The 107,365-nt window shown below is 36.7% G+C and overlaps 1 protein-coding gene across 2 annotated transcripts; it reads right to left on the bottom strand.

Annotated features, from left to right (window-relative positions):
- Nucleotides 1-10,542: 10,542 nt before the first annotated feature.
- LOC145673165 (cellular tumor antigen p53-like) lies at nt 10,543-89,101 on the bottom strand. Of its 2 annotated transcripts, none has more exons than XM_081742601.1 (9): nt 88,715-89,101; nt 63,627-63,721; nt 61,118-61,190; nt 52,471-52,704; nt 43,917-44,100; nt 35,132-35,348; nt 31,862-32,099; nt 22,919-23,034; nt 10,543-14,521 (listed from the first exon to the last, which is right to left on the bottom strand). In XM_081742601.1, the coding sequence occupies exons 1-9, from the start codon at nt 88,817-88,819 to the stop codon at nt 14,488-14,490; spliced, it is 1,296 nt and encodes a 431-aa protein (XP_081598727.1). In that variant the 5' UTR covers nt 88,820-89,101; the 3' UTR covers nt 10,543-14,487. The 2 variants fall into 2 exon arrangements, with proteins under 2 accessions (XP_081598727.1, XP_081598728.1); XM_081742602.1 differs by lacking the exon at nt 88,715-89,101 and adding an exon at nt 74,665-74,815.
- Between the last annotated feature and the right edge of the window lie 18,264 nt (nt 89,102-107,365).

Consider the following 107,365-nt stretch of genomic DNA (forward strand, 5'->3'; position numbering starts at 1 on the left):
TACCTAACTAAGACTATGCAATTACTACCTGGATTTGACTTATTGCTTCTATATATATCATAACGTAACTGACGAACATTTTATACTTAAATACATTTTAATACTATATATAACAGGAAAAACGACTTTGAAGTCGACCAGAAAAAATGCAAATGGCGGCTTACGCCATTTGCAAAAATAGTTACAATTTCAAGAAAGACATTTCAATTTTCATACATTTTTAGCATACTAGGCAAATAATGCTGATGCTTATATTTAAAACACCGATAGTTGGTGAAAGAAGACAAGACAAGACAAGAGAAGTGATGGGTTTGTTAGTGGACGTCCTTAAGCAAAGCCATGGCAATACGAACGATGAGAACACCTCAAGGAGGCTTTTTGTTGACCACGAAACTGCTGCCCGAATAACTAGTGCGGATTTAAATTTCATAAAAATATTTCAAGATTATTCTGTAGGCAATTTCTAGTGGCCATGAAATGAACGTGGAGAAATTTCAGAACTTCGCTACTACCACTACAGTATTTTATGTCAAACTATATGATTCGTCCCCGATAAATCCAGCTTTATATAAAATTTTAATTCATGGTCCAGCAATCATAAAACATACTGTTTTCCCTATTGAGCAACTCTGAGAGGAAGCAGCTGAGGCTAGAAACAAACATTTTCGACTTAGGGGACGCAGTTCGGTAATAATAGCAGCCGTCTTCAACGAACGACATCCTAATCGCGTCCTCCAGCCAAAAAGATAATTTCAATTCTTTCCTTTCGAGTTAACATCCCATCCTACTTAAAAGAAAAAAAGTAGACGCAGTCAGTTTCGGTCCGCACAATGCTCCATACAAAATTTACGTCTGGAAGATAATATAACCGATCCTAAATTTATTTACAACTTCAGAACCGTTGCAGATTTTGGACAAATAACTTTACCATTGGATTTATCTTTGAACGGGGATGTTGTTTAATATGTCATATGACCATATTGCCATTTAAAATAAACAAGTTGATTTCAATATGGCGGTCACCAAGATGGCGGACGACAACCTTAACCACGTCATAATGTTTTTCCATACCACCAACATTGATCCCAAACACTTCGGGTCGACTGCATTTACAGTTTCTTAAATATTTAGCTCCTTCCAGACTTTTGGCCACACCCTGTACAGTAGTGCTCTCAAACGGGTCGAGTGAGGAGAACGAGTCGACAAGCAGCATTCAATTTCGGATGAAACAATTGAACACATACATCGATCTGATTCGGCCTAGTTGCTTCGATTTAGTCGCAAATGCAGCGAGTCGATTTAGCCGTGCGACTAAATCGACCAAGTGTAAACGCCCCATAAGATACCATGTAACAACATTAACCAGTGGCGTATTTACGATTTTGTTTCGGGAGGGGCTTTGCTAACTTTCCGGGGGGGCTTTGCCTGGAAATGTGAAAATTCTGCAAGATATTTCATTTACTTTACTATACTAAGTAAGATTTCGGGGGGGGGCTTAAGCCAGGAAGCTACCCCCCTAAATACGCCACTGACATTAACTATTTTACCTGGTTTATAAAGTACCTTTGTAACCTGATGTACACATAAGTGTCTGTCTCATATTTCAATAAATATATAGGGTAGCACCAAAACCATACCATATTATTAATCAAACATCAAAACCATAGTAAAAATATACCATATTTTTTCCCACTTTAGGAAAAAAATCAGGGCCTAAAGGGTTAAAACCATTAAAATAATGGGACTCAAAAGCCTTTGACGAACCGCTGCCATGATTCTACTTTTTGCTGTAGGAAGATGTTCAGGGAAAATTTAAAAGCTTGCGCCTTAAACTTTTTCGGAGTATTTTGTATCTGTAGTGATTCGCGAGTGTTGTTTCCATATCAATATGAAACGATCGCAAACTGAAACTCCCGAGGAAAAAAACATTCGCGATATCGAATTCGAAAGAAACTACTTATACGCAGAAGTTTAAAGTAACGTGATGTCAGTGGTGTATTTTATGGGCAAACGAGGCTACCGGCGGTAGCCCTGCAACATTAATAAAGAAAGTTAATATAATACGTATAAATTAATTGAAATTAATACGTGTACAATGTATTATCTTCTTTTCATGATACTAGTTTCTCTATATCTTCGCAAACGTGAATAGGTACTGTGGAAGCCGTTAACACTTAGAACGATATCCCTCTAGCTTTCGTAAACACTGATGATTTGGGAACCCCTGGGAAACCGCAGTCGTCTGCCAGCAGAGAGAAACATGTAACTGCTAGCGCGCCCACGTAGGTTACTCGTAACAGTGTACTAGCGAGGCACGAGATGATAACCAAGCAGTTTCTGTGGAGCGGTTTCTGTAGGCGGAAAGAGTAAATCGAAGTTAAGAACAATGACGTGACAGCCATTTTGGATCTATCTGAGAATTTCGGGGCAACATTTCATAGTGCTTTGCATCAACGCAATGCAAAATTTGTGTTTTACTTTGCGATTCTTGTTATTATAGTTATAATTACTTATTGCGTTATTTGCATTGAGTTGAATCCGCTGATTTTGCGCAACCCATTACGAAATTAGGTCCGCAGACAGTATTGTAGATTGGAGAATGTGTTAACTTGTATTACTCTGGTAAGCATTAAAAGTAATATGAAATGCTACGAAGAAAATTATCAATTTTTATTTTTGTTACAGAGTAAATTGATTATACAACGTTTTATATAAAGCTAAAATCAATACATAATTGATTTAAGACGAGATAACAAAATCACTATATATATATATTTCATGATGCAAATTGACAAACGAAAAATATTGTATGGGATAACCGGGCACATTCCGTAACCGTTTGAGTTAACACAACGCAAAATTTTGCGAGTTAGGTAGCGATAATGGACATAACAATTATAATGACTGCATTTTTGCGTTAATTTGCTATTCTCAGAATTTTTTCAAAGACTGGTACCGAATGACAACCAACGTCAGTAACAGAGAGGACTCTTGAGGGAAATGGCACTGGTATAAATTAACATTTTATTAATGCAATCCACGAGAAGTTAACTGCGAAAATGTATGATGGAATATGATTTACTGTGGAAAACTTAATGGTTTCAAAGTTCAAACAAAACACACCAATGACTTTTTGTTCATTGTTATGCATATTATTATTATTATTATTATTATTATTATTTTTATTATTATTATTATTATTATTATTATTATTATTATTATTAAGCTCGCGAACAGTGGCGCATTCACGGGGATCCACCGGGTCCAGACATCTTAACTCAGCACACATGTGTAATACATTTTCTCAATATAAATATACTTGTTTAACAGAGAAATGATTGATGCAGCATGAAAATTTGATCTTACTCTTCATCTGAACTCTTTCCCTTATAAATACAATCTTGTTCTTTCATTTTTTTAAATAATATAGGTAAAAGTATTTTACAATCACTTATCATCTTGTCGGGTGCAGAATAATACCCAACTCAATAGTACATAGACGTCGTAGCTTGTAGTATTGAACCCCTCCCCCCACACGTCTAAAGCTTGGACCCCTCTCAAAAAATTTCTGGGTGCACGCCTGCTCGAGAAACAATGAAAACTGAAAAACATAAGAATAATTCTCGGTCTTGAAATGCTCATTGTACGTTAGGATGGAATCGAAAATCATATTCCGCCTTATGCAGAGTCGTTTTGACATATGATTAGAATCATACTAAAGATCTGTCTACTGCAGGAAACAAATGTTAGTCGAAATGTTTAGTATGGTACTAATCACGCGTCAGAAAGACTCTGCATAAGGCCCATTAAATCTATCTCTAATCTTAGTTTATCTTTCAGCTTTACGGGAAGGGTCGGTTGGGAAACTCCTGGGCAGAAAGTATATGTAGAAGAAACTCTGCGGGGAAAATGAAAATATAAAATGAATTTGATGGCCAAATTCATAACATTACGTTGGTAAGTCATTATTATTATTATTATTATTATTATTATTATTATTATTATTATTATTATTATTATTATTATTAAATAGCTCTAATATTAAATTAGAGTAAAGTTTAGCGTCTCTTTTACCAGAAAGGCTATATGAGTCGTGGACTTATGGGATCCGAAGTCAGTTAAATGTGGGATCCGAAGCACATGGGCTCCCAACGGGAATCAAAGCCGGATCCCCCGCGCCAACATTGCATACCCTAACCATATAACCACGAGGTTACTTGATGTTTAGTAATGTGTCCATCAAGTTGCAGAAGTGTACTCGTATAATAGAATGTAATTTACTAATAGAATCTTCACAATGTAAACCCTCAGCGGGCATTCTTGTCTAAAAATAGAATGCCCCTTTATGTGTTTCAGTCCAGGGTTCGACTGTGGAGCGATAGAAATTTGAATAAGACTTTTTAAAATCCTACTTTATGTATTAGATCCGTTGCTTCATAACTTCGTAGTTTAAGAATATAAACTACAAAAGTTCAAATAGAAATTAAATTCATATTCAAACGTCTTTAAGCTACAAAAAATATACCGGTATATAATGTGTAGTCTAACAATTTATTTCATTATCAGTCGTGACAGCGTCATGTTAGTTCTTTAGTATATGAATACATGAAGATAAGTGGGGGTGGATTCTCAAAATTAAAGCGGAAAAATCATTTCAAAATCTGCCCATCATACAGAAAAACCTAGCATAATTCAGGGCTGTATTTGGTATCATTGCCAATATCGATTGTAGCAACCCTGGAAGTCAGTAATATTTAAATTTCTCTTATTGACTGTTGCTCAGCAAACATGTTTAAAATGTGTCGTACTAACATAAGAATTATATATAAAGGGTGTTGAAAACAACACCGATAACATTTGGGAGATGATTCCTGACACCAAGATAAGACAAAAAGTATAGACCAATCTGGGTGCACAAATGCTTCCTCTCGGAGTTATAGGCTGCCGAAAACATGAAAAAATGAACTTTAAAAGTCCGTAGGTGCAAAACTATGGGACCTAAGATTGTATTGCAATTAAAAAAGAATCCGTGAAAAGTGACGCGTAAAAAAAATTCAGTGTAATTATTGAAAAAGACGCATCTAATAAGACAGATTTTACACAATGTAATACGTGTCAGGTTTTCTCGTATTCGCCAAAAACAGTCTTCCCATTTAGTTCGTGACACTGCAGTATGTGAACCACTACTCTAACTCAAAAAGCGTCGGCCGGTGGTAAAAACATGACTTACCGAAGCTGCTGTAAAAATGTGTTGCAGTGACCTTCGCTCGTTCGAACTTGCTGGTTAAAAAATAATCCATTCGTCAGATTTTACTGCGACTGGAATTGTCTTACGGAAACCTGCCTGACGCATGTAGTCTGCTACACACCATCATCACTATGTCATGAGATATTACAATCAAAGCCGAGAAGCTAAGGAGTTCGCTAGTGCCAGGACTTCAGACAGCAATTGATCGACAAGAATGTGCAGCAACAATGGACTCCAGATAGCAAAAATGACTTGCAACAAACTTGCAATTCAAGTCTGGCAAACTTGCAGCAGTGTGTGCTTCAGCCTCTAAAATTTAACTTAATGGGATACTTAAAACATTACACAGAAGATTTTTCTATCTTGGCAGTCATACGAGAATGGGCTACAGTCACCCCTTTAGAAACTGCCGACAACAAAGGAACACAGAATTGCCCTGTGTTTGTGGCCACAGTTTAGGCAGCTACGAATGTTAAAAAACCACGAAAAGAAGCAAATCGTCTCCGATATATGTTTCTTGATAAAGGATAAGGGAGAAAAGATAATGTAACAATATCGTAACAGAGCTCTACAATGTCTCATTCCGAAGAGAACTCAATCGCCAGTACCTCTCAATTTAGACTGGGTAATGATGAATCCTCACCAAAACTAATAAAATTTTGGATTTAAGAGCAGTGGCGGATGCATACGACGTGCCAAGCCCCAAGATGAAGTCCAAAAATACTTAGATATGACTTCTAGCGAGTTTAACCTTGTTAGTTTGGACGAGTTACCTAAATTGTGGAAAAAATCTTCAGCTCCATCTCTCTGTTTCGAGTAAGTAGCAAAGAAAATGCTATACATTCCCGCAGCTCGCGTGAACAAAATTTTACTACAGCTTGGTACAGCATTCAAGACCGATGTGCTATTCTGGATTCTGAAAATGTCGATGGTGTATGCTTTTCCCGCACTGACGTCTATGTAATCACCGTGTCTAACAATACATTTTTGCCTTGCCAACGGTTCTTCGCTTTTGGTAAACTTGTCTTTTAAAATCTGTAGTTTGGCTTTAAAACTACAGTTCAATCTCAAAAATGACGTCATCCCTGTTGTCAGAATGGCTTCCTGTGAGTGGACGCTTCATTTCTGGGAAGAGAAAGTAGTCACTTGGTGCTAGTTCTGTTGAGTATGGGAGTGGGGCAGAATTTCATATCCTAATTCCACTGCCTTCGTCATGAATGTATGGGCGGAATGAGATGGCGCATTGTCTGCCAACAGCAGCACCCCTTTTGTGACCAATTCATGATGTTTCTTCTTCAATTTCTTTCGTAACTTAGTCAGGAGGTGGGAATAATAGGTACTAGTAATAAATTGCCCTTGTGGTAAGTAATCTGTCATGATGATCCCTTCACAGTCCCAGAAAACGGAAAGCATCACGTTGGCAGCAGACTTCTGCACTCATGCCTTTTTAGGGGTGAAGGAGGAGAGGTGTTTCCATTGTTTCCTCATTTCCTTTGTTTCTGGGTCATAAAAATAAAACCAACTTTCATCTATCATCACTAATCTGCCGAAAAATAGTCCTCTTCATCCACCTCACAGCGATACAACATTTCTCTTGCAGCGTCCTTGTGATTTCTCTTCTGGAAAGGTATGAGCAGTTATGGCACCCACTTTCTGAAGAAGCAGCTGGTTGTGAATGATATTCCAGGAAGACTCAATAACACTTTCAATAGTTATTCTCCTGTCTTACATTATGGTCTTCTCAACTTTCTCTGTCAAGGCGGCATCATCACTGAAACATCCAGATGTAGAGGCGTCCGCGGTGGTCACGTGTCCAGTTGGGGTTTGCAGTTTCCACGTGGATACAATCTCATAGGATGGACTTTCATCCTAATAGACTTCTTTCATCTCTTCGTCGATCTGCTTTGCTGATTTCCCCTGAAGATGGAGGAACTTAATGTCATCGCATTTTCAGTGGTTTACCTAAAAAAAAGTTCTAACATACAATGACCTAACCATAAAATGCATGTTCAAGAGAGATCTTAAATCTAAGTGATTGCATGAACATTATGGTATCTCCTCCTATAAGATGTCCACAAAAACGGGTAGAATTCTGCACGTATGCTACGAACCACCCACTAACTGGAGCCATCGTTTACACGTGGCATACTGTTCAGCGACGACACCTACTTCTGTTTGAATGTTGAGGTCAATTGACACAATTGTCGATACTGATGTAACAGCATTCCGAATTAAGTTGATCCAAGTCCTGCAAAGGGTGGTTTTCCTGTGGGTAATGTTGTGTGCAGTTAAAGAGTGGATACGACGATTATAGTTGTGCATTAAACAGAATGTCCACCACATAGAACATGTACTGTAGCATGCTGTTTGTAAGTGATTTTCAAATTTTCAGTATACATAACGTGCAAAACCTAGAAGATATGAAACAAACCATTAGATCTTTGGATTCCTAAACTCACGCCGGTGTTACTTCATATGCCTTCTCAATTCTTACTTATAATTTCGAATTTGCATTCAAGGCAGCAGCTATTCTTGCCATGTACCCTACAAGTTGTGGCCCACCTCTACTACCATCTTCCATTAATAGATCTCACTTTTATTTTTTCAAAATAAAAGCGTGTCTTAAGACTACACAATACTCTGAAGCTGCAACCCCTTGCCGATGCCAACTACAATAAAGAGACCTCAAAGAAGGAACAACCCATGCTCTATGAAAAAAGATTCCTAGCAGGAATATAATGGAGGGTATACAGCGTATACCCACCTCTGATTTTTGGAAACTATCGTATAGCCACCTAAAATTTAGGAAGTACGCTGGTATACGCTACATTCGATCCATAGTGCACTACTTCATTAGAACAAACAAAACTGCTTTCCATGTACTGTATTTCAAAACAAAAAATCTCACTAACCGGCTGGTCGTCAGGCTGTTGACGTGAACGATGTCTAAATTCTTTTAAAATGTTTGAGTTTTGGGGGTATGGGAATCTACTTTTCCGAGAATCCCTTCTATAATGGGAAACAGAACTCTGAAGCTGCAGTGGTTTTTCCTCAAGATATCATATGTGGTGTTCTCTGCTGTGTTAATCTTCGGAATTAATCCCAAGTTAATGTTTAAGATCACGCATTCTTCATTTCAATGCAAATGTCCCATGGTTATGGCCCTCAACCTAGGAGATGGCTGATTAATGAAGTGAAAAATTACGAATGAACTGGTGAAATGATAAAGTGGACGGAAACGGAAGAAGGTCCAAACAGCCCACAGACACGGTTAGTCACAAATTGTCTGGGACCGGACCAGAAACCTCTAGCATCAGAATCGAGCTCATTCTACAATTTAAGTACAATGGTCTCGCTGATGTATTTCATTTTCCTCTATAGATTGTAGCGGACAATATTTGTTAGTGAGATCTTTCGTTTCATTCTATTTCACCTGACCTTTTACAGTCATCCACTTTCACTAAATCATCCGTCTACTTGAGCTCAAAGAGCATAACTGTGGTAAGTTAAAATACAAATTTCAATTCACTAAAGAATAAGTAGATTTTTTCAACTGTGCCTGTTTACTACTTTACTACTGGTACTGCCTGTTTACATTGTTCACTTAGATGCCGAATAGGAGCTTGATGAACCTTAATTGTTCATTACTATATGTGTGTGAACGCCTCTTCTTCGATGTCACAAGTCAATTACCCTTCCAATACCTCGATGATTTTTAGGTTTCTACATTTAACAGAGGGATGACTTTCATTTTTGTTTCTTCCTGGTTTTGCAGATTTCCTACAAAACATATGCAGTAAAAATATTTTATTGTTTTCAGCGTCCTCTTGTGATTTCTCTCCTACAAAAATATTAAAAGGTGTTATTAAGTTCTAATTTTACACTTCTTCTATCTTATGGTTTTATTACATTTCGAAGTACGAGGCAGCCTGGGTGCGCATACACAATGGAAATTTTCCTCACGAATTGATGGTGGCGGTGGGTAGTTTCTATTATGAATGCAAGCTTTCCATTCACTGACTTGGACCGAATGTGATTAATGCAACATATTACGAGCAATATGTCCTGGAACAATTATACGGATATTATTCCGATGTGTACGTAGTAAAGATGTGTTCAAATTATTCACTCATAAAGAAAAAGCTTCCAGCTTTATGAACAGAACGACAGTTGCCCAGGGCCCATATCGTTCAAGGAGCTAGCATTAAGAATATATTGTTATATCCCACATGTTACTGTATATACACAATAATGTACGCTTGTATTTGTAAACGCCACCACATGGTTTTAGGACAGTGTACTACGCATCACGTGGATTTACTATAAGCAGCAAACGACAGACCTCTGGCTCCTCCCACGAAGGACATGATGACATCGAAGTAGCAGCGCCACCGCCCCCATGGAGGCCTATAAATTCGGCAACAACCAGTGGACTAGTACCAGTTCTCTGGTGTCCCTCCTACTGCAGGAGCATTAGGATAACCTAATCCCAAAGCCTCTAGTCTGCCACTATTCCTTTCTTCCTGGCTTAGCCTGCTTCGGGGCTCTGTATAGATCCTGTTCTCGCCCTCTCGGCCAAAGACTACCTAACTTTAACCTGATAATTTCGAGATAAACAGCTTCGTAGTATTTTCTGTAAATGCGGTTATATAGTGAAATTTTATAAAATAAAGCCGGTAGTGGCAGTCAATTCAGGATTTTGTTTTATTATCAGCTCTACTCACCAGAAAGTTTTACTATATTGTTTTTCAATCATCACTGACGGAATTTTTGTGATTGTGTTGAAACAAACGTCACCAAATAGCAGCTTATTTGTGGAAAATGTCCAACTCGGTAACTTTTGTTTCTATAACTGTAGACCGATTTCTTTTTGCTTTCTTCTAGAATTGCCTTTTTCTTTAATTCGTTAACCAGTACGGGTTTGCTAACTACCACTGTGGGCCGTTTCAGAGAAACAGCAGTTGAACTCTCCGCTTTGCCCATTAACAATGAGTCATGTGTAGCAAAGAAACCTTTCACAGAACAGTAAACTTTGTGTGTGTTTCTAGCATTCGATTTCAGACCTTTTATGTATGTGTTATACCTTATGGTCTTTAAGGTGGTAGTTATATCTATAATTTATTAGGTATTATTAATGAAAGTGTCAAACTGCAACACAATAGAGTTGTATAGGTAATATGATACAAGTAAGAACTAATATAACCTTTTTTTATATTGCCAGAAGAGCAAATAACAAATACTACTGTAAAACTGAAAATACATTTCAGGGATATTTCAGAAAAATATTTACCGAGTACAAAAAACAAAATTTTATTCGTAACAACCAGTACAAAATATAACACTGGCTTGGCTTTATCACAAAGTTATTTTCACATTCAAATAAACGTAAATAATTACAAATTCATAACCAGTACAAAATATAACACTGGCTTGGCTTATATTTTATCACATAAAAATTATTTTGATATTAAAATAAACGTAATTAATTATAAAATAATAATAATAATATTCAATGACTAATACTGAATATAATTATGAGCATGAAAAAGGAACATCAATAGCTATATTTTTACAATCGAAAGAACATCAAACTCAATAATACAATGCATTCATCTATTACTCATTATTCTCATTAAATATTTGCATTCTATCACTATATATGGAATAATAACTCGGAGTTAATGTATGAACTCAGTTACTCTGACGAGGAAGTAGATCTAGAATAAATGTTGACAGAATACCTAACATACGTACATGTAAGCTGATGGAGTAACTTTCCATGAACTATAGCATCATTTTTTGCTCTCAAATTACACACTAGTAACCTAAGGAATGCTTATTCTTATTTATCATTCACCTTTATGTTCTCTGAAGTCAGACTGTGTGTATAGACGTCAGTGACATTTCGAAAAATAAAATCGATTTCTCTTCCTCCGACAGTGAAGGTTGCTACCTTCGAACCAGGAACTCCCACACATCAGAGGTGGACGCTATACCACTGAGCCACCGTGGCCTTGTCTGATTTTAGAGAACATGAAGGTGAGTGTGATATTTTTTTTTTACACACTACACACTTCTGATTTATATATTTAACAAGTTCTTGAAATATATCACATTCCTGAGATGGAATGAAATAAGGCACATTACTCAAATCACTACCTTTTGCATCACCAAAATATTTTGTGTGAATTATGGGTAAAAGTTTTTGATTTAAGAATGCCAGGAAGAACATTTTAGTTATGCTTTGGGTGAGTACAATAAAATGATGAACTATCCTGCTTGCCTTAATCGTAAAATTTCTTAGTTACTTTCTCAAAGCATCTGTTGAAAGAATCGCGGGTACGACGTCACCTGGCGCTCTACCATGACGACTCAAACAAGGGGCTGTGATGCAGAAGATAGTGGATTCATTACCGAATTGCAACAATCAAGCACCTTTTCTAACTTAGTTTACTTCATTATCTACTCATTGTCTAAGAGTTAACACACTTGTGGTGACAACTTTTATTAGTCAGAATATGACTACGGACCACCTTAGTTTTGTCCGCTTCGAAAGTTTTTTTTTTTTTTTTGTTTAACACAAGTATACGTAACATACAGTAAAATACATTGTATTAACTATAATTAATTTTATATTGATTGTAATAAGGGAAATACGTAAGTTTTCTCTAACTGAAGGCTATCGAATATTTTATAATATAGCTATTAAAATTTTTATATATATATATATATATATATATATATATATCAGGTGTTCTAAATATGGCGCCTACGGATCATAAAGCGAAAATGTTATATGATGGTATGCCCTCCGGGGCCTCCTTCGGCCGCTATGGGGAATCAAAATATCACAACGTGGCAACGTCGCAGATTAACTTGGAGCCATTAGCATTACTCTACGAATACAACAAGCAGTTGAATCGATTGCTACACTAATAAGTGATGTGAGTGTCAATCAATATCGACTTTAGCTGCAATCTGGAAAGAATCGATATAACTATTTGATAGATTGGTAGATCTAATCTATGGTTCTTTATTTGCGACGCTGCCACATAGTGCAACTTGTGTCTCTAGACGAGGACTTGGAAGGTATACACATATGCATATTTTCTTCTTTATTTTGACTTGTAGAATAGTGCTCTGTGGTCCGTGGGCGCCATTTCTAGAACACCCGATATATGACAGATTCTCAACTATCGTGTGAGACACGCATTCACTTGAATTTTATTTTTCCTGCCTTGTTTGAAATTCTGTTCAATTTGAGAGGAATACAAGGGAAGACCTCGAGGACCATAGTTTGAAAAACACTGACCTAGAGCATTGTGTGAAACTCACTGAAGGACACCTTATATACGTCGACCAATTTGAATGAAATTCGCACCACAAAATATGGTGGGTCTGTAAAGGGCAGGCTGATCATATAATCTGTATAGAATAGGCTGCTTGTAGTCAGCAAACAAAACATTCAACAAAAGAATTCCATGAAAAGTTATGTGGATAATGTATTCATGCATTCATGCGTTCATGCATATAGTACTGTGACCACGATGACCTGGTAAACGAACTAAGTAATAATGGCATTAGACATATCAGTACTAACTCAGTGAATTCCTGAGACGGTTGAGCAAAATATTTATCTAGATTTCTTCTAAAATAGTATTACGAAAAATACGTAGATTAATTAAATAAAAAAATTAAAAAAAAAAAAACTTCCTGCATAAGGATAAGAGCTTTTCTATATCTAACACGGGACAGGAAATCTCAGTGCAATTTCATGGCAAATAGTTGTGTGTACAGTGAAACAATACCATGTCGGAAGTTCACCAGAGCAAACTTTAACAGGAACAGTCTTTTGCTCTAATTCACACCCAACGAGGTCTTGTCTTACGATGTTGTGTGTCATTTTCTGATTTCCACGTGAGATTAGCCTTACTACCCGGAACATCTTATTTGTTCTTAAAACAGAACAAGGAAACAAGTAGTACGAAAAACTGAAAATACATAAGTAAAAAGCTATTACTCTAAGAACTCTACCAGTAAATGTAAAACAATCAAAAAGAACAGATCTCATATTCAGCTGACGAATAATATTTTCCTCTCGCATTCAAACTTAAAAAAAATATTGACACTATTAGGGTAACAAAATATAACTAAGCACAGTCTCCAATACATACATGTAACATACAATTAGTACCTAAATTTATTTCCACAATAACACACGATACAAATATATCTGAGATATATAACTCTTTCAGCATTAGCATTTGAGTAAAAATCAAGAGTAAACAATTTTAATTATCTTATATCCGGTGAATTAACACTCTACCATGCAGTTTCGATGTGTGCTGATATCTTTGTCAGATCTATATTTATTATGTATTCTACAGCATCTCTTAGCAAGTAAAGAGTTTTCTTCTTTCGCAAAATTAGAAACATAACATGGCATTCTACATGAACGATTCAAGTAAGCTTTAATACAATCTCGTGATATTCCGTGCTGGTACATTTTGGTTTTGCGCTCCTTTTGCTGACAGCAATTGTATAGCTGCCGGACTGACATTACAAACTTCTTTCAAGGGGCAAAACAAACTACTGCTGTCTTGCAACAAAGAGTGATGCTGCTGCCCAGATCTCCATTGAAAAAGAATAAGTTTGGCTCTTAAATTTACCAATTTACCATTCACAAGCTAAATTAGTGACTGTTCGATTTTCACTTCTCTAGTTTATTTATTATGACCGATTGATCCTGTAATGATCTTGATCATGTCTACAGTTTTTATCATCACTGCTACTTAACTGAATATTTCAACAGATCACTTGAACTTGTTTGCCCAACAGTATTTTTCAACAGATCAATAAAAGCATTTCAAATGCAACTTGGATTCGGTATTTTGATTCTTGCTAAAGTGGGCTGTAGTGGGTCTTTCAGACAATAAGAACTACTATTTCCTTCAGTCTTTTACACTTAAGTCTTCAGTCTTTTACATCTTTATATCTCAATTACTTTTATTGAATTTGAGATATGAAAATCGATGCTCGAGAGAATTCTCTTCAATTTACATTAACTATTGGTGAATGACGATGAAGTTAAAAAGTAATATGAATTTTAAAAATCAACGCAGGAGGCACTTGTACCTCAAGTATCCTTTGTTACAGTAATAAGTAACTCATAATATTCGTTTAGAGAGACTGTATCTCGCCTCTGCATTCTGAATGGATTTCAAACTAAAGGAAACTTTTTACAAATATTTCACCTTCTTTCTCTCTTTGGACCTACAAAAAAAGAAAATAAACTATTGAAACTTATGCACAGTCGTAAGAAATCGTCCTTCATTTGGGTTTTATTTTACGTATAACTCAGGAGCCAAAGGTCTACACACCATTACATTTCACAGACCATTACATTTGTGTAGCAAGTCAATATCTATCAGCCTACAAAGTTTCATCCAGATTGGATGAGTTCGGTTGAACTCGTAGGAATATAATTTGTATTCTTGTGATTACCTTTTTAGGGAAAGCTCAAATGAAGGACGAACAACAAGAAAAATAAAGATGTAACACCATCCAAAGTTAATTACTTTTTCAACCTCATTAAAAACTCCTAATCCTTTTATTTACTTACAATATATATATATATATATATATATATATATATCAAGGAAGGGGATAGGCAACACCGACAACGTTTAGGTGCTGACCAAGATAAGTCAAAAAGTACAGACCAACCTGTGTGCACAAATGCTTTCTTTCGGAGTTATAAGTTGCCGAAAATATGAAAAAAATGAACAGTTTTGGAGCTATGAACCTAAGTTCATTTTTTCATGTTTTCGGCAGCCTGTAACTCCGAAAGGAAGCATTTGTGCACCCAGGTAGGTCTATACTTTTTATCTTATCTTGGTGTCAGGAATCACTTTATATATATATATATATATATATATATCGGGTGTTCTAAAAATGTCGCACACGGACCACAGATATTCTACAGGTCAAAATAAAGTGAAAATGTTATACGATGTAATGCCCTCCGCGGCCTCCTTTAGCCGCTATGGGGAATCAAAATTTCACTATGTGGCAACATTGCATATTAACTTGGAGCCATTAGCATTGATCTACAAATCCATCAAACAATTATATCGATTGTTAAGGTAATAAGTGGTGCCAGGTCAAGGTCTATTCACTTTAACTGTCATCTGGCAAGGATCTATGTAATTATTTGATGGATTGGTAGATCTGATCTATGGCTCTTTATCTGCGACATTGTCACATGGTGCAATTCTCGTCTCCAGAAGAGAACCGGAGAGGTATACAAATATATATATATTGACTTGTAGAATAGTGCTTTGTAGTTCGTGGGCGCCATTTTTAGAACACCCAACATATATTATATGTATATGAACAGTAGACTCTCGACTATCTGGCCAAGTTAAAAAATCTCCTTCATAAAAAAAAAACTGAACAATCTACTCGACTCATAAAAACACGACTTTTTCCATGGAGAAGCAGTTATCTACCAAGGACTTATTTGACACACTACAAACTGTAAGTTTTCATTTCTTATTTTATTTATTTGTTTAGGTCTATCTTTTTGCATTTGTGTAATTAGCAACAGGCTTAAATCATTAGGTCTACGAGGTTTTACGTTAATGTTCTCTTTATTTTAAAATAGTGTGTATATTCAGTATATATAATTTTGTTTCCTGCAATTGAGTTTAACATAAATTTATCTTAAAATGTGTACAATATATTCTTGGACTTCCTTTATCTGTAATAAACTTTTATAAACGTACAGTATAAGTACATAAACAGTTATGAAGCACTGGCCTAAGAGCTCACAAAATATGAATAAGTGCGCGTTATGGGATAGTGTTTTTGGGATTGACATGAAGTAATAATTATAGAATTTCGGTCTAGCAATCTATTTTGTTAACCGCCCTGAAGTTCCGCCACATTAGGCCGAATAGTCGTGTGTCTACTATATATACTGTATATGAACGTATAAATCATATACTCCTGCTTCGTTTGTTACATTGGCTCACTAAAATTCCGTTGATCCTAATCTATATGAGACAGTCCGAAGTCTTGAAATATTATGGTACACAATAGGAATACAATGAAAGCTGGTTAACATTCCACGTAGATCCCTTCTGTTGGACTGTCTTCAGTCATCTTCCAGCCACTTCCTCGATTCCACGTCTTGTCCTTAGAGGCACAGCAGTCAGTCACTATTTCCACCTGCTGGTTAAGCATCATGGTTTCAGGAAGTGCGCAACGGACTGAAACAGGTAGTAGACATACGGGGCAAGATTTGGACTATATGTCGGGTGTGGCCTCAGTTCGATGCCACCGACCTGAATTTTTCGAGCCGAATGTGGTTTTACGGTACCCTGCTGCAGAAGGGTGCGCTTTCGGTTCACCAATGTAGGATATTTTTCGTGTAGTGCAGCATGTATCATGACATACTCGAAACATGAGGTAGGCAGCGCCACCATATCCCCTCGTCCTTTCTGCAACATCTTTGGATACTTCCTCAGCTTTCCCGGCAGGTGGTAGCGCAGACCGGCCGAGGGGCTATATACTTTCAAGACAAGGGGAGGGCCTTCTTCACGTTGACATCAGGAGGAAAGCAGCAACAGCGGCAACTGCAGCAGAGGCACAACCCGCACCGGAGGCCAGGCTAGTAGAAGCAGAAGCACCGCATGGAAGAGAGTGCAAACAACGAGTGCTTCAAGAATATTTTATTCAGTGTTTGATGAGAGCTATATGTGTGAAGTGCGACCGGTGGATGGACCTTTCGCTAAGTTTCCAAGTTTCCTTTTTTTACCTGTATAGTCTGAATCTGTCATCTGCATATAATTTTTGCAAAATATATGAAACATTTAAACAAATTTTGATTATCATTTCCAAAAATAATCGAAACCATTTTATCACTCCACGCTCCATCTGTGCAATCTATATAAAATGCATCCTCACATTTGTTCAATCGCAAATGCGACGATGACAAGCATACCTGTTTAACGACCAGTTCCAGAAGTTGGCCCTTGCTCAACCACTGTTTTCGCACATTCAAATTTCGGAAAAGCGCCCATTTCTCATCGTAAGTGATAATCCATTTTAAGATACGCAAATCTGCAGTTGTCGGCACACATCCTCTCTCCTCTGGGCCTGAGCTGAGGTCAACTCATGTGGTACAATCCGGCAGCTTTTGGTAAGTTTTCCCAAGTTCATGAAGGTGACGCAATACACTAGACTGGGACATTGCGAGTTGCTTTGATAGTTGTCGCGTGCTGTTGAGTAATTTTCCTCAATCGCGTGTCGATGACCTCTTAATCTGTTACCTTGGGACGGCCGGACCTTGACTGATTTTCGAGATTTTTTTCAACCTACATGAAATTTCTGGTGTTGCTGTGTTATTGTTAACTACTCCTTCCCCTTTCGCATGACAAATGTTTTGGATTGCTGCTGCAGTGTTATGCCCAACTTCGAACTCATACAGTAACAGTTCACTTATCAGATTTCGTTGGGCACTCATAGTAACTGCTACTAAAAACTGACAAGAGTGGGTACCTGCTTGCTACACTACCTCTAGGGCCATTTTGACCTTGTACTTACTGTTGATCATGGCGTATATATGTGCCTGCTGTTTGGGTTTTTGGAGGAAATATTTCAAGACTGATGACTTACCCTTGTATAATGAGCTGATTTACTGTGTACAGTTAAAATCAGAGGTATTTAATTTCCTATTGCTTTAGCAATAAATCTGTCGTCTACTGAGCGTCAATTTACAACGTGAACATCAAGTCATGAAAATCCAAGGGGGCCGCGGTGGCTCAGTGGTGAAGCGTTCACCTCTGGTGCATGGGGTCCTTGGTTCGATTGCAGCTCACGTCAAGTGAGCATTGAGGTGGACAAACACCGTGTGCGTGGGTTTTCTCGGGGTTCTACTGTTTTCTCCCACTTTGTTCATTCCATCATTTTTCATTTTCTCACCTTCATCGTCTCCTTTAGCCTAGCCGGCATAATCGTGAAACGTAAAACTTAAAGATTTCATTTCACTTTTTTCTTTCAAGAAAATCCAAGCTATTATCCTTTTCGTGCTCCATTGTGAATTGACACTTAGTAGAGATAATAAATTTAGCAGACTTTAATTCTCACTGTATCATCTAAGTACAAAACTTACTTTCTGAGTAAATCTACGTCACTTCACTTCTTTGCCATTTTTTATAATCTCAGCTTATAATTTTGTCATTAATTCGACTTGACTAACTAATTACACCGTTCAACAGAAGCTTCGCAACGGAAATACAAGTAGTTAATTTGAGTACTTTTAGGGTGTTCAACACGAAAATGAAAACGAAAATGTGGGAGTGATTTTTGTTTGAAGTGTTATAGAGAAAACGGGAGCAATTACGAAAATTCAGAAATTAAGGTATTTGGAGATTTCAAATATTGTACACTTGCAATTTTTCGTAAGAAGTTACGGACCTACTTTATGAACCTTTTTACAACTCTTTTTTTTTTTTTTTTTTTAACAAACATTGTAAAAGTATTTCCTGTCCCTCACTAATCCGCCGCTCTATAAAGGCAAAACCAAAACAAATTTGAAAACAGGTAATACTGAATACATCATTTAACAGTTTTATGCATTTAAGGGATGCACAAATATCTTAGTTCTATAGTTTCTAAGAGAGAAAATCTGCGTTTTTTTTCTTTTTCTTATTCTTCATTTTTACTAAGAAGTGTCTCTTCGGACCATCCAACCGTGATCTGTCCACACTGCAAAACAAGATTTGTTTCCTAATATTTCGCAATGACTGGTGAAAAAGCCTGTCGTGCTTTTCATTATAAAGCACCGCATTTAGAAAAAAAAATTAGGTAAGAATGGAGGATATTAGTTTAGATGTCATCCTGCAGTCTACTTTCTCGTACGACGTCAAGTTTGTGGACTGGAAATTTTTAGCTCTGACATTTCCTAACGAACCAGTTGATATGCTTTTGAAAGCTCTTCCATTGTCTTTTAATCCAGCTTCGAAGTTTTCAATCCGTTTAAAAACGCTGTTTGATCTGAGGATTAATAAATATTCCCTCCTTGATTCTTGGAAAAAGCTGATACAAATATGTGAACGCACGGTCATTCTTCTCAAGTCTTAAGAAAGTGTTCCATGAAACCCCATTTGATAAATAAAGGATAACAGTCTAGATTCGCAGAGGGCATATTATGCTCTTTTTGCCAGGTATGCATAATGATCAACAAGACCAAACCCTTGTCTTGTAATGATTTACTTTACTACGGTTGTTACATTTCAGCTAAAACAATTCTATGTAGGCCTATTGTTGTTCTACTAAGATAGCTCATACTTTAAAATCACAATAAACATTTCAATCCTGTTTTGGTTATATATGCCGTTGAAATTACATGAAATCTTTCAGATTAACGTCCCACGTATATGCCCGTTAGGCTAAGGGAGACGATGATTAAAGCAAGTGAATGACGGAAGAATTAGTGGAATGAGAAAATGAGAGGAACGGGAGTACCCCGAAAAAAAGCCACAGGCATGATGTCCACCACACACTTACTTGGCCGGGGATAGAACCAGAGACCCCTCGCACAAGAGGTAAGAGCTCTACTACTGAGCCACCATACCCCGCTACATATACAATCGAAATAGACGGCATTGCTACTAGACAAAAGCAAAACTTTCAAAATGTTCTATTGGATTTTGACCCCACTACGAGCAAGCTGATAACATGAAATACAACCTGGAACGTAATAACTATTTCCAGCAAAAGAAATTGGTTGGTTGATTGGATTAGAGTTCAGTGTCCCTTTTGGGATCAAAGCTATAAAAGACGTGAATATATAGTTCAAGGATCCGAACCACTTGATGCGTTCAAAGTTCAAGGCTCTCCACCGGGAATGGAACCTCGGATATCGTGCTAGCCACTATACTAAAGGGGGAGGGCTATCAGCAGAAATAATTTATCTCCAACTCTCGGACAGGCTATGGATTCCAAAATGAACTCAGTGGAATTTGAACAAAGAAGTCATCCTGCGGATAGATTAACTCATCGAGTATTCGGGATTTCGACCCCGCAGATAATTATCCAACGAGTGGAAAAACTATAATCTGTTAGTGCAATGACCGAGGAATATGGGAGATGTACTAATGGTGTGAAGAATGGCCCTAGCAAACTTGTGTCTTCGTGCTGTTCTGAATCAGAAAACCTCCTCTGCGACTCACCAGCACAGACTACGCGGTTTTACATTCTTCATGGATACATTCTAATTACTGTGAGTCCCATTGACCGTCTGACCAGGTGGCAGCAGTTATACGATACCCCGAGCAGTACGCTAAACCGAAAGCATAACCTTTGGTTGATGCACTGACGGTTTTGAGTGTTTTCATAAGATGAAAACCAACGATGATGACGCAGTGCAGTATTAAACAGAATCAATCTCTTGTCCTACATCAACACCGTCTAAACAAGGATTCCTCCCCTGACGTGGCAAAAAAATATCTGCTCTTCTTTTCTCTCTGAGTGTTAGCCAATTCATGTGGGACCACTTGTTCCACTTTATGTACTTTTCCAAGCTGCCATTAATAAATTATTTTCCTGGACTGTAATTCAATGATTCTCACAATACATTATATATATATATATATATATATATATATATATATATATATATATATATATATATATATATATATATTTGGTCTAGAAATTAATTCGTGCGGTTGGTACGCACACATTGAAGCTGTAGTACAAACACAAAATACATAAATACCTTAAGAAAAATATTGTCCTTCGCTAGCCACCACTTTCGCCCATCTGTCAGGCAATGTACGGATTCCGTGGCGAAAGAAGTCCTCATCCTTGGAAGCGATCCAGTCAGAGACCCATGTTTCGATATCTTCTGAAGAAGTAAACCGCTGTCCAATCAAATCGTTGTTCATGCAATCGAACAAGTAGTAGTCCGAAGGAGCAACGTCTGGTGAATACGGCGGGTGGGGTAAAACTTCCCATCCGACATTTTCTAAATAGGTTTTGACCGGTTTTGCGACATGTGGGCGAGCGTTATCATGTTGAACAATAAGTTTATCATGTCTGTTCTCCCATTCTGGTCGTGTTCTGGCCAGAGCTTGCTTCAAACGCATTAATTGTCGTCGATAACGTTCTCCATTCATAGTTTCACCCGGTTGCAGCAGCTCATAGTACACCACACCTTTCATATCCCACCATATGCACAGCATAACCTTTGCACAGTGAATATCTCGTTTTGGTTGTGATGGACCTGGTTCACCTGGTTTCACCCAGGCCTTTTTTCGTTTAGGGTTCTCGTAATGGATCCACTTCTCATCACCCGTAATAATTCGATGCAGAAATCCCTTTCTGCTCTGTCGTTGAAGCAGCAATTCGCAAATGGTTTTTCGTCTTTCAACGTCTCTGTCTTTCAATTCATGTGGAACCCAATGTGACATCTTTTGAATCATTCCCATGGCTTTCAAGCGTTTGGAGACTGTTGTTTGATCAACGCCTAATGCTGCTGCAAGTTGTTCCTGCGTTTGACACGAATCCTGCTCGAGCAATGCTGTCAATTCTTCGTTTTGAAATTTTTTTTGGCTGTCCAGCTCGCTCTTGGTCTGCCAAGCCGAAATCACCACTTCTAAACCGTGCAAACCACTTCTGACACGTTCGCTCAGCTAGAGCATGGTCACCATACACTTCCACCAAAATACGATGACTTTCAGTCGCACTTTTCTGCATGTTAAAGTAATGCAGCAGGACACCCCGCAAAAACACTTTATCAGGCACAAATTGCGCCATGTTCACTTAACTACAAACTGGTGTTGTTGACGCTTTAATCCACTGCCCTATACTACGAACGATACGCGATGACAGGGGTTTGCAACACATGTGTGGATACACGGAACTGTGGGACGCTCCGTTCGTTGCGCCATCTCTTGTCCACCCGCACGAATTAATTCCTAGACCAAATATATATATATATATATATATATATATATTTGACCATCATCGGAGTTAATAACAGTTTTGAGTGCACAGAAACTTTTCCACGGGTTCTCCTTTAAAAAATCCCCTTTTTCGCAATTTTTCTTATGGTTTTCAAACAAAGTAGCATAAATTTTGTACGAAAAATTAGTACAAGGGACGTAATATACGCATCTGTAATAATTTAAATCTTATAAATATCTTAATTTCCAATTTTCAGGAACTTCTAAACAAAAACCCAATCCCGCATTTTCATTGCATTTTCGCACTCAGTACTCTCAAATATTTTAAATAGATATTCATATCTCCGCTACATAAAATTTGTAGAACAATGCTGTTATTTAAAATTTCAGTCCAACTTCGAAGGAAAATTTGACATGCACACAACTAAAGAAATTGAATGTTAACGCACCGTTAACAGCCCTTTCAATTTAAGATTACTATTACACAAATTTACGTTCATATATCAATAAGCAAATTAATTATGACAAAGCATTTGCTGGATTGATAAGAACGAAAAAATGAAAAACCGAATGAATATCATGCATAAAGTACTAGTTCAACGCAAAACTTACACATAACGTAACCGAAGTTCATATCACGAATTTGTGTTGCGCTCTACCTTCATTCAATTTAACCTAAAGCAGTAGTACTTACACATATTCATCATAGGTTTTTAGTGTGTCCTCAGGAAGTTTTCTTTTCAAGGTATCTAACTCTATTAGTTTTCTAGCGAAGCGAGAGATTTCTTCAAAATGTTCTCCAGAGAAAATCTGGAAGCAAAACATATAAATCTTCAGAATTTATAATATTCATTAATACATATTTCATTTAATGCTAAATACACTGATATTAATCTTGGCAGAAACTGTGTCCTTTCTAAGTAGTTTCTCGCAATGAAGTATGAACTGCAGTACATAAGGCACATTAGGAAATTTAAATTAGGTCGTCTTCTTCTTAGTAATATTTTAAAAATAGGATGTCATGCACAAAGAGCAATCTATAACGTGATTAAATGGCTCCCTCTATACCATTGGCATAGCATCCCTTCCGAAATAGCCACGACCGCAGGTTTGTTGAGTACCCTATTGTGTGCCAAATATTACAAATATGTGGGATCCATAGTTTGTTTCGATTTCGTACTCAACTACCTAAGTACGAAAAAGTAGTTTCTTTCTTGAAACAAATGCATTCTACGTACAACATAACACAAACTTCTTCCATATAAAAGTCAGATTAAAGTGTGCCGCTGTGTCCTTTCTTACATAAACCAAAATGACAACTGCTGCGGCAAACTTCAAACACGACATATTGTAAGCTACACTGTTATCTTTTAGAGTTTAATCACGTAAACACAAGTTAAAGTATTACCAATCGAAAACGACCACATTAACTTATTTATAGACAAATTTTAAAAATCAAAATCTCCGTTCTACTTTACCAAAATAGATCTACCTTCACTGAAAATAAAGACGGAATTACCCAATTTGAACGTAATTTGGTACTCGTGCATACTAGTGATAAATATGTAAATGTTCTAAGTTTGAACGTCTGGAACCTACAATGCAATAGTGGTGTTACCACAAGTACAATAACAGTAAGTACGTAGCTGCGGAGCGCTGACATCAGTTAACACTGAAAAAGAAAAAGTTACCAAACACCTAGTAGTATGACTAGAAGCGATTGTGAGTTTGCATGAGGCATACTTACAATCGTTATGTAGGGCATACATATGTTACAGTGACCCGACACGGAACTAATGGGTATATGAGAACACTCACACAAGTGAAGGTTCCGGTCTATCAAGACAAACCACACCAAGGAAGAATCACCGTACTGTGTGCCAAGTATTACGCAATCCGACATTTACGCCTGTCATCCGAACACAGGTACAGAACTAGTGTCATCACGCGCCGCCGTAGGTCGAAGAGTGGCGTCGGTCATTCCAGGGCTTCACCGTTATATGCGTAACCTTCCGTTACTACTAAAGCAACGACAGTCTATGCTATATGGATTGATGATGAATGGTGTCGCTTGATATTCACCGACGAATATCGGTTCTATATTACCACTGATTATTATAGTGTGTGAGTGTGGCTGCGCAGAAGGGAGTACAAACCCTGCAAATGTAAGGGAGACAGACTACTTCTGGTATTATGGTACGTCACACACATGTTTCCGCTGTTATTTCTTTTAGAGATAGCACCCTCTGAATTCAACAGGACTGCCTCGTTCACACATGGTTTGTGTGCATATGTACTGCTTGTATCACGTTAAGGTACTCGGTTCATGTATACTCACAGACATGAGACCACCAATACGCACGCACTCCCTATACTGGTGTTCACCTTATCACTGGAATATAGTCACAAAAATCTTTTAACATGAGCTACTTCTTCCATTCTTCCAAGTGCTTAACTTTTAGTCAGTGATTGTACACAATTATGCCGCTTCATATTACTGACAGTTAAAATTTGGTAGTGAGATTGATCTTACAAGAACCTTTATTCCACACGCAAAAGAACTTGGGAGACAAACATGCCGGTACCCACGAGCTCGCTTCGAAGAATGCCCTAAGTTCCACCTTCTAAGTAGTGGCATAGACACCCAAATGAATATGTCATATCGAGTCAAAGAACGGGTTGTTTTGAATTACGTACAACTGCTACTAACTTCATTATCTTATTTCACAAAACTGTCACATCTGTCCAAGTGAATAAAAGTATAATTAGATATGGTAGGAAGAAACACATATTAGTATTATTTAGATATTTACCTTTTAACGAAGTTAGTATCTATTTATAATAGTAACACTAGAAGCTTGATAAAAATCATGAAAATTCTGTAAAATAATTCGCTTATGATTCGAGTGCTCGAATTATCTTGAATACAAGAATTTTCATCGAGAAATGTGCCTAGGTGAACTTGAATAAAATCGTCATAGTATGAGATACAATATCCAGTGTGCACAAAGGCCTAGAATCAAAATCCAACAGATATAAAGGCTTTTCTCCGTACCTAAATAATCGTACATTCAACATGAAAACTTAAACTTATTCTCGAATTTTCGTTAAGACTTGTCCTAACGGAAATACAAGTTTTTATGTCAAGTATAGCATCATTTAATCAAATAATTATTATTAATAATAAAAAGTAGCTCCTGGAAAACAGATTCAGCTATCAATGAACAAAACTTATCCTTTACTCAAACTGTGTTGTGCCCTTTATTTTTTTTTTGCTCACCCGAATGTTAAGCTACACAGAGAAGATATGTAATTATCTTACGCTTTACTTGAATGAAACTCCCTTAAGTTCAGAAACGAATTGAAGATAGATTTTAACTATATGATGATTAACTTTCTAAAATACCCATCAGAATAAGTAACCCAGATACTATGATATGTTTCTGCAAATGATGAGAGATTTGACTGGGATCATAAAATTGTCTCCTTAAGTGGTTTGGAGTTCAACGTCCCTTTTCAGCACCAAGGCCATACGAGCCATGGACTTACAGCTTTAATGTGGGATCCGAATCGGGTATCCGGCAGCCACAAGGGAGCTCAAGAAATTATCTCCTGAGTATTCCTTTATGTATATTATGTGTACAATATACGTATATGCATGTAACGGTATTACTTTCACAAGCGAACAGACTCAAATTTCAGTAATGTCGCTTCCAATTTGTGACATTTTCTTCCTTCCAAATATACGAGACTGAAAAAGGGTCTTTCCTAGTAAGATAGTGAAATCGGCCCTTGATCCAAATTGGGTTGCTATTGACCCAAAAGGTTACCTTTGACCTAAAAATACCTCAAAAACAATTTTGACCCCCTACCCCCTCCCCTTACCGAATTATCGTATCATACATGCTCAAAATTGAATATTTTTTAAATTTTGATGGGGGTGGTCGAAAAATTTTGAAAGTTTCACAGATTGTAGATACTATCTAGATGTAAATGTGCAATATTTTTCAAGACCATCGATGCGTATTTTTTTTTCGCGTGTTGAAAATTTCAAAAAAATGAAGAAAATTTTTTTTGGGGGGACACGTCGCTGATTTTTTGGTTAAAAAAATTGTTATACCCTTAGGTACAACATATATTTTTTTCGGGGCTTGAAAGTGATGACAACATTGTCAAAAAGAAATGAAACTGAAAACAAACGTATTTTTCGCACAGTTTTCCCACCATTTTAGGACTCTTAAGGTAAAAGCAGCTTCAAACAATCCTTTGCCAGAGTTCACAATTTTCCTTTCTCTTGGGTCCCTTCTTTTTCTGTCGTTCTTCGGCTGCTTCGATTGTGTCCATTTCGGAATAGAAACACTAAATATATCTCCGTAAGTGTGCTTCCACTTCAATCGACTCTTGCATAACAAAGTTACACAGCTCGCGGTAGAGCGCGCTACCGACAGAGCGCTACTGTGTGTTGCCAGTGAAGCAAGCACTGATAGATACGAGGAGCCGGTGCGAAGTGTGTGTAACTTCGTTGTGCAAGAGTCGGTTACAGTGGAAGCACTGTTACGGAGATATATTTGGTGTTTTTATTCCGAAATGGACACAATCGAAGAAGCAGAATAACGACAGAATCGGAAGGGGCGCAAGGGAAAAGAAAGTTGTGAACTCTGGCAAAGGATTGTTTGAAGGGGCCTTCACTTTGAGAGCCCTAAAATGGTGAGAAAACTGTGCGAAAAACACATTTGTTTTCAGTTTTATTTCTTTTTGACAATGTTGCCATCACTTTCAGGCCCCGAAAATATATATATATATATATATATATATATATATATATATATATATATTGTACCTACGAGTATAACAACTTTTTTAACCCAAAAATCAGCGACGTGTTCCCCCCCCCCCCAATTTTTCTATTTTTTGAAATTTCAACACGCAAAAAAGTAAAGAAAATACGCGTCGATGGTTTTGAAAAAAAAATGTACATTTACATCTAGACAGTATCTGCAATGTGAAACTTTCAAAATTTTTCGACCACCCTCACCAAAATTAAAAAATATTCAATTTTGAACATGTATGATACGATAATTCGGTAAGGGTAGGGGGTCAAAATTGTTTTTGAGTTAGACTAGGAAAGACCTTTTCATGCGTTTTCTTTTAATGAAACCTTGGAGTATATTGTTTACAGCTCAGGTAGGTTAAGTAGATAAATTATTAGCTGCAAAATTATGAACCAATCAAATGCAGTATGCGTAACAATCAGTACGAGAAATCACGATAGAAAATACTACATTTTATATGAATTATGCAATATCTAAAAATATGGAAACATTTTACTTCTAATTTACTGTTAAATTTTATTCTAAAACCAGTCACTAGTGTCTGACTAAACCAATTTACAGCTTCATGACATCTGAAATTTTCTAGCCTGCAGACTTCATAAATATCGAAAAATAAAGATTTACTTACACCAATAGGTAACTTCAGATTAGACTACAAAATAACGAAGTTCCATCTACAAAATATCTGCAGAATTTAACGCTAATGACCTGCTATGAGTATAATATACGTAACAGGTTGTTAACTTCAGTTTCCAAATTACAACTATTCCTCTTTCCTATTTACGTCATTGCTTTTAAGGGTACACATTTGCACAGGTATAGGAGGTTTGTAGAGATACACATCGAGCCGTATATACCATTAAATTTTATGTACTCTTCAGCTACTGTAGTGGTCTTGCTGATACCTTTGTAATTTTCTTTCAAAGGAAGACCCCCCAATTCACCTCCTTTCCACTACTAGAGCTGCTATTATTATTTTAAATGGTTCCCGAAGATGAACTAGAACGAATTTACGAGTTAGGATTAAATAATACCTATAGTAAGATGATGGACAAATGAAAAAATCACGTTTTAATTCAATTTATATATTAGAAGTGGGAATGCAATACCCCGGTACATCAACTATTTATTGATTTTAGAAAGGCTTACGACTCGGTTAGGAGAAAAGCATTGTACAATATTCTTACAGACTTTGGAATACCGAAAGAACTAATTAGATTAATTAAGATATGTTTGAATGAATCCCAAAGTAAAGTCTGAATAGGAAAATTTTTATCCACCAGCGTTCATGTCGAGAATGGCCTGAAACAAGGAGATGCGTTATCGCGATTATTATTCAACTTTGTTCTGGAATATGCTATAAGGAAAATCAAAGATAGCGACCAGGGCCTAGAGTTGATTGCGGTTCACCAGGTTATGGCATATGCTGATGATGTAAATTTAATAGGGGATGATAGGAAAACAATAGAAAGAAATGCAGAAGTCTTATTAAACGCTTGCAGGGACAAGGTTTAGAAGTAAATGCAGAGAAAACTAAATACATGGAAGTTCGTCCGGATGGTAATACGGCAAATCATGGATGCGTTAAAATATCGAATAATACTTTTGATAAAGTGGATACTTTCAAATGCAATAGGATCAATATTAACATACGAAAACCATATTCACGAAGAAATTAAATGTCGACTAAAAGCACGGAATTCGTGTTATTATTCAGTTCAAAATCTCTTGTCGTCACGAATTCTGTTAAGGAATTTGAAGCTTAAAATAAATAAAACGAAAATCATGCCTGTTGTTTTGTATGGTTGTGAAACATGGTCACTTACTCGGAAGGAAGGACATAGATTGCAAGTATTTGAGAACAAGATCCTGAGACGAATATTCGGGCCCAAGAGAAACAGAAATGGGGAATGGCGGAAACTTCATAACGAGGAACTACATAAGTTATATGGTTTACCCAACATTGTTAGGGTAGTCAAGTCTAGGAAGCTTAGGTGGGCGGGTCATGTAGCTAGAATGGAAGAAAGTAGAAACGCTTTCAAAGTGTTGACTGGAAGACCAATCGGAAAACGACCATTAAGAAGACCTAGGCGCAGACTAGGTGGGAGGACAATATTAAGATGGATTTTGCAGAATCCAATTGACTAAGGATAGAAGTCAATGGAGAGCTATTGTGAACGCGGGATTGAACCTCCAGGTTCCCTAAGCCATAGAGTTAGTTAGTTATATATAAAACTAAGGGACTCAACTGCAAGTATTGATAATGAAGATGTTACAGAAAAATGGATTTCCTTGCCATCATGAGCGGGAATATCGTTCAGACTTTAAAAAATTGCATTTAAATGAGGATTCAGCCTAATTTAAATTTTCTAAACATTTCGAGCAGTCGTTAAAAGGTTATACAAACTACTACGTGGGCGAAAGAGCAAATTTCGGTATATACGAAGTTAGATGTGACTGCGATCAAACATATATCGACGTGACAAAGAAAAGCAGTGATACCACAATAAGGGAACACATCGGATCACCGAAGATAATTTAGAAATATCAGGACTTTTTAAAAACATTTCTGCGAGACTACGATTTTACAAAAGGCGTGAAGACTCTAGATAAAACCTTTTTCGTAGTGGAAAGATTCATATTTGACTCCTAAATTAAATTTTAAAAAAGACAACGTAAATAATCAACGGGATTCTATGACAACTCAATTAACACTTTGTATGTATTTTTTTCTGACATTGGCAACTGATTCTAGCTTCAAAAAAGTGAGATCCGCATCACATTGTGTGTAAGGGATATTTTGAATACTTCGTATGACAACTAAAATAAGTGGTCAACTTTCTCTACAGTGACACAAAACTTCTTCGCTTATAAAAACGTAAGTATACGATCCTTCTTCATTAGGATCAAGGATACTACATTAAATCTGAATAAAGGTCGCCTACATAAGTAACGGGACTAATGATAAATTACAGCAAATAAATAAATAAATTCTACCTATGTTACTGCACTGAAATTTCTACAGAGCGTTCAAAAAGTCTCTATACACCTGAATCGTGGAAAGTCAAAGTCGCACTCAAAGTCACATGAAATAAAATTTTATGCGATGGTTTGCAACACTGCTATATTATCGCCTTGCGTGAAGTTCCTTTCCAAGATTCCAGTCGGCAAAGTGACGTTGAAGTGATTGTTGCATCTAGTTAGCGGTCTCTGAAACAATGGTGTTAACTTTGGAACAACGAATATTCCTGGTTGAACATGTGTTCCGTGAACTAGGTGAGTACAGACAGTCAAAGATAAGTTTGCAGCTAGGTTTGCGGATACACCTGTTCCGAATCGTCACACTGTAAGGGCACTGATCGATAAATTTAGAGGCATTGGAACGGCAATGGACTATGATCGAAGTGGTAGACCATCAGTGCTCGATGAAGAAAAAATGCTACACATATCGGATGCAATGCAACGTAGCCCCCATAAATCACTTCGAAACTTGCCCAGGAAGAAGCAATAAGTGTTGGTACGGCACAAAAGGCGGTTCTTAAGAAACTGTGTCTTATCCCGTATAAGGTTAGAGCGGTGCAGCAGTTACTTCCTCCGACAGTGTAAAACGAGTGCAGTATTGTGAATGGTTTACACGGTTTGTTATGGACAAGTCTGACGATGTTTTGGCTAATTTTTTTTTACTGATGAGGCCTGGTTCCATTTATCAGGTTACGTCAATGCCCAGAACTCACGTTTGTGGTGTGCAGAAAACCCACATGTCATACATGAAGTTCCTCTGCATGACCAGAAGGTAGGGGTGTGGATTGCAATATTCAGAAGAAGAATAGTCGGCCCCATATTTTTCAGACAAACAATAGATTCAACTCGTTATTGTGAAATTATTCACCAGTTCATGGGAGAACTAACGGAAGACGAAATTCGTAATGCTTGGATACAACAAGATGGCGCTACAGCACATACAACTCGCCAATCCATGAGATTACTGCAAGAGGTTTTTGGAGATCGAATAATTTCAAAGGGATTGTGGCCACCTCGGTCTCCTGACTTGTCTCCTCCGGATTTTTACTTCTGGGGTTATGCAAAGAATTCTATTTATAAAGGGAACCCCCACACGCTACACGAACTCGAAACAGCTATTCGAGATTTTGCTCATAGCATTCCACATGAACAAATTGTGAGAGTATTTGAGAACAAGAAGAAACGTGTGCAAGCATGTTTGGAGGCTCATGGGGGACATTTCACATTGCTGTGAAAATGTTTGTTAAAATGTGTGTGTATATGCTACGCCCTGTACATAGTGCTTTTATGCCATAAAATATAATAAATTTTGTGTAAAATAATTTTCTCATTGCTTTGAATATGTGACAATTCAGGTGTATAGAGACTTTTTGAACGCTCTGTATAACACTCGAGTCAGTACACTCCATAAAACATCCACCTAGTTTAATGTTCATGGATGTGAAAACACTGTTTAAAAAAATTTAAAAAAAAATGGACACCATACGCTCATCATAAAAATTTTTGTGAACAGTTTATCAATTCTCCGAAAAGGTAAATAGGTACACTAATTTATTTGATTTTGAATCTGGAAGAGATAGCGTTATCCTTTTTCCCCGAATATAAGAGGGAATTAAGCAGAGGTTCAAGAAGTAATCCGGAGAATAGGATTGTATGAATAAGAAACTTGTAAAATATAGTACCAAATTATACCCTACAACGTACCACATAATTAACTGTATTTGTTCTTACATATCAGAATTACACTTGTTATCGAATTATGTGTATATTATTTGAATACTTACTGGCAGTGTTACGTATGGCTTCTCCTTTATAAGGATCACTTTTTTGGTCCGAACTGGCTGTACGTTAGGTTGACGCTCATTAACTGTCGCATTTCTCACGTTCTCATTTGCTGGTTCTTCCTCCTTTCTTGCTTCTTCTTCCATCTGTTTCATATGCCTTTTTTCTTCTGCTTTCTTGTCTCTACCTGGACAACTACAAATTCGCACGTTTACAACTTGACGCCCTATTACTTCTCCACTGTAGGATAGACAAAAATTTTACCATAAATATACAGCATTAAGTGTGATTAGATCTTATGGGATATAGGAAGCAAACTAAAGCGAGAATATAATATACACAGTGAAATTTCTGAATAACGGACAGCGATGGGAAATTATTATCTGTCCGTAAATGAAAAGTTGTACAGATTTATGTTACTCAGAGCTCATGCGGTATTTGAATGTAGTATACAAGAAATGTATTAGTTATAAATGTAAATTTAGGATAATATCGAAATTTCCACTCAGTATTCGAATTACTGAGAAGGATGGGAAAATGCATTCTGTAAAGAAACAAAAGTATCGCTGGTGTTTATATGGACATGTGCTGTTTACGTAAAATATAATATTTTACGTAAAGAAACGCAATAAGAATACACAACATTATATTAAGTATCTACTGCTAATATAGATAATACCAGTCTGACAGTTTGCAGAAAAGAAAACTAACTGCGTCCGTTAAAGGAGGTTCTGTCTCGTAATATGAAGAAGTCTGTTAAACAAGGTTTCACTGTAGTTATTTATAGCTAAAGAGGAGTATAAATATATGAACGGAAGAAATCCCTTGTTATATAGATTAGAAGAATTTGACATAATTAATCTATATTCAAACTTCAATGTAAAAACACAAAACCATATGACTTAGAACCTTTTTATTGGTTACTTCTGTGGCCTTCGTAATAATGTTAGACAGTTATTTGTGGACCCGACTAATCTACATTTTACACGAACATTTACTGGTAATCTATCTGTCTATTCTATAGTATTTTGATACTCACTGGATTATTCCAACACTTCAATTTCTTTCATGTTCAAGCTTTTATCATTCTTTCTTTCGGGCTCTGTCACTGGATTTTCTTCGAAGAGCTTATTCGATATTAATATTTAGATATCTCACGATTCGGAATTTGTTGTTCGAAGCTGATCATCTGGTTGCTACTAGATATTACATCTCTTTTACAAGCCTTACTGTTAACAGAACCTGCCTGCCTGAATTTCATCTCTGTAAAACAAAACTAAACGTTGCACTCGGAACCGATCTTAGGGTAATTGCGACGAAAAAAACCCTGAACTACTATTGAGACCACGTACTAAACCAAGCCTCAAGGATAAAATAAGTTCACTTTATGAATAAAATTCCTTTATTCTAGCAAAAAATGGACTATCCCTTGGATTATAATAGCTATCGAGAGGCGTCTGCTGTGTTAGGGAAGTCTATATATGTAGTTAGTTTACAGGGCGCTATCAATAGATTGCATCTGGTTTGGAGCACAGGGTGTTTCAAAACAACACCGACAATATTTGGGAGGCGATTCCTGACACCAAGATAAAACAAAATGTATAGACCAACCTGGGTGCATAAATGCTTCCTTTCGGAGTTACAGGCTGCCGAAAACATAAAATGAAATTTAACAGTCCATAGCTCCAAAACTATGGAACCTACCGCAATCGGGTCAAGACTTCACTTAGGAACAAGCACATGCCCTATCCAAATATCTAAGTTTCAGAATCCTGCGGTACTTCCGCAACAATTTTTATAGAGGTATGATAGTTGGTGAGTACTTCATATTATATGACCGTAACCAAACTCAATCTATAAAAATTGTTCCGTGAGTACCTTAGATATTCGATTATTTTCACATGGCACCCTATTTCCACCCGAACAGTATTCTTTTTACAAATTGTAAATTGTGTGTCACTCCTTTGGTAGAAAAATTGCTGCAGGCGTTCCAGAGTTACGCTCGAACACACACACATATATAACCATACATGTATATATGATTCTTAAAAAGACTACGAACGTAAACCAAATACTTTAGTATATTGATTGCCTAAACCCATTGGAAAGATAAAATTTCACTACTTCAAAATAAGAATATTTGACATGTAATGTTACTTTCGAGATGCAAAATTAGCGAGTTCAATGCTAATCAAACGATATATCATCACTGCAGTAAAATTTTCAATGTATGCTTTATGTCTAAATACTGACTTCCGTGTAACCCCTACTGTCTAAAATCTAATGCTGCTAACCTCAAGATTGTGTTTTAAATCTATTATAACTACAGAGAACGAATAATCATGGATTACACACTGAGACTATGTTCCTGGACGATCATCCTGAAACAAACGTGAATACAACACTATTTTTTGCTAAAAGTTTTAGCAACTTCTGGCATCTTCGGGAGCTAAAGATATTGACGAAAAATCAAATAAGGAGGGCGTAATGGGTATAAACATAAAAAGAAACAGTTTCCATGTACTATGAACATTTCAAGATGGACAACATATTGCACAGCGTAAAATTCTCTGCTTTGACGTAACAATATAACATATATATATATATATATATATATTTATATCGATATTTAATATGTACATTATTTTCATCTCTCCTTATTTCAGTATCTTAGTACTGTCAACTCCCGAAGATATTAATAGTTTGATTTCGCAAACAAGAATTTTTAGGAAACCAAAAAATAAATCAAAAGATTGCAATCTTGGCCAATAATTACTTTTTGGATCAGGGACCACAAAATTTTTAAACGACCCCTAAATCGAGTTTCGTACTTTACCGAATAATCACATCATACTGAGTTAACTGATAGTTTGTGAGTTTGGCTACACTATATGTAATTCTCGAGATATACGGCCTACAAGAATTTTTTTTGATTGAAATATATTGGATCCAAAAATTAATGAACTTGTTTTCTATACCTGTTAATACTATACCTTGTTTTTTCTTTTCTTTTTAAACTTTATTAAATACAAAATAAAGTGTAAAATTGCCTTCATTTTCAATTAAATTTACTCGTATATATCCGTTGTCTCTAGTGCGATATCCTTATTTAATCCCAGGTCAAATGAGTACTGACGTATTTTGCCCTTGCGTTCTTTACGGATATTCCTATTTCCTCTCACTCTTACCATTCTCAAACAACTCTTCTACTGTCAATCATTTACAGAATGTTAAAAATATTTCAATTGATCTTTTCCCATTAATTTACTCACCATTTTTCTAACAAGAATACGGCTGCTACGTGCCTCCTATTCATTCCACCGGGACAGCTTGTTTGGCACGTGAATTTATAATGGTAGCGGACGTAGTTGGTACCCGGATGAGGATACTCCAAAGGAACTAATACATTGAAACGTTTGGTCGTTGGATCATGGTCGTATGTGGCAGCTGAATGATGACACTGCAGCACGTGAAGCACATTTCCTATTCCTGAAACAGAATTATCAGACACAAATATTATATTTAATATGGCATTTTCTCCAATAAAGACTGACATATATTTGGTTGTCCTCAAAGTATTGAGACTCTGAAAAATAAAACTGAGAATGTATATATTTTTTTTTATCTGAAAATAACATTATAAAATCACATAAGCACCATTTTGTTTGATGACCATCTGATATTTTCCGGCAACACCATAATCCCGTCGTTAGAGAACTTCTGTGGCTTCTGGTCAAAAAAATTGTGAAACATGTTTTTCACATGCATGTTTTGAAACGAACCTACAGTTTTGCAGAGAAGAAAACGATGCCAGGTCCAAGATATACGCTAGACGCACTAAAACCTCCCAGCCAAGTACTCTTAATTTCTCACCGGTCGTTCAAGATGTATGTGGTTTGGCACTGTCAGCGTGGTATACTGTTGATCAGCAACGGCAGTTCTTTTGAATTGTTAGATGCACTCACGTTAATTATGGACAGTAAAGATCCGAGCACTTCTTTCTGCAGCAGCTCGTGATGTACGATGCTCTTCCAATCTTACCGAATGAACAGCATAACCTTCCTAAGCGCCAGTGTGATATTTGCCACAGACACGAGTTTCTCACTTCGACCACAACCATTGCGAGACATCGAAATTTCCAGAACGAAAGGACTGAAACATCTTTTGGATGTTGCTTCTGATAACGTATCATACCTACAAAAAACACAATTTCAAGGACCGGCGCAGTATTTGCGTTTTTATCGAAATAAAATTGTAAAATGTAGTACAACTTTGTGAAAATCCAATCATCTTACGGCTCAATATCTTACGTCTTATTATAGGAATCCCGACCCTTTTTGCTCATTCACTAATTTTAATTCTCAGATGTCAATAACGTTAGGCCTGACCCATTGCGACTGAGATTTGGGACACTAACGCCACCTCGAATGCAAAATGATCAATCAGTTTTTTTTCTTTCTTAGACAATCGAATATTTCAAGAAATAAAGAAACTATTTAGCATACTCTTTTTAATTAAATGTAACTAACTCCATAGTGACAATCACTTATATACATCTCCTTTCGTTTATTCCATTGGACATAACCGACTGATGTTGAAGATTTCAATTAATTTTCTCCCATTTAACTTGCTTACGATTTTTCCAACAAGAATATAACTACTGTCTCGCACTGTAAGATTAGTTATTTTATTTAGATACATATTTGATTGGATGGTAGTTTATTGTTTTCAATTTTGCCCCTTTCGCTCACTGCAAGTTATCGTTTCCTACTTTTGTTCTTCAACGTGTACAACTAGTTCCAAAAAACTTGGAACTTTCCCTTTTCTTTAAGATCTCCTATATCTTTATGCGTAAGCAGGATTTCTCTAAAGAATGACACATCTTCTTCGTCCTTTTGAAGCTTTCTTGCAAACTCATCTATTAAATCTTTGAAGCAAGGTAGTACTATCGTATCACCTTTTAGATAATTTTTGTGGACGTTGCACGGCGGTATATATTTATTACCAATGTTTCCTCTAGTTTAAGTACTTTTCGTAGCTAAACACATGTCGCGATATGTCACTTTTACAACATTCTTTTGGGTTGGCACCAAGTGTGTAGTACATGTAAACTCGATCTAGGTAAAACTTGTGCTTCGAAGAGTTAAAACATGATACCTATGGGAGATAGAGAATTCCCAAACGAAAGGTGAAAGTTGCAATTTTTCTTTAACTCACTATGCAATATATTTTCAATTGCAATTTCTATTTTAAGATATTTATAATAATAAATAAATAATGAGAACTAGCATAACCCTCACTCCCTTTCCGAGAAGTCACTAGTGTTTTCTTGTTCGCCTATCAAGTACACGATTTTCCTCGGCAACTAGCGGACAGCAGTAGATCGATGCAAAAATTAAGATCGACAGAAAAGGAGAGGCTATACCGAAGCATGAATTTGTGTTTGTATATCAGTACTTCTAACAGAACACCTGAAGCTCGTATTAAAGTGTTCACTGAGCAGAGAACAAGTTCTAACCATACTTTTTCTATCAAAACAAAAATAGCTTTGTATCTGTTCTTTGCTCATGATAGTATTCTCTTGCCTGACAGCCTGAATACAGGCAACCTGAAAAATATACATGACACGAGGCTGACAGGCTGATAAGCTGGTTAGGAAACCAAAACGCCTCCAGTGATAGTTGAGTAGTATAACCTCCAATTGCATACAAACAACGCAATGTCAGATTAAAAACGAAGCAATATAGCATAAGATTCACAGGTACTGTTAATGTGAAAGCACTTTGTTAATTATAAAATCTACACGGAAACAACGGTAGGGTCTTTAAAAGGTGGATTTTTACAAGAAAAAAATCTACTTGAAAAACGTCGGGTTTTTGCATCTCTAATTACGACAAAAGCTTTCAATAAAACGGGTGCTACATACGATGCATAATCAAACTCAAAGTTGACTGATTCATATAAAACTACTTTATACATTTGAACCTGTCTGCATTAGCCTCCTTCCCACAAAATGCCCAACTTAAGGAGTAATATAATAATTTCCTAAATCCACAAATAATGTCAATGGGAATCGAGTTGACGGCTGACCACACATGAATCAACTGAAAGGCTGGCTAATGTTCAAGAGAACACATTTTACACAATTTTTGAAATGAGGGTTAAATTTACTTTATATCTATTATAAGGATTCCACAGAAAGAAAAAAAAATCTCCCAAGTGTTACTGATTTAGCAGTGCAGAAAAAACATCGAGAAAGTTACCACAGAAAAATGAAAAGGTATTGAATTTTTGTTTTTTTCTGGATACAAGGTGAGGTCTATTTATCTCCGTAAGATATCATTTACAAAAAAAGACGTTTATGCCTTGTATACACGAAAGCACAATACTTAACACACTTAAGGCACAATAAACATACACATAGATGTCTAAATTAACACAAACTAGCAACTAAATGCTTTATATACAGGGTGTCCCAGAAGTAATGGTAAAAACTGAAATCACAGATTCCTGGCACTAAAACAAGAAAAAATATGTATATGACATACAGTGCGGAAATGGATAGGGGCGAAGCTAGACAACTTCGTATGTGTGTGTGTGGGGGGGGGGGGGGGTAACTTCACATCTGCCAGCGGAATGATAGGAGCTAGGAAGGGGTCAGGAAGACACAATATCATATCGGCTTGACGTGTTAAACACAGATTCTGTAAATGCGCCAGAGATTCCCCATACGTCATTTAGGAATTCACCGTATGTCTGTAGATGGAAACCACACAGAAGAAAGTTGTTATCCATGGCACGATTGCACGCACATCTACAATGGGTGTCAAAGCAAAGATCACTTAGCATGGTTGCAACATCTCAGGGGGTAATAGAAAGTAGTATACCAGATAGAAACTTGCAGAGGGAGGGTAGAAATAAGAACAAGTGTAACTAGCCGTGTCATGTTGGGCCTAATGAAATAACGAGCAGAATCCACGACGACGTACTGTGTTTGTAACGTAGTATCTTACACAGAATAGCACTACAAACTACTAGGTCATACGTGCTAACAATAAATGTACCTAGAAAAGATGTTCAAATGTAAACGTGCTAATCGTGAGTTTCGAATGCATTCCATCACTCCCAGTGTGTGGCGTAACTGTTCACACGCACCTTCAATGTGGTTTTGTAAATCGGCAAATTGCACTCCCTAAATGTGAAGTTCCTTTCCCCCACATTCGAAGCTGTCTAACTCCGCCTCTGTCCACTTCCGGACTGTATGTCATATAAACTTTTTTCTTCTTGTTTTGGTGTCAGGAATCTGTGGTTTCATTTTTCACCATTACTTTTGAAACACCGTGTATACTAACAAAGGTTAAGACCAAGTGAGTTCAATGAATAACTTACATTGTATGTCACCTGGAGCTAAAGAGTACAGCCATTTCCAAGTGGCTATAAGAGGAAAAAAGAAATTGAGACACACACAGCCTTTTTTTCCCCAACTTTGCGACACAATAATGAGTTATTAACTTAACTTTCGAATAGAATAAACAGATCTGAATACAACTGCATAGAACTAAAAATATGAATTTAAACATACACAACTTCTAAGTAGGAGGAACGAGGACTTTCAGGTGGTAGGAACATATGAATGTAATGAAATTCAATTTTAGGAAAATGATCAAATGTTAAGTAAATATGATACTTAAGATTAAATAGGTCTACAGATGTATATATTAAAACGGTGAAAAATCATGATTTAAAAAAAAATCATTTTTGTTGATTTTTTAAATTTAAATCGAGTTTTTGATTTAAACCATATCTTTCTCCTCGCATAATATACGCTGCGAACTGAAGAAAAAACATTAGGAATTAGTATTAAATGTTAATTACGCCATTTAAGTGAAAGTATTGTGGTTGATTTTGAATTAATCCCCAGTCGTTAATCTACAGGGTCAGTCCTTAAAGTAGTAGGAATGATTTTTTCTTTTCTTTCTACAGACTGACGGCGATTACTCCACCTGTTGTTGGTTGAGGTGGGTCTAAGGAAAGACAGGAAGCAGCGCCAGTCGGCTGCCAGCCATAGCAAGGTAAAGATCGCTCGTCATCGTCAGACTGCGTCATGGCCAATCTTTTAGAACAGCGTTACGCCATCAAATTTTGCGTGAAGCTCGGTAAAACTGGGAAAGAGACTCATGAAATGATCAAGACGGCGTACGGTGATAACGCCATTGGAAGATCGGGTGTGTTTGAGTGCCACAAGCTGTTTAGGGAGGGAAGAGAAGAAGTTGAAGACGCTGCACGTCAGGACGACCTTCGAGCTCCAAAACGGAGGAAAATGTTGCAAGATTGAAGAATTTGCTGGACAGTGACCGAAGATTAACTGTTCGCATGATTGCCGATGAACTTGGCATTGCTAAAACCCAAGTTCACGAAATTGTGCACGAACAATTGCAAATGAGGAAAATATGTGCAAAGTTTGTGCCGCGAGTGCTGACAGGCGAACAAAAATCCAAATTTTTTAGACAATGTGGTGACTGGGGACGAGACGTGGACGTTTGAGTATGACCCTGCGACCAAACGTCAAAGCGCGGAATGGCACACCCGAAATTCCACATGCCCCAAAAAGGCGCGCATGACGAAATCAAAAGTGAAAAACATGCTCATTTGCTTTTTCGATTCAGAAGGAGTGATCCACAGGGAATTTGTTCCACACGGACAGACTGTCTATGCAGTTTTTTTTTTATCTCCAGGTCCTAGAACGGCTGAGGAAACAATAAATGTGCTAACAATAAATGTACCTAGAAAAGATGTTCAAATGTAAACGTGCTAATCGTGAGTTTCGAATGCATTCCATCACTCCCAGTGTGTGGCGTAACTGTTCACACGCACCTTCAATGTGGTTTTGTAAATCGGCAAATTGCACTCCCTAAATGTGAAGTTCCTTTCCCCCACATTCGAAGCTGTCTAACTCCGCCTCTGTCCACTTCCGGACTGTATGTCATATAAACTTTTTTCTTCTTGTTTTGGTGTCAGGAATCTGTGGTTTCATTTTTCACCATTACTTTTGAAACACCGTGTATACTAACAAAGGTTAAGACCAAGTGAGTTCAATGAATAACTTACATTGTATGTCACCTGGAGCTAAAGAGTACAGCCATTTCCAAGTGGCTATAAGAGGAAAAAAGAAATTGAGACACACACAGCCTTTTTTTCCCCAACTTTGCGACACAATAATGAGTTATTAACTTAACTTTCGAATAGAATAAACAGATCTGAATACAACTGCATAGAACTAAAAATATGAATTTAAACATACACAACTTCTAAGTAGGAGGAACGAGGACTTTCAGGTGGTAGGAACATATGAATGTAATGAAATTCAATTTTAGGAAAATGATCAAATGTTAAGTAAATATGATACTTAAGATTAAATAGGTCTACAGATGTATATATTAAAACGGTGAAAAATCATGATTAAAAAAAAAATCATTTTTGTTGATTTTTTAAATTTAAATCGAGTTTTTGATTTAAACCATATCTTTCTCCTCGCATAATATACGCTGCGAACTGAAGAAAAAACATTAGGAATTAGTATTAAATGTTAATTACGCCATTTAAGTGAAAGTATTGTGGTTGATTTTGAATTAATCCCCAGTCGTTAATCTACAGGGTCAGTCCTTAAAGTAGTAGGAATGATTTTTTCTTTTCTTTCTACAGACTGACGGCGATTACTCCACCTGTTGTTGGTTGAGGTGGGTCTAAGGAAAGACAGGAAGCAGCGCCAGTCGGCTGCCAGCCATAGCAAGGTAAAGATCGCTCGTCATCGTCAGACTGCGTCATGGCCAATCTTTTAGAACAGCGTTACGCCATCAAATTTTGCGTGAAGCTCGGTAAAACTGGGAAAGAGACTCATGAAATGATCAAGACGGCGTACGGTGATAACGCCATTGGAAGATCGGGTGTGTTTGAGTGCCACAAGCTGTTTAGGGAGGGAAGAGAAGAAGTTGAAGACGCTGCACGTCAGGACGACCTTCGAGCTCCAAAACGGAGGAAAATGTTGCAAGATTGAAGAATTTGCTGGACAGTGACCGAAGATTAACTGTTCGCATGATTGCCGATGAACTTGGCATTGCTAAAACCCAAGTTCACGAAATTGTGCACGAACAATTGCAAATGAGGAAAATATGTGCAAAGTTTGTGCCGCGAGTGCTGACAGGCGAACAAAAATCCAAATTTTTTAGACAATGTGGTGACTGGGGACGAGACGTGGACGTTTGAGTATGACCCTGCGACCAAACGTCAAAGCGCGGAATGGCACACCCGAAATTCCACATGCCCCAAAAAGGCGCGCATGACGAAATCAAAAGTGAAAAACATGCTCATTTGCTTTTTCGATTCAGAAGGAGTGATCCACAGGGAATTTGTTCCACACGGACAGACTGTCTATGCAGTTTTTTTTTATCTCCAGGTCCTAGAACGGCTGAGGAAACGCATCATCCGCGTCCGCCCAGCCATCGACAAACCCTGGCGACTGCATCATGACAATGCGCCGAGCTACACAGCCTTCCGAGTGGTGGCGTATTTGGCCCAACATAACATTGCAACCTTGCCTCAGCCACCATACAGTCCCGACCTTGCCCCACCAGACTTTTTCCTCTTCCCCCGCCTCAAAACCACCCTGATAGGGCATCATCACGGCTCAGTGGAAGCATTACAACAGGCCGTGACGAGGCAGCTGAACAGCATTCCAGTTTCCGCCTTCCAGGAAGCGTATGAAAACTGGAAATCCCGCTGGCACTGGTGTGTGGATGTGGAGGATCATATTTCGAAGAATATTAAGCGTAAGTGTTATTTCTGCCAATATCTTATTTTTAATTGACTCAAGTCCTACTACTTTAAGGATTGACCCTGTATTTTAATTCCAAACAACGTTTCTTAAGCATTAAGGAAAGAGTACAGCAACGTCTATCAAAAGTTACTGATATTTGGCAGGAGCATATTTTTTAAAACAAACAGAATTAGCTTGCAGCACGAAATAGATATAAAATACATAAATTTCGCCATAAGTTATAAAATCTTAAAAAAAAAAAAAAAGTTTCGGGGAGGGGATCGGACCCCTTTAAATACTGGAAAAAAACAAAAAGACGCGCATGCAAAAGAATTTTCGTCTTAAATGTTGATGGTGATTTCCCCGGTGATTCCCCCGGAATAGTTAACGATTCACAAACCCTATGTTACGAAGAGAAGAAAGCAGGATTGCAACGTTACCTGCTCAAATCGGGATTTTCTCTAATCATCCTTTGCATGACACTCATTTCCATGCTGTGATGTACATACATTTGAGTCTCATTGTATTATGATTATCTTCCAGAATCGAAATAACAGAAAAGAAAAGGGATTTTTACTTATTTCCATTTTAAATTAATTTATTTCGGAATTGATTTAAATCAGACTGATTCAAATCAATCCACCCTGTATTAAAATCACAGTTTTGTATTCAATTATGTGCGAGATTTATTATTAGTCTTATCTAACTCCAATTGATAAATTCTTTTGATATCGAACGAAACACTCAAGAAATGAATGCTAATATTACAGAAAATTTTTAAGTTTTATGGTCAGTGTACAAGGAACTCAGAAGTATTACTTGCTGGGCTGCAGAAAATAGAACACCGGTCTCCCGTTTGCCAAGAAGAGCTCTAATTTCTACAAGATTAGCGAAAAGATAAATATATACACAAAAATGATTGTATCACTATTAGGTCAACTTGTGGAATTGTACGATAACAAGCAAGAGAACGAAAATCTGATTACAGTGATGATTTTCTGTTCTTTCAACGCTGTTCGATACACATTTCTATTTTAAAAGCAGAAGTATTTATTTAATATTTCACTATGAAATGAATATTATGTGGTGCATTTGGTAGGCATTGGCAGTTTAGTATACTGATGCCATAAACAACAAACAACTCGACAGATACTTCTGTCTTCTTGTGTGTGTGTGTGTATGTATGTGCAAACTAGAGAAACGCACGTAAAATAAAAATTAGTTCTCAATATGGATTACTATACCTTTGCTTTGATCATTACTTTCGTGGACAGGACATCGTGACACAGGTTGGGACTGGTACTGTTCTTGAGTATATACTAGGTAAGCTCTGATGTTGACATTGGTTAAATCTCTCAGCTCATGTTTAAAATCTATAGGCACAACTTGTTCTCTGTCCACGAAGATCTTATTCAATAATGAAGAATACTGAAAGAAGAGGAACAGATTTAAAATATTATGGCTAATTTCATTAATATCTTTTTATACTAGATCTAGTATTACAATTTATTTGTGTTCGTTTCTCAACAGCATACGGGGAGATTTGATATCGTATATTATTTTATGGGTATTACAAGGTTCCTACTGATCTGAAGAAATCTATTTCCATGACTTCTCCCTGACCTTTGGCAGGAAATTCTCTGACTTACATGACAGGTGTCGGATGACGTTGACATATAAATAAGGAATAAATAACGGTGAATATTTAGATATGAGAACATTTATTCTATAGAGACAAATAAAAATGAATAGTTCATACGTACATTCCACTTGCCACCCATAAAAATCTGAGCAACGTTTCACTGTGATCATTAATGGTTGGCTAAGCAGAAATTGGTGCGCAATTAATGTTAGGAAAAATATATTTTATAAAATTTCCCTGATTTCCAGTCTTTTTCCTTGATCTGCACCATTTTCCCCGAGTTTTCTCTAAAATCTCTGACCAGTAGGAACCCTGTATTAAAGCAGAATCTAATGTCCTACGCTCGATCATGCATGACAAGTAAGTACCAAGCTACAATGGATAACCCAGCTCAAGATACATTCGATAGTATGTTTTGTAAAACAAAGTTTATTCGGTAGATAGCTACCATTGAATGCTGGCATAAGATGGCCATGTAAGTTTGAAATCTGGCTCCCCTGCACCAACAGCTGTGAATAGAAGAGACAAATACAAAGGTTCCACATTTAATATCATGAAGTTGATTACACACAGTAACCCACATAAATATTGATTACACATTCAAGACTTAAATATTGCAGAAAGGTCTGGACTCAATAAATGTCTGCAAGCAGAGACTCAATTCCGGAGTTCTAAATCTTTAGAAATATTTCATCTCTAAATCTATGGAGACAGATGCTTATACACAGGAGTAATCATGAGTAAGACCGGCAGTTGTGGAAAAATAAAAAACCGACAGTCCACATTGTCAGGGTTGGCAAAAACCATGGTTTTTATTAAAAAAACAAAAAAAAAACGGTTTTTTTGGTTTAAACCAGGTTTATTTGGTTTAAATAATTTGCTCTACATATTCATATCATATATGGACAAAAATAAGTTTGTTTCGCCTTGATGTTATTATGAAACAGCCGGGTTATGTCGGAAGGGGTCACATAAGCTTAAAGCGGAATAAAAACTGCTTCTCGAGTTACAACCACGAGAAATTGTCCTCCATTTGAACTCGAAACCGGGACTAATTGGCCACAAATGCGATACGTCTTTCGACTCACTCACGAAGGAATCCTGATAAAAATACGTTGTACTGATCTTTACATGCTTCTTAATACAACTGTCAAGAGTCATTTCAGAAAGACAAAAGGATAAACAGTTGCACAAGTGAAACCATTATACAGAATTACATATGGACAATTTCAAAGTACTACGGAGTACAGAAGAACTAATTTAGTTCAAGTTAGTTAACAACGACTTTTATTGGTCCAAATTAAGGAAATACGACGACTTAATTTGCATATCAGTAAGAAAAGTGAATAAAGATACGAATTATTTGAGTCCACTTTGGCTCAGACTCATTTATACATAAAAAGATACTTCTCATTTCACTAAATGCTTCTCGTGGAGTCTCTATGACCCCCCCCCCCCACGCACACAAAAAGTACGGCATTTCGATGTATTTTATCAATAGCAAACATTGAAACGAAACAATAATTAGAATTTTTCTTTGATTGTAATTACATAACAATAATAACAACTACAAAAAAATCACAAAACACACATTTATAAACTTATATTTTAAAAAAAGTTGCTTTTGTAGTATAATCTTTTTGAGTAATGAATGGGGAATTTAGGTCTGAGTATAATACGAATAATATACGGGAGTGAAACGTGATAACCCACAAATGTGTGTTCATCAAGATTTTACAAACACTTACACTTTTACGAACATTTTTCGTTTTTTGGTTTAAACCAGCCAACCCTGCACATTGTTAAACTAAACACAACACACTAGCAAGGTTATGTGATAAAAATATAGAAAAAACAATCACATAACAGTTTCAACACATTAGCTGTGTCTTCATCAGAATGGAGGAGTAGAAGAGTGATGAAGCCACGCCTAGTTTTTATATATTTGTAATTGTGTTTTTATGTACTTTTTATTACATAGCCTTGCCCAGTGTGTTGTTGCGTTAATCTATATTGAGGTTTGTAAGTACCAGTGAAAATTGTATATATTGGTCACCACCGGTTCCACTGAAAAGTGGCCAATTTACAGAAGGCAATAACTATCAGGTTGTCTAAAAAGTACCGATTCTTTGGAGGTCAAAATTCAGGATGCATTCATTGTGATTCGAAAATAACAATACGAAACCAAATATGCACTACTCTATTCTATGATCTGCCATTTTCTGTGCAACATCATAATCCCGACGCAATAAAACATATATAGTTTCTGGTCAAAAAATTGTGACATGTGGTTTTCATAGGTCTCTTTAGAAACTAACTTAACAATATTCACAAGAGTTGAGCAGAGACCGAAACAAAGGATCTGACGGAACTAGGTCGGGGTTATACGGTAGATGCATTAGAACCTTCCAGCCAAGTTCTTTCAATTTCTTACGGGTAGCTGAAAGATGTATGCAGTGTGACATTGTTAGTGTGGTCTACGACACCCTTCTGTAACCAGATCTAGCGATTTCTTTTGAATTGTTAGGTGCACTCGCCCTAATTGTTGACAGCACAATCCGAGTCTATTGTTGTACCCGGCGGCAGCAGCTCGTGATGCACAATGCTCTTCCAATCCCACCAAACGCATATCATAACCTTCCTGGGTGACAGTAAGGGGTTTGCCACAGAATGTGGAGCTTCTAACTTTGACGACAATCTTCTTCGAACATTGTTGTAGAATATCCACTTTTCATTACTCATGATCAACCCCGTTTCAGAAATTACTCGAGTTCATTACGTTTTAGGTAGATTTTTTGCAGATAGCAATTTGGTCGAGTAAATGTTTTTGAGTCAGATTATATGGCACCCACACACGTCGAGCTTTTCTTTTTTTCCAGCCACTTTCTCGAAATGGTTTAACTCTGTTCCGTGATCAGGGTGTCTATTAAAATTCCAAAATGAAATTTAGTGACTTTTTCGTGACCTTTTCTTTACCAAATCATAAAATTTTCTAACATTTTCATGAGCGAATTTGGGTGCGAAAAAATGAAATGAAAATCTTTAAGTTTTACGTCCCACGCTTATGCCGGTTAGGCTAAAGGAGACGGTGATGATGAGTGATGAATGAAGAAAGTGAGAGGAAACGGGAGAACCCCGAGAAAACCCACGCACACGGTGTTTGTCCACCACAAAGTTCGCTTGGCGGGGGCAGGGATCGAACCCGGGACCCCAAGCACCAGAGGTGAACGCTCTACCACTGAGCCACCGCGGCAAAAAAAAAAAAAAAAAAAAAAAAAAAAGTGCGAATTAGGCCGAATTTTCATCCATGCGATACAAACGTATTTTGCTTGCGATTTGGTAGCGTCTAAAGCCGACCATGGACATTTTTGGTGGTGAATTTTGACCTTTTATAGAACTTTTTTTTTTTTTCAATTTGTACTTACATTTGCAGTTAAAAAAAATTGTGACCCAAAAGCTAAATTTCGTGACTTTCATGACCGTTTTCTGATTTCGTGAGCGATAGACACCCTGGTGATGTACTATTAGGCCATTTGCGATATGATGACTGCCTATATGCCGGCCTTGCTCGTCTTCTGCCAAAGTACCGTCCATTTTTGCTATGATTGGTTGTCCAGTGCGAGGAGCATCTAAATCATCGAAATTTTCAAAATAAAAGCGACTGAACCATCTTTTGACTATTGATTTTGATAACGTATCTTGTCCATGAACAGCACAAATTTCTACACGGGCCTGCGCTGCATCAGCGCGTTTATCGAAATAAAGATGTAAAATGCTGCGTAGTTTTTTGCACATCTACTAGCTTCAAATATCAGCTATCAAATGGCGCTAAGTCTAACCTGCTGCGACTCATATACCTTAAGATTTGTGACACTAACACCATTTCGTCCACAATAGACTTAATATTTTTTTGGACTACCTAAAATTTAAGTCGCAACATATGCATTTCTAATGTAATTAACTATTTATTACCTGTGTATTAATTTGTACATATGTATATTAGTCAACCACTTATAGTAACATTGCTTTTAACTACGTATTGGGTATAATGGCGAACAAATCTAACAAACCCGTCTAAATTCTACATGAACACTATTTACAAAATCGCTCTGTACGACATCGCTTTTTACATCATATTGTATAACGATATATTTATAACTCATTTTCGGAGAAATGTGTCAGCCATAACACTAATGTTGGTTTTTGTTTGTTACGTGTTTAGGATTGCTGACAATAATGTAACGATTACTTTAATTTGTATTAAGTAGATTGCAGATAACCCCTTTAAGGACAAATCCCGAGTTATCTCTCTCTTTTTTTTTTTTTTTTTTTTTTTATGTAATCCATTTTTTCCCAAGTTATCTCGTTGCGTTTGTAACTTTCTTATTCCTTTGTATTTATCACGGAAGAAGCCGTCTATTAGTGTTCGAAGTACTTATTTTGTCCAAGAGATGTCTCTAGGGGTATTGTAGAGTGTCTAGCGGCTTTGTACTGCAGCACCACTAGCGTATCTGTTGCATTTTATGTAGTTGTTCTTTTGTATCACTATCTATCGAGAATACTCGGGATAAGAATCAGGGTACCAAGTAGGAAATTTGAAACGTTACTTTATTATGTATTGCAAAACACTTATGTATATCATTTAGCAATAAATATCGTCCCTGCACGAATATTTCACTTATACTTACACCCCTATACCTTCTTTTTATAGCCCCGAGATAACTCGGAATAAAAATTTGCACGTATTTTTTAGCTTCTTTTTTCTACGCACTGGAAAAAAATTATGAAGAGGTATTTTTATTATGTACTATTATATATTCAAACAATTCAAACGAACAATATAAACATATGTGCATTTTTTGCCAGAAAAATCCCCTGATAATTAAGTCCTTAAGGGGTTAAATCAGTATGTCTGTTGGTCAAAGCAAGCAATGCTGTCGCAAGACAACAGTGTTTAATACTGAAGAAGAGTCGCACATAATATGGAGATTAGAATATGGGGAAACAAATGTCAGTATCGCGAGGGAATTGAGTGTATCACACTCAACAATTTATACAATTTCGAAGGACAAAGAGCTCCTTCGTGGATAAGTGGTTAGCGTACGCGCCTTTGGCGTGGGAGACGGGTTCGATTCCTGGCGGAAGCCCATGTAGCTCGGGTTCCACGTTAATCAGTAGGTCCCGTCTCATAGAGCCTCGCTGCTGAAGGGATGTTAAACTCAAAATCAACTCAACTCGAAGGACAAAGAGAAAATAGTCTCATTTCGAAAGCAATTCTTTAAAAATCAAGCGGGCCAGATCACCAAGATATTGAAGCTTTACGTAGATGGCTTAAGAGGGAGAAGGAGTGCGCCACAGCGGCCGGAATATTGGTGTTCAATTTAACATGGGATCTCAAAGATAGTTTTAAAGCTTTCACAAAATACGTCCACCAAATTCTGAACCGATTCACAATAAACCCACATGCCTTAAAAAAAATTGTTGGAAGTACAATATTCTGGTTCGAAAGCAGGAGGAGCCTATTTCGACCGAATTAATAAGGAAGTAATAATAAAATTGACTTTACTATGGCTGTATAATTATCCTGTGAAAATTTTCAAAAGTTCTTCTGTACCTATCTTGGTCATGATATAAATGAGATTTTGGCGATCGTCTACGATGAAGACAACAGCGGAGTTATTATATCCACAGAATAAATACACAAGCACAGTAAGGCCAGTTCTATTATTAAGTTAATAACAATATCCCAGATATTTTCCTTATTGTATAACAAAAACGTAGTTATACACTAGTTGGGATTACCTTAAATTAAATTAAATAAAAAGTTGACGAATTCTGTACGATGTCCTCAGCAGATAGAGAATGGTCAAATGACCAAAAATTTCACACCAACCAAAACGAATGTCTCCACATGAGCATATTGAGCATGTCGCATGACATCAAGTGAACAGAAAGTAACAAGCGAGATAAGAGATAATGTCAGCTACATTGCCATTCGATAGTATATACTTTCTGGTGTACTCTTGAGAGCACCTTGGCGTTCCGGAAAAAGTTCCTCTGACTACTCACAGAAGTTACCCCCCCAAAAATCTAGAATTATCCTATATGTACGTTCAACCACGAATTTACTACCTTCCTCAGCACATATTCTTTCAGAAAACCAACAGGAGTATGGAATTTTCCATCTCTAACTTATGTGTGCTTTTTTCCTCAAGTCTCATACGTTCGTAGCATAAAGGAATAAAATAATTAAAAAGGGAGTATATTTCAAATTATGGATGTTTGAGGATTGTCGATGGAATTCAGAATTGGCAGTGTTAACATTAACTTAAGTATGATTAGGAATTACGATTCCTGCGCTTTCGGCAACTATGGTCATGTTAGCCTGTTACATATAAGGGATGATGTTTCTCAGTGATCACACTGCACAGGTATCAGGGAAGAAAGGAAAGAATGGAAGAAGAAAGGAGTGTGGAAGAAAAAAAAAAAGGACTAGGACCTGTATGTTAGGTACTATCCCAGCAATTTTTCCTGGTGCAAATGAGGAAGACCCCGCTCAGGATGGCTGGCCTGAAAAATCTGTTACACTTTTTCGACCTGTGACCACCGGGAATCGAACCCGGGACCCCTCGCACCGAAGACGAGTGTGTAAATGACTACAGTACGTGAGGCCACATCAAAGTAAGTAGTGCATGCTTTTACTTATAGGTGTTTAATGTAGTAGCTTTTCTTAGATTAATTACACCTGTTACTGGAATGATAACAAAAATTGAAAGTGGGACAAAGAAGTAACGTTTCTTTAATTCTTATTAATCAGCTATTTAGCATATAAGTTCGTGTTTATGAAGACTATATCGACACAGAAGAAAATTTATGAAAGACTCTGGAATTAAGAAAGTTATTACATTCACAAGAAGGAAGTCAACGGATGTAGCTTCACAAACAACATTTTGTGCACGAATTTGTGCTGAAAAGACTTTTTTTTGTGCCGAAACTTTTTTTCGGGGAGGGTGGGGTACACATTAGATAATTCTGATGCTTTTGGGCTAAGTAACTTTACTGAATATTGAACATGCATATTCGTAACCAAGAGGAATGGAAATGGGGAAGGTGGAAACTTCATAAAGAGAAACTGCATAATTTACACCGTTCATACCGTGTATACCGTTCATCAAACATTGTTAGGGTCATCAAGTGTAGGAAGCTCAAGTGGGAAGGTCATTTACCAGAATGAAGACAGTAGAAACTCTTTTAAAGTTCTGAATGGAAATCCAATCGGAAAACGTCCATTAGGAAGACCTAGGCGCAGACGGGAGTACAATATTAAGACAGATCTCGCGGAAATAGGAATACAAAGTAGAAATTTGACCCAGCTGGCTAAGGACAGAAGTCAATGGAGAGCTTTTGTGAACGTGGCACTGAACCTCCTGGTTCCATAGGCCATAGAATTAGTTTTTAATATTCATCCTCCTTAATCAAGTAGTAATTTTCTGACTACAGTGCTGTTAGATTCCTACCTACAGAAAGCGTAACATCAAGTGAAAATCTTCGGAAGTTGGTTGCCGTGTGGAAAAGAAAGTAACAGAAAGTGGTGGGTGAGGTTTCATACTTGTCACCTGAAAGTATTGAATACGTTAGACTGACCTCTCTCTCCCTAGTTTACGAATATTCACAGGTCGAGTTTCGGATCGGATAACGAGCAGCGACCTATGTGATGCATTAATACCTCTCACATCACTACGCATGTTTATAGCAGGGCATACACCAAGTGCCACAAGTACATCGGCAGTATTTCAACTGGTATGTGTATTCAATCGTTCAGAAACACTCATTACATCTTTCATAATCCTTGTACTTCTGAGTATAAGCATTATTCACTTTAGGTAAACTGGTACGAGATCGTCTGGTATTGGTGGAAAATTTACCAGATAAGGCATAATACCCTCTGTTTATAGAAAGTTCTCCAATATTTTGCTGAATTCGATACCTAACTAATTTCTCTGAACACTTAAGAAGAAGCACCATAACTTTGTAGGGAATTCTACTCTCTTCAAATACAAGAACATACAATCTTACATTAATTACTAGTGCATCATTCTAATTATTCACCATTAACATGAATTAGTTGTAACAGTTTTTTAACGTATATTACTTACCAGCCACGATTTTCCATTGGTCTTGGCTGACGACCAATCCAGTCTAAATTTATACTGGCCTTCCCAGACGTCCACACAGGGGACTTCAGAGTTACTGCTCTGGCTATCCGGTGACAAAGTAGGTGGTACATTCGGATCAATATTTAAAGGTTTAACATCAGGCTCTGGCCAATACTCTTTCGCAAGATGAAGATTGACTTCTTGCTGATCAGAAGCAACAAGAGATTCCATTATCTAAAAAGTCAGATACATACAATTACATTAATAATAATAAATAATAATAGTGTGTAAAATTTAACGAAAATAGATATATGTACGAGATTCTTAAAGTAGAACAGGAAAGATGAAGTCAGTACACATCCCCTTCCGAAACTTTTCTTTTTAATTTTAAACTTTATGCGAAATTTATGTATTTTATACAGTGAAACCTGTCAACTTGGCCACCTTCTTATCTTGGCCTAGTTCGTCTTGAACCTGCATTTTCCCATAAGACATTCGTTACTTAAGTTGACTACCTGTCTATCTTGGAAGTTGGCTACACTGAAGCAATGTTTACCCTATGATGATAATGATAAATTTACCTGCGTATCTTGGCCACGAAAAATACAGTTTTGTTATTTTTCTTAACTCTTTCGAATTCCCATATGAGAGGCAGATGTTCTGTATTTTTGACTGGACACAAAGAAGCATAGATTCGCACGATTTGTTCTTGGAGGTCAATGGCCAGAACACTACCCTCATAAAAGGGTGGTGAAGGAAGATGTGAATAAGAAAAAGCACGTACAGGAATTCAGGAAATGGTTGTACGTATTTGTTTACCCTGTCTGTTTTGGTAAAACCATTAGCTATATCGGCTCCTTTCATCAGTGGGAAGCTTTAGTAATTCCGGAAAATTCTCAAGGTTAAAGCTCAATTGTCATTTATTGGCACCTGACTGCATGTCAAAAGGTAGCGGAGGTTTTGAGATATGAATTCCCTCAAGATTTTCTCAAACCATCTTTTGCTCCGAGGGAAACACTTCTAGCTCATTAACAAGAGGTAGTTAACTACAATATTAGAACGTGCATATCTGACAAAAGGAATAAAGCAAATATGTCTAGAATGAACCACCATTCAGTAACAGCTGAAAAGAAGTCATATAAATTGCATATGAATTTCTCAATTTATAACTTAGCTTTTCTTGTTTTCAATATGAATAACTCAGTGTGCTATAATATCAATTTCAATAAACTGCGTACATACACTTCTATTTCATGGTTGGTTGTGTTATTTTGTTTCCAATCCGAATAATCCAATGTACCAGACTAGTTTTCAGGAAGAGAAAGGTATGCATATATATTAGAGATACTATCAAGAGCGCCGATCCTGGGGGGACCGAGGGGCCCGGGCGTCCCAAAGCTCATGTGGCCCCTATTTTATTTATGAGTATACAATATTTGGAATAATTTTAGTGCAATTTGTCTTAAAATCTTCATATATATACCTTCTGCATCTGAATGCCCCCCCCCCCCCAAATTTACAGAGAAATCGGCGCTCTTGCATACTATAGTAATATTTTCTAGTACTGTATATTTTTATGATTACTCTATATACATTTATAAGTAGCTGTCGTGCCACTGCTTATTGAAATTTTACAATCAAGTAATACTAGAAATCCTATTCTAAAAATACACAAATCACACTTATTTTCTGTAAGTTGGCCACTTTTCGATGGAACCGATGGTGGCCAACATAGACAGGTTTCACTGTACGTATTTCGTGCCGCAAGCTAGTTCCGATTTTTTTAAAAATATGCCCCTGCCAAATATCAGTAACTTTTATGGAAAAAAAGAGTGCCATGTTGATAAACGTTGCTGTACTTTTTCCTTAATGCTTAAGAAACATTATTTGGGATTGAAATAGGTTAACGACTGGAGATTAATTGAATCTCAATATTTTCACTTAAATGGAATAAATAACATTTAATACTAATTCCTAATGTTTTTTCTTCAGTTCGGTACTTGTATTATACGAGGAGAAAGATTTGATTTAAATGAAAAAAAAATAAATAAATAAATAAATAAATAAATAAATAAATCCAAAAATTCAAGAAAAATGATTTTTTTATAATAAAAAAAAATCGACTTTTCAACCCTGCATAGAACATATTTCTTTAAACTTGGTGAGCACTCTCTCGTTCTAGATTAATGTTAAATTCAAAGTACTGGAATGATCATGAAGGCTCAAAAATGTATGTGTCATACTGGACGAAAATCTAATAATTTTACGGAAGATACCGTGGATCATTAATTTTAGTTCCAAACATTAGGAATTAAGGAAAATACACGGATAATATGCATAAACAATGTGTCAAACCAAACAAGGTTTACAGCTATCGTGTAATTAAATAAAATTTTAAGAGAAGGAGACGGTGGTGACCCCATTACTTTATTCTTTAGTAATTTTAAGTCACTTATAGGGAAGGACTAAGAAGTCTAAAAAAAAAAAAAAAAAAAAAAAAAAAAAAAAAAAAAAAAAAAAATCTTAACGAAAATCATTGTGAAATATTTTTCTTTTTAAAGTGAGAAGGGGGTAAATGCATCTTTCCATTCTTGGCAAATTTTAACCCCAAGCTGTAGGATGATCGGAATGCCCTAAAGGTATATGTTCTGACACAATCGAATACTTTTTGGGTTTATATTGGATAACTGTCTTGCATGTCTGTTCGAACTTACGATATAGGGGTGGATTTGACTTCATTTAAGCCCCTAATTCTTGATAGATTGCAACCCCTAAACAATAGGGTTAATCTCGAAAGTTGAAGGGAGATGATACCACTAAGTTTCATTAAAATCGGATAAGTTTCACGAACGTTATTAGGGAGCAAACGGATGGACAGACACAAAAATGTCGATCGAGTCGAATGGTAGAAGCTTCGCTACGTTCGCTTCAATAATAAATAAAACTTCTTACTTCTTTACTGCGTAAATTCAATTTATCCTTGGCGCAATATCGATTAAAAACAATTGAAAAGCAGTATCAACGAGTTTTATTGAATGAAATACAATAAAACAAGAAAAGTTATATATTATGCAATGCCTCATACTGTATACACAACCTGATGAAATTAAAGACAGCTGATATGAAACGAATCAAACTGCGCATAGTATCTGCGATTCATCTTTTAGACACAGTTGATCAGAAATTTTTGCAAACTTCTCCAGTTGAATGTGTTTCTTCCAGTCATTTATATTCTCTTCTACGAATGATGTATAACCCTTTGGGGATCTTATGGTACATTTTGTACCATACGCGTTTTTCATGGTACATTGCGTTATTTCTCTTCTATTTGAGCTTTTTCGTCCGTTTTTTTTTTTCAAGTCCAGAGACATTGTAGAAGACATTTCATATGGTTTCAGACCGTCCTGCGTTCAGACATAGGAGGTGATGACGTCATAATCTTAAAATCTATTTTTTCCCTCTTTAAGCCTATGTTCATTAGTTTTTGGCGGGCTTATTTTTGAACGTAGAAGATTGAAATTTTGCACAAACATTCAGTCCACCGAGTAGTATTTACCAGATTTCTTGTTCCGATGTCAGTGTTAAAACAGGGGGGGGGGGGGACCAGAGGGGCAAAGGGTTAAAAAAAAAGGGATATTTTTACCCCAAAAATCCCGTTTTTCGTAATTTTCCCGCCTCACATACATGATGGAGACACTGAGTCATACCGTCTGAAAGGCAGTTCCATTCTGAAGAGAATGACGTTCGAATTATTATTCTAGGGTAATTAGGGTCGTCTCAGGGAATTTTTAAAAAAATATACTTCTATATAGGGAAAAATGGGACAAGGTGGGTTTATTTTTTTTGGCGGGCTTACTTTTGCACCTAGAAGATTGAAATTTTGCATAAACAATCAGCCCACCTAGTAGTATTTATCAGATTTTTTTCAGATCTCTGCATTAAAAAATAGGGGGGGGTCCAGAGGGGAAAAAATTGAAAAAAGGGATTTTTAGACCCAAAAAATCCCGTTTTTCGTAATTTTCCCGCCTCACATACATGATGGAGACACATGAGTCATACCATCTGAAAGACAGTTCCATTCTGAAGAGAATGACGTTCGAATTATTATTCTAGGGTAATTAGGGCCGTCTCAGTGAATTTTTATCCAAATATACTTCTGTATAGGGTAAAAGTGGGGCATGGTCAGGAAATTTTTTCTGGCGGGCCTATTTTTTCACGCAGAAGGTTGAAATTTTGCACATACATTCAGTCCACCGAGTAGTATTTACCAGAATTTTTTTTTCGATTTCTGCGTAAAAACAGGGGGGTCCAGAGGGGCAAAAGTTGAAAAAAGGGATTTTTAGTCCAAAAAAATCCCTTTGGTCGGGATTTTCCCGCCTTACATACATGATAGACACACGTGAGTCATACCGTCTGAAAGGCAGTTCTATTCTGAAGAGAATGATGGGCGAAACATGACCCTAGGGTAATTAGGGATGTCTCAGGAAATTTTTTCCCTCAGATCATGGTGTTTTGAGGTAGTTTTGGGCATGGTGGGAATTCCTGATAAAATTTCTCCCGCCCTTAATATTCAAGATAGAAACTTGAAATTTGGCACACACATTCAGTATACCAAGTACTATTTCTCAGATTTTTTTTAGATGGCTACGTTCACACAGGGGGGTCCAGAGGGGGCCAAAGTTCGAGAAAAAAAATTTCCCTCCGAAATTTTCACTTTGACATTTTTTCCCCGCTTCTGGTATATGGTATGAGCATGCAAGTGGTACCATTTGAAAGCCAGCTCTATTCTGAAGAGAATGAGGTATGAACCATGATCCTAGCATAAATAGTGACGATTCAGTAGCTGCTTGACTGAAAGTCTAAAAAATAGCCCAAAAAGCCAAGATCACAAAAGGGATAATATTGGGGGACTAGGAAATGTTTTCGAGTCAGAGTTTGAATACAGCCAAGTATTTCTGAAAAAAACCAACTCCTCTGAGCCCATGCGGGTTTTTTCGAGATCCATCGAGTTTTTTTTTTTCCGAATTTCCGTAAGTTTCGTTGTGGCAAAATGTTTAAAATGTGGTTTACATATGAAGATAACATCATTGCCATAATTTACGACAATTTTCTGTTTACTAGTACTACAGACTCCTTTAAGATTTTCCATTTTTTCAATTTTCGTGGTCGAATTCCATGTATCACTGACGTTCAGCGTCCTTTTCCAACACTAAGGCTATATGAGACGTGGATCTACAGTTTAAAGCGGAATCCAAGCCACTCAGGCGGTGGAGAGGACTGTTCATCTATTCAGTATAACGGGAAATCAGCATATTGCTTTGTTTAAAAAAAAAAATCCACACTTGGTCGCCCTGCGCCAAACTCAGTGCATTTAAACTTTCCATGACTGAAGATCAAATCATATTCAGAAACGTGAAGAACATCCAAGTTGTTTAAGTTTGATAATATAGTGTCTGTTGGTCATCATCGGTACTATTCAAGTAGCCATCTTACAGAAAATATTTTGAAACAATCATTCAAAATATAAGAAAATAACGTAATAGCTACTTATTACTCGGGTATCAGTTTCTATTTTATAAACAATATATGTCTGAGCTCCCTCTTGGCCATGTGGCTACAGTACTTAAGTTAAGTAAAGCTCTATATGCATATTTCGTAACCATAGTGCTCGAAGGTATATTAAGCTCCGAACTAACTACCAAATAACATTCCTATAATATAAAAACCGCACTCTATAATAAAAAGTTTGTAATTTCAATACGCTAATTACCTACAAAACGCTACGGCACTCTTTAATTCTCTTTTCCCTTTTACCTATGATACTGGATGCAGATAGGCTTGTCAGTTCCAGGAAAATCCGAAATATCCATGCCGTCTCACCCCTAGTAAGTTCGGATTCACAAACAAATTCATCCTGACCTTGGGATTTGAACACCAGTGAGAACGAGTTATTTCCTTTGGTTCTTTACAATCTGCAATCTGATCGAAAATTTTGGACCCTTACTCGCGTATCCCACTTTGTTCATTATGCCACCCTTTTCAGGTCTACCCCTGTGCCAAGAATAGTCCAAACCGATGATTCCCACTCATTTTAGGTAGATTCATTCTCGAAATTTTATTACTGCATTTCGCTTTACAGATTTTTTTTTTCCTAACAAATACTAAAATTGTGTCTATTATTTCAAATATAAACATAATTCATACATTAACTTGTTGTGTAATTATTTAGAAGATGAGTTATTTTTCATTCATTCAGTATATTCAGAATTTACGATGGTCTTAAAACGCTTTAGCATTTACAAATGTTGTACGTAGTATATCTTAACAATCTGTTAATTTGCGTAATTCACCTAATAAAAGTCCAAAATTTCGTACCAAAAAAGCATAAACTCTGAAAAAAAAAAAAAAAAAAAAAAGCGAGTTCTCGCAAATCGCAAATTACATTTTTCTTGTATTCAACACTGAAGCATATTACGCATATAAAAGCAGGGTTAAAGAAGCAAGTGCATTCTTCTTGCATGAAGTGCATTCTTTCCGACCAAGGGGAAAAAAATGAAATCTTTAAGTTTTACGTCCCACGGTTATGCCGGTTAGGCTAAAGGAGACAGTCATGATGAGAGATGAGTGAAATGAAGAAAGTGGGAGAACCCCGAGAAAACCCACGAGCACGGTGTTTGTTCACCACAAAGTCCACACGGCGCGAGCTGGGATCGAACCAGGGACCCCAAGCACCGGAGGTGAACGCTCTATCACTAAGCCACCGCGCCCCTCCGACCAAGGGGTTCATCACCTACTATGCACATACACGTATGCGTAGATAGAGAAGTTTTGCAAAACAAACTAATATATTTTATAAAATAGCCCCTATAAACAGCTGGGTAAGACAAAAAGAGAAAAAGGGCTCGAAGTAAAAGTCCACACTGAAAATTCCCTGACAGGTTTTCCAGGTTAGTCGGGATCCTGAAAAGTATTCAACAATTCCTTAAAGCAACAGATAAACTAAACTGACCCCGAATTAATCTTATACCCTCTTACTTGCGGAAAACTCCCAATCTACCCAGAAACCAATTTTTTCAATCAAAATAGGGCCATGGGCGAAAGTTAACACACAAAGAAAACAAAATGTTACCATAAGGCAAATATGTTCATTCATTGTAAATACAAATTCAATGATGGAGATACTGTTGACAAATCGTCTTACTTGTTACAATTCTGCATGAGGTCCATGGCATTCAATTTGTAACATACCTTCTTCAGCATACTTTGGACGGGCTTGAAATTCAAGTTTAGTAGTTTGATTTTGATGCGACGAACGAGCCGTAGTGCAGTTTTGCTTCCTACTCCTCATCATAGATATCCGCAGCCAGCACAGACCAGAAATACTCTACAGGGCGTACTTGTTGAACATTTGGTGGATAGGCATTCCGTGGTACGAATGGTACAGAGTGCGTTATCCAACCAATCAGTTGTATTTTCCTGGCATAATGACTGGTTGCGAGATCTGGCCAAAATACATAGTTAACACCATGATGAAATGTGTTAATGAACTGAAGCAACGTCGGTAAACATCTCTTGGTGTACACGAGAACTGCGATTTCTGGACCATTAACTGTATTGATGAAGGTCGGGTGACAACCTCTGGCGAAATGGTCACCCATACAAGTATTTTCTTAGCAACTTTTCTTTCCTTTCGTAGCGTACAGTAAGTGGAGTTCTCATAGTATCGGAAGTATATCTGCCTTTTCATCTCCGGTAAATGAAAAATATTTTCCATCGTCCCTGATGATCATGGTGTCAGGATGTAAAATGTTGCAACGAAGTTTTCAACATTTGCTTACTTGTCTATTATAGCGAGTTGCTTGAGTGCTTTTGGGCGTTTGAAATATTTCACACCCAATTTCTGCGATTTACAAGCAATTGTTTTTTCTGGAGACACGAAATTTACCACCCAGTTTCGGACTACTTGTTCGAACACGGTTTCCTGCAAGTTTATTCATTTTCTCTTGTCACTGTCAGTCAGTTTGCCAGGACGGCCACACTCTGGCAAGGCTATGGTCGAGAGACCATTTTGATTGCATTTTATGATGGTATATAGATCGTGTAACATGAAAATTTCTTTTTCTGAAAATGCTTGACAACTTCCACCACAGGCAACTGTCCAAGGATTTGATACATACTTTTTAAGCCACACAGCCACATACTGCTTGCATCTACTTGCTCACTAAGAAGCACACTATCTATGAAACTTTCATATACAAGACTAGACTCACGTTGTTCAATGTGACCCTGACACAGCTCTGACCCGTGTGTGTGTTAACTTTCGCCCATGCCCTTTTAGATAAACAATATTAGCAATACTTATTTGAAAACTGTCTTCTTTCTAGTAAACATCATCTTCGTGTGTTTCTTTATGACGCTTTGTTAACGCGATTGCTATTTTGTGAAATACTAATTTGAAAACTGGAATATTATGTTTATTCTTACTGTTTTCCAAAACATAACACGTTACAATTGCTGATTTAGCATTCGCATCAGATTTTTTTTTCTCTAAGTGATTTGTCGTCCCTAAATGATCATTAACTACTCTTTGTGAAGAAGTTCGCATTTACGCAGGTCGTAAGAACAACTGAACCTGAATGTTACTTACAGCTGGTAGCGGCTCATAGCCGATCATTTGAAAATTTCGTTCCCCCTCCTCAGGAAGTATATTCTGGGCTGTTCTGCAAAATCATTATAACAAAAGAATTAGAATAAATAAATAAATAAAAGAGAGAAACACAAATAAAAATAACTTTTCTTTTACTTTACAACCATGATTCCTTAACAGTTAACTGAAGAAAGAAAACAAGTATCTATCAGTGTTTCTCAAACTGTAGTCCGCGAACCACAAGTAATCTTCGAGGTTTGCCCTTGTGGTTCTCTTAAAATGAACATCAGATCAGCACGATAGAACATACAAAATTCAAGTGAGTATTGAATTCTCACACTACAGCTGAAAGTCTCGATTAGGTAAAGATTATAAAAATTCTAGTAGCTTCTATACAGAAGGTTGGCCACGATAAAAACACTTTACTTTCACTAGCTCTCTCAAACGACACATTTAACCGCTCTTATGTACTAATACATTGCTCGCTACATTGGGGCCAGTACTTGATAACGAGCACGATCCGTGGAAGATGAAGGTAAAAGCGAGAACTTTCCAGAAGGGGTTCAAGTATGGACTTTCTGTCCGTCATTATAACAACTCAGTAACAGTTTAGACTAGATTAGAGTTTTGTTTCTTTTAACAGCGAGACTCTTATGACGCAGACCTACAGCTTAACATGTAATCAGAACCACATAAGCCCCCACTGAGAATCGAATCCGGGCCTCCCGTGCCAGAGCCACTCAGCTAGAGTAAAACGATAAAAAAGAAAAAAAATCGTCAGCAAAGCTGATGTGGGTCTCACAATCCGAAGATGTGCTCCACAGAGTCACTCTGACTGTGCTGCAATGCAATAAAATGTTTTCTCATGGATTTCTCGTTGGTGGCGGGATATTGCAGTCGGAAAACGCTGCCAATTGCGAAACTGTCTTCCAACGCCCAAGGAATGCAGCTTACTTCCAGAAGAACGTTATGGATCCTTCTCATGTAACACACACACACATCCCCTGTAGTACGGTGACAAGGCCACAAATATATGGAACCATGTGGACAGAACTTCAGTCATATTGCTCGACTACACTAGGCGCTCTACGCAAGAAAAGTAAAGGATGGGAATTCCAGTGATTGAACCCATTTTCGTTTATCCGTTTGAAATCCTCGGACTCCTTACCAACACATCGCTGTGGGTTTGAACGGAATGATGCCTAAGCGAAACTGTCCCCTTCCCATTCTATGCAGGGATTTGCTACACTAAACACTACGCTGTCAGGCAAATTATTCAGACCCGTAACTGTCACATCAAACATAATCAGTGGTGGAGAAAGAGGATTTACTAGAAAGGTAAGTGCTTCAAAGCAGATTATTTTTACCGTGGGTAACTTTGTGTAGCTATATTACAAAGTATTCTTGACAGCGCTCAATTAAAAAAAGAACTATTAAATGTTTTCTTCTATTAATACCAATATAAATTTACGAGAACTTTAATTAATACTATTTTAAATTATAAGTATACTGGTATATGTCCTCAAAACATAAAAACATGTTAATTTTGCTGTTGGAAAGGTAAGAAAGTAGGGCGATGACATTTTGCTCACAAAAGTGGTCGCCATTTAAAAACAGTTTGAGAAACACCGATCTACAACGAAGTGCTACGAAGAAGCAACTTGGAAGAAATATGGAGAGGTAAAAAATGGTGAAAAAGGATTAAAAAACGTGATGAACACTTCCTGTCACTTGCTTCACACTTTCTATTCCTTTATAATAACTTTTTACCCATCCGTATTCTTTTGTCATGTCTTAAATTCACTTTAAACTGTTTTAAGCTGAAGATATAAACAGTGTTTTCTTAAAGCGCTACTTAAAGGAATACTTTGGTTCGCGGTAAGCACTATTTTTTTTTCACTTCTGTCTATCTGTTATGTAGTCTGGAGATGTTTTGACAACCCTGAGACAGCTTCTTTATTCTCATGGGACACTCCAGTGTGTTTCTTCAATCTAGTAAAACGTTTCTGTTAGTCGTTCCTATGTAGAAAATGTTACAAGAGCGACAGATTTTAAACCCTTTAAAGTCCTTTCCATATTTCTAGGAGGCTTAAAACTAACCTTAAAGTTGTGTCTTTTACTTATTTTCTTTAATTTGTACGATATCCCTGGAAACAATGGAAATGAGACCACTGAGAGAGGGACTGCCTTGTGCACAATTTTTTTCAGACCCGTCTCTCCACTCATAAAAATGTTTATGGGCTTTTTGTTTTCATAGTACACATAAGACTGTCACTCTCCCATACTATTGTGTTTACCTTAAAAAACACTGGTATATATTTTCTTTATAATTTTTTCCCGTTAAATGCTAATAATACACAATTTCTGGCTTCCTTGTTTAACCAGCTTTCCTTTGCCTTCATGAAGCTAGAGAAAAGCAGAAAATATCTTGAACAGATGTAGTAGGCGGTAATGGAGTATATGTTGGCTTATTTAAAACAAAAACGTAAAAACAATATTCAATACTTACTCGCACGCTAGTATATATTCCTGAAGCGCGCTTTCATCACCAAATAGGTAAGATTCACTTGAATCCATCGCACTTGAATTTTTGCACACGGACTTCTGAAAGACACCAAAAACATATAGTAAGATTTTAAAAAAGCCGAACATTAACACCGTTAAGTCATTTTAAATTCAAACTCATGTTAACTAGTACTACTCATCAATTCATCCCTATAAGATACAAAGTGGCCCAAAAGTAGATACACAGACTTACATCGATCAAGTATGGCATTTTAATTTATTAAGATATGAATTTGTTCGTTTTCTTTGTTCCCAGCTTAAAGTATAAGTGAAAATAAATTAAGAATAGATAAGGAAGAAACTAAGTCAATACCAGCGTGAATAACAATATCTACATGTTATAAAATGCCATGAGCCGACCACTATGGGACTGTATACATACTTTTGGACCACCCTGTATTCTACTTAGAATTAGAGAAATGAATCGCTTGAATGTAAAATTTTTACGGTAAGTAGAGGATAATATCTATTTACTTGGTCTAACCTTGGTATTTGGCACCGAAATGCAAAATTTACGGAGAAAAGAACAGTTTCAGACGAAATGTCATCATGAGAATAACAATACAGGTAATGAAGGCCATCAATGTAGATTGATTGATAAGGGAGAAAACCGATGTTAAATCCTGGACTGTACGAGTTCGCGAATTAATGCAATATGTGGCGAGCAGGCAGTAGAGCACAATATGACAACATTTGAAACCCACTGTTTAATTAACTACTATAGGATGTGTATGCTGCTGTAATGGTGGGAAATACATAAATGTCAGAGGGGAAACTAGTAAGTAAGGGGTTGCATCTGAGCTGAATGTAGTGAAATGGGGCAAAATTTTGGGTAGATAACCCATGCTATGGGGACATAAATTCGTAAAAGCCCGGAAGAAGCTTTGTACTAAATTTTGCAATAGGATTGTAAAAGCAATAAAAAATATCGGGATGCTACGTAAGTCTGTTCTATACTACACAACACTCAATACGGTGAAAACGACACGACGAAAGGATGTGCTATGTCTGGCAGTGTGCAAAGTGATACTACAAGTGTTGCAACGCTTTGCGACACACAAGGCATATGTTTATGCGGTATGAAATGTTTTTCCAATATCCTCATTTTTGCTCATACCCACCGTCGCTGACACATCTGCTCCGTACGGACGCAACCCCTCGCTATCGCTCAGGTCTCTCAGCTGCGCTCTTGCCCTTACTCGCTTAGATGATATTCGTACTTTTAGTGGTCAGCTAATACAAGTTGGTTCGTGCTTAATGCAATATAGTTTCCATACCATACATCCCCACACTGTATTTACACTTAGCCCTCATGAAGTCATTCTGCACCTATTAATGAAGCTCCTTTAAGAAACTCTTTCTAAGGTAGTATTACTCACGAACTTTTAGTAGTAGTTCCGAAGCTATATAGGCTTACTCCATCGCAGTGAGAAGGCAAAGTTTCATTGTTTTAGTAATTTCTGAGTAGTTTGCAACACTTAATAGTTCGAAGGTACTGATTTTACGCAATAATACTATGTACACATGCATACGAATGTACGAAAGAGCAAAGGAAGCATGAAAATAAACAATTGTGGTTAATAGTGAATAATGAAGGCCTGATATGACATAGGGGTAATTGTAGGTAAGGTATAATAAAGAACAAATTAGTAGTAACACAATGTTGAAAACAGATTGAAGGTTTCCTCCGAGGCCGCCATCTGCAGCAATTTAGCCACTAGATATATTTGTGAATAACAGTTAAGAATGAAAGATGGAAATAAAAGAGGAATATTTCTAGGTAAGATACATTAAAATACAACAAATAAATAGTAACACAACGTTTCATGTGAATTTAATCCAGAGCTACCATTTGCAGAAGATTAACCGTTGATAAATATGAATCTGGAATGATCTTTAACCCTTACGAGACCGACCTTGAAATCGGCCCATACGGGGTAGCAGGGTTGGCTGGTTTAAACCAAAAAAGAAAAATGAAAAAAATGCTTTAAATCGTGTGAACTTCATGGAGACGTTTCCACAAACAAACAATCTGCATTAGTTTTATCTCCTTTTCACCGTCCCATGTTCAATTCTCGGTCGAACAACCCTTCTTTCAAGTGTAAACAAAGTAGCGGTTCGGATGTCACTTTAGGCGAAAGTATTCTCCTTGATAACCTCAGTATTATGTAAGGATGTTAAGTCTAAACATACGAAATGAAACCAAATTGTATATTTCTGTTTGCCAGAATGCCTATTCTTTTATAAAGAAGCAAAATTGCTTAAATATATTGAAAGATATTGGCAAAATTTATCGACTGCCTACGCAGCTTCCAACATTAGCTTAGATTGGACTTTGCTTTAATTTTATTGAATTGATATCTACATACTAAATTTGTAATTTATTACCTCAGTTTTAGCGTACTGATTATGATACGTTGACCTTAAAATTTTATATGCAAAGTAATAACGGGATTTGCTTTGCATTTAAAGTAATAACAGGATTTTCCCAATGGCCAAGGCGGGAGTTCCCCGATTTATATGTAATTCTGTATAATGGTTTCGTTTGTGCAACTCTTTTATCTTTTTGTCCTGAAATGACTCTTCACAATTACATAAACAAGAATGTAAACATCAGTACAACGTATTTTTATCAGGAGTGAGTGAGTCTGCAGACTCAAAGCATTTGTGGTTAATTAGTACAGGTTTCGAGTCCAAATGGAGAACAATTTCTCTCGGATGTAAGCCGGGAAGCGGTTTGGATTCCGCTTTAAGCTTATGTAAGCCTTTCCAGCATAACCCGGTTGTTGCATAATAACACCAAGGCGAAACGAACTTACTTCCGTCCATATGTTATGTAAATATATAGAGCAAATTATTTTAATAAAAGAACACCTGGTTTACAGAAGAAAACGCTTTTTTTTTCAATAAAAACCATGGTTTTTGCCAACCCTGCGGGGTTGCCACTTACTTAATCCTCTGCTGTCTGATTACTAATTAAGATATCGGAATGATTTTTTCTATGCCAAATATGGTTGGTCCATAGTACCCTGATGGTAATTTTTTTTCGAATTCCCCTCTCCAATTTGAGCCCAAAGTAAAAAATTCGAGAATTTTCAAATTTCCACTCTTCTCTTTTCCCCTACAGCTTCATACGTTTTACACAGATCTACTTAGGACTTGTCAGGTGCATACTTCATATGGATACCTAATTGTTGACAGCAATTGAACTATCCTACGATCACCGTTGCCAACTACGGAAATTAAAATTTCCTTATTTTTGGATAGAAAAATTAGAAATTTGCAAAATTTATCTTTATAAATCAATACCTACACTTACGAACGCAAATCAAGTTACGCCAGTCGAACATCAGTCCTTACTTAACAAACGCAAGTACAGACAGTTACAATTGGGTAATTAGGAGGCGTACGAAAAATTCGAATTTAGGTTCTAAACCTTGGACTTTTTTTTTTTTTTTTTTTACTTTTCTGTTTACCATAATCTATTTTTTTAAACTACAAGCTTTATTCTTAGATATCGAGATGATACTTGTATAACATATCAGTGGTATACGAAAGTCTATTTTAAGAGAGCATGCGTCTGTCTGGTAGCAGTCTTTCCAGCCACAGAAAATGTTAATTCCCTATTTTAGGGGAGGAATTCGGAAAAATCCCCTATTTCCTCTTGTTGGCTACATTGGAACAAATGTACCACTATCTGAAAGCCTCGTCTCTGGCCTACAAAACGTACAATGGAAAATTTTACTTAATTAAGTAGAGGAAGTACAGTAGAACTTGTTCTTTAAGTGGAAAGATAATTGTGTTTTTTTCTTTTTTAAAAAAAAGCAGAATGAGTTTTTTTTTTTTTTTAAAGCCATGCTTACTTTATTAGATCTTGTAAGATATAGTAAAGGGAGAGTTAACTGCCGCATCGCCGGACCAATTTTAGAAAATTTAGCAGATAAATTGGATAATTTAATTTGGTGTGACGAAAAGTGAGTAAAAATCAGGCAAGGGGAATAGGTGGAAGTTAAGAAAATACTTGTTGTTAGTTGTTTTGAAGTTGTAAGCGGCACTCTATATGGAAGTGGAAGGGACTATTTGGCGGAGAAGTACAGTTATTATGATTTATGGGAAAGGCAGTGTGGAAATGATGCGTACATGACAGGATAGTCAGATATCGTGTTTGAGTTTTATCGAATTATACAACAACAAGCAGTATCAGTTGTTGAAATCGTGTGAAAGGTATGGTTTACTAAACAGACGAAGTCTGTCGTTAGTGCAGAAACAAATTGAAACTACAGAGAAGAGGAACATCTAACATAATTTAGTATATTTTGGTACTCCCTTTTGACGCCATTTAATATCCTTCAAAAAGTTGGCAATACATAGACGATGGAATTTTATGGCATATAAAATATATTTCCACTATCCTCGTTTATGCGTATACCCAGTGTCGCTGACGCGCCGGCTTCCTACAGACGCAGTCCCTCGTCTCTACTCAGGGCTCCTTCTGCGCTCCTGTCCTAACTCAGACAGCTTTTCAGAAGCCACCTCGCACAAGCTGGTTCGTGGTTTACGTACTAGTTTTTATGTCATACAACCACGCTATTTCTAACAATAATCACCACCAAGTGAGCCAGGGCCACAATCTAGTATTTTGGGGGAGAAACTATATAATATTCCCCTTTTTTCTTCGAATTTCGCGTTGTCCGGTGATAGAGCAGTAATGCCCAGGTTGGAAAGAAATAATGGTTTTTTACTAAAAAAAAAAAAATTTTGTTGACTTTTTTATTTAAATCAAATCTTTCTCCTCGTATAATGTAAGTCGTGAGCTGAAGAAAAAACATTAGGAATTAGTATTAAATGTTAACTATGCCACTTAAGTAAAAGTACGGCGTTGAATTTTCAATTAATCTCCAAACCAGGGTTGGCAAAAACCATGGTTTTTATAAAAAAAAAAAAAAAAAAACGGTTTTTTTGGTTTAAATAATTTCCTTTATATATTCATATCATATATGGACAGAAATAAGTTTGTTTCGCCTTGATGTTATTATACAACAACCGGGTTATGCTGGAAGGGGTCACATAAGCTTAAAGCGGAATAAAAACCGCTTCTCGAGTTACATCCGAGAGAAATTGTCCTCCATTTGAACTCGGAACCAGGACTAATTGGCCACAAATGCGATACGTCTGCCGACTCACTCCCGAAGGAATCCTGATTAAAAAAAATACGTTGTACTGATCTTTACATGCTTCTTAATATAACTGTCAAGAGTCATTTCAGAAGGACAAAAAGATAAACAGTTGCACAAGTGAAACCATTACACAGAATTACATATGAACAATTTCAAAGTACTACGGAGTACAGAAGAACTAATTTAGTTCAAGTTAGTTAACAACGACTTTTATTGGTTCAAATTAAAGGAATACACCGACTTAATCTGCATATCAATAAGAAAAGTGAATAAAAATACGAATTATTTGAGTCCACTTTGACTCAGACTCATTTATACATAAATAGACACCAAAGATACTTATTTCACTAAATGCCTCTCGTAGGGTCTGTATGACCCCCCCCCCCCCACAAAAAAAAGTACGGCATTTTCGATGTATTTTATCAATAGTGAACACTGAAACGAAACAATATTTAGAATTTTTCTTCGATTGCAATTACATAACAATAATAACAACTACAAAAAATCACAAAATAAACATTTATAAACTTATAAAAAAAAAGTTGCTTTTGTAGTATAATCTTTTTGAGTAATGAATGGGGAATTTAGGTCTGAATATAATACGAATAATATACGGGAGTGAAACGTGATAACCCACAAATGTGTGTTCATCAAGATTTTACAAACACTTACACTTTTACGAACAGTTTTTTGTTTTTTGGTTTAAACCAGTTGGTTTTTTTTGAAAAAACCAGCTGGTTTAAACCAGCCAACCCTGCCCCAAACGTTAATCTATTTCAATCCCAAACAATGTTTCTTACGCATTAAGGAAAAAGTACAGCAACGTTTATCAATGACACTTTTTTTTTTTTTTTTTTTTTTAACAAAGTTTTTAAATGATAAATTGGCTGGGGCAGATTTTAAAGAAAAAATTGGAACTAGCTTGCGGCACGAAATACATATAAAATACATAGCTAAATTTCGCCTAAAGTTATAAAAATTATAAAAAAAAAAAAAAAAAAAGTTTCGGTGAGGAGGGTCGGACTCCCTCTAAATACGCCCCTATTATCTAGAGGGCCGCGGACCTAAGTCCATCAGAGCTTTCGTATAAGCTGAAAAAATCATACAAATGAAAGAGACAAAAGAGACTCGGGATAGTTATCTATATTTTTCGAACATATTTGCGAATTACTAAATTTACGTAAATCACACTGTGTAGATTAAGAATACGGTAACCACTTTCAATGATTTTTTAATGGGTAATTTCACTCTAAATATTGTAATACAATGTATGCGAGTTTCTGCATCTAGTAGCTAGCGAACGTACCTTTGATCTGTGATGCATGAAGTTCTGTGGTTTGATTCCCGGTGAGTGAGCACCGAACGCACTGGAGTGGTTCTCGTCCTCGTTCTGTAAAGCACCGCTTTTGACAAACGACGTAAATATATATCAATCAATCAACCAACCGAAGCCTCAGATTCAGAGAGCTTTACGGCAAGGAGCGCTTAATATTCTATATTTCTCAGTATTCAAGGTAAAGGCATTCATTTTATTATGATTATCATCTTCTACAATCGAAATAAAAGAATTTTACTTTAAATTAACTTATTTCTGAATTAGATTTAAATCAATCCATTCTGGCCCAGGCATTATTACTTTATTAGATATCATCACGACACTTGTAGACTATATTAAAGGGATAAGGTACCAAAGTTTATTTTAAGATAGTTTGCGTGTCTGGTAGCAGTGTTTCCAGCCACATAAAATTGTAATTCCCGATTTTAGGTGAAAAATTCATAAAATATACCATTTTTGCTTCCATAATTTACCTCTTGTTTGCTACATTGGAATAAACGTATCAGTACCCGAAAACCTTATCTTTGGCTTACACAGTGCACCATAAAAAGTTTCGATAGGATAATTAGGGAAGCTGCCGGTCTTGCAAAGCTGTTAATTTTTGCTTCTGAGGCGGAAAGAAGTGTCAAAATTCGGGGTACATGATGAGTGAGAATTTTTCTGTCTGTCTTTGTACAAAACCAAATGACTTCATGTATTTACTGCTGTTGTCGACACACCATAGAATTTTATTAGGTGGCTTGGACTCATGTGGCAACAGTGGTGCCAGTTCCAAAAATTAAAATTTGATTACGGAATTTTTGTGAATATTTACCCATACATTTCCCTCCATAGCTTCTCACCCGCTTGCAACACTACAATCGATCTTACGTTGTTAAAATGGCCACATCCTTCTAAAAAACAAGGTGTCAACCATAGCAATCGAGTAAATAGTCTCTGAGTTACAATTCATTAACTGAAAGTCTACGAAAACGCCAAACATAACTCTGTCTCGAAAGGGTTAAAATTTATTCAGATTTACTTTGGAATGTATAATAGATTCAATGATTAAAATATTTAAGTTGCTAATATTCAATACTCACAAGCCCAAACATTACTGCTAATTTAATATCCGTACATGTACTTTGTCGATAACGGATTGGACCACATTAATATCTCTGCGTTACATATCGTTAACATTAAAAGCACAGATCTTTTAATATACTCCATATTCAGTAACTCGAGCGTTAACAACTTCGGGTCAACTTTACGAACACACGCTATAGTTATGTGTACTTAGCTACATTAAAATGCAAATTAATGTCAAAAACTTATTTACGTGTTTGCTTCCAGCACTGACAACAATAGTAATGTTATGTTCAAAGACACCTAAACACTTTATATGTATATCGGCCATTCCATGCAAAAGTAAACCTTGTACTGAAATTTTCATGTTGTTGGTATTTAACTGAAAATATGCCTTAAGTTAGCGAAGAATGTGTATCATTGAGTGAAAAAATAAATAAATAAATAAATAAACGGAATTAAAATTTGTTTTGTCCAATTTTGGCAGCTTGAATTTACTGAACTGCCTGTGCATTGCCGGGAAATATTTCAGGCGTTTGTTGACAACACTTATTTATCCATGTTACTGATTTTGAGAAAGCAACGCTTGGAGGGGAAAAAGTCATTGTCTGTTGTGTGTATGATTTAGTGTTCGGCAGTGGATTATCACTTCTGATTCTCCTAGAAATAGCTCAGCACTTAAAAGTGTTTCGGATGTCCCGTCCGTAAGAAAAAAGGTAAAGAAGTTCTTTTTATGTTCTGTAGAATAATAATAACGTTCCGAAAACACATATGTAAAGGAAGAAATGTAATTTCAATTTAATTTCAAAGTGTGATCAACCAGTGATTCATATTTAACAAATAAACGAATTAAGAAAATGAGTCCCGTCCGTAAGAAGTACTCAATACAGTTACTATTTGTTGTCATCACTGAAAGGGGGGCTACAATCCTCAGCAATGAAACTGTACAAAAGGTTCAAGATTTCTACAGCCATGTCGACATAAGTAGGCAAGCTCCTGAAAAGCGCGATTTCAAGAGCGTTTAAACTGATAGTGATAATGGAAAAATTAAAAAACAAAAGAGACACCTTTTAATGACAGTAAAAGAAACATTTGCTTTGTTTCATACAGAGTATCCTGAAATTAAAGTAAAGAAAAGTAAGTTGTACGAATTGAGACCAACACACATTATGCTTAGTTCTAAAATGCCACATAATGTTTGTGTCTGTAAGCTTCACACGAACTTCAATTTCATTGTGAGTGAACTGGTAAAGGGAATACATGGGTTTCCTAAAACCGCCAAAGATCTTAAAGGCCTTTGCTATGGTGTGACCAACGAAAATTGCATGACTGGAAACTGCCACCTTTGTACAATAGATCTTTCAGCTTTCGTTGGTAGTGATTGTGATTTAAGTGAAGAAATTTTTTGGAAGCAGTGGGTTGATGTGAACGAACACCCAACTCGTACTGTCCATAAGACTGTTCCAGATGCAGTAAATGTGATACGAGAAAGCTTGTTAAAATTTAAGACTTACTGCTTTGTTAAGACGACCCAAGAATCTTACTTTCAAAAGAAAAAAGAGAATTTGAAGTGTGGTGAAGTTGTTCTGCAAGTAAATTTTGCAGAAAATTATTCCTGTGTGGCACAAGACGAAATACAGAGTGCACACTGGAACCAAACTCAAGTCACTTTTCTCTCTAGTGTGGCTGGATGAAGAATTCAAAGCAGTGCTATGCGATTATTAGTAACAATACGAGCCACGGCAAGTCCTGTGTGTGGGTCTTCTTGAAAACTTTACTGACTTAAAGGCAAAACACAAAATTGAGCATATGAATGTTTTCTTAGATGGAACTTTATTGCAACTTCTCACGGGAAAGGAGCCGTGGACGGTGTAGGAGGCACACTCAAGAGAATGGTGTGGGAAAGAGTTAAGTCTCGACAGATGGAGGCTTCTACAGCAAAGGAACTTTTCAAATGCTGCACTGAGCTTTGTAAGCCCGACGGAATTCAGTTATTCTTCGTTGGTGAAGAAATTGTGAGTGAACACAGGGATATTCTCGAGAAAAGGTGGACCCGCGTTCGTTCTATGCCGCAAGTTCGGTCTCGACATTATTTTCGCCCTGTTGATGAGCGTCAGATTGAAACCAGAAGAACTGTTCAATCTGAGACAAGTTGCTACGAAGTGTGGAAGCACGCTGAGCTAGAATCTTCAGATTTAGATCCAAGTGAAGAGATTGAAGACCGTCCGAAAGGAGCGCGAGTGAAGTTCAGTGATATTTACTCGGATTCCGAATAATAATGTGATAACCCCCAATAAGTAAAGCAGAGTGGCATTAAAAGTAGCCAAATTGGTTAAAGTGTTCAGAGAAATTAAACACACACACAAACAATTGCTGTCACTTAAGGTGGTGTTGAGAAGAATGATTTTATTGAATTTTTGTACGTGGTTCCGAGTTTGCTAAATATTTTAAAATGTGAATTCAACTGTTTACATCCAAGTGAAAAAATCTGTGAAGTTACAAGTCTCATCCAATCTCCTTGTCTTAATATCGTAGGCCAGACGGAATATTTGTAGTTTTCTAGTAATATTGCAAATTTAAAAGAGTAATATGCTATGTACTTGTTACATGTAGTTGTGTTAATTTTTAAAAGAGTTCAAGTGCATAATTCCTTTCTGTTTCTCGAATCTGTAAACATTGTGTCTAGTTTTACTTCTTTTGTGAGTAATAACTAAGTTCAGACAGTAAAGAGTGTTCCAAGATGTCCTTTTTAGCAATTATTTTTTTTTGTCCCGTCCGTAAGATTACTAACTCTTTTTTTTTATTGAGTGAAATATAAATTTTCTCAGATGAAACGCGAGGCAAAGTGTAGGTAAATAGTTTAAACCCAACAGAAAAAAAAAGCTTGCTAAAATTTTGCAATTCGCAGAAAATGACGCTCAAGTTGATGTCTACAACATGTGTCCAAAAAATGTCCCGTCCGTAAGTTTAGTTACTGATCATCATAAGATGGTAAAATCGATTTTTATTAAAAAAAAAACAAGGTTAGATAAAAAGAGCCCAGCTACCAATCTTAAGATATATAAACAATCCTGTATATTTTTTAGAATTTTGTTTTTTTGTTACAATCGTGAGCTAAAATGTCTCGTCCGTAAGAATGGAATGGCCGAATATATATCTATATATATATATATATATATCTATATATATATATATATATATATATAGATATATAAAGTTTTAATATTCAGATATCACATAAATGTCATGAACGTTTTCACTACGTATTTCCTTCCAAATTCAGATGCCGAAATAAACGCTACATTCAAAGCACTAAAACAACTTACATACGTAAACACACATATGTACTCTAGAATTTGATATTCATATATTACATAACAAACGTCAATAGTAAATAAACTTACCTTCTCTACAGAACTTGGAAGACTATGTGCATGCACACCAAACAACCACAACCACGTTTTTCCCTTATGCTGCCGCCGCGGGCTTTCAACAACTTCCTTTGTTTGTAAACGAAGCAGTGTTGGTAAACATTCTATGCAAACTTTGCCTTACTTGAAATTCATCATAGCCCTCATTGGCACTTAGCTGAGGACTCATTCTGCTGCGGTTTGCGTCAATTCAACGCCAAATTTTCGTTTTAATTTCGATAAACCCGGAACGCAGTGTGGAGTTGTGTTTCCGAACACAGATAAGAAATGAGCGATAAAAGTAAAGTAAAACAAAAAATGAAATGAAATCATTGGGTCTTATTCAGAGTCGTTATCATGCGTAATAAGTGACATACTTAAGAGTTCGACTAACATATCTTTCCTGCAGTAGTCAGTCCTTTAATACAACGTTAAACATTCGTCAAAAAGGCTCTGTATAAGGCTGTTTGACTTTTACCTACCACGCTTATGCCGGCAATGTGATGGTGAAAATGAAAAGGAATAATTTTAGAACTGGGGGGCCAAAATGAGGTAAAGATCACCGGGCTTTATGCAGATTCGTCCTGAAGTGTGATTAGTGCCATACTAAAGAGTTTGACTAACATGGCGCTAATCATACATAAAAAACGACTCTGCATAAGGCGAACCATGTTTACAGGAGAAAAAGAGTTGATGTTAAGTAAGTGTAATTGCTAAGTACTAATCTTTTTATGCAGTTTCGTTTTGAAGTATGATTAGCCTCATACTAAAAGCCTTACTACTGCAGGAAACATACCGTATTTTACTGGCTCTTTAGTATAACACTAATCACGTGTGAGAATGACTTCTGCATAAGGCGCAATATAACTAAACCTAAACTAAACTAACGTAATCTAACCTAACCTAGCCTAAACCACCAAAAACAGAAAGTCAACGAAGAAAGTACGATTTTTAAGGAAGAAAGCTGCCCCCCGAAATCCAAATATACTGACTTAACCGAACCTAAACTAACCTAAACTTACCTAACCTACCTAAACCATCAAAAATACCGAAAATATAACAAGATAGCACGAAATTTAAGCAAAATATTCTACCCCCCCCCCAGTTTGAAAGAAATGCCAATGAAGGTGGTGAAATGAAGAAAGTGGGAGGAAACGGAAGAACCCGAGGAAATTCACTTGGCGGGAGCTGGGATTGAATCCGGGTAAAGTTAAAGAATGCCACTTGTAGAATTTACAGGGCAAATTGAACATAAAGAATACAAAGATATTTCTAAAGTAAAGAAAAAATTCTGCAGACGATTAAACAGTAAGTAATACGGGGCGCGGACAAAATCCAAGCGGACAAAATCCAAGAGGACAAAATCCAAGCTAAATTCTGACAAGGGGGACAAAATCCAAGCGGATAAAATCCAAGGAACAGTATCATGTTCACAGCTGTGATATGTGCCTATAAACACCCTAATTAAATTGTATGTTTGTTTCTTTCTTCAATTGTCATGCATTCTAAAGTTTTATCTGTAATTCTTCAATTTATTGAATGAAAATCCAATAAAACATGTAAGATTGTCACAGTAAGAGTGAAGATGAGCTTTAATTACTTATCACATCCATACGAAAGTATGTAAAAATATTATGTGTGTACAAATACATTGTAAAAGTATGTATTTTCTTCTCAATTTTATTATATACAGTATAATACATTTAAGACACTCAACATATTATTGTGAGACCAATCATTGGAGTATTTTAATTCCATTCTTATGAGGTGGCATACAGAAGTCTTGATTTGTTTGTTGGTAGTGTCTTATGTATATTTTGAAACAAATAATTATGATATACTAATCAAATTTTCGTCAGAAATGATCAAAATGTGAAATATGTAGTGTTTATTTTTGGGTTAAGTTTAGAGTTACCCCTCCGCTTTTTATAAAAATCAGGAAAATTTACAGGAGAAATGAGGTAAGAAATGATAATTTGAAGTTTTTATTTGATGTTTAGGAATGTAAGTTCGCCAGGAGAGTTATGTTTAATACGAGAAAAGATATGTGGAAGTTAGTACTATTTTCCGGATGCGGAAGCATTGCGGAAGGTTTCAGCAGCATGGTAGTTGTAAATATGGCGAATATGGCGAACAGGTGTAACGGATGCGCAAATATAATGAAGAAAACCTTTTAAATTTTTGTGAAACACACGGAGGACTGAAATTAAGTGAAATGTAACAATGTTTAATACTTTAAACACTGTTTTTTGTATGTTGCAAAGTCCAAGGGCAACTTCAGACTGGAGGGGCAACTCTAAACTTAAGCCTTATTTTTAATAATGTAATAATGTCTGTGAATTAAATAATGTAAAAGTGTTATCTAGAAAATGGAAATGTGAAAATGTGTCTAGACAAACTAAATGAAATTGTATATATTATTGGTTATTTTGACAAGTGTAACTGAAGTAAATACTTTGAGGGTAGAGAAGTATTTTTTATCTATATTATATCTTTTAAATTTTATTTTTACTTTAATTCTCAATAAATATAATAGAATTAAGTAGTGTACTTCTTTTTAAGACTGGGCTGCTTTGCTGTTATTTGTTATCTCTGATATAGCAAGCCAGTGCTTTCATTTTCTGTTTAATTTATGTGAGTATACTCTTTTCAGTCAAAATATTTCTGATCACTCTAAATTGGATTCACCTGGGCATGTCCTAGCAGTGACCAGACTATTTTATGAGCTATTAAAGCTCATCTGCACTCTTACTGTGTCAATCTTACATATTTTATTGGATTTTCAGTTCTTTAAATGTAAATGAAATATTATTTCAATAAATTGAAGAATTACAGATAAAACTTTAGAATGCATGACAATTGAAGGAAGAAACAAACATAAAATTTAATTAGGGTGTTCACAGGCACATACCACAGCTACGGACATGATACTGCTCCTTGGATTTTATCCGCTTGGATTTTGTCCGCCTTACCGGAATTTAGCTTGGATTTTGTCCTACACTCAAGTAATACAGCTATATTTCAGGTTTACAAGTAGATTAGTAGAGTAAAATCGGTAAAGGTTTATTTTAGGCACACTAGTCGAAATAATTGTTCAAAAACTAATTCTTTCACTAATTTCCTTCTTATTGCCTACCAAATAATTAGCGCTGGGCAACATGAAAAGATCTCACTTGGTATAGATAAAATTCAAGGGAGCGTTAGAAGTCATTGTTCTAAAATTTCAATTCTTTTATGATTTGCGTATAAACATGGTGTCAGAACATATGGCATAAAAGCTAGACTACATAAAACATTCAATGAACCTGTTTCACATGGCTACTGAAAGGCATTAAACTATTTGAGTCGAACCAGGAATAAGCTGGTGTGCATCAGAAGGGAGAAGATGCTTAGCGACAGAGAGTATAAGCGAAAGGGAGGTGTAATGAAAACAATTGTGTTTTGGCAATGGTACATGTTTCAATAGCACTTATAATGGTTTCATACTAATAGCGTTCCACTTGTAAACAAAAAATAAAGCTTTTGTATATTGTGTAGAAATACACTGTTGGTGGAAAGTAGTATCTAGAAAATCGTTTGTCATATACACTCACTTATTTTATCCGTCGTAAAGCACTTGTAATGTTTTACTCTAGTAACCCTACACTTGTAAACCTAAAATGCATTCTATAACTTTGTATTCAATTCAGTCACCTGTAGGAATTTGTTCTTTGTAATGTCTTTTCATAAACACACTGCTGAACAAGACTGCACTTATTTAATATAAAATCACATTTTATATTAAATAAGCACAGTCTTGTTCAGCAGTGTGTTTATTTTTCTGATTTTATTTGCAAGACCTATGACTATGATTGTGTGTCAATGTCTTCTCATGCAAACTATTGAATTTTACCTGTAGATCCTAAAAATATGGTATGCCAAAATAAACCAACACTGTAAAATCATTACAAGTGCTATACGATGTTTAAAATAATTAAGGTCATTTAAGAAACAGCTGTATTCAAGTCTTTACTTTAGGCAAGGCAGTGACAATAACCAATTAATCTGAACCGGTACCCGCAGTTACAGTTGTAGTTCCCAAGAACGAAAGACAGAAAAAAACGTGCCCTGCGGGGCTCTAGCTCGCTTTGACTCGCTAACGCTCGCTCGGCAATACTATGTATTAACAGGATATCCCTGCCTTGCCCAAAGTAAAGAGTTACCGACAATTTTTTCGTCGGTGTAGTATTTCTGCACAGTGTACATAAACTATATTAGTTTACAAGTGTGAAACCTTTGCAAGTGCTGTAGGAGATCGTGTCACTGAAAAACCTTCAATAAGATACATATCAATGCAACATAGGCCTACAAGCAAAAACCTAACCTACTCTACTCACTACATATCGTACTGATCTCACCTAACCTAACCTACGTTACTCTACGAGCCGTAACGATAAAGCTGTCCGAAAGGCAAGGCATCTAGTAACATGAGAAACACAGTGTGCTTCCACTATCATTTCTTACGAAGGATACCCACCATTTCTGAGGCGCCTGCTTCCTACGGACGCACTCCACAGCGCTCCTTACAGCAAAGATTAAGTTCTTTCTCGTACTATATCTATTACCATACTAGCCTTCGTCTAGCTGATTACTTCGTTCCCAGACCTTCGCATCTTCCATCACGCTTTGCTTCCATTCTTCACCCACAAAATACGTTTATGGCATTATATTTTGCTATGGCAAATAATTTTCCTCCAGTATCAAAGTGAGTGAAAAGCAACAGTGTGATAATTGCGGGAACTAACGATGTAGTGAAATACAACCGGTAACCTGCGACTACCGCGTCTTCCGGATTGAAATAAGAGTAATTGGCCCAAGTATTAAATTTTATTATCATATTCAATTATTCAAATTAAAGTGCCAAAATGTAATGTGTGTTTGTGCAGTTTTAGTGTCGTTTATTAAAGTGAAAAGTGAAATCTTGCACATCCTTTATCAAAATAGTTATCATGGTATAAATTTATATTTTCTAGTTTAAGAAATAACCTAATTTACTTTTTTTCCCCAGCATAAATAACCAGTGCCTATGCAACATAATAATTCTTGCATTATTAAATTGGATCGGCATTGAGAATACAATTAGAATCAACTTTTATGTCGATTTCCCAGAATGTTCTGACCCGAATTCTGAACCGTGTTGTCCAGTGGCTATATGGTCGGCTTTGGCAAAAGATCCAAACTGTTATTAAAGTCTAAAGGAGACACCCAAAACATAGAGGATCGAATCCCGGATTGTTGTAAATGCCCAAGCCCTCCTAGGAAACTATGTAACGCTTACTACTTCAAGTGCTGAATTCAAATTTCCTTACTAGTGGAAGTTTCGATGTTCAATAAAGAAACCTGTATTAAAAAAAAATCTGCCTGGTGAAAAAAGCGCTTGGAATTCCCACAATTGAACTCAGAAGCATCGGAAATTAATAGTTCAACAATAAAACTATTTGTTTTACGCTGGGAGATATTTAATTTCATTTAAGACATTTTGGAACAATTACTTTATAATTCATGTAGATTCCTATGCTATTGAATATATATCATACTTCTACTGTATTTTTTAAAAAAATACTTTATAAAATATGAATTATATCTTTGTCAATTGTTCTAAATTAATTTTCAGGAAAGAACCGTCTTGCAACAAGTGCTCGGCAAATTCCCGTAATTGAACGCACAAATTATCGGAAGTGAACTTCAACAGTAAAGTCATTTATTTTACGCTGGAAGATATTTATTTCATATATTTTGAAATATTTATTTATTTATTTTATACAACATGAATTGTATCTTTGTTTTAAATTAATAGACCCCTTTTGGTATTCATATTTGGGGAACGTCAGCCAGGCTTCTGGATGACTTGATCTACATTTGTTCGCTTGTCTGCCAAGCTCCTTCATGGCTAAGCGGTTAGCGTACGCGACTTCGGCGTGGACGACCCGGCTTCGATTCCCGGCGGGAGCTCATGTGGTTCGGATTACACGTTATTCAGTAGGTCCCGTCTCATATAGCCTCGCTGCTGAAAGGGACAACACAAAATCAACTCAACTCGTTTGTCTGCCTCTGCTACACACACTACAGTGTGCAACTATCGGTCTTTTAAGTTAAAATTTTTAGAGTACAAGCACCAGACACTCTAAATTTCCTGTATAGATTTTGGCGGCATACCAACGTAAAATGGTGTCAATCTTTTTCAAAATAGCAAGTATCCACACTACAAAGGCAATTTTCAGTCTTTTAAGTTGAAATTTTTTACGCTGGAAGCACGAGATATGCTAAATTTGCTGTATAGATTTTCTCGACGATCCAATGTAAAATTTCAAAATGGCGGCCACTTTTCCAAAACAGCAGTGAATAGAAAATTGTTGCAAGTTGTGACAATGACAATCTTAAATCACATTTTAACACTTTTACTCCAAAGACATTGAAATATTTCGAAAGAATCCGGTTAAACCCGAAAAATCCAATTAAACCCGAAAATACCCGAAAAACTCATATGGGCTCAGGTCCGTTGGAATTTTTCAAAAAAGCCCGGGTTTTTTCAAACTCTGGGTAAAGTGCTTAACTTTGGTGCGTGAGTCCCTGGTTCGATTCTAGACCAAGTAAGATTTGTAGTAGACAGCATCATATATGAGTTTTCTCTGGTACTCCCGTTTATTCCTACATTCTCATTCCACCAATTTTTCTATTATCATTCACCCACCTTAATCATCCGCCTCCTTTATTCTAAAGGGCATAATCGTTGGACATTTAACTGAAAGATTTAATTTTTTAAAAGTGAAACTTATAACTGTAGAAACGGTATGTTATTCATTTATTTATTTTGTAAATTTTTTGAAGAATAAAGCTAATTCTATTCGTATGTGATAATGTGGTATTGTAAGTTGCCTTTATGTTATAATTACGGGGTTTAATCTTTAAGAAATAAATAAAAATACCCAGTTACCTAAGCTATAAGCGCAAAACTCTCAAGCAGGATTGGCAACACTGTAGAATGCCCAAATATTCCGTTTGATGGGAAACTCAAATGTATATACATTCATACTCTATTTCAAACTTCAGTGAAAGCTGTCTCTGTTGAACCACAAATCAGTGTCACTGAAAAGTGGTTAACAGAAAAGAAAATATATGTTGAAACAAAAACTAAAACTTTAGTGGGAGAGCTTTTAATGCAGTGACTGTTAGTTTGTTTGCATTTTATAAATAATATGAACTTAAATAAAACTTTGGCAGCGTTAGCTCAGTAGTAGAGCGTTCTTCCCTAGTGAGTAGGGTCCCTGGTAGAGACCTGCACGGGGCGGGCTTGGACGGGCCGACTCTGTTATTTCTTTTGGGCCGGGCCGGGCGGGCCGACACTGATTTCTATTCAGGTCGGGCCGGGCTAGGGCCGATTAAATGCAATAATTGACTTTCGTTAAACGATAATTAGAATAAAGGCAAACGTTGAAGAAGTGTGCCCGAGTAAAATGTTACAAAATGAAACTTTTAAAATTCATTAGGGCCGGGCTTGGGCCAAGAATTTTAAAAAACTTATCGGGCCGGGCCGGGCTCGGGCCGAAAATCTTCAAAACTTTTCGGGCCCGGGCTGGGCCGGGCCTAGGCACATTCGGGCTGGATTGGGCTCGGGCCGAAAAATTCGGCCCGTGCAGGTCTCTAGTCCCTGGTCCCGTTTTGGCTCGTACCAAGTGGTTTTTGTGGTGGAAAAATACCGTTTGCGTCGGTTTTTCTCGGGGTTATCCTGTTTTCTATCATTTTTCTTCAACCATTTCATTCATTACCATCACCATCTCCCTTAGCCTCTGTGCGTAATCGTAAGTCGTTAAACAACAAAAAAGGAACTAAAACTTCGGATTTACGTCCCACGTTTATATCTTTTAGGCTAAAAAGAAACAGATTATTAATCAAAACGAATGGTAATGAACGAATGCTTTTGAAAGAAGTGAAATGAGAATGTGGGAGGAAACTGGGAACCCCGAGGAAAACTACTGATGGGTATTATCCTCCACAAATTTTCATGGTCTGGTACCGAACCAGAGCTCTCTTCCACATTAAAAAAAAGTCCTGATCATACTGTTCAGTGCTACCACACTTGACTTGGACCCGAAGACAGGGACTTTGAGAACAGTTAAAAATCCGACCATTCTCTACAGAGGGACTCGAACCGCCGATGAGCTTCGTCTCACGAACGTCCACCTAACGACTCAAACCGATCGCCTACCAACACAGAAAGGTCAGTGTCATTTCAGGTTTTCCTTTGGGAAAAATAAACGCAAGAGCCTCCAATATAAGTAGAATCCACGCTTTTCATTACTGATTAAAATGACGTGTACGGGGTATATAAGTATCCCAAACTCAAGGGTGCAGTTACTCCTCCTGAAGTCTCACGTGACGCCACTGCACCTAAACCACTGAGCTACTGTCTTCCGATGGCTCATTGGTAGAGCGTTTATATCTGGTGCGTGGAGTCCCTGGTTCGATTTCCGGTTAAGTAAATTTGTGGTGGACAACATGGTGTCCGCGGGTTTTTTCGGGGTACTCCCGTTTTCTCCCACATTTTCATTCCACTAATTCTTCCATGATTCACTTTCCTTAAACATACGTCTCCTTAGCCTAACGCCCATAAACGTGGAGCGTTAAACTCAAAGATTTCATTTCATTTTCCTTGAAGTTTCTGTTTTCGTCTTTTTCGAGATTATTCATATCTCCAATATTTGCTGTATACTGAGGGTCATATTGTTAATTTTATTAGCATTTGGAAGAGATCATACTGGGCTTCCAGAACATTTTACATTACAGTGCACTATACACAGTTGTAATATTGTGCAAACGTGATATGTGACCCTGACCCGCTAGAAAAAGTAAACACTATACTGAAAAACAAGAAAACAAACTGTCAGTCACGATAAACACCGAACGAAAAGAAAACACGAGCAGCGAGGTAGCGTGATAGGGAGGTGTCAACAAATGTCTGAATCTACCGTAGAAAAATGCGATCGGCTATATCGATGCCGGATTACAGAATGTGCCGAGCCGTAGAATGCAAGATTAAAATGCGTCTATTGTAGTATGTTCTGTGAGCTAAATATGAGTGAATGATTACTAAAGAATTAGAATTGCTAGAATGAAGGAAGTGAAAATAAACTATATAAACCAAAGCAGCGTTTCTAAAATATTTTCTCAAGTGGAGAATACTTTTATTTTAATGGTGTTTCCAGAAATGACCCGGGGCAAGCGCGTACCCAGAAATTTTTGTTGGGGGGCCCAAGCTTTGGGTGTAGGGTTGCCAACTGGCCGGCTTTTCACCGGCCTGGTCGGAAATATTACTGTTATTTCGATTAAAGCCGATGACCGGTGCAAACTTCTTACCAACCCATTTATGACCGGCTTTTTCAAACTTGTATATACTTTGAAGCATAGTCTTAAAAAGTAACTTTCATTCTGTAAATCCAAAGCTTTCACCATCTTTCACCAAAGCTCTCACCTTTCACCATCTATTAACGATTAATATATTTTGTTCATCTGTTTACATAATTGTAAAGACATGACAAAGACTGTATCACGGAAAGTTTGAAATTTACTTGTAAGGAATTTTATACATTTATTGAGAGTAAAAGATGACTTCTTAAAGCAATTTCCTGTAGTTGAAGTATAAGTTTAAAGAATAAATTTCATTTTCCAAATTCAAAATTGTTACGCAAAGATTAATTTGTTCTTTTCTCGATAATTTTAAAGAGGTTGTGATAAATGCAATAAAATGATCAATGACGATTTCAGTTTCTTAATTATGGTAGGAATGGCCAATTCCGGAAAGTGAAATTTCCGGAATCTGGATTCCGGAAAATTTTGGCCATCCGTAATTTATAGCACTTGTATCTATTAAGCTTATTAGTGAATGTACTAAGGATATGCAGAATACAGGTGCTAATGCACTTTTATTCACAATAGTATTTTCCTTCCCTTGGGTGGGGGGTTCGAACAGAGATACTTCACACTTAGACCTATATCTTAGAGAATATTGAGGGGACGCCGGCTTTTCTATTTTCCATAGTTGGCAACCCTATTTGGGGGGTCCAATGCTACAAGCAACTACACGTCCATATAGCTACCCTAGTATTGAACGGGTATTATTCTGCACCAGAAAAAACGATAAGTAATTGTAAAATAATTCTACCTATATTTTCAGAAAAAAATATATGTATATAGACCTAGAATGTTTTTATAAGTCAAAGAGTACAGATGAAGTGTAAGAACACATTTTTATGCTACATCAATCATTTCTCTGTTAAACAAGTATAGTTTTATTCAAAAAGTATACAAATGTATGTTGAGTTAGGAAGTTTTGGAGAGTCCGGACCCAGTGGACTCCCTGTGAGTCGCCCCTGCCCGGAGGAGAATTCTGAACCCGGTATAGTTGGATTGAAATTTAGCATTCCTTTCAGCAGGGATGTTATATGAGATGTGCGGTCCGAGACACATCAGCTCCCACCGGAAATCGAAACCGGGTCTCCCGAGCAGTGCTTAAAGTGAGCCGGTATGAGCCGGTTATGCATCCGAAAGTTAGAAAATCGGCCGGTATGGCATACCGGTAAAAAAAAACTTATTTAAATAGTAACTTGCATGTAGAAAATGAAAAACGATTTTACACACATAAATAAGTATGACGTTGGAATTGAGTCAACAAATGTTTGTACTATCAAAGATTTCGTAGCTGCTGTTTCGAAAGAAATAACAGTTCCCTATCACCCTATTTAATGGTAGAATTTGTGCTCTTGATTTTTTTAAAACATTTTTGTGCGAGTAATTCCACCCCCCTCAAAAAATTCTAACTACTGTACCGCCCGCCTGAAACGTTTAACCTGGATCCGCACCCTGGCATTCACAGGACTCTTTTTGCTTTAAATTCAAAATTGTTCTTTTCGCATTGTCTGAACTTCTATGTTTACAATTATTAGAAAATTAATGTTGACCAGGAGACCAGAATAAGCTTTTGAAAATGGAAATGAGATTGGAAAGAATCATTAAATACTAGATACTAGAGACGAGACGAGATTGCCCACAAACCCCTGAAAACTAGACGAAAAAGCAGATGGACATATATGTGTTTCCTTATGTTCATCCACATAAAGGCCGCGTTGGATCACTATGATATTGTAAATGTGATGTTTAAGTAAAGGTACCAACCGCATTCCTCCACATTTAGATCGCCGATACGCTCTAGCAAAATCTCAGAAAAACGAAATCATTTTTTAAATATTTATTTCTGTTTGGCTAATGATAGTCGGGACAGGCACGTAGCCAGGATTTCGTAATAGGGGGGGTCCGAGACGTTATCACACCAGAGTTCGATTATTCTAAACTATTTTACTGGTAACATATATTGGTTCGTTCAGTCAGGATTTCGTGACAGGGGGGGGGGGGAGTTTGATATGAAATATTGTGGTTATCACACCAGGGGCTTGATCAATTTAAACTATTTTACTAGCAACATATATTGGTTTGTTAAGATTTTAAAATTGGTACATGTTAGCAAGGGCACCGATTTCTCTGTAAATTTGGGGGGGGCCCATTCAGATGCAGAAGGCATATATGAGGATTTTAAAACAAATTGCATTCAAATTATGCCAATATATTGTATATTCATAAATACAAGGGGGCTCACATGACCTTTGGGGGGCCGGGCCCCCTCGGCCCCCCAGGATCGGTGCCCATGCATGTTAGTAAGTATTTTAGTAACAAACTATGAAGAAATCTCAAATAAAAGAATATTTATAAAAATATTTTTTTAAAATTACAATATCTACGTTCCTTCTTCTGTTCATCCCAATATAACAATTTTCCTTTCATTATGACCTCAACTATTTAAAAAGAAAGTACGTATCCAATAATATCTTGTAAAATATTTTATATCTGCGTTACTTTCTCTGTTGAATCAAATGTTAACACGACTTACTTTCCACATAACTTTTTGTTTTTCTTATTCCGTCAATTACTGTCTGTTCCAAATGACAAGTTAAAGGAGCAGTAGAAAACCGTTTTTGAAATAACATGTTAGATATTACAGGGAAGCGATGATAAAAAATTATTTTTATTTTTAGCTTTATTTTTAACGCTGATTCTTCCTATTTCTTGTCTCTTTTTGTTTCGTCCTTCCTTAATATTTTTTATTTCTGGTCTCGAAAGGGGTGTCCGGACCCCCCGGACCCACCCCTTGGCTACGTGCCTGGTCGGGAGTAAAACATTTACTATATTGGTCCTCATTCACTCTCTCTCTTTCTTTCTTTAGATTTTGCACATTAAAAATGGTGCAAAAATGTCAGCAGTAGAGATGCTTTCTAGGGATCTGTCAAAATTACTGCTTCAAGTGGTCATATTTGTGGCATACCGGCACCTCATCTGATGTCACTTTAAGCACTGCTCCCGAGCCAATGACGCATACGACAACCATATAAAAATAAATGACTTCTTTAATGTTCCATGATTATGTCCTTTAGGCTAAGGGAGACGATGATTAAGGCAATTGAATGATGATGGTAGAATTGGTAGAATGAGAAAGTGGGAGGAAACGAGAGTCCTCAAGAAAACCCACAAACACGATGTTGTCCATCGCAAACTTACTTGGTCGGGAATTGAACCAGAGACCCTGCTAACCATATAAAGACGAGGGAACTGTCGGAACTACGAAATTCTCCCCGGGGAATCTCCTATCGTGCTTAACATGTACTGTACCACCAATATTTTTACAGAACTATCTTCATCCACATGTATTGAAATTCTCCCCTCCTCCTTCCTCGAGGAAATATTCTGAAATCATCACTGTGTATGGAGAACAATTCTACTCTTGTCCTCTTCGAAAGAAAATTTATCTTTTGTAAGTGAAAATGAAATCTTTAAGTTTTACGTTCCACGGTTATGCCGGTTAGGCTAAAGGAGACGGTGATTATGAGAAATGAATCAAATGGTGGAATGAAGAAAGTGGGAGGAAACGGGAAAATCCCGAGGAAACCCACGCACACGGTGTTTGTCCACCACAAAATTCACTTGGCGGAGGCTGGGATCGAACCCGGAACCCCAAGCACCAGAGGTGAACGCTCTACCACTGAGCCACCGCGGCCCCTAGTTTATCTTTTGTGTTTGTGTGTATTTTGAGCATATTGCCTATCACTATATTAACGTAGCATACTAAAACGTGGCATTTTTAAACCAATAAGTCGATGATACTTGTTAAGGATTCTTAATTTCATATTCCTAGTAATGAAAGAAAATATAGTACATTAACTTTTTATTTAATATTTGAAGGCAAATGTTTGTACCGGTATAATCTTTGTGATTGAATTGTATAATTTATTAGTGTTTGTATCATCTGCATTTAGGATTAGGAATTAGATTTCTGGGCTGTCGGCATCTAAGACCATTTAGCCCGTCACATACATGAGGGATGACGTCCCTCGACGAGCACACTATCCGATGAAAGGGAAGAAAGGAATGGGGAAGCGGCCTAGGACCATTATGTTAGGTACCATCCCGGCATTTGCCTGGTGTGAATAAGGGAAACTTAGGAAAAAATTCACTCAAGATGGCTGGCCAGAAAAAGCTGTTACAATTTTTCGACCGAGTGTCCCCATTGGGAATCGAACCCAAGACCGCTCGAACCGAATGCGAGAGCGTTAGCGACTACGCCACGCGGGACCACATCATCTACATTTGTATGTGATTTTTAACTAAAACGTGTGATATGCAATTCACTTGAATTTTATTACATTTTATGTCTTATTTTAAATTAATGTTCAGTTTAAGAAGACCACACAAGGGCAGACCGCGAGGATTAGACGTCTCCGCAGACCTCAGTTTGAGAAACACTGAATCAGAAAAGCCGTGAAGAACATGTTGGCTAGAAACCCAATGTCCTAGGACTAAAATAAGGGCCTTATTTGCCTCTACCACTGAGCCACTTGTTCACCAAAAGAGCTCATGGCGTCGCGGAAGTACTGCAAATAGAACACATTAATAATGCACTTACCTTAAGCTTTCGTAGACGTAGTGTTTGTATCAGTAGGCGTAACTGATGCGGCGGTAGTTTCAAAGACGTACTCGGAGACGATGTTCGATTCTTGGCGCGATCCATTGTTCACTATAGTACTTCTGAATCTGGTCTGAAGCCGTGTAGGCTACGAACCTAATAAATAGCTTAATGGCATTAAGTTGTAAACATGGTAGGAATAATACGTGTCACAACCACTCCCACAATGCTTATCGTCATGTCTACAAAATGACTTGTTTTTTCATGTTCTTTGCCCTTTCCCTTTATAAACAGCTACTTTCCATTGAGTAAGAAATTATTGGGGGAGGGGGTGAAGGGAGGAACGAGAAAGAAGAGATAGGAGCGCATACTTGTTTTTGAAATGAATTTCCGCCTACCATAACTCGACTCACACTGTTTCTAAGAAATGCGGTCGTCGTGCTTGCATCACCGAGGGGAAACGCGTAACAGTAAACTCTAGCATGCTCGAACTTGCACTGCCTAGTCATATACTGCTGTTCACTTTGAGGATGAACAAAATATGTACTGTACCTCTTATCAGTGGCGCAGCCAGAAAACATCATGGGGAGGCTAATAACAATTGCCATGTCGAATAAACACATACAAACATGTATACTAAACATTATGTGGTTTAACTATTATAACACATAATTATTTTAATAATTTTCAAATTGATCATATACAGTACATCCAGGCCGGTAGTCAGCCCAAAAATGTAGGGGGGCCGGCTGAAGTTAGGGAGGCCCGATCCAAAAATATTATAGTTCTTCACCATATTATAGTTCGTTGCAAGCCCACCGCAAAAATTTAGAGGGGCTCGGCCCCCCTAGACCCCCTCTGGATACGGGCCTGAGTACATCTTCACGTAAGAGATTGATTTTGCTTTTAATAACAATTTGAAGACAACAGACCATTAAAGGGTTCGAAATGAAATATTTTAGTTTTACGTCCCACACTTAAGTCGGTTAGGCTAAAGGAGACGGTGATGATGAGGAATGAATGAAATGGTGAAATAAAGAAAGTGAGAGGAAACGGGAGAACCCTGTGAAAACCCACCCACACAGTGTTTGTCTACCAGAAAGCTCACTTGGCGCGATGTAGGATCGAACCCAGGATCTTATGCACTAAAGGTGAACGCTCTACCACTGAGTCACCGCAGCCCATTAAGGGTTCGAAAATTAGGTGATTTTTGTTGGATAAACAACTTTGTTGACGTAAAATGTCAAAAACCTGACTTGTTCATTATATATATATATATATATATATATATATATATATATATATATATATATATATATATATATATATATATATATATATAGATAGATAGATAGATAGATAGATAGATAGATAGATAGATAGATAGATAGATAGGGGCCTATGTAATTTCTCCGCCTTTATACTTTAATGTACGCTGAAAGAAGATGGCAATGAATAAAAATCGTTAGGCCTAACGATAATGCAAGAAGAGGTAGGATGAAGAAAGTGCGAAGATACAGAACTTTTCTTAGGGCCTTCCTGTCTCCTCCCACTGTCTTCATTCCACCATTTCATTTATTATAATAATCGCCGTCTCCCTCAATTTCGGGACATAATCGTGGGTCGTTAACAAAAAAAAAAAAAAAAAAAAAACTATAATTATATACTGTGATGCTATTCAGCTAGGATTGCCAACCGGCCGGTTTTTCACGGAAATATTGCTATTATTTTGATTAAAGCCGGTGACCGGTACGGACTTCTTACGAGACCTTTTATGACCGTTTTTTTTTAAAAATTGTTATCTAGTTTGCAGCAATTTTTATCTAGTTCGAAGTATAGATTTAAAAAGTAACTTTCATTCTGTAAATCCAAAACTGTCAACTTTCACCATCTATCAACGATTAATATATTGTTCATTTGTTTAGGTAATTGTAAGGAATTTTATACATTTATTAAGAGTGAAAAAGGACTTCTTAAATCAATTTCTTGTAATTGAAGTATAAGTTTAAAGAAGAAATTTCATTTTCCAAATCCACAATTGTCGCGTAAACTTTTGTTCATCTGTTTCGATAATTTTAAAGCAGTGGCAGTTAGTGGTAAATACAATAAAATGATTAATGCCGATTTCAGTTTCTCATTTATAGTACAATGTATGTATTAAGCTTATTAGTGAATGTACTAAAGATATGCAGAATACAGGTGCTGATGTAAAGTCTGCATCTGAGAAGGTTGCAAGTCTACGGAATTCGATCTTCTCGACCCTTCCAGCTGAGTTTCTCCATCCACTCCCGACAGTGAAGACTTTTTTTTTACAGGATGGCCAGTCTTATATCTAGATTTCCTTCTAGAAATCACAAATCAAGGAAATAAGAAAGAAGCAAATAACGAAATGGTTAGAATAAAATGATATTATTATTATTATTATTATTATTATTATTATTATTATTATTATTATTATTATTATTATTATTATTATTATTATAGTAGAGCTAAAAAATACTTTTAACCAACATCAGAAACTAATTCCATTACGTGAAGTAGCTAATCCTTAATATATATTACGCTTTTCACCTCTTCAGTTTCTATTCTTATTTTCAATCTCGATAAGCTAATTTTGTTGAAATAAACGCAGTCTAAAGTTGGAGATAACCTTTTTGGAAATTATCTTTAGAGCCTGTGAGAATGTCATTCTTATTAAAATTGCAAAATAAGGAACTCATTTAAACTAAATAAACCTATTTTTGGACGGTAACGACACGAATAATGAATTTAACCAAAAATCAGTCCGTGTAAGAAATGTTTACAGAAACGAAACTATTTTCGCAACTTGCGTATTTGAAAACAAAACAGTGAGAGTTGTCCAATCAACTACAATAAAAATCACAAAATTCGATTGTGAAATTAATCACTTTCAAAAGTCTCGGTGCCCATACATGAGATTGGCGATGGATATTTAAAAGTTTAAAATTTCGTTCTGCATATTGTTATGATTTGGGGCATTCTGGGTCTCAGCGATAAAATTACCGGATCAGACGATGCCCCCCCCCCTAAAAAAAAAAATCAGGCATCATTTCTCGCGATACCTGCGGAAATCTTTCTCGAGACGTCTAAGCTTTCTCATTTAGCATCTCTATTGGGAGAGGAGCTACGGGTATAGTAAATTCTTCAGCGATTTGAAAATCTACAAATATACAGCAAAGCATTGATTTTGAACATAGTGTTGTAAAAATGCCCTCAGTGCGCATACGAAGTACCTCAGAGACCTGCCATTGGCCTTAAAGGATTGCTATTGTTCTGATCAACAATACCAATATTTAGCATTTGATAAGTATCAACATACTTAAGAGTAATAGGTCTGTCATACTAGCATACACAAAAAGCATTTCTACAACGACTGCCATATCCACTTTCGACGGCCGAGTGATGCCAGGATGAAAAACAGATGTGTTCTATATAGAGTGAACATTCCCCTACTAAGAGATTATAGACGTTCGCTCGAGTGATAGAGTTCATTTTGGGGGTTTTGTCCAGCTTTTTTGTTGTTTGAACTATATACCGTTATACAACAGTGAATAATCCATATTCACAAGCGAGAGTGATTTTGTACAGTTATTTCAATATAACGCCGTTATTTTGTATTTCTAATAGAGGTAAAAAGTAATATAAATTAAGTTTACACAGAAGACATAGACAGTTGTAGACTGAGTATTAAATCTGTGCTAAGTGCCAAAACGAAGATATTGAGTAAACAGCTCAGATGTTACTTCAGAACTGATGGGACATATAGGCTTGCGTCACATTCTGGGGATTATTTGAACTACTTCCACAGTGAATACTAGGTAACCAATTTTTCACTGAGTAGGCCTAGTGTTAGGCACATAACATTTTACATTAGACCGAACTTTTCTATTTTTGGTATTTAACAGGAAAAATATTATCCCTTATATCCAGAGTAAAATTTACCTATGAAAAGCATAAGCTTCCTCAAAAGCAAGACTTGCAAGACTCTTGCATGCAAGACCAAGACCACAAGACCAAGACCAAGACCACCCGAGTCTTGGTCTTGGTCTTGCATTTGCTCATCACTAGTGGCATGGCAAAGGAGATGTTCACTGCGACCAAGAATTCCCAGGATGCGTCTGAATTGGTCCTAGCGGTATAACCAACAAGATGCTATCACTTCCTACGGAGAGAGAAGTTCTTTCTCCAATCGGATTTCCCACGGGCGAATGCCGAGATGGAACTGAGTCGCAGGGCACACAGGATGGTAATGATCCACTCAACTTCTCGAATAACAGATGGTGAAGCACTCGGTCCTTAGTAGACGTGACTGGAGTGATGGTTCACGTAGGAACAGAATAACAAGAGAGATGTTCGTAATAATCGACTTCGACGAACGACTTCTTCGGAGGTACCGGTACTTTATGATAGAATATTAGAGTAAGTGAGGTAGTAATTTGAGAACTTTATTCAGGCGTTATAAATGACTGGAATGCCGAATTAGAAGTAGTATGAGTTTTATTGAATGTTGCTTGTGTACAGCACAGAGGAGTTGATAAGTAATAAGATTGTTATACAACAGAGGTAACGGGAGATATCTAGATGACGCCTAAGTCCAGTGACGTATGCGTGAAATTGGAAGGGTCAGAATGTGACCAATATTAAAAAGAGAAATAAGGGCAGTTCAATGAAGAGATAGAAATGTGACTACCTGCATGTTGTATTAGCAAACTTGCTAAAATCAAAGTTCAGCACAGTATCAGAGTTATTGATGTATTGCACACACACGAAATGAAGATCGAGATGGTCTCTGGTGGGAGAACGGAGATGACGGAGTTCTCCACTAACACAGTGTAAAAACACTAGTTCATACAGTCATTTAATAATAAGCGTCGAGCTGCGACCAATGCCGGAGAACAGATAAAAAAGTTCTTAGAGTGAGAGCGAGTACGGAAAGTAGTTGCTCTCTCTAGTTGCACTTAACCTCGAACCCCATACAATAAGTATGTGTTGGAGCAAAGAGTAGCTGACTCGGCAAGCCCGCGATAAGTCGACGGAGGAGCAAAGAGTAGCTGGCTCGGCAAGCCCGCGATAAGTCGACGGAGATGTTCCCCCAAAGGAACGTCGAATAGCAAGACGTCGTCACGACGACGACACAGTAATTTCCCCCAGAAAACAGACATGTAGAGCTGTTTTGTATTTAGGAAGTTTTTCCACACGCCACGCACGTGGGCGTATACTAGGGTGATGTCTTTTCGGAGAGAAGATACTCGTGTGCAATAAAATTAGTCATTGCGTTTAGATTGAATGCTGATGATCTAAGCGACTATTTAGGGTGATAACTAGGATATTCACGCATGTGCGTTATTGGAAACAACATAAGGCTTTAGCGTCATCTAGTACATAATATCCAAATTAAAAGTTAAAGGTTAATTTGATAACACAGAGAAAATCATGTATCAGGATTGTATAGGTTTCATAATAGTTTCACAATGATACCAGAAATACAAGTGTTCAGTAGACGCGTATTTTATACAGTGTCAAAATAGACATCTTCAGTATTTTTGAGATGTCAAGTTGGAGCCTAAGAATGTTTTTGATAACATCTGGACTTAAACAGAGAACAATGGAAGTATTCAGAAATAACATAAGACTCTCAGATAAGACACAAGGGCTGGATATTCCTTGAGAACAAAGTACACAACACTAACACACTACAGTCCTATCTAGGTTAAATGAAAGAACATCTAATTTTCATGCACGCTGTAAGTGGTTGCGATACCATGTCATCACCCTATCGGCAAAGAAAGAATAAATCTTTCAAAACTTTTCAGAGCCGAAAAGATATGCGGGAGTGTATATGCGTATTTGCAGCCCATAATGAATCTAAATCTTCAATTGCTGCAACTAGAGAAACGTATCTGCTTACTTTGTATGGGGTGCCGAATTATGTTTCCATTCTGGATGCTTTGTGACATCATAACATCATGAAAGCTATTGCTAAGACTTCTAGCTATGTAAGAATAAAGCTGGAATCTTTACCATCAAGTGCGGCTGCAACCCAACATTCTTTGTGAGTGTATCATCAAGTGCAACAACGGTTGGGCAATGACCTGCCGGCAATAGAATGGGGATGGTAGCTACTTGGAGATAATATAGTGCCAGTAATGACTAAGAAGCCACCAGCTCCTGATCGATTGCTGGAGTTCATTTTCTGCAACTGAAAATCTGGTTGCAAGAAATGCTGTAGCTACAGAAACGGAAAACTCGTGTTCTGCCATATGTGGATACTGTTGTGGCAATGGCTGAATTAACAGTTTATATAAATATAAGGATTATGTAAATGATGACCTACTGCTGGATACTGAAGAACTCGGGCATGTAGACGAACCTCATGATTTCGTAGATGAATGTATCAATACATGGACAACAAAAAGACAAAAGTTGTAATTTGAATATATCAGTGAGAAAAGTGCATTTGTCTTTTTAGACAGACGAAATCACTACTCATTTTCAACTTTTATACTAACATTTTCAAAATTAATAAATAATTATATGTTATAAAATTGTTGTTTCTTTTCACCACATTGCTACTGGTTCACACTTTGTAGCGTAAAACTGTACACCTTGTCTCAAAAAGGTTGAGCGCATTCTTTATTGGTGTTTTGAGGCAAAAATTTTCTAAGTCCAGCTTCGGGTATCTTCGGGAAAAAGTAAGCCAGGTTCGAACCTCCAAGCCAGCCTTTGCAATCGGGAAAAAGTTTTCAGATGTGTTTTTCTTCTTTTAAATATAATAAGACTTGTTACCAAGTGTTTAAAAAAGCAACATTGATTGAAATACTTAATGATACAATATTTCGAAACCTTTTTTTTCAATGTCAGCACATGCTTGTTTGTCATTTAGCTCTCCATACGTAATGGAACATTTAAATACGTTAAAGAATCTTTCCATATGTAAAAGAATGCTCAAAGTTAAGAAATAGAACATAATTATCGCCTGAGTACTAAAATAAAAGTCAAAGTAGAACAGAAACAGCGTTTGTAATGGATATGACTGTCATAATTATCTTGAGATCCGTTACACATCGCTAGAAGGTTGTGTTAGCTCATTGGTAAGCTGTCGGATTTCAAATCATAAGGTTGAGGGTTCGAATCCCGTCTAGGCTAATCCTTTTTTTAAAATTATATTTTCCGCAATGCATGAAAAATTATATAAAATAATTACATTAGAATACATAAGTTGTGTATATATAACATAATCATTGCAGAACATAGTAATTATTATGTTTAAAATATAACATCTGAGATAATTTTCACAGTAGGTCGGTATTATATACGAGGATGTAAATACAAGTTAGGAAAATCATTTAATAGCAATAAATAAGTTATGTAGTGTATTTATTTGCATCATACAGATGTAACTTCTCAATATTCTCATTACAGCATGTCATTTACATTCGTGAAATACAATATATTCCTACGGATATAGAAAGTGTATAAACAGAGTATCCAAAGTCGTATCCTGCTTCAAGACACATAACTTTTCCCGATCCCCTTAACGTCACGGGAAGAAACACAAATTCACTTTAGAACGGAATGTCGTTACTTAGAGTCTCATTCGAATACGTTGAATATGCTTTTGTATATTCATCTCTCTCTCTCTCTCTCTCTTTCGCTTTGTTTATGTGTGTGTGTGTGTGTGTTGCGGAATATCCCAAGTTGAATACAACATTTGCCAAGTATATGAGCATCATTGTCATCGAATACCAGAAATTGAAAATCGTGTTTCTTCAGATTGGGTTTGCGTGTTCATGTTAGCTCACTGGTAGAGTACGGACTTGCCAATAAAGAGGTCTTGAGTTCAAAGCCTACAGCTAATTATCATTCTTTTGTTGGTAGGATTGCACAGAAATCGGATACAAGGAGTGGTTTACTTCTAGAAATATTTTCAGAAGCGTTTAGGTAGCCCTGAAAAGGGCTGTTTTCGGGAGTTAAGGCGGGGACATTAATATTGTGTCCAAGACCCTTCTGAATTTATTACACGCTCCATTCTTCTGGGCATGGAATCTATTACATGGGTGACAAATCTATCTCCTTCCCCTACCTCCAGCCATGCTTCGGAAACAAGATGCCACAGGTCATCCTGAGTTCTTGGTGGATCTGCCTCAGGCCAACTTTCCCTTAGAGTACGCTTCACTTCTGCCCACATATTTTCCATGAGATTGAGGTCTGCTCCACGAGCGGCCAGTCGATTAAATCAATCTCAGGGTGCCCTGCGAACCATTCCTGAATCACACGGGAAGTATGTATTGGCGACTGGTATTGCTGGAACTGAATTACACCATCAGGCTGAAATACTCGTACAGATAGCACCATGATATTACTGATAATGTCTAAGTACTGAGCATTGTCCAGATGTCCTTCAATTCTATGAAGCTGTCCTGCTCCGCGACTGGAAATCCAACCCCAACATAAAATAGATACATGGCCACTGCGATTGCAAGCAGCCACATATCCATGGTCATATCGGGTGCCTCTCGGACGATACACAAAACGGCGTCCCTCCTTTGATGTTGTGAATATGGATTCATCTGAGAAAACTACGTTTTCCCAATTGAGACCCACATTCGCCTGTGCAAACGCGAGACGGTAAATTTTGTGGTCGCCTGAGAGTTTTTCCTTCACGGCAGCAACACAGCCACGTAACCCAGCATGACGAAGCCTTCGCAGAGCTGTATGCTTACTACCAGGAAAGAGAGAAACTTCCCTTAGCTGTCTAGACGTCCTTAGTGGGTCTAACCGGGCTTCGTTTACTAATCTCGCATCTTGGGCTTCGGTTGACACATGCGGACGACCAGGAGATCGTAAATTATCAGGCTGACCTGTAGCACCATATTTCCGAACCCATCGCCTTCCTGTAGAGGCCGGGACACCTACTCGCCTGCTAGCTGCAGTTGCAGAATAACCTTCCAACTCCCATAAAGTAATTACTGCTGTACGTCTATCCATAGTTACCAATGTTCTGAGCTGTGAGAAGGAAGCAATAGGTAAAAGCTAGTACCTGACGTGTGATTGGTTACTTGCACGACACGCCTATTGTGGGGAACAGCGTTGCCAGATCTAGCATAATGATGCTAGATCTAGCATAATTTGCATGTCTAGCATCTAGCATCTTGCTTTTAGCATCCTGCCCAAATCTAGCACAATTTCAGCAAGTTTATCAAAAAGCCGTAAAACCTGGAGATGAGAAAGAAGTTGGTCGTGGGAAGAAAAAGAACGGCAGAAATGTATCCTCTTCCATTGATTCATACAGTCGGTAAACCATACAGGCAGTCTTATTTTTCGAAGTAAGTTCGAAACGTCTTTGGGCTTTTTTGTGGCTCCACCCAGGGTTTTCTAATCCTTTAACTCCTACGCATGGGCGGAGCTATGGGGGCCATTCTCCCCCCAACTTTTTGACAACTTCACCATCTTTATTTCTGACTTCATGATCATATTTATTCCTGAAATGACAGCTCCGAGACCGACCAAAAATCTTCCCTCCCCCCCCCCCCAGCAGACGATTCCCAACTCCGCTTATGCTGCGAAGTAATTTTCTTTCAAAATATGTAAACAAAAACTTTGCATTCATTTATACGACATATACGCCATTGAATCTGGCAACGACTGCATTAATTTAGTTGAGTTAAAATTTTGGTGCGTGAAGTATTGAGTTCTATCCATGCATTCTTGCTCTCTGTGTATTTTAAGTTACGTTATCGTATCTCAACTTCGTTTTTTTAAACTCCTGAATTAGTAATTATGAGGATCTAGGATAATTTGACCGAATCTAGCATAAGTTCGATCAGGTTTTGGAATAATTCCGAGCTGTAAGTCTGGCAACGCTGGTGGGGAACGACTTGGTCAACAACTCGCGAAAGAAATCTTAAAATGGTGCGCCGTAATAATAATATTAAAAACAGTTTTTATAAAGGAATATTAATACATACAAAAAGCTGTTTAAAGAATGAATTGTTATACTGACTTTACACGTATAAAAACATATACCATATACCAAACAGATTGAGCGATATGATGATAGCTGTTTTGAGACAAAGACTTTCGAAGTCCAACTTCGGGTATCTTCTGAAAACAGTAAACTAAAGCTGCTGGTTCGAACCTCCAAAGCCAACCTTAGTAATCGGGAAACGATGTACAGATATGTTTTTCCTTCTGTTAAATATAATAAGACATGTTGAAATGGTATTAAGTGTAGAAAAAAGTAACATTGAAATACTTAATGATACAATATTTCGAGACTATGTATTCACACTCTCGTTTCGTCATTGCGATTTCCATACGGAAAAGAGCATTTACGTATGAGCTCAGTTATATTTCAGAAGCAGCTTCCGAAAAGCGGTCATATTAGCTCAGTGGTACACCACCGAGCGCTTAAATCGTGAGTTCGATACCCGTTCAGGTGAAATTCTTTTATGATATTCTACTTTCCTCAATGCATGAAAATTATGTAAAATAGTTACATTACAATTCATCAGTTGTATATATCAGTTGAATATATATATTCATATCATCAGTTGTATATATCAGTTGAATATATATATTCATATCATTTCACGACATAAGTAATTCTTATCTTTAAAATATAACATCTGAGGTATTGACAGAACGTCGGTGTGTTATGTGTGAATATTGAATACAAATTTAAAAAATCGTGTAATAGCAATAAATAAGTCATGTAATGTATTTATTTGCAGCTACTTTCATCGCAGATAACTTCTCAATATTCGCATTACAGCATTTAGGTAGAGCATATCGAAACTCGGATCGTGGTCCAAGACAAAAAACTAGCAAGCCCCAAACTGTCACGCAAGAAATACGCGAATCGCAAAAGTAAAGTGAAGAGATTGAGAGCGGCAATTCCTTAATCGCTCTCTCTCAACTCTCTCTTATCTGCATTTATACACATAAAAGTGTATGTATGTATGTTCCAACATAACTCATGTATGCATAGAGCAGGGTTTCTCAACCTGGGAGTCGCGGCCCCTAGGGGATCGCGAAGATAGGCGGAAGAGATAAATATAGTTAGAATCTAATACCAGAAATTATTTTTAAATATTATTTTTAATTTTGTTCTCATAAGCATACTTTTATTTTTTAAACACACTGTAAAGAACAATAAAAAATAAGTCTCCTGAACATTTTTAAAGGGTGTAGAATTCGTGTTACTATTCGGTTCAAAGTCTCTTGTCGTCGCGAATTCTGTCGAGAAATTTGAAGCTTAAAATATACAAAACGATAATCATGCCTGTTGTTCTGTATGGTTGCGAAACATGGTCGCTTACTCTGAGGGAAGAACATAGACTGAAAGTATTTGAGAACAAGATCCTTAGACGAATATTCGGACCCAAGAGGAACGGGAATGGGGAATGGCGGAAACTTCATAACGAGGAACTACATAATTTATACGGTTTACCCAACATTGTTAGGGTCGTCAAGTCTAGAAGGCTTAGGTGGGCAGGTCATGTAGCTAGAATGGAAGAAAGTAGAAACGCTTTCAAAATCTTGACTGAAAGACCAATCGGAAAACGACAATTAGGAAGACCTAGGCGCAGATGGGAGGACAATATTAAGATGGATCTCGCTGAGATAAGAATACAAAGTAGAAACTGGATCCAATTGGCTAAGGATAGAAGTCAGTCTAGAGCTTTTGTGAACGCGGCATTGAACCTCCGGGTTCCATAGGCCATAGAGTTAGTTAGTTAGTAGAGTTGTTTAAAAATGAATTTAAATCAAAGAGGTATGATATAAAATTAATGAGAACTGTATATAGAAATACTAGAAAAATACACATGCAACAGAACCTGCACATTGAAATACAATTAAAATTAAAACCTAATGAGATACCTAAGCATGGTGTAATTTCACTAGTGCAGCAATGTCCGGTTCAATCTTCATGACGAACATTATCAAACCATTTTCAACTGATAAGTGATTTCTTATCTTTGTTTTTCAACTGATAAGCGATTTCTTATCTTTGTTTTAATGTTTACCATAAAAAAAACACACTTTCGCACAAGTACGATATAGCAAATGGAATTATTACTTTTAAAGCAGCAATCCCCAGACCAGGATATTCTTCTCTCCTCATCAGGCAGAACTTGTCCAAGTCTTCGTTACAAAAAACCAGTTGCAAAGACTTGTCGCATGATCATTCTATTATTTAGTCAAGAAGTTGTGGGCTTAGATCGGATACGTTAATGGCCTCTTCAATGAAGGAGTTTAACATCCATCTTGAACCAGCACCTTTGTCATTGGGAATATAGATAATACAGTTACTGTATCCACTGTCAGTGCCGGGCGCCGAAAAAAGGGGCCATACATTTCGGAGGAAGTGTGTTACTCATGTTAGGAAAGTACATGTACACATGTGTAAAATAGAAGGAAAAACGTAATAAAATGTGCTCAAAATTAAGGAAAGGTAGGGTTTATTTTGAAAATGTTATTGAGCTTCGTGCCAACCATGGTGGCGCTTCGTAGCTAGTCTGTTGACGTCACTCATATATACGGTGACATCGTACTATACTCTCGCCCCGGGCACTGATTTTCCATGGCACTGTTCACTATAAACAAAAAAATGGATTCTACTATTATAGAAATAGGTATGTTAAAAATCTCACACAAGCTTATTATAAAACAAATTATAAAAGGGTTGCTGGCAAGAGCGTGTGATAAAAGGGGATCGTGATAGGAATTAGATTGAGAACCACTGGTCTAGAGTAATTTTAACCACATTTCTTATAGTTTCAAAAAGATTGCTGTCGGGTTACCTATGGTGAATGGGAGGGGGATACATATAAAAGATTGCTAGAAAATGATCGATATTAGATTCATAGTTTTCGGGGTCGCTTAGATAAATAGTGAGACTTTCAATTTCGCTTAACTCCGATTAAGCTCTCATTAGTAGGGATGGGCACGAACGACTTTTCTTTGAAACTCGACTCGACTCGAAACAGACATCTTTGAGGTCTACTCTTGGACTCGGCGCGAAAAATATCTTCCAACTCGACTCGGATTAGAGTCAAGTCGAACCAAAACGAGCCAAATCCTGTGTGTAGTCCTACCTAGACAATACATAGACAATAATTATTCTATCATCAATTATACTACTATTACTACAAATAATAATAATAATAATAATAATAATAATAATAATAATAATAATAATAATAATAATAATAATAATAATAATAATAATAATTATTATTATTATTATTATTATTATTATTATTATTATTATTATTATTATTATTATGACAACACCGTGTACAAACATGAACAATAGATGGTTAGTAAAGGAATACTAAAAGCTAATTGACTGCCGACGTCGGTAGTCATGAACTCTACAAGGCAAAGACATCGTTCATTATTCTAAGCTGTAAGCGTCGGTGGACTACAGATGGTCAACTATTGACCTCTCGCCAGAAATTGGTGGCCCCGCAGCGACGATCCGTGGTGGCCCAAGTTCCATTTTGAAAACTTTACCACCAGCAGCAGAGACGCGATGAAACGACAACGAACCACAAAATTACTCTCCCAAAATATGTCAAAATGCCTATATGTGTGATTTGTTTATATTTAGGTGAATCAAAAAAAACACAAAACAAATACCCGGGGTGGACGCAAACTATCAATATTACGATTACTAGGCACGTGTTCTCCTGACTTCCCCACGGAAACGATCATAAAAAGCTTGGTTGTTGAAGGATAAATCATTGACGTCTTAATTTAGCCAATCAGACAAACCCCTACATCTCGAGTTCTAGAAGGTGATACCGTGAACCGTTTCAGATTTATTGCTTCCTGGTGGAGTACTATCCATGAGCAAAATTTGAGCATAATAGCCGACATGCATCTTCGGTGCCTCTTATCTTTAGTACAATTTTAACCAGAGATGGTGTGGGTCAATGAAAATTTGATCCACGACCCACCATGACCCACTATCACCCACCACCCAAATGCCCCATTGGCCCACTCTGACCCATCAACCATCGTGATCCACTCTGACCCAGCACCAACTATGAACCACTCTGAACCATTGCGACCAACTCCGACCCACCAAAACCCATCGACATCAACTCTGACCGATGGCCCACGTTCTCCTCTCCATTGACTAAAGAGGTTACACTTGTAATAAAACAAGACTGTGAAATTATCACTTATCGGAGTTTGAATTTCTACCGTCAATGGCTCAAGCACCTCTCTGTTACAATACTGGTGGGTCTGACCTTTACGATATATAATGGCAAAGTGTTTTTCATCTTCCAAATTAAAATGAATTTAAATTTATCATATATAATTATTTCTTTGTTGCCTTACAGACACATTTCAGTAGAAAATAGGGTGAAATTTGAAAGTTTCAAATCAAGGAAAAGTAGACCAACGTAAAAAAAAAAAAAAAAAAAAAAAAAAAAAAAAAAAAAAAGAGAGAGAGAGAGAGAGAGAGAGAAACTAATTTTCTATATAATTAAGCATGCCGTACTAATTGAAAATGCCCATGTAATTAAGTTTAGAATACAAATTTTATGGCCATTTTTCTCTAACTTTATGGCTTGATTGCCTTATGCTCGGAACGCTCCATATATTAAACACCAGCTTCAGCAATTATAAATAGAAAGCAGTGGGTATAAAATTCAAAAAGAACTTTAGTTTGCATTACTCAATTTGTTTCTCAACTAATATCAATCGTTTTCGATTATTTTTACAAATCAACCCACTACCAATTTCCAATATATAGAAAATGCACCCCCGTCCCCCCGCTCATAAAAGACAATTTTAAAAAATGCCAGGACATATTCTCTTTATTTTTAATAAAGAGTTATATGCTGAATTTCAGCTCTCAGTTGAACGGCTTGTAAGATACTAAATTTTTCGCAAAAATTCGGACTTCTACTCCCCCTAAGGATATGTATTATAATGAAAGTGACACGCGTATGGTAACTTCCCATTTGGGAATGGAGCCTGATTATATACCAAGCGTCAATTCATTTGACTTTGCAATTTGACCGTGATGATTACGCAGACATAGTTACTTTCAATTTTTTATCATACATATCCTTATTTCATATGTTACAGATGATTCAAAAATATTTTTTCAAGCAGTTAGCTCCTCTAGAATCTCACAGGCTGCATCCCAAAATCCAACTCCTACTATCCTATGACAATCCAAAAGTGACTGAACTTTTTTTATTAGGAACAAATGACAAAAGAAAAATGGAGATCTTGAAAGTAAAATGTAGAAAAGCTCGGTGCCCCCAATAACTACATATTTCTCCACCCCTTCATCCCGAACTTAAAAATAAAACTTAATTCGAATATGGTTAATTAGTGAATTTATTACAGTTAAATTCCACTCACTACATGCTACAGCTACAACTATGTAACAAAAAATAACAACTGTGAAACATGTTCTGAATTACTATTAGATTTCTTACGCTATTATTAAACATATTAGAATAGTAAAAGAGGATTGTTCGTGAAATAGTATATTTGCTCTTGATTTATAACTTTTTCATACGGAAAAAATTAAAATATTATTCAAGTTTTAAACTTTGCACTCTGCAAATATGTTGCCCTCTAGGCAATGGGACTAATGTGAAATGTGGACTAATGTGGACTAATGGGAAATGCTGCACTGTTAGCGGCGCTGAAAACTTACGATTCGATTCTAATATCGAATGATTTCGATATCTTTATGTCGCTACGTAACCACCCTGGGTGCTAATGGAAGCTTAATTGGACTTGAATTGAAAGTAGAACTATTCACCTAAGCGACCACGAAACTATAGATTCGATACTAATATCGACCCGTTTCTAGCATTTTTGATATGTATCCCGACAGTACTCTTTTTCCAGACTGTAAGAAATATAGTTAAAATTGCTCTAGATATATCAGAATTATGTTGAAATACACACATAAATCCACTTTTATATTCTGTATAAATAGAGAGTGAGCGAGCGAGCGAGCGAGAGAGGGCGACTCAAGGCATCACCACCTCCACATTGCAAAAGCATATATCAGGAATTGAATTGAAAATCTATGTAAAGACTTTCTGCTGTGGCATGCTTCATAAGGACAATTCCAGTCTGCTCACGTGACCTTTGGGGTTCATGAATTTTTTTTGCGAGCGTTCCGACTTTGGATTCTCTGTTTATGCCTTCTGTTTATGCATCGAATAACTTTTCAAGAACATAAATGACATTCTGTATTATGAATGTTGAGAATTACCCTCTATATGACAAATAGCTGCAAATAAATACACTACATAATTTATTTATTGCTATTGAACGAGTTTCTTAACTTGTATTTACATCCTCATATATAATACCGACCTACTGTGAAAATTATCTCAGATGTTATATTCTAAACATAATAATTACTATGTTCTGCAATGATTATGTTATATATACACAACTTATGTATTCTAATGTAATTATTTTATATAATTTTTCATGCATTGCGGAAAATATAATTTTAAAAAAAAGATTAGCCTAGACGGGATTCGAACCCTCAACCTTATGATTCGAAATCCGACAGCTTACCAATGAGCTAACACAACCTTCTAGCGATGTATAACGGATCTCAAGATAATTATGACATTCATATCCATTACAAACGCCGTTTCTGTTCTACTTTGACTTTTATTTTAGTACTCAGGCGATAATTATGTTCTATTTCTTTACTTTGAGCATTCTTTTACATATGGAAAGATTCTTTAACGTATTTAAATGTTCCATTACGTATGGAGAGCTAAATGACAAACAAGCATGTGCTGACAAGGTTTCGAAATATTGTATGATTAAGTATTTCAATCAATGTTGCTTTTTTAAACACTTGGTAACAAGTCTTATTATATTTAAAAGAAGAAAAACACATCTGCAAACTTTTTCCCAATTGCAAAGGCTGGCTTGGAGGTTCGAACCTGGCTTACTTTTTCCCGAAGATACCCGAAGCTGGACTTAGAAAATTATTGCCTCAAAACACCAGTAAAGAATGCGCTCAACCTTTTTGAGACAAGGTGTACATGTTATAATAACTGAGGGTGCAATGCACACGTCTGTTAAGGCTAATTGACTAGATCTTTATTACATGACTGAAATAAAATCTACCATACTCGTTTGGAAAAAAGTCGTTTCAAGGTACTGGCGGCTACCATTTTGCAAGATGGTGGCCGAAGCTCCACTCGGATTTCTCAGGACTTTTAGTATGTTGATTGAACTAGTATTCCACACACCTGTACCGACTTTTATCTCTTTCTGACGATTTTCTGGCGTTTTGTGTGCGGAATAACGAAAAAAAGTAGTTTTACGGCATTGGACAACTATTCCACAAATCTCTTTATGATTTTTTCCCCACCATCTTACAATTTCTGTCTAATTTGCCCACACTGTAAGTGATCTAACTTCTTTGCGCATGTTTTTATAGCCCCTCTCGTAGCAACGGCGAAACAACACATAACAGCACAAACAGACGAAACTGCTGAAACAACTCAATTCTGGTGATGCCTGCATTAGAGAAGCTCAGGCTAGTAACAAGTTCAATTTGTTAAGGGGAAGGGAGAACAAAGTGAATACCGAGGGAGAAATGACAAAGATGTCGAGAAACACCATAAAACTGTTTTATTTATTATTTTATTATTTATGGTATCTGTAACAGAGATGTAGCTCTTTTGACAAAGGATATACTAAACTGAGAAATATTACAGTACACAAATCCAAGACTACGAAGGTTCATCATATTAAGAAAAAAAAAAAGCTGTACATATTCAATTCAATTGCTTATTTTTTGTATGTTATAGGAGATGTTTGGTGTATCTAACACGATCATACTAGTAATATGCACTAAATTGAATTTAATTCGGTGCACACAATTACAATTAATTCGTATATAAAATTAAGTGAATTTAAAAATTTAGAAGAGTAGCTGTTATGTTTTAACGTTATGCTTTAGAAGAGTAAAAAATAATTTAGGGCACTTGGGTCCTACCTGGCCTGGGTCAGCTTTCTTCCCTTAGTTTGTAGCGATAATAGTTAAAATTTGATCGATGTGATTCCCTCAAGAGCCGCCATTGTGTTTTTAACTTCCACTTACTTGCGATTCAAAAATTTCCAAGCAGCATTGTAATTTATATTCTACTATCGATGACACTACTGGCAATTTACATGTCTCAAATTTAAATCTAGACAGTCATCAGCTAATGTCTTCGTTTTGATTATGACTATTCATATGATAGATTCCAAGATATTGAGGAGTGATTTGTATGGTACCCTCCTGGGGATCACATCTACATAATTTCCATGACTGTCGAAGTTAAGAAAGTACATAGTCTTTACCTTCATACACAGCTCTTGGGCGTTCATACTCTGTCTTGAAAACTGAAGGTGGGAACATTACATTATTTTATATACAGGGCGTTAATATACTCTGTGTCATAAATTGAGCAGCCGAATTGTTATATCAAATAAAAGAAAAAAAGTGATACAATGAACATTCAGAGTTATAAGCCGACTAAAATGCGAAACATCACATTTCAAAACGTCCTGGCTTGAAAACTATGGGACCTATCGCAAATGGTACAAGGAGTAACACAGGAA

The sequence above is a fragment of the Thermobia domestica genome, chromosome 16 (genome assembly GCF_964235325.1).
Source record: "Thermobia domestica chromosome 16, izTheDome1.hap1.1, whole genome shotgun sequence".
NCBI classification, from domain to species: domain Eukaryota; kingdom Metazoa; phylum Arthropoda; class Insecta; order Zygentoma; family Lepismatidae; genus Thermobia; species Thermobia domestica.

What these genes read in the sequence shown, in the direction of transcription:
- LOC145673165 (XM_081742601.1), bottom strand. Translation starts at nt 88,819, where the DNA reads ATGGATCGCGCCAAGAATCGAACATCGTCTCCGAGTACGTCTTTGAAA. An exon ending in GCTATGAGCCGCTACCAGCT is followed by an intron (nt 52,705 to 61,117) that starts GTAAGTAACATT and finishes CTGACTTTTTAG; the next exon opens with ATAATGGAATCTCTTGTTGC. An exon ending in AAAACCTATGATGAATATGT is followed by an intron (nt 14,522 to 22,918) that starts GTAAGTACTACT and finishes CTTTTTTTGTAG; the next exon opens with GTCCAAAGAGAGAAAGAAGG.